The sequence below is a fragment of the Chiloscyllium punctatum genome, chromosome 16, assembly GCF_047496795.1.
Source record: "Chiloscyllium punctatum isolate Juve2018m chromosome 16, sChiPun1.3, whole genome shotgun sequence".
Classification (NCBI taxonomy): Eukaryota; Metazoa; Chordata; class Chondrichthyes; order Orectolobiformes; family Hemiscylliidae; genus Chiloscyllium; species Chiloscyllium punctatum.
In genome coordinates this window covers 33,171,494-33,274,618 of record NC_092754.1, presented here as the reverse complement: position 1 = coordinate 33,274,618, position 103,125 = coordinate 33,171,494, and the positions used below count along the sequence as shown (strand labels likewise).

The 103,125-nt window shown below is 45.7% G+C and overlaps 2 protein-coding genes across 2 annotated transcripts; both read left to right on the top strand.

Annotated features, from left to right (window-relative positions):
- Positions 1–2,801: 2,801 nt before the first annotated feature.
- On the top strand, positions 2,802–26,425 carry LOC140486854 (proproteinase E-like). Its single transcript, XM_072585909.1, has 8 exons — positions 2,802–2,841; positions 4,027–4,115; positions 6,115–6,212; positions 6,559–6,687; positions 15,455–15,591; positions 18,296–18,438; positions 24,925–25,077; positions 26,381–26,425. The coding sequence occupies exons 1-8, from the start codon at positions 2,802–2,804 to the stop codon at positions 26,396–26,398; spliced, it is 807 nt and encodes a 268-aa protein (XP_072442010.1). The 3' UTR covers positions 26,399–26,425.
- An 11,644-nt stretch (positions 26,426–38,069) lies between these two features.
- LOC140487143 (CTD nuclear envelope phosphatase 1-like) lies at positions 38,070–93,487 on the top strand. Its single transcript, XM_072586705.1, has 8 exons — positions 38,070–38,510; positions 60,902–60,968; positions 65,095–65,213; positions 73,211–73,282; positions 74,078–74,194; positions 75,208–75,319; positions 79,565–79,649; positions 86,854–93,487. Exons 1-8 carry the CDS (start codon positions 38,409–38,411, stop codon positions 86,912–86,914), a joined length of 735 nt encoding a protein of 244 aa, XP_072442806.1. The 5' UTR covers positions 38,070–38,408; the 3' UTR covers positions 86,915–93,487.
- Positions 93,488–103,125: the final 9,638 nt, after the last annotated feature.

The window sequence follows — 103,125 nt, the reverse complement described above, 5'->3', positions numbered from 1 at the left end:
CTCCTGCTGATCATAGCTCCTGTCCTGGGAGTGCCTTCCTTGCTGCTCTGCATTATTCTCCAGCCCTGAAGGAAACCAGCCATAACTGCAGCCAAACAATTGCTGTCATAAACAACACGATGCGAGCAAAAACTTCCTCTGTGTGAAGTGAACTTTCCAGAGCGATAAGGTACACCAGGAAACGTCTAGAGGTTAACCAGCTTCTCAAAATGATAAACCAGCGACTGAATTGTAAGCACAGCAAACTCCTTTCTGGTAGCTGTGCTAGAAGTCCTTACCTTCAGTTAGCACCACATTGTACTGCGTGAGTGAAACACTTGGGGTAATTAAAATGGAAAGTTGGTTCTGGAGGGTTGCAGGAACTTAAATTGATGAACTATTCCGCATACTAATATTTTTGCTGACATTACTCTCCTCACTTTTGCCTAAGGCCATGCACTCCTCAATGTGCAAACTCTTCCCCCATTATTTTCTTTCGATTATTCAATTTCAAATGTGCAAACTGCAAGGTTGACTTGATTAAGGTCAAGTCCGGCTCATTGGTTCCATGTATGGTGATCCAGCCATGGAATCCTCTATCTAGCCAGAAGGCCAAGATCTTTCCTGAATGCCATGTGAGCCAAACAGATTTATCCACATAACTGTGACTGTCAATCCTCTTTTCTGACAGCTGTCAGTCCTTTGTATGTGGGTCAGATAAATTAAAGTAGTTGGCACCGGCATTATTTGTTTTGGTTAAGTCACTCAGACACAGATGTCTCCTGTTACTTTCCATCCCACGTTTTTCTCTTTCTGTGAGAACATTGAGGCTTTTCTGCACTTTTATTTGATTTCCTTGTATACTTTAGATAAGAGTTGCTTTCCCCCAGCTAAACATGATACAGACTTGGGACAGAAAAAGATTAGAGGGAACTTTCAAACTTGTCTCTCTCTGTGAACTTTTATTTCTCAATTCCCCAGAATTTTAGCTAAATGTGATTCCAGATCAGAAAATGGTGGAATCAGATCCTGATCTAAGACTTGCATGCATAATCTAGACTGACATAGCAAGTCAGCACTATACTGTCAAAAATGTCATCTCTCAGGTTGAACGCTAACTCAAGCTCCTATTTACTCGTTTTCATCAAATGACCAAACATTCAGAGGAATAAGAAATTCTCTGCAATCAAAAAATCAGCTGATACTCATTGTCTGACCGCATGTTCAGACAATGATAATCTAAATCTTTCACTGAAAGACAATCTGTGCCTATTGAAGTGATACAGCTGTACAGCATGGAAACAGACCCTTCCATCCACTCGTCCATGCCAACCAAATATCCTAAATTGATCTAGACCCATTTGCCAGAATTTGGCCCATATCCCTTCAAACCTTTCCTATTCATATACCCATCCAGATGCCTTTTAAATATTGCAATTGTACCAGCCTCCACCGGTTCTTCTGGCAGCTCATTCCATACATGCACCACCCTCTGTGTGAAAAAGTTGCCCTTAGGTCCCTTTTGAATGTTTCTCCTCTCACCTTCAACCTATGCCCTCTCGTTTTGGACTCCCCCACCCCAGGGAAAAGACCTTGGCTATTCAGTCTATCCATGCCTCTCTGGATTTTATAATCTTCCATAAGGTCACCTCTCAACCTCCAACACTCCAGGGAAAACAGCGCCAGCCTATTCAGCCTCTCCCTATAGCCCTGGCAACATCCTTGTAAATATTTTCTGAAGTCTGTTAAGTTTCACAACGTCGACTTTCAAGGATAACTTTTAAAGAGAAAAGAAGACTGGACTGAAAAACTGTCAATTTCAAGTTAGCTGCAGCACACAATATTCACAAAAATGCTATAAATACTCAACAGGTCAGTCAGGGTCATTGCCATTTCATCCGTGCTGTGAAAAATTTGAAATGTAATAGGTTATATGTAAGTGAAATGGGGCAGGATGGAAAATGAGTGAAGGGAAAGATGTGATCAGGCAGAAAACAGGAGAGCTTATTGACAAAAAGTTGGTGGTGTACAGTCAAGAGGAGCGATAATGTGGCAAGTGTAAAGAAACAAAGGTGCTTAGAGGAGTTGTAAACGGCAGAATGATGCTGCCTTTAGAAAGCTTCAGAAAGATGGAATAAAAAAATGTGAAGGAAAAGTCAGCTTTTTTAACTTGACATAGTCATAGAGTCATACAGTAAAGAAACAGACTCTTCAGCCCAACTAGGCGAAAGTGAGGACTGCAGATACTGGAGATCAGAATTGAGATTGTGGTGCTGGAAAAGTACAGTAGGTCAGGCAGCATCCGAAGAGCAGGAGAATCAACATTTTGAGCAAAAGCTCTTCATCAGTAATCTTTCCAGATGAAGGGCTTTTGCCTGAAACGTCGATTCTCCTACTCCTTGGATGCTGCCTGACCTGCTGTACTTTTCCAGCACCACACCCTTCATTCCAACCAATCCATTCTGACTAATATGTTTTAAATCAGTCCAATACTTATGGCACTGTAATGAACATTGACTTTTAAGATATTCATTGGGCCATTCAAATGCAATGTGGCAGATATTTTACTTGCTGCCAACACCTAGCTCAGTGTTCCACAGTGAGTGAGTCAAATAAATTTGGTCCTCAGATTTTATAAAGTAAACAAAAATACTGTAACCTTGGCACATATCTACAGAGTCAGCATCAATGTTTAGAATGATAGGGTGTGCTTAAATATTTTTAAAGAATAATTTAATATTCTGGAAAGGTAATGATTGACCTTGTGCGGGAATTGATATAAAATGCCTGTTGTTGATTTATTTCATCAGTGCCTAAGAAACATGATGGAAGCCCTTCTCGTCCTTCTGCTTGTGGTCGGTGGTGAGTTGCCTAATGTGTGAAGTGTTGTTGGGCCTAATTGATCAGAAATGTTCTAAATTTGTAATTTAAGCAGAAATACGGAAATTTTCCTCAACCACAAACGGAGCATAATTTAGCTGCAATTGGCGTTCTTGCTCAATGACACCACAGGGCAATGGGTACGGGATTGGGTCATGTCACACTTATTGGGGGGTCTTCTTTAGAATGTGTTTCTCTCCTACCTCAGACTGGGACATAGCTTTGCAACAGAGCAGGGAAAGCTGTATCCTGCACCTCATTGCTTTTCACCTGGTTTTGGAATATTTGTGGGTGCTCAAAAATCGGAAAGTGTAAAATACTATCCAAGTTGTGGATATGTTAATACAAAAAATGTTTGAGAAATGCTTCCAATGTATACCTGTGCTTCCTTTAAACTATGCATTTTGCTGTGGTATAACTTCACTGATGAGAGAAGGAAGCAGCCTGTTGCAAAACTCATGTCAAAGCTGATCATGACAAAGATGGCAACAGGTAGCTGATGTTTATATTTGCAGTTTTCTGGAAATGATATCTCTACAAGTCAGCTGCAGACATGCACAGGAAAATAATGTTGCACTTCTGTCCAAGCTAAAAGCATCCCAATGTTGTAATCCCCATTAGATTGCCCAGCCAAACTATCTCCATTCACCACTTGCCAAATGCCAGATACACATCGCTGAAAAAGAACTGGTGGGAAGTGAAATCAGAGGACAAACTGAATAGTTCAGTATGACAAAAGGGACAACATCATTTGTTTTCATACTTGAATTACAATGGAGATGAAATACACATTCATAGTTGTTTTATATACTGCAAACAAATGCTAAAGAGGTTGTAGGATAAATACAGACAACAAAAGTTTTTGTGCCATCTTCATCTTAATTGTTCAGAAGGTGAAACAATAAAAAAAACTATCGTCTATGTGGCTCCTGGAATGAGACAACTGTTTTTTAAGGTCTATTCTCAGAGGAGTAGAGATCACTCACAAATTTCCCTCTCAACCCAACTGAGCCTGTCCCTTTTACCCTACTGTAGAGATAACCTTGGCATAGCTTCTGAACTTTACCTGTCTTCCAACTTTCTTTAAGATCTAATTACCAGCTTTCAAGATAAGAATGCTCCATACTGCAGATAGTGGTGTAAATGGGACCAATACTTGTCTTTCAGCCCATGCCTGTGGAAATCCCAGCTACCCACCTTATATGACAAGGGTTGTAAATGGAATCGATGCGAGACCTTACAGCTGGCCCTGGCAGGTAAGTTACAGATGGGACGTTGTGGCAGGCAGGAAAGGATTACTCTCAGCTTTCCCACACCTTCCTGCTAGATAGGATGCTCAGTCAAGAGATCTTGATTTCAATGCCTTGCCTCTGATGAGTTAGTTAATCTCAGCTGGAGTAGCAGCAGAAGTTACATAAATGACCTTCTTGCCCCTAAATAAGGAAGGGGATCTGAATTGCCCAGGGTTGTCGTTGTCAATCTCTACTTTGGAAAATACTCCTCGAAAGTGCATCTGTTTTAGCTGAGCAGAGGTTTAAAAGAAATAAATAAGGATCTGCCTTTATAAAAGCCCTTTCACAATCTCAGCAGGTTCAAAGAAAGCATACCCAAACAGCAAAATTCAGGTTTGATGTTGGAATTTAAGATTGCTTCCATGTTGTCATTCATACTCTTGTTTTAGCTGCTGCTTGGCTTCCAAACCTATCGCTGCTGCTCTCCTTACTGTTATGCAAGGTAATGGTTCTGAAGGAGTTAATTTTCATATTTCATTGGCTCCACCCATTGCAATGATGTTTCGCAAAATCTATGACTGGAGACTGTAGATTTCAGAGGGATCTGATGTATCTGTAACCAGCTCAGTCAGGGCTAAGCAAATGTAATTGTACTTATTGCTCTCATGTAAGAAATCTTTTTGTTATCTACCAATAGTGCCTCTTTTCCAGATACTCCACAGTGGTGTATCTTCACAGATACAAAGATGATTACACACAGAAACAGACCATTTAGCCCATCGTATCTGTGTTGGTCAACAAAGATATGACTGCACTAATGCCAGTTTCCAGCTTTTGACACAAAGCCCTGGAGGCTATGGCAATGCAAGTGTGTTTCTATATTCTTAAACATTACAAGAGTTTCTGATTCAACCATACTTTGGGACAACGAGCTCTAGACTCCCACATTCATCTGAGTGAAAACCATTCTCCTCAACTCTCCTCTTAGCATTCCACTTCTCACCTTAAATCTATCCCCACTCCCCTCCAACCCCACCCCTGACTACTGACTCCACTAACACTCACCATGATATAGGCCTAAGACTAAGGAAGATTGTTGGTAGGGAACTACTTAAAAAGAGCCTAGCACAGTACCTTACACTGGTAGAGATGGCAAATGCAAAAAGGCTGAAAATGTGTTGCTGGAAAAGCGCAGCAGGTCAGGCAGCATCCAAGGAACAGGAGAATCGACGTTTCGGGCATAAGCCCTTCTTCAGGAATGGCTTCAGGAATGGCTAAAGAAGGGCTTATGCTCGAAACGTCGATTCTCCTGTTCCTTGGATGCTGCCTGACCTGCTGCGCTTTTCCAGCAACACATTTTCAGCTCTGATCTCCAGCGTCTGCAGTCCTCACTTTCTCCTCAAATGCAAAAAGGCACCAGGAGTTGCCTCCTGGTAAAATTCCACATGACTCTGTGTCAAATTGTGATTGACTGTGAAGCCCTGGGGAAAACTGACTACATTACAGATGCTGTAAGTGTGACTGCTGACAATGCCCTTCACAATCAAACAGCCTCGATGCTCACCACCTCTCACTATGGAGAATGATCCCTTGGGTGAAGTAGCCAAGTGTTTGCTTAAGCAGAAGAAGGAGAAAGCCGATCAACGTGGGGTGTGCAGAGTGCCGGGGTGGGGGGGTGGATAAGTGGACATGAAGAGATAACGGCAAATCAGAACAAAAACGCTCTTTAGGTTCGCGATTAATATGGAAATTAATATCAGTCGGGAGGCCCAGGTTTCTGAATCCTGATAGGGCTTTTTGACCTTTACTCCTTTCATGGACCATGTTAGGATGTGTAGAGGAACAGGAAAAAGCAGGATCAAACAGAACTTTCTTCATTGTGACCTCAAATGGACCTGGCTATTTGATAATGAATTGGGCCCCTGTGGGACTGATGTATGTAATGATACCTGACTTGTGTGAATCTGCTGTCTTCCCCTCTCCCTCATTCTCTTGGGAATAATGTTCTCTGATTTATTGGTAGATCTCCTTGGAAGTGGACCTTGGATCATATTATTCTCACACTTGTGGAGGAAGCCTGATTGACAGGAACTGGGTTGTGACAGCAGGGCACTGCATCCAGTGAGTGCCTACTCTGAGTGAGAAGCATATGCAAAGCACTGTTCCCAGTATAGACCACTGAAGGTGTCTTATAGTTGTGTAACATCCTACTGCCCAGGGTTTTACAGTAGGCACTTTTCCAGGATGATTCACTGTTTCAAAGAACAGGCAATAAGTTCATGTAAATTTTACAGCAGTTATAACCAACAGCCCGCTAAGCCTACGAGGGTATTTCTGTCTTCCATACTCTTGGAGGATTGGGAAATTGGCTGTAGATTTCCACCACCCCCATAGTTCTGATGCTGTACCCCAATATCATTATTGCGAGTTTCTTACACCATGCTAATATCGCATTTTATCTTTGAAGGTCAGGCCGGTCCTACCGTGTGGTGCTGGGGGAATATGACAGGGATGTGCATGAAGGTTCAGAAGAGACTATATATGCTGCTAAGATTTTCATTCACCCAGAGTGGAACCCTAGTTGCCTGACCTGTGGGTAAGTTGGTAGCCTTGAGTCTGCATTCAATCATCCAACTCATTTGCAGTTTTAACAGCGGTGAGGTGAATCTATGACCCAGCAGGAACAACAAGAACAATTTACATGATACAGTACTATTGCCTTTCCTGATGAAGGGCTTTTGCCCAACACGTCGATTTTCCTGCTCCTCGGATGCTGCCTGACCTGCTGTGCTTTTCCAGCACCACTCTAATCTTGACTCTGATCTCCAGCATCTGCAATCCTCACTTTCACCTACTATTAACAGGAGCCTTATAAAACAAAGTATAGGTCAGGACTACATAAGAAATATTAGATCTGTGTTGGTGAAAAACATCTTTTAATCAAAAAGATCCTGAGCTTCCAGTTGCACGGTGGCACGGTGGTTAGCACTGCTGCCTCACAGCGCCAGAGACCCGGGTTCAATTCCCGCCTCAGGCGACTGACTGTGTGGAGTTTGCACTCTCCCCGTGTCTGCGTGGGTTTCCTCCGGGTGCTCCGGTTTCCTCCCACAATCCAAAAAAAAATGTGCAGGTCAGGTGAATTGGCCATGCTAAATTGCCCATAGTGTTAGGTGAAGGGATAAATGTAGGGCAATGGGTCTGGGTGGGTATGCTTCGGCGGGTCGGTGTGGACTTGTTGGGCCGAAGGGCCTGTTTCCACACTGTAAGTAATCTAATCTAATTAAACACTTGATTTCAGTGCAGGAATCATCTTTAATGCACTTCCCTGAATTCCTGCAATCCGCCAGTCCCTTTATCAAAATGAAATGTCCAGGTGGATGGAAAATAGCAGGTTAAGGTTATCAATTCCCACACTGTGTACTCCACAATCTCCCCCGGTGGGGAAAACCAGGAAAGAAAGGACAATATTTGTAAATGAACATCCTGATCCTGCTGGATCCCTGTTTGGCAGCTTACAGAATGAGTCTGATTCATTTGTCTCATTCACCAATTTCACTGGTTTTCCTTCCAAGCATTCCAAGCACAGGATTTAGGGAGAGGAACCCATCCAGTCTCACCCTCGCCCCCTAGCCCAACTCAGTTTTTTGGAAGAGGCCTGACTCAGGTTAAGAGCCCTCAGGGACTTTGCTGACCAGCTTTAGGACTTTCATGTAATCAGGCCCTTAGTGGGTTCGGAATCTTAAAGATGGATTGGGAGGTATGGTGGCTCAGTGGTTAGCACTGCTGCCTCACAGCACCTGGGACCTGGGTTTGATTCCAGCCTTGGGTGACTGTCTGTGTGGAGTTTGCACATTCTCCCCGTGGATGTGTGGGTTTCCTCCAGGTTCTCCAGTTTCCTCCCACAGTCCAAAGATATCCAGGTTAGCTAAATTGCCCATAGTGTTCAGGGATGTGTAGGCTAGGTACATTATTCAGGGTAAATGTAGAGTAATAGGGTGGGGGAGTGGATCTGGGTGGGACACTCTTTGGAGGGGCGATGTGGACTTGTTGGGTCAAATGGCCTGTTTCCACATTGTAGGGATTCTATGATCTCACCCAGAAGAGCTGCCAGCCAATCAAAGGCTACCTTCTATTGAGGCAGCAGCACTAGGAACAATGGCTGTAATGTCCCAAGACCCAGACTCAGGTGGAGGGTGAGGGCAGGATGGGTGTTGTGGGAATGGATCACCTTTTATTTATTTCAAATATACATACTTTATACATTAAAAAAAACATAGTCACTAAAGCAATTTGGTTCTGTACAGTGGCATGTGAAGAAAACAAACAAACTTTAGAATTTGGTTCTATCCATCAAACTACCAGGGGAGCAAAGGGATCAGATACAAAGGCAGGCCTGGCTTTCAGGAACAACTCCTTGCCTTGGATTTGAGGAAGGTAGTTAATGCAATTCCTTTAATCAAAAATGAAGAAAGGAAGACGGAAAGCAGGCCAGTTAACAACATCTCTCAAAGGGTAAACATTAGGATCTGTTATTGTAGAAGCAATAACTAACTTCAATCTAATCAGGCTGAGTCAACATGGATTTGTGAAACCAATCTGTTGGAGCTCTTTGAAGAAGTAACATAGACTGTGGATAAAATGGAACCAATGGGTATACTGTCCTTAGGATTCCGGAAGGCATTTGATAAAGTGCCACGTCAAAAGGTTATTGCAGGAAATAAAATCTCATGGTGTAAGGTTGGCATATTGGCAATCACAGAATTAGAATTCCTACAGTGTGTAAACAGGCCCTTCAGCCCAACAAGTCCACACCGACCCTCTGAAGAGTAACCTACCCAGACCCATTCCCCTATCATTTACCCCTGACTAATGCACCCAACCTACACATCTCTGAACACCATGGGCAATTTAGCATGGCCAATTCACCTAACCTGCACATCTTTGGATTGTGGGGGAGGAAACCAGAGCTTCGGAGGAAACCCACACAGACAATGTGCAAACTCCACACAGACTGAGGCTGGAATTGAGGCACTTTGAGGCAGCAGTGCTAACCACTGAGCCACCATGCTACCCCTTGCTAACAGAAACAGAGCGTGAATATAAATGGATCTTTTTCTGCTTGGCAAGGTGAGTGCAGTACTACAGGGGTCAGTGCTTGGGCATCAACTGTTTACAAATTATATAAATGACTTGGATGAAGGGATGGCAAGTACAGTGTCTGAATTTGATGATGACACAAAGTTAGATTGAAAACTAAGGTCCGAAGAAGACATAAGAAGCTACAGAGTAATATAGATAGGTTAAATGAGTGGGCAAATAGAATCTAATGTAGAAAATATGAAATTGTCCATTTCAGCAGAAAGAATTTTCAAAATGTTATCGAAATGGTGAGAGATTGTTGCAAGAGCTCTGAAAAGCAAAGGGATCTGGATGTCCCAGCAATTGAATTGTAGGTTAGTATGCAGGTATAACAAGTAATCTGGAATATTATTTACTGCGAGAGGAATTGAATACAAAAGTATGGATATAGAACATAGAACATAGAACATTACAGCGCAGTACAGGCCCTTCGGCCCTCGATGTTGCACCACCCTGTCATACTAATCTGAAGCCCATCCCACCTACACTATTCCATGTGCGTCCATATGCCTGTTCAATGACAACTTAAATGCGCTTAAATTTGGCGAATCTACTACCAATGCAGGCAAAGCATTCCATACCCTTACTACTCTCTGAGTAAAGAAACTACCTCTGACATCTGTCTTATACCTATCTCCCCTCACTTTAAAGTTGTGTCACCTTGTGTTTGCCGTCCCCATACTTGGAAAAAGGCTCTCCCTGTCCACCCTACGTAACCCTCTGATTATCTTGTATATCTCTATTAAGTCACCTCTCAACCTTCTTCTCTCTAACGAGAACAGCCTCAAGGCCCTCAGCCTTTCCTCATAAGACATTCCTTCCATACCAGGCAACATCCTAGTAAATCTCCTTTGCACCCTTTCCAAAGCTTCCAAATCCTTCTTATAATGTGGTGACCAGAACTGTACACAATACTCCAAGTGTGGCCGTACCAGAGCTTTGTACAGCTGCAGCATAACCGCATGGTTCCAGAGCTCAATCCCTCTATTAATAAAGGCCAAAACACTGTTTGCCTTCTTAACAACCCTGTCAATCTGGGTGGCAACTTTCAGGGATCTGTGTACATGGACACCGAGATCTCACTGCTCATCTGCACTCCCAAGAATCTTACCATTAGCCCAGTTCTTTGCTTTCTGATTACTCTAGCCAAAGTGAATCACCTCACACTTGTCCACATTAAACTCCATTTGCCACCTCTCAGCCCAGCTTTGCATCCTATCTATGTCTCTCTGCAACCTACTACATCCTTCATCACTATCCACAACTCCACCGACCTTAGTGTCGTCCGCAAATTTACTAACCCATCCTTCTAAGCCCACATCCAGGTCATTTATAAAAATGACGAACAGCAGTGGACCCAACACCGACCCTTGCAGTACGCTGCTAGTAACTGGACACCAAGATGAACATGTTCCATCAACTACAACCCTCTGTTTTCTTTCAGCAAGTCAATTACTGATCCAAACTGCTATGTCTCCCACAATCCCATTCCTCCGCATTTTGTATAATAGCCTACTGTGGGGAACCTTATCGAACGCCTTGCTGAAATTCATATACACCACATCAACCTGTTTACTCTCATTTACCTGTTTGGTCACTTTGTCAAAAAACTCAATAAGATTCGTTAGGCACCACCTACCCTTCACAAAATTGTGCTGACTGTCCCTGATCAGATTATTCTTTACTAGATGGTTATAAATCCTATCTCTTATAACCTTTTCCAATACTTTACCAACAACTGAAGTGAGACTCACTGGTCTGTAATTACCGGGGTTGTCTCTACTACCCTTTTTGAACAAGGGAACCACATTTGCTCGAGTCCTCAGGTACTATTCCTGTAGACAATGATGATTTGAAGATCAATGCCATAGGCTCGGCAATCTCTTCCCTTGCTTCCTAGAGGATACTAGGATAGATCCCATCTGGCCCAGGGGACTTGTCTATTTTCGCACTCTGCAGTATTTCTAATACCTCTTCCTTGTGAACCTCAATCTCTTCTAGTCTAGATGCAAGCATCTCTGTATCTTCCTCACCAACATTTTCAGTTTTTATAATGAACACTGTCAGAAAATATCTATTTAGTGCTTCCCCTATCTCCTCTGACTCCACACACAACTTTCCACTATTATCCTTGATTGGCCCTAATTTAACTCTCGTCATTCTTTTATTCCTGACATACCTATGGAAAGCCTTAACCCTGATCCTGTCCACCAACAACTTCTCGTGTCTCCTCCTGGCTCTTCTGAGCTCTCTCTTTAGATCTTTCCTGACTTCCTTATAACCCTCAAGCACCCTAACTGAGTTTTCACATTTTGTCCTAACATAAGCCTTCTTCTTCTTCTTGACCAGGGATTCCACTTCCTTAGTAAATCATAGCTCACGCATTCTATATCTTCCTCCCTGCCTGACAGGTATATACTTATCTAGGACACACAGGAGCTTTTCCTTGAATAAGCTCCACATTTTTAATGTGCTCACCCCCTGCAGTTTCCTTCCCCATTCTATGCTTCCTAAATCTTTCCTAATTGCATCATAATTTCCCTTCCCCCAGCTGTAACTCTTGCTCGGTGGAGTACACCTATCCCTTTCCATCACTAAAGTAAACCTGACCGAATTGTGATCACTGTCTCCAAAGTGCTCACCTACTTCCAAATCTAACGCCTGGCCAGGCTCATTACCCAGTACTAAATCTAAAGTGGCTTCACCCCTTGTAGGCCTGTCTACATACTGAGTCAGGAAGCCCTCCTGCACACACTGGACAAAAACTGACCCATCTATAGTACTCGTACTGTAGTGATCCCAGTCAATATTTGGATAGCTGAAGTCCCCCATGACAACTATCCTGCCTCTCTCACTCCTACAGAGAATTATCTTTGCTATCCTTTCCTCTACATCTCTGGGACTATTCGGAGGCCTATAGAAAACTCCCAGCATGGTGACTTCTCCTTTCCTGTTTCTAACGTCAGCCCATACTACCTCAGTTAACGAGTCCCCAAACATCCTTTCTACAACTGTAATATTGTCCCTGATCAACAATGGCACACCTCCCCCTCTTTTACCATCTTCTCTGTTCTTACTGAAACATCTGAATCCCGGAACCTGCAACAGCCATTCCTGCCCCTGCTCTATCCGTGTCTCCATAATGGCCACAACATCGAAGTCCCAGGTACCAACCCACGCTGCCAGTTCACCCACTTTATTTTGGATGCTCCTCACGTTGAAGTACACACACTTCAAACCAGGTTCTCGCTCGCCAGTGTCAGATACTTGATTTGGGAACTCCCTACTCTCATCCTCTTCTGTACCTGTCCTACAATTTTGGTTCCCATCCCCCTGCTGTATTAGTTTAAATCCACCTTAATAGCTTTAGCGAATTTCCCACCCAGGATATTGGCACCCCTCTGGTTTAGATGAAGACCATCCTGCTTGTAGAGGTCCCACCTACCCCAGAAAGAGCTCCAATTATTCAAAAACCTGAAACCCTCCCTCCTGCACCATCCCTGTAGCCACGTGTTCAACTCCTTTCTCTCCCTATTCCTCAGCTCACTAGCACGTGGCACGGGCAGCAAACCAGAGAAAACAACTCTGTTGTCCTAGCTCTAAGCTTCCATCCTAGCTCCCTGAATTTCTGCCTCAAGTCCCCATCTCTCTTCCGACCTATGTCGTTGGTGCCAATGTGGACCACAATTTGGGGCTGCTCTCCCTCCCCCCGAAGGATCCCAAAAACATGATCAGAGACATCACGGACGCTGGCACTCGGGAGGCAACACACCAACCGTGAGTCTCTCTCATCCCCACAGAACCTCCTATCTGTCCCCCTAACTATCGATGTTATGCTTCAGTTATTCAGGGCACTGGTGAATCCACATCTAGAGTACTCTGTCACCTTATTGAAGGAAGGACGCAAATTGGAAAGAGACGGTTTACCAGATTAATAGGTGGAATTAGTAAGATGTCTTCTGAGGAAAGGTTGGACAAGCAAGGCTTGTATCCACTGGAGTTTTGAAGTGTAAGAGGTGACTTGATTGGAGCAGATGAGATCCTGAGGGACCTTGACAAGGTGGATGTGAAAAGGATGTTACCTCTACGGGAGAAACCAGACCTTGGGGTCACTGTTTAACAATAAAGGTTCACACATTTAAAACATGAGGCAAGGTATTGCAAAGTCTTTTCTCACAGTTGGTTATATGTCTTTGGAACTCTCTTCACAAAAAAGTTAGAAATCACACGACACTAGGTTATAGTCCAACAGGTTTATTTATAACCAAAAGCTTTCAAAGTGCCAACCTCACCTGACAAAGGAACAGTGCTCTGAAAGCTTGTAATTTTAGATAAACCTGTTGGACTCTAACCTAGTGTCATATGACTTCTGACTTTGTGCACCCCAAGTCCAACCCCGGTATCTCTACATCATATCTTCCTGAAAAGGTGGAGTCTTTAATTCAGACATGGATGATTGTCTGTAAGGAAGAGGAAGAAAGGCTATCAGGGATGGGCAGGAATATGGATTTGAGATTACAATCAGGTATTGACCTTACTGAATGGTGGAATGGGTTCAGGAGTTGAATAGCCTGCTCCTGCCCCTGCTTGTATGTTCCCAATGCCAGGTTCCTCAATCAGACATAGATAGGGACACCCATTGACAGGCCCATGCAAGTTTCTGGGATAATGGTTCTCAAAAAGCTCATTAATAATCGTAATTGACATCCTGCCAGCAACAGGCAGAATTCCAGCATCAGACCTTTCCCATCCCGATTTTAACTGGGGACAGTTTTCCCAATGCGGGGAATCTGATACGGCTGCTCCCTTCTGACTCTCGACCCTTGTGCTCCATCCATTGGGTTCCACTAAATTCTATCCATGATCTTCCCAGTTATATAAAGAGAAAGATAACTTGTCGAGACTTAAGTTTATATCATTATACTTTATTTTTAATTTTAAACTCGAGATAGTTTCCTTCCATGTTAGAATTGGCAGTTTTGTTAAATTCTTCTGGAAAAAATGAAAATAGCTGAGCTGGGTGAGATAGAAGATTAAGGGATTGGGGATGGACAGAGATGATTAATTACTTTGCATGGACTGTGATCCAGACTTGCAGCTTTCCAGTCTTTTTTGTGAGTGTTTATAATATGTTTGACTGTAGGCTGATATCCAATCTCTCTAAATCTGCTTTCTTACACAATATGGAAATACTGACCCAACTTCATGGAACAGACTTATATCCCTTTCCCAATCTAATTGTAGAAGAAAATTCTGTCACAATGACAATGTTCTGCTTTAGTGTTAGTACCAAGTCCAGAAAATGACATTTCTGTAGCACCTTTAATAAACTGAAATGTTCTAACAATTTATAGACTGGACAATAATTATTTTAACAGTGGATTAAGTCTTTTTCCTTTATTGCTTTCCAAGTTTGTTTCCCTCAATGTCCCAAATCCCCGAAGTTGGTAGACTGCCTTTCTCAACACTTATCATTCCTTCGTGGGGTGTGACCAATTCTAGATAGGCCTGCCTTTGTCGCTCACCTGCAACTGCCATTGGGAAAATGGTGATAAAGTGACTTCTTGACTATTGCAGTCCATATGGTGCAGGGACACACATAGTACTGTTAGCAAGGGAGTTTCTAAATCCTGAACCAACAACTGAAGGAACAGCAATATGTTATTGCAATTGATTGAGACTCCAGAGAAACCTCAGCACTTTCAGCTCATTTGGCACATTTGCTATACTCTCAACTCACCAGCCTGCTGATTCACAGGTCTCTTCTGTGCATTATTCTGGTAGTGCAGATGGTGGCATGTCAGTTACAGTCTTGGGCTAACAATCCATGTACCTAAACATACATTTCAGAGTTCAGATCTAATCACAGAAGCTGGCGAGTTTAAATGGAATTATAACTCTGGTCTTATGAATAACAATAACTGAAACTCATCCAAAAATGGAGGAAATTTGTGATCCTTGCTTGTATGTTCTATCCATAAGTCCTGTTCCATAATGGTGTAGCTAACTCTAAAATGGCCAAGCAAACCACAACAGGCAAAAGCATTGCACATGTTCATGCACCACATTGGTTGCAGCAATTCAAGAAGAGAGCTCACCACGTTCCCAGAGGAATTTATTTAGGAGTAGCTAAAGCAGTAGCCACTGCATTCAACTGTTCAGTTGCGCAGAGCCTTTTTGGAACAATTGCCGAAATAACTCCCTCAGTTTTATTTTCATTTTAGGAATGACATTGCTTTGATCAAACTTTCCAAACCTGCAACCTTAAGTGACAAAGTGAAGCCTGCCTGTGTTCCTCCAGCCGGTGATATCTTTGAAAATAATTATCCCTGCTATGTGACTGGCTGGGGCAGGTTGTACAGTAAGTAGCCTGCATTTGTATTCAAATCTTTGTGGTGATATTCAAACATGACATCAATTTTCTAATGCTGCTTCATTGACCTGAGAATTATTCTTTGTTCTACTGAGTTTTATTTCTTGCCTCATCCAGTAATGTTCTCATCTCAGGGTTTCACCCCAATGCCCTGAAATGAACTAGTTGAAGGATGGGACCATCCACTTCTACACCAAGAAGAATCTTTCTTTAGGACAGACCAATTTCAAGTCAGTTTATTACTTCCATTGTGCTGAAACAATCCACTCCTCAGACAGAGTTCCCATTCCAGATTAACTTAAGAACACGCAAACAACATCTAGGGTTTAGTTAATTCAATTAGCTCAATGGCTGAAGCTGATACAGGATGATGCCAAAAGCAAAGATTCAATTCTCACACTAACTGAGGTAGATCTCTCGAAGCTGCCTTTTAGCCATATCTTATAATGATATTGTGACTTGAGCCATAATGGGCGACCCTTGGACACAGTGAAAAGACAATTGATGAAGAGTGATGACAAGTGTTCTCAAGGCCAAGATCCACAGTCCAGTGTCAAAATAAATAGATTGGCCTACAGCAGAGACATTTTAGAACCTTTGTAAAATATGTCAAACATAATACATTACTTTTAGATCTTTTAGATTAAAGTGTGGAGTCCAGTCTGCTCTTTGACATTATTTATTCAATATTTTGATGGATGGAATATTCCCGGTGCATCCTGATTTTCATTCCTGATATACACTGAGGCCACGAAGCTCAGTTCTGGGAATATAACTTTTGCAAAAGTCTATCTTTGTTTGTAGCAGAATCAGAATAGCATTTATAAATGATAGTTAGCCAGTGCTGTGATGGAAATTGCCCCCAAAAGGGATTTTATTTCCAGGGATGACTTTATATTAATTACATGGTCAGAATCCATTAATAGTATGCGAACCCCTTGAATTTGTGCTGTCATTCTATTAGATTATGGCTGAGCTGTATAACAGTAATGGCATTATTCACTTGTGAAACTTGATGATAGCATGGGGCTTGGCAAGCAATCCAAAAAGAAAATGGTTTGTTAGGCTTTATTACAAAGGGATTGGAGTATATCATAAAGAAGAGTCAAGATTAGAGTGGTGCTGGAAAAGCACAGCAGGTCAGGCAGCATCCGAGGAGCAGGAAAATCGATGTTTTGGGCAAAAGCCCTTCATCAGGAATCCCAAAACATCGATTTTCCTGCTCCTTGGATGTTGCCTGGCCTGCTGTGCTTTCCCAGCACCACTCTAATCTTGACTCTAATCTCCGGCATCTGCAGTCCTCACTTTCGCCTGTATCATAAAGATGTCAAACTACAGTGATGAAGGGCCTTGGTGAGACCATACCTGGAGGACTGTATACAACTTTGGTTTCCTTATCCCTGGAGGAGTATACGCAGTGCAATGTAAGTTTATCAGCACGATTGAGAGGCTCGGCCTATATTCCCTAGAATTTAGAGGAAGAGAGACAAGCTCATTCAAACCTCACTGAGGTAAGAAGTTTCTTTTCTCAGAGGATGGAGAACTATTGGAATACTTTACTCCGTAGGACCATAGACATGTGTTGAATATATTTAAGACAGAGATTTATGAATTTTTGAATATTAATGGAATTAAAAGTGATTGAGATAATGCAGGAATATGGAGGTGAGGCATCTATAATTTTACTGAAGCAAGCTTAAAAGATTAATGGTTCATTCCTGTTTCTATCCATGATGTTCTTGGTCATGCATGAAGAATAGAATGTTCCTACTTTATTTTTAAACCTTCATGCTATGACCCAACTCTTACTAAATTCTTTCAACGTTATCCCTAGTGTGAATGTTATGTTGCTACTTTCATATCAGATAGCAGATGCAGACTCGCTATAGTTAAATGGGTGTTGGGTTTGTTTACCAAACTGGACAGCTGATTTGATTTTGATTTATTGTTGTCACATGTACCTAAGTACAGTGAAAAAGTTTGGTTTGCATGCAGCACAGGCAGATACAGGGATATACAGATCATAGAGTGTTTAGACAGAGCGAGGCATACAAGGCTATGGCTGCACTGGAGGTGCACAAAAGCAAGACTAACATTAGATTTGAAATTTAAGAAGTCCATTCAGCAGTCAGATAACAACAGGGAAGAAGCTGTTCTTGAACCTGTTGGTATGTATGTTTAAGCTTCTCTATCTTCTGCCTGACAGAAGAGGGTTGGAAGGTAATATTCCCAGGGTGGGAAGGGTCTTTGATAACGTTGGCAGCCTTTCCATGGCAATGAGAAGCGTAGATGGAGTCCATAGATGGGAAGTTGGCTTCCCTGATGGTCTGCAATACAGAGTGATGCTGACAGTATAGGCGAATTCCTGCACCACCCGCGGTTATCACGAAGGATTCTCATTCCTAGCCTTCTCACCCGAGGCATCGTAACTCTCATGCTAAACCATCACCTGTCAGCTAGCTCCCTGATGACAGAGCAGCCAATAAGACGATAGCGAGTTTACCTTTAGTGGAATGTACGTTATGGAAGTGTGCACAGCCATCAAGAGAGAGTGAATATATGCTCCTCAGGTTTTCCCCACACCTAAGCTTCAAATGTTACAGCTACCTGACTATCATATTGTGTAAGTTGTTATTTACTGCGATGGTAATGTTTTCCTAACGAATGAACATTTATATCTGGAATTCTGCAGCTGGTGGGCCACTCGCCTCAAAGCTACAACAGGCTTTTCTACCAATCGTTGACCATCAGACCTGCCAGCAAAACGATTGGTGGGGTAGCAATGTGAAGTCGACCATGATTTGTGCTGGAGGTTTTGAGAAATCTGGATGTAACGTACGTAATTCCGACTTCATTCCGTTAATTATGTTTTGTGGTGAAATTGTGAATTGAGAGAGAAGAGCTATCAGTCCTGTAAAACCAATCACTTTTTAAGTTGTGGGTTTTTATTTGCCTCTCAATTAGAATGTTCCAGTCCCGTTCAAAAAGTATGCGCAGAAAATATAGCTTCAGACTCAAGTGCAATACTGCCTTGAGTACTGAGGCAGTATTACACTGTCAGCTTTGAGCTGGTTTGGATATGGAGTTAAACCAAGGCCCATTTCCCTGCTCAGGTGAATGTAATTGATTCTACGATCTATTTTGAGGGAGTGTAGGGAAGTACTCCTTGATGTTTGGTGTCTCCTTCATCCAACATGCGTCAAAATGGATTATCTCGGCATTATTACATTGTTGAAAAGTGTGGTACTGGAAAAGCACATCAGGTCAGGCAGCATCCGTGGAGCAGGAGAGTTGACTTTTCAGGCACAGGCCCTTCATCAGGAATGTTGGGGGGGGCAGGGGAAGGGGGCTGAGAGAAAAATAGGGGGTGGGGGGTAAGGTAGCTGGGAAGGCGATAGGGGAACGTGGGTGGGAGGTGATTGTGATAGTTCGGTGGGGAGGGTGGAGCAGATAGGTGGGAAGGAAGATGGACAGGTGGGAAAGTCAAGAGGGTGGTGCCGGTTTGGTGGGTCGGGGGGAGGGGAGATTTGGAAACTTGTGAAGTTGATGTTGATGCCGTGTGTTTGATGGGTCCCAAGGCGGAAGATGATGCATTCTTCCTCCAGGTTGGCTTAGATTTGGCAGTGGAGGAGACCCAGGACTCGCATGTCCTTGGGGAGGTGGGAGGGGGAATTGAAGTGATTGGCCACAGCGCAGTGGGGTTGTTCATTATGAATGTCCCACAGATGTCCCAAGTTGGCGTACTGTCTCCCTGTTGTAAAGGAGACCACATCGTGAGCAATAGACACAGTAGTGAGGTGGGTGAATGTGCAGGAAAATCTCTGCTGAATGAGAAAAGATCATTTGAGGCCTTGGATGGAGTTGAGGGGGGGATGTGTGGGTGCAAATGTTACACCTCTTGTGGTGGCAGGGGAAGGTGCCAGGTGTGACGGGTCATTGGTGGGGGAATATGGACCTAACAAGGGAGTCACAGAGGGAAGGGTCTCTGTGGAACACAAATAAGGGTAGGGAGGGAATTTATTACATGTTATTTGTGGAATCTTGCTCACTGATTGTCAAACTACAGTAGTGACAAATTATAAATGTACCTCTTTGGCTGTAAATTGTTCTAGAATATCTTGACATTGTAATGAAGCAGTGAAGACCTCCTGAGATTCAAGCCTAATCCTTTTAATAGTCACCTCAAGGTTGATGGTAGGGATCTAGTAATGGCTGAAGCAATGTCAAGTTTCTTCATATCTGGGAAGTAATGTTTTAACAGTCATGTTTCAGTTAAAAGAAACATTTTGTCCTTTGACAGGTAATCTTCCTGTCAGCTCCAGCAGCAAATCTAGCTTTTTCTTGCAACCTGTCCTACCCTTCTCCATTTTATCATTATTAATAAAGCCATTACTCCTCTGAACTTTTTTTTTGTTGGCCCAAAATTTCAGATCCAAGATAATTTCCTGCTGCCTACAATTTTGCTGTTGAAGAGCTTAGACCCAGCTCACCATCTCTCAATCTATTTCTGCAAATATCTATATTGATCTGAGCCCAGCATCAGAAACAGAAAGGTCAACTATAGCTCCTGACTCTGCTATTTGTCCCCAAGGGAGTGTTTATCTAGTGCAGCAATCCTTATGTTATCTCTTGTAACCTGAGAATCTGTGTGGATATTGTAATACTGAAGAGTCCAAAAGGTATTTATTACAGCTAATGATTATACACAAACATTACTCAGATACCTAAGTAGCTAGGCCAATGTTAGCTTTTCAGTCACAACAGACACTGTGCTTCCAATAGCATCTCATGCTTCAGTTGATCCAAGTTAAGATGGAGCCTGAGATCTTAACAGATTTTGGTCACATTTCACAGTGCATTGATGATATCATGAACACACCCTCTTAAAGGCATACTGACATACTGAGTTTCTTAAAGATATATTGATAATAATGACTGTGGAACATGACACAATATAGAACATAGAGAAGCACAGCACAGAACAGACCTTTTGTGCCGAGGATTAATCCTAATGTAAAATAAAATAACTTAACCTACGTACTGTTCAATTCACTGTTATTCATTTGCATGTCCAGCAGTCACTTAAATGTCCCTAATGACCTGCTTCCACCACCACAGCTGGCAACGCATTCCATGCATTCACGACTCTGCGTAAAGAACTTCCTCTGCCATCTCCTTTATACCTTTCTCATAATATCTTAAAACTATGACCCCTCATGACAGTCAATCCTGCCCTGGGGAAAAGCCTCTGGCTATTGACTATTTATGCCTCTCATTACCTTGTATACCTCAATCAGGTCACCTCTCTTCCTCTTTCTCTCCAGAGAGAAAAGTCCACGCTTAGTCAACCTCTCTTCATAATGCAAGCCCTCCAGTCCAGGCGGTATCCTGGTAAACCTTCTTTGCACCTTCTCCAAAGCCTCTGTATCTTTCCTGTAGTAGGGTGACCAGAACTGGACACAATATTGAACTGTACTGTAGCAAAACCTCATGGCTCTTAAACTCGACCCTACTGTTAATGAAAGCCAAAACACCATATGCTTTTTAAACAACCCTATTCACTTGGGTGCCAACTTTGAGGAATCTATGTACTTGAACACCAAGATCCCCCTGTTCCTCCACACTGCCAAGAATCCTGTCGTTAATCCTATATTCAGCATTTGAGTTCGACCTTCCAAAATGCATCACTTCGCATTTATCCAGGTTGAACTCCATCTTCGGCGGGGCAGTGTGGACTTGTTGGGCTGAAGGGCCTGTTTCCACACTGTAAGTAATCTAATCTTCCATTTCTCAGCCCAGCTCTGCATCCTTTGTGTCATCTGCAAATTTACTAACCTACCCCTCAACCTCCTCATCTAAGTCATTTATAAAAACTACAAAGAGCAGAGGCCCAAGACAAGAGCCCTGCGGGACCCTACTCAACAATGACCTCCAGGCAGAATACTTTCCATCTACAACCACTCTCTGCCTTCTGTCGGCCAAACAATTCTGAATCCAGATAGCCAAATCTCCGTGTATCCCATACCTCCTGACTTTATGAATGAGCCTACCATGTGGAATCTTATCGAATGCCTTGTTGAAGTCCATATACACCACATCCACTGCTCAACCTTCGTCAAACTGTCTTGTCACCTCAAAGAACTCAATAAGATTTGTGAGGCATGACCTGCCCCTCACAAAGCCATGCTGACTGCCTTTAATCATGCTATGCTTTTCCAAATAGTCATGCTGACCACAGACATAAGACAGACTGGTCTGTAATTGCCAGGGATTTCCCTATTACCTTTCTTGAAAAGAGGAACAACATTCACCTCCTTCCAATCCTTCGGTACGACTCCTGTGGAGAGTGAGAAAGCAAAGATCTTCGCCAGCAGCTTAGAAACCTCCTTTCTCACTTCCCGGAGCAACCGAGGATAAATCTGGTCTGGCCCTGGGGGCTTATCAATCTTAATGTTTGCCAAAATTTCCAGCACATCAATTTCATCAGTCTTGATCTGTTCAAGCCTGTATCCCAGCTCCCAAAATTCTTATTCACAACAAGACCCCTTTCCTTAGTGAAAACTGAAGCAAAAAACTCATTTAGGCCTTTCCCTAGCTGCACAGACTCCACAAAAAAGTTTCCTATGCTTTCCCTGATTGACCCTACCTTCTCCCTGATCATTCTCTTATTCCTCATATATGAGTCAAATGCCTTTGGGTTCTCCCTAATCCTTCTTGCCAAGCCTTTCTTGTGCCCCCTCCTGGCTCTCCTCAGTTCATTTCTGAGCTCCTTTCTAGCAAGCCTGTAATCCTCTAAAGCTGTACTAGATCCTTGCTTCCTCCACCTTACGTAAGCTGCCTTTTTCCTTTCGACGAGAAGCTCCTCTTTCTCGTCATCCAAGGTTCCTTAATCTTACCCCTTCTTACCTGTCTCAGTGGAACAAAATTCATGCATCACTCGCAACAACTGCTCCTTAAACACTCTCCAAATGTCTGCTGTGCCCTTTCTGTGGAACAATTGCTCCCAGTCTGTACTTGTGTTGCTGGAAAAGCGCAGCAGGTCAGGCAGCATCCAAGGAGCAGGAGAATCGACGTTGCAGGCATGAAGAAGGGCTCATGACCGAAACGTCGATTCTCCTGATCCTTGGATGCTGCCTGACCTGCTGCGCTTTTCCAGCAACACATTTTCAGCTCTGATTTCCAGCATCTGCAGTCCTCACTTTCTCCCAGTCTGTACTTCCCAACTCCTGTCTGATAGCATCATAATTGCCTTTTCCACAACTAAATATCTTCCCTTGGTAACTGCTCCTTTCCCTCTCCAAGGCGATGGAAAATGTGAGGCAGTCGTGATCACTGTCACCAAAGTGTTCTCACACCACGAGATCTGACACCTGTCCTGGCTCATTGCTGAGCACCAAATCCAAAATGGCCTCTCCCCTCATCAGACTGTCTACACACTGAACAAGAAAACCCTCCTGAACACACTTGACAAAAACCTCAACGGTTCCATCCAAACCACCTGCACTAATGAGGTTCCAGTCAATATTGCGAAAATTGAAATCACTCATAACAATAATCCTGCTACATCTGCATTTTTCCAAAATCTGCCAGCCTATGGGTTTTTCAATCTCTCTACTACTATTAGGGGGTCTGTAGAAAACCCCCAAATGAGGTGTCTGCTCTCTTGTTGTTCCTAACTTCCACCCATACTACTCAGTAGACAAACCTTCCTCAACAACCTTTGCTTCTGTAGCTGTGATGCACTCTCTGATTAACGATGCTCCACCCCCTCTTCTTTTTCCACCCTCCCTGTTCTTTTTAAATGTTCTAAACCCTGGAACATCTAGTAACCATTCCTGCCCCTGTGAAACCCACATCTCCGTTATGGCCACAACATCGTAGCCCCAAGTACTGATCCATGCTGTAAGTTCGTCACTCTTATCTCCGACACTCCTTGCATTAAAGGAGACGCACTTTAACTGATCCCTTTATTTCTTCGTGTGAGAAACCTTCCCGATAAATTCACTACATCCTGCCACTGCCCCGTATACAATTATCCCCCTCTCAGATATGTAGCTCTGGTTCCCACCCCCCTACCAAACTAGTTTAAACTGTCCCGAACCACACAAGCAAATCTCCCACCCAGGACATTTGTGCCCCTCCAGTTCAGGTACAACCTGTCCTTCATGTACAGGTCCCACCTTCCCCAGAAGGCATCCCAATGGTCTAGGTATCTGAAGCCCTCCCTCCTGCACCAGCCTCGCAGCTATGTGTTAAGCCGCACTCATTGACTGTTCCTCATCTCACTATCTTGTGGCACCGAAAGCAAACCCAAGATCACTCCTCTACTCATCCTGCTCTTCAGCTTCCAACCTAGCTCTCTGTGGTCACTTTTCAGATCCTCAATCCCTTTCCTGGCTATATCATTGGTGCCAATATGTACCACAATTTCTGGCTGCTCACCCTCACCCTTCAATATCAATAGTAAACGGAGACAACAAAAAACACTTTTCAGGAAACCAAAGGATGATAAAATGAGGCCATCCAAGTATTAAAGAGCTGATGTCCCAAATGCATTCTTGCGCTCAGACTATTGAATCTGGGAGTTGGAATGTCAGGTTAAAATCACTTCTCGAGTACTGTGTACAGTTCTGGCTGCCCTGCTATAAGAAGGATATTATTAAATTGCATAGTGTTCCAAAAAGATTTACAAGCATGATGCCGACTTATAAGGAGAGGCTGGATTGGCTGGGACTTTTTCCACTGGATGCTAAACATTGACAAATGCCTGATAGAGGTTTGTAAAATCATGAAGGGCATTGACAAAGTGAATAGCAAAGATCTTTTCCCCAGGGTAGAGGAGTTCAAAACCAGAGGGTATTCTTTTAAGGTGAAAGGAGAATTATTTAAACTTTTTCAGAAAAGGGGTGGTGCACATGTGGAATGAACTGCCAGAGGAAATGGTAGATATATGTACAGCTACAATATTTAAAAGGCTTTTGGACAGGCACATGAATAGGAAAGGTTTAGAGGGATATGGGTCAAATGCAGGCAAGTTTAGTTTGGGAAAATTGGTCGGCATGGACGAGTTATACATCACTGAAATGTATAACTCAATTTACCTGTATATATGTGAATGTACACACAAGCAATCATGATTTGGAGAATATTCCTCATCTCTGAAATTACAAACATGGATCAAGAGTTGAAGTGGTAGATCTGCTTTGGACTTGTATGATCTTATTAAGTCTTGGTTGAGGCTACAGTTTAGGAAGGGTATAGTAATGATATTAATACCTAATATTTCAATTAGCTAACCTGTTATATCTTCTATTAATTCAGGGGGACTCAGGTGGTCCTTTGAACTGCCAAGGTGCTGATGGATCGTGGTATGCTTATGGCGTAGTCAGCTTTGGATCAGCTTGGGGCTGCAACACTTTGAAGAAACCGACAGTCTTCACTCGAGTGTCAGCTTTTAATTCTTGGATAGATTTGGTGAGCAAGACACTAATCAGCAGGAAACTGGGACAAAAATAGTGCAAATCTGGTTTTTTTTATATTCATGGAGGCTCCTTTAATTATTTTGCTAATAACCGGGAATTTCATAAAAGAATCACTCCCATCAGAATCTTGCCCCAGTCTTCACTCAATGCAAGTGTTGTCTGATGGATTATTCATCTGCTTAGCTTAATGGTGGAGTTGAGTTACTTTTGGACAAACACAGTATATGTGACTTCTTTATAAGTATGTGTTAGATAGCTTGTTATTTTACAGTGAGATCAACAATTTTCAATCCAGAGTCCAGATGTTAGCTTTTAGTGATATTAAGGAACTGGGATGATTAAATTCTTAAATTTGGAACATCGAAGTCCTATAACTCAGACTGGTATAGCTCCGGCAGTATTAGGAAATACTGCACAGGAAGGCAAGGAAACTTGAGTAAGAAAGACTATTTGAAAAGAACTGCTAACATTTTACTACTTTCCTTTAGAACATCTGGGAACACTGCATATACATTTATAAAAGTCGATCTTCTGTAAAAAGCAACCGCTTACTTTTGTGCCAAAAAATGTAACTTTTTATTTAAAATCTGATGAGAGGATATGATTTTCTCCTTATGTTCACTATCCTTGGCTTAATACCATAAGCCTGCCATAATATCATGGTTAGTGAGAAAACCCTCAAAAGCAACACGATTGAAGTGACCAATATTCAAAGAAAGAAACGACTCAACAAGATTTCAGAGGCACTGACACTTTCACTTTGCTATACATTTGTTCAAATTAGACAGTGACGGGGAAAATTTTCAGCTTTGTGTTGGATTTTTCCACATCTGGTTTTCTCTTGTTTACTCCTGAAGGCACAGAGATGTGGAACACAGTGTTCCAGTGGTAATGGCTCCATTCCAAGTGGTCATTATTTGTGTATGGACATATCCAGTGGTATTCCATCTTGTAGAGGAACACAGTGTCATAGAATGGTGGAACACATAGTGCATTGTTCATTCAGTTGCATTCCCAATCATTGTCATTGTGGAGAGTCGCTGAGCAAAGGCCAAAGGCTTTCCATATGGCAGAGAGGAGAGATGAAAGGAAAACCTACAATGGGCTACTGAAATTCCATCCTAAATAGTTTCAGTCCAGATTACACCCTGACAACCTCATCCTCGGCTGCTTTGTAACTTAAGCAAAGTGGACTTAAAAATTGAAAGCATTAGCCTATCAAACTGCTGATCTTAGCATCTTTGTTTTGTTTAATCATTGTTACTAACATCTCCTCTCATGTCTTTCATTTTCAGACAATGGCCAATAACTGAAACTACAGCATTTCAATATATCCTCAGGGTTAACCAAGAACTGAATAAGCTTAATAATAAAAAAGACAGAAATTGATAACTGTGGTTATCGTGTTTCTGGAAAATGGCTCTTTGCAACTGTATTAATCAATTGTATTAATCAATGATAATCCATTCCAGCTGATTGTTTCATTCATTTCCCTATTCTGGCATTGCTCAACCCCACTTTACTGCACTTAACACTTTTGGTGACTTCAAATTCAATTGACTCTTGCTTCCCTCCAGTTTCATTGATATAAATAATTGCCTCTGACAAGCAATTATTGAATTTTACACTTAGTTTTGAAATAGCATTTATACCTTAGAGTTAGAATGTTGTCAGGAGCAGAGTGGCTGGTGGGCGCAAACATTCACTCCAGAATTTGGTCAAAAAACCTATGCTGACACTTGTTACGAAGCAGAATGCAAACTCCACTGTTAATTAAAACCAAACACCCAGAAAAGCTCACCTCAACTCATAATCTGTTAAAAGTGTGAGGGAATGAAAGAGAACTCCTAATTTCCACTATTTAAAGAAAAATAACAATTTATTTTCCTAACAGGACACTAAACGAAAACTATTAACAATCTTGAGTCCTCTTTTCCTTAACTAATTACTATCTGACCCCAACTCTATAAAAATGCTGCTCTAATAAAGCAATTATTCAACATTACATTAACTTAATCTCAAGTCCACAAATGCCTGTATTGTCAATCTTCCATCTAATGATCTCCCTGGGTTGTCTTCTTTTTACTGCTTTCACAATACAAGGTACATTTTGATATATAGTGACTTATTTCTTTCAGAGCAAGATGTTAGATGGGCAGTTAGATCCCCAGCTCTATGGCAGTTTCTCTGATCAATTTTCAAAATGCCTTGGTTTTATACCTTAATATCATTCCCTCTCATTGGTCCGATATTGTCAATACAATAAATTCAAATCCAACCGGGTTTTAGTATCCTGAGCATAATTTAAGTTAATTGATTAAATTCGAATTGTTGTCAAAACAGCAACCAACACTCAGGTATCCATTTAAGAACCATTTGCTACATGCATCGATTGTAGAACATCCCGTCTCTTAGCTGTTCTGTTCTATAGCTGTGGCTGTACTTTAAAAACTCAAAAAACACTTCCCAATTTTAAAGTGAACACACACTCTTTCAACGTCGTAACACACTCCATTGAAGTGTTGAAAGAATGCTGCACAGTCAAAGGTGCCATCTTAGCAAGAGATTAAACTGAGGCATAATCTGTCCAGTTAGCTGGATGTAAGAGATCTCAAGGCAACACAGCAGGGTGTCCTGATTCAATACCCACCCGTTGGCCAGACACTAAAACAGAGAAAAAGGAAGACTAGCATTTATAAATGGCTGCTTATTTATTTGTGTCATAACACAAGGGGTAGAACATCCAGGACATGAGCAGATGAGGAAAGTGTGATGCTATAAATATTAGCTTACCTTTCATGGAAGAACTTGAATGTTTTTCCTTCATATCTGGGCATTCGACATTTTTCTTCAGCATTACAAATCTGATAGTTATGATGGAACGTATTTTGGAATTTTATTTTATGATGGGGATTTTAATTGAAGATAAAGATCCCCAAATTATTAAATATAACAGTGCTATTTTTCAAAATTATTCCTGTATTGAATACAAGATGTCCAGGTCGACAAAACTGTTATGCCTAGAAATCTATTAAAAATTTGAGAAAAGTTTTTTAAAAATTAAGAAAGACATCGTCAAACTTCCCACACTTACAAGGGCTCAAAACCATGACCATTCCATTATCGACCAACAGAGCTGGTCAGACTGTGTAGGAAATCTCTACATTTATCAAGCTTATTCAGTTGTCTGCACACATGCAGCCATGCAATAAGATAGAAAATGTGACAATAGCTCATATCTGATACCTCTTATATACTTACAAATGTAATGGTAGGATCCCATGGAGTGTTGCTGAACAAAGAGACCTTGGGGTGTAGGTTCATAGTTCCTTGAAGGTGGAGTCACAGGCAGACAAGGTAGTGAAGAAGGCATTTGGTACACTTGCCTTTATTAGTTACTGCATTGAGTGTGTGAGTTGGGATGCCATGTTGTGGCTGTACAGGATATTGTTTAGGCTACTTTTGGAATATTGCATTCAGTTCTGGTCTCCCTGCTATAGAAAAGACGTTGTTAAACTTGAAAACGTGCAGAAAGGGTTTACCAAGATGTTGCCGAGACTAAAGGAGAGGCTGAATAGACTGAATAGAGGGGTAGCATGGTGGCTCAGTAGTTAGCACTGCTGCCTCACAGCACCAGGGTCTCGGGTTCAATTCCAGCCTTGGGCGACTGTGGAGTTTGCACATTCTCCCTGTGTCTGTGTGGGTTTCCTGCACATGTTCCAGTTTCCTTCCACAATCCAAAGATGTGCAGGTTAAGTGAAATGGCCATGCTGAATTGCCCAAAGTGTTCAGGGACGTATATGTTAGGTAGTCAGGGATAAATGTAGATTAGGGGAATGGGTTGGTGTGGACTGATTGGGCCAAATGGCCTGTTTCCTCACTGTAGGGATTCTATGAGGCAGCGGCTATTTTCCTTGGAGCATCAGAGGCTGAGGGGTGACTTGATCGAGGTTTATAAAATCATGAAGGGCATGGATAGGTTGAATAACTCAGGTCTTTTTTCTAGGGTGGGGAAGTCCAGAAGCAGAGGGCATAGGTTTAGGGTGAGAGGGGAAAGATTTAAAAGAGACCTGAGTAGCAACTTCTTCACACAGAGGGTGGTGCGTGTATGGAATGAACTGCTGGGAGAGGTGATGGAGGATGGTACAATTACAACAGTTTAAAGACATTTGGATGGGTACATGAACAGGAAAGAGTTTGAAGGATGTGGGTCAAATGATGGCAATTGGGACTAGATTAATTCAGAATGGCTGGTCGGCATGGAGGAGTTGGACATAAGGGTCTGTTTCTGTGCTGCACATCTCTGTGCCTTCAAAGTCACAGCAATTCCTCTCACCTGCCAAATGGGAAGTGCAAGCCCTGTGCATGTGTGGAACTGTTCCTGATTCCTTTATGGACAGTTCCAGAAAACACAGGGTCTTTTGTGACCATCTCAGACCATCCTAAAACACTTTGCAGCCAACGAGGCATATTGTTAAAGTGTTAGCATTTTGTAATGTAGCGAAAACAAAGGAACAGATCTAGTTTCCTATTGTGGCACATTACTGTGTGCAAATAGACTGTTTTACTTACTTACATAACCGCAGATTAGTTTTGGGACAAAAACGATTGGGAAACTTTTCCAACTAGGTCCTGGACTTGTCCTTGACATTTTTCTTGGATTTGTCTGCCAACAAAGCATATTGGAAGTTCCTTTTCAAGGACATTAATAACTGGAAGAACCTTACCAATCAGACAGGATTGTGACAACGTCCCTATCATTCTGCATCATGCTTTCAGTCACAACATTGTCATCGTGAGTGGCAGAAGGAAAGAAAAGGAAGCAAATTCTGCACTCCAAGTCCAACTACTTCCAAGGACACCCTGCCCCATGTGCCCAAAGAGTCTTGAATCAGCCTATTCTGTCACATGAAGGCCCACAGCAGGAATTCTTGACCTTCAGCAAATGTTATCCTCAAAGCAAGAGGGAGCTGTTGCCACCGATCATTTAGTTATCTGTTAAGAACTTTGAAACAACCAGGGTTGTAAAATGTATACAATCTTTCCATCATAAATGTGCAATGTTATAATATTAGTTAATTATTAATTCTACCAAGAAGTAATATTCCCAAATTGAGGTGGAAGAATAGCCCACTCTTAGAGTCATAGTGTCATAGAGATGTACAGCATGGAAACAGACCTGTCCATGCCGACCAGATATCCCAACCCAATAAAGTCCCACCTGCCAACAGCTGGACCATTTTCCTCCAAACCATTCCTATTCATTGATCCATCCAACTGCCTTTTAAATGTTACAATTGTACTAGTTTCCACCACTTCCTTTAGCAGCTCATTCCACACATGTACCACCCTCTGCATGAAAACGTTGCCCCTTAGGTCTCTTTTATATCTCTCCCGTCTCACCGTAAGCCTATGCCCTCTAGTTCTGGAATCCCCCACCCCAGGGAAAAGACTTTGTCTATTTATCCTATCCATGCCCCTCATGATTTTGTAAACCTCTATAAGGTCACCCCTCAGCCTCTGATGCTCCAGTGAAAACGGCCTGAGCCTATTCAACCTCTCCCTGTAGTTCAAATCCTCCAACCCTGGCAACATCTTTTCTGAACCCTTTCAAGTTTCACAACATCTTTCCAAAAGGAAGGAGACCAGAATTGCATGCAATATTCCAACAGTGGCCTAACCATATCCTCTACAGCTGCAACATGATCTCCCAACTCCTTACTCAATACTCTGACCAATAAAGGAAAGCATACCAAATGCCTTCTCACTATCCTATCTACCTGCAACTCCACTTTCAAGGAGCTACGAACCTGCATTCCAAGGTCTCTCAGTTCAGCAACACTCCCTAGGACCTTACCATTAAGTGTATAAGTCCTGATAAGATTTGCTTTTACAAAATGCAGCACCTCGCATTTATCTGAATTAAACTCCATCTGCCACTTCTCAACCCATTGACCCATCTGATCAAGATCCTGTTGTAATCTGAGGTAACCTCTTCGTTGTCCACTACACCTCCAATTTTGTTGTCATCTGCAAACTTACTAACTATACCTCTTATGCTCACATCCAAATCATTTATATAAATGATGAAAAGTAGTGGACCCAGCACCGATCCTTGTGGCACTCCACTGGTCACAGGTCTCCAGTCTGAAAATTAACCCTCCACCATCCACCCTCTGCCTTCTACCTTGGAGCCAGTTCTGTATCCAAATGATGAGTTCTCCCTGTATTCCATGAGATCTAACCTTGCAAACTAGTCTCCCATGGGGAACCTTGTTGAACACCTTACTGAAGTCCATAGAGAACATGTCTACTGCTCTGCCCTCATCAATCATCTTTGTTACTTCTTCAAAAAACTCAATCAAGTTTGTGAGACATGATTTCCCACGCACAAAGCCATGTTGACTATCCCTAATTAGTCCTTGCCTTTCCAAATACATGTACATCCTGTTCCTCAGGATTCCCTCCAACAACTTGCCCACCACTGACATCAGGATTCAGATGTTTCAGTAAGAACAGAGAAGATGGTAAAAGAGGGGGAGGTGTGCTATTGTTGATCAGGGACAATATTACAGTTGTAGAAAGGATGTTTGGGGACTCGTTAACTGAGGTAGTATGGGCTGAGGTTAGAAACAGGAAAGGAGAAGTCACCATGCTGGGAGTTTTCCACAGGCCTCCGAATAGTCCCAGAGATGTAGAGGAAAGGATAGCAAAGATAATTCTCTGTATGAGTGAGAGAGGCACGATAGTTGTCATGGGGGACTTCAACTATCCAAATATTGACTGGGATCAGTTGTGCTCCACATTGGCACCAACGATATAGGTTGGAAGAGAGCTAGGATGGAAGCTTAGAGCTAGGACAACAGAGTTGTTTTCTCTGGTTTGCTGCCCGTGCCACGTGCAAGTAAGCTGAGGAATTGGGAGAGAAATGAGTTGAACACGTGGCTACAGGGATGGTGCAGCGTGGGTTGGTACCTGGGACTTCGATGTTGTGGCCATTACGGAGACATGGATAGAGCAGGGACAGGAATGGCTGTTGCAGGTTCCGGGAGGGAGGGTTTCAGGTTTTTGAATAATTGGAGCTCTTTCTGGGGTAGGTGGGACCTCTACAAGCAGGATGGTCTTCATCTAAACCAGAGGGGTGCCAATATCCTGGGTGGGAAATTCGCTAAAGCTATTAAGGTGGATTTAAACTAATACAGCAGGGGGATGGGAACCAAAATTGTAGGACAGGTACAGAAGAGGATGAGAGTAGGGAGTTCCCAAATCAAGTATCTGACACTGGCGAGCGAGAACCTGGTTTGAAGTGTGTGTACTTCAACGTGAGGAGCATCCAAAATAAAGTGGGTGAACTGGCAGCCAAACCACCCCGGCCGACCCATTGTCTCAGCATGCTCCTGCCCCACTGAACTCATCTCTACCTACCTCGACACTGTCCTATCCCCCCAGTCCAGGAACTCCCCACATACATTCGAGACACCACCCACACCCTCCACCTCCTCCAAGACTTCCGTTTCCCCGGCCCCCAACGCCTCATCTTCACCATGGACATCCAATCCCTCTACACCTCCATCCGCCATGACCAGGGCCTCCAAGCCCTCCGTTTTTTCCTCTCTCGACGTCCCCAACAGTACCCTTCCACCGACACTCTCATTCGTTTGGCCGAACCCTTAACAATTTCTCCTTCGAATCCTCCCACTTCCTCCAGACCAAAGGGGTAGCCATGGGCACACGTATGGTCCACAGCTATGCCTGTCTCTTTGTTGGCTACATAGAACAGTCGATCTTCCATAACTACACCGGCACCACTCCCCACCTCTTCCTCCGCTACATTGATGACTGTGTTGGCGACACCTCGTGCTCCCGCGAGGAGTTTGAGCAATTCATCAACTTCACCAACACATTCCACACTGACCTTAAATTTACCTGGGCCATCTCTGACACCTCCCTCCCCTTCCTGGACCTCTCCATCTCCATTAATGACAACCGACTTGACACTGACATTTTTTACAAACCCACCGACTCCCACAGCTACCTGGATTACACCTCTTCCCACCCTACCTCTTGCAAAAATGCCATCCCATACTCCCAATTCCTCCGCCTCCGCCGTATCTGCTCCCACGAGGACCAGTTCCACCACAGAACACACCAGATGGCCTCCTTCTTTAGAGACCGCAATTTCCCTTCCCACGTGGTTAAAGATGCCCTCCAATGCATCTCGTCCACATCCCGCACCTCCGCCCTCAGACCCCACTCCTCCAACAGTAACAAGGACAGAACGCCCCTGGTGCTCACCTTCCACCCTACCAACCTTCGCATAAACCAAATCATCCGCTGACATTTCCACCACTTCCAAAAAGACCCCACCCCTTTCCGCCTTCCACAAAGACCATTCCCTCCGTGACTACCTGGTCAGGTCCACGCCCTCCTACAACCCACCCTCCCATCCTGGCACCTTCCCCTGCCACCGCAGCAACTGTAAAACCTGCGCCCACACCTCCTCCCTCACCTCATCCAAGGCCCTAAAGGAGCCTTCCACATCCATCAAAGTTTTACCTTCTCATCCACTAATATCATTTATTGTATCCATTGCTCCTGATGCGGTCTCCTCTACATTGAGGAGACTGGACGCCTCTTAGCATAGCGCTTTAGGGAACATCTCCGAGACACCCGCACCAATCAACCAAACCGCCCTGTGGCCCAACATTTCAACTCTCCCTCCCACTCTGCCGAGGACATGGAGGTCCTGGGCCTCCTTCATCGCCGCTCCCTCACCACCTGACGCCTGGAGGAAGAACGCCTCATCTTTCGCCTCAGAACACTTCAATCCCAGGGCATCAATGTGGACTTCAACAGTTTCCTCATTTCCCCTTCCCCCACCTCACCCTAGTTCCAAACTTCCAGCTCAGCACTCTCCCATGACTTGTCCTACCTGCCAATCTTCTTTCCCACCTATCCACTCCACCCTCCCCCCGCTCCCGACCTATCACCTTCATCCCCTCCCCCACTCACCTATTGTACTCTATGATACTTTCTCCCCACCCCACCCTCCTCCAGCTTATCTCTCCACGCTTCAGGCTCTTTGTCTTTATTCCTGATGAAGGGCTTTTGCCCGGAACATTGATTTTACTGCTCCTCGGATGCTGCCTGAACTGCTGTGCTCTTCCAGCACCACTAATCCAGAATCTGGTTTCCAGCATCTGCAGTCATTGTTTTTAATGAAGTGATAATGAAGTGATTAGGATTGTCAATGACTTTGGAGACTGATTATGGGAAGTGGTAATGGCGCTATTGGCATTTCACTGATGTAACCCTGTACATCAATACTACACCTACTTTGACAATCCCTTTTAGCATCTTGTACACCTCAATTAATTCTCCTATCATTCTTCTAAACTCCAGAGAGTATGGGTCTAAACTGCTCAATCTCTCCTCATAAATCAAGCTTTTCATCTCTGGGATCAATCTACTGAATATTCTTTGAGCTGTCTTCAATTCAGTTATACCCTCCACCAGTAATTACAATTGGAATTAGATTTATTGTCACATATTCACACGAGTACAGTGAAAGGTTTACAAATCACCACCTTACGCATAAAGGTACACAGTTACAGAATCTCAGAAGCAGAAAAATAAAGAAACAAAGTTAAAAAGTTAAACTTTACAGTCCTTCTTACTAAAAAGCAGAAAAATAAACACAATTCAACACCACAGTCCATGAGTGCCTAGCCATACTGCACTCGCACACCTCACAAGGTTTTGACCTCCTCAGTTCCAGGCTTGACCTTCCAACCTGGGGCTGGGTGCTCTTGCTGACAGCCACCCCAGGCTGCCCAGTAGGAGACGTAGTAAGAAGATGTTCTTGAATCTGTTGGTCCGTGTGTTTAAGCTTTTGTATCTACGCAATCTCATAAATGCTTTATTTAGTTGTAACAACACCTCCCTACTTGTATACCCCATTCCTTTAGCAATAAATGGCAAAGATCCATTTGCCCTGCTGTACCTACATACTAGCTTTCTCCGATTCATTCACAAGGACACCCAGACCCCTCTGTACCAAAGTATTTTGAAGTTTCTATCCATTTAGATAAATTTTCTATTTATTCTTCTGCTGAAATAGATAATCTCACACTTATCCACGTTAAACTCCATCTGCTAACTTTTAATCTATTCACCAAACATATCCATATCTGTTTGTAAATTTATTAATGCTTCATTGCAACTTACTTTCCCACTTTTTGATGCCATTTGCAAATCTGACTGTTGTAACTTCCATGCCTGCATCCAAGTCACTAATATAGATTGTAAATTGTTGGGGTCTGAGGACCAAACCCTGTGGCACCCCAGTGGTTACAGCTTGCCAACCATTACAGAAGACCCACTTATCTGGACTCTCTGGTTTCTGTTGGTTAGCCAATCCTCTATCCAAACAAATATAATAGTATTAACCCTGTGTAATCTCACTTTATGTACTAATCTTTTGAGCAGCACCTTATGAAATGCCTTCTCGAGGTCTAGATTTACTGTATCAACAGGACTCCCATTTACCATTCAGCTTGTTACATCTTTAAATAACTATAGCCAATTATTCAAAACAAGAATGATCTAAAAAGAGAGAGATTTAAAGAGATCCAAGTGCTCAGGTACATAATTCGTCGAAGTTTGCATCACATATAGATAGGGTGGTTAAGAAGGTATTTAGCATGCTGGCCTTTATTGCTCAGACCTTTGAGTACAGGAGTTGGCATGCTATATTGAGGTTGTACAGGACATTGGTGAGGCCTCTTCTGGAGTACTGATTGCAGTTCTGGTTGCCCTGTATAGGAAAGATATTTTTAAACTGGAGCGGATTCAAAAGAGATATTCCAGGATGTTGCCATGGTTTGAGTTGTAAGGCATGGTTGGACAGGCTGGGATTTTTATCACATGAGAGTAGGAGGTGTAGGGTGACCATATTGAGGTTATAAAATCATGAAGGATATAGATAAGGTGAATGGCAAGTCTTTTCTCTAGATTGGGTGAGTTCAAATCTGGGGGACATATTTTTAAGGTGACAGGAGAAAGATTTAAAAAAAACACGAGGGGCATTTTCTTTCAACAAGGAGTGGTTCATGTGTGGAAGGAAATTCTAGAGGAAGTGGTGGATGTGGGTATAGTTACAACTTAAAAGACATTTGGATAAATACATGAATAGGAAATTTTGGAGCGATATGGGCCAAGCACAGGCAGGTGGAACTGGTTTAGTTTGGGATTATGGTCAGCATAGACTGGGCTGTTTCTGTGCTGTATGACTCTATGACTTTAACTTACTCTTCATAAAACTGTGATGAATCTTATGGATTGTGTTTTTATGTTATCTACAACTTCCTTCTTTAGTCATGGATGGATTCCCGCCTCCCCACCCCTTTGTCAGGTATTGCTTGCTCCAGAAGTGGAAGGTGGTGGTGTAGTGGTATTGTGAGTGGACCGGGAAGCTGGAGTGCCAGGCTAACATTCGGAGGATAAGGTTGTCAGTTTGAATCCTAAATTCTGTGAGTCTCAAGAATTAGAGGCCTGTGACCAGTGGAGTGCCACAAGGATCGGTGCTGGGACTTCTACTTTTTGTCATTTACATAAATGATTTAGACGCGAGCATAAGAGGTACAGTTAGTAAGTTTGCAGATGACACCAAAATTGGAGGTGTAGTGGACAGCGAAGATGGTTACCTCAGATTACAACAGGATCTGGGCCAGATGAGCCAACCGGCTGAGAAGTGGCAGATGGAGTTTAATTCAAATAAATGCGAGGTGCTGCATTTTGGGAAAGCAAATCTTAGCAGGATTTATACACTTAATGGTAAGGTCCTACGGAGTGTTGCTGAACAAAGAGACCTTAGAGTGCAGGTTCATAGCTCCTTGAAAGTGGAGTCGCAGATAGATTGGATAGTGAAGAAGGCATTTGGTATGCTGTCCTTTATTGGTCAGAGTATTGAGATCAGGAGTTGGAAGGTCATGTTGCGGCTGTACAGGACATTAGTTAAGCCACTGTTGGAATATTGTGTGCAATTCTGGTTTCCTTCCTATCGGAAAGATGTTGTGAAACTTGAAAGAGTTCAGAAAAGATTTACAAGCATGTAGCCAGGGTTGGAGGATTTGAGCTATAGGGAGAGGCTGAACAGGCTGGGGCTGTTTTCCCTGCAGCGTCGGAGGCTGAGGGGTGACCTTATAGAGGTTAACAAAATGATGAGGGGCATGGATAGGATAAATAGACAAAGTCTTTTCCCTGGGGTCGGGGAGTCCAGAACTAGAGGGCATAGGTTTAGGGTGAGAGGGGAAAGATATAAAAGAGACCTAAGAGGGTGGTACGTGTATGGAATGAGCTGCCAGAGGAAGAAGTGGAGGCTGGTACAATTGCAACATTTAAGAGGCATTTGGATGGGTATATGAATAGGAAGATTTTGGAGGGTTATGGGCCAGATGCTGGCGGTTGGGATATCTGGTCGGCATGGACGGGTTGGACCGAAGGGTCTATTTCCTTGCTGTACATCTCTGTGTCTCTAATTGAAAGAGATAACCTGATTATAATAACATCGCCAATGTCACAAACCTACTGTCCTTTACGGAAAGAAGTCTGCTCTCTCTACCTGGCATGATGTTGGTGGAGTGAGACCACATTAAATAAACCATAGTATAATTGAGAGAACTACTTCATATAAGCACAAGGATGTCAACTGTGACTGCCATATATGGCAGTATAAATGCATAATAAAGTGTTACTTAGTTGAAGTCTAGTCCTGAAGACAGTTCTTGTTGTTGCCTTGACCTTTGTCAGTCTGAAAAGAAACCAAACTGAGTGTGTCATCAAACCACATGATAAAGGAGAATTCTATAAAAAGAGACTAATATTTTCAATAGGTGACATTAATTCTGCTTCTCTATGATGTGATACTGAGTATTTTAGCTTGTTTTTGTTTCCACTGATAGTAAAATTGCATTATGAATGAAACTTTAAACACACAGAGCAGAGTGCAGTGGGCTTGAGCATCATGTCCCAGCTGGAATGGAACAACCTGCAATGAGTTTGTGGGGAAGGAGCTGCTGGGATGTGTCTTTCTCTGAGTGAGAGCCTGGGCTGGCGCTGGGAGGCTGTCGGCCGACATTAAGTCGACGTTACCTTTAAGAGACTTTGCCTTGAAGTGAAGATGGCGGCGGGGGATCGCGAGCTGGAGCCCGGGGCGGTCGGAGGAGCTTGCAGCCGGCTCCGGGCCTAGGGCAGGGCAGGCCGGGGGGTGGGGGACGCTCCCTATAACCCCCTACCCCCCCCCCTAACCCGGGCCCCGGCACCATGTTCGGGAAATACTGCCTGATGGGGCTCCGCAGCTTCGTGTGGCTCGCGGTGAAGGTGTGGAGCGTCTGTGTGGAGGCGGCCCGGAGACAAGTGAGGGCGGTGAGTGAGGGGGGGGGGGGGAGGGGGCGGTGAGTGAGGGGGGGGGGGAGGGGGCGGTGAGTGAGGGGGGGGGGGGGGGAGGGGGCGGTGAGTGAGGTGGGGGGGGAGGGGGCGGTGAGTGAGGGGGCGGTGAGTGAGGGTGGGGGGAGGGGGCGGTGAGTGAGGGGGGAGGGGGAGGGGGCGGTGAGTGAGGGGGGGGGGGGGAGGGGGCGGTGAGTGAGGGGGGGGGGGGAGGGGGCGGTGAGTGAGGGGGGGGGGGAGGGGGCGGTGAGTGAGGGGGGGGGAGGGGGCGGTGAGTGAGGGGGGGGGAGGGGGTGGTGAGTGAGGGGGGGGAGAGAGAGTGGGGGGGGGGAGGGGGCGGTGAGTGAGGGGGGGGGAGAGAGAGTGAGGGGGGGGGAGGGGGCGGTGAGTGAGGGGGGGGGGAGAGAGAGTGAGGGGGGGGGAGGGGGGCGGTGAGTGAGGGGGGGAGAGAGAGTGAGGGGGGGGAGGGGGGCGGTGAGTGAGGGGGGGGGAGAGAGAGTGAGGGGGGGGGAGGGGGGCGGTGAGTGAGGGGGGGAGAGAGAGTAGGGGGGGGAGGGGGCGGTGAGTGAGGGGGGGGAGAGAGAGTGAGGGGGGGGGAGGGGGGCGGTGAGTGAGGGGGGGAGAGAGAGTGAGGGGGGGGGGAGGGGGCGGTGAGTGAGGGGGGGGGGAGGGGGCGGTGAGTGAGGGGGGGGAGGGGGCGGTGAGTGAGGGGGGGGAGGGGGCGGTGAGAGGGGGGGGGGAGGGGGCGGTGAGTGAGGGGGGGGAGGGGGCGGTGAGTGAGGGGGGGGAGAGAGAGTGAGGGGGGGGGAGGGGGCGGTGAGTGAGGGGGGGAGAGAGAGTGAGGGGGGGGAGGGGGGCGGTGAGTGAGGGGGGGGGAGGGGGCGGTGAGTGAGGGGGGGGGAGGGGGGCGGTGAGTGAGGGGGGGGGGAGGGGGCGGTGAGTGAGGGGGGGGGAGGGGGCGGTGAGTGAGGGGGGGGGAGGGGGCGGTGAGTGAGGGGGGGGAGGGGGGGAGAGAGTGGGGGGGGGAGGGGGGGAGAGAGTGAGGGGGGGGGGAGGGGGGGAGAGAGTGAGGGGGGGGGAGGGGGGGAGAGTGAGGGGGGGGAGGGGGGAGAGAGTGAGGGGGGGGGGGAGGGGGGAGAGAGTGAGGGGGGGGGAGGGGGGGGAGAGAGTGAGGGGGGGGAGGGGGGGAGAGAGTGAGGGGGGGGGAGGGGGGGAGAGAGTGAGGGGGGGGGAGGGGGGGAGAGAGTGAGGGGGGGGGAGGGGGGAGAGAGTGAGGGGGGGGGGAGGGGGGGAGAGAGTGAGGGGGGGGGAGGGGGGAGAGAGTGAGGGGGGGGGAGGGGGGGAGAGAGTGAGGGGGGGGGAGGGGGGAGAGAGTGAGGGGGGGGGAGGGGGGGAGAGAGTGAGGGGGGGGGAGGGGGGAGAGAGTGAGGGGGGGGGAGGGGGGGAGAGAGTGAGGGGGGGGGGAGGGGGGAGAGAGTGAGGGGGGGGGAGGGGGGGAGAGAGTGAGGGGGGGGGAGGGGGGAGAGAGTGAGGGGGGGGGAGGGGGGGAGAGAGTGAGGGGGGGGGAGGGGGGAGAGAGTGAGGGGGGGGGAGGGGGGGGAGAGAGTGAGGGGGGGGAGGGGGGAGAGAGTGAGGGGGGGGAGGGGGGAGAGAGTGAGGGGGGGGGGAGGGGGGAGAGAGTGAGGGGGGGGGAGGGGGGGAGAGAGAGTGAGGGGGGGGGGAGGGGGGGAGAGAGTGAGGGGGGGGGAGGGGGGGAGAGAGTGAGGGGGGGGGGAGGGGGGGAGAGAGTGAGGGGGGGGGGAGGGGGGAGAGAGTGAGGGGGGGGGGAGGGGGGGAGAGAGTGAGGGGGGGGGGGAGGGGGGGAGAGAGTGAGGGGGGGGGAGGGGGGGGAGTGAGGAGGGGGGGGAGGGGGGGAGAGAGTGAGGGGGGGAGAGAGTGAGGGGGGGGGAGGGGGGGGAGAGAGTGAGGGGGGGGGAGGGGGGGAGAGAGTGAGGGGGGGGGAGGGGGGGAGAGAGTGAGTGGGGGGGGGGAGGAGGGCGGTGAGTGAGGGGGGGGAGGAGGGCGGTGAGTGAGGGGGGGGGAGGAGGGCGGTGAGTGAGGGGTGAGGGGGGGGGAGGACGGTGAGTGAGGGGTGAGGGGGGGGGAGGACGGTGAGTGAGGGGTGAGGGGGGGGGAGGACGGTGAGTGAGGGGTGAGGGGGGGGAGGGCGGTGAGGGGGGGGGAGGGCGGTGAGTGAGGGGTGAGGGGGGGGGGAGGGCGGTGAGTGAGGGGTGAGGGGGGGGAGGGGGGTGAGGGGGGGGGGGAGGGCGGTGAGTGAGGGGTGAGGGGGGGGAGGGCGGTGAGGGGTGGGGAGGGCGGTGGGGGGGGGGAGGGCGGTGAGTGGGGGGGGGGTGCGGTGAGTGAGGGGGGGGGGGGGTGCGGTGAGTGAGGGGGGGGGAGGGGGGCGGTGAGTGAGGGGGGGGAGGGGGGCGGTGAGGGAGGGGGGGCGGTGAGGGAGGGGGGGGCGGTGAGGGAGGGGGGGGGGGAGGGGGGCGGTGAGGGAGGGGGGGGCGGTGAGTGAGGGGGGGGGGAGGGGGGGGGGAGGGGGGCGGTGAGTAAGGGGGGAGGGGGAGGGGGGCGGGGAGGGGGAGGGGGGCGGTGAGGGAGGGGGGGGCGGTGAGTGAGGGGGGAGGGGGGCGGTGAGTGAGGGGGAGGGGGTGGGGGCGGTGGGGGAGGGGGGCGGAGGGGGAGGGGGCGGTGAGTGAGGGGGGGGAGGGGGCGGTGAGTGAGGGGGGGGTGGAGGGGGAGGGGGTGGGGGCGGAGGGGGTGGGGGCGGTGGGGGAGGGGGGCGGAGGGGGAGGGGGCGGTGAGTGAGGGGGGGGAGGGGGGCGGTGAGTGAGGGGGGGAGGGGGGCGGTGAGTGAGGGGGGAGGGGGAAGGGGGCGGTGAGTGCGGGGGGGAGGGGGCGGTGAGTGAGGGGGAAGGGGGCGGTGAGTGAGGGGGGGAAGGGGGCGGTGAGTGAGGGGGGGAAGGGGATGGTGAGTGAGTGAGGGGGGGAAGGGGGCGGTGAGTGGGGGGGGAAGGGGACGGTGAGTGAGTGGGGAGGGGGTGGGGACGGTGAGTGAGTGGGGAGGGGGTGGGGGCGGTGAGTGAGGGGGGGAGGGGGGCGGTGAGTGGGGAGGGGCAGGGGGCGGTGAGTGAGGGGGGAGGGGAGGTGAGGGGGGGAGGGGCAGTGACTGAGGGGGGGAAGGGGCGGTGAGTGAGGGGGGATGGGGGGAGGTGAGGGGGGAAGGGGTGGTGAGTGAGGGGGGATGGGGGGAGGTGAGGGGGGAAGGGGTGGTGAGTGAGGGGGGAGGGGGGGAGGTGAGGGGGGAAGGGGCGGTGAGTCGTGGGGGAGGTGAGGGGGGAAGGGGCGGTGAGTGAGGGGGGAGGTGAGAGGGGGTAGTGGCGGTGACTGAGAGGGGGAAGGTGCGGTGAGTAAGGGGGGGGTGTGGGGGGGTAGGGGCCGTGAGTGAGGGCGGAGGTGAGAGGGGGAAGGGGCAGTGACTGAGGGGGGGATGGGGCGGTGCGTAAGGGGGGAGGTGAGGGGGGGAAGGGGCAGTGAGTGAGGAGGGGGGAGGGGAGGGGGGGAAGGGGCAGTGAGAGGGGAGGGGAGGGGGGGAAGGGGCAGTGAGTGAGGAGGGGGGAGGGGAGGGGTGGAAGGGGCAGTGACTGAGGCGGGAGGTGAGGGGGGAAGGGGCGGTGAGTGAGGGGGGAGGTGAGGGGGGTTAGTGGCGGTGACTGAGGCGGGAGGTGAGGGGGGGAATGGGCAGTGACTGAGGGGGGAGGTGAGGGGGGTTAGTGGCGGTGACTGAGGCGGGAGGTGAGGGGGGGAAGGGGCAGTGACTGAGGGGGGGAAGGGGCGGTGAGTAAGGGGGGAGGTGTGGAGGGGAAGGGGCGGTGACTGAGGCGGGAGGTGAGGGGGGGAAGGGGCGGTGACTGAGGCGGGAGGTGAGGGGGGGGGAAGGGGCAGTGACTGAGGGGGGGAAGGGGCGGTGAGTGAGGGGGGAGGTGAGGGGGGGGAGGGGCGGTGAGTGAGGGGGGAGGGGCGGTGAGTGAGGGGGGAGGTGAGGGGGGGGGAAGGGGCGGTGAGTGAGGGGGGAGGTGAGGGGGGGAAGGGGCGGTGGGTGAGGGGGGGAAGGGGCGGTGGGTGAGGGGGGGAAGGGGCGGTGAGTGAGGGGGGAGGTGAGGGGGGGAAGGGGCGGTGAGTGAGGGGGGAGGTGAGGGGGGGAAGGGGCGGTGAGTGAGGGGGGAGGTGAGGGGGGGGAAGGGGCGGTGAGTGAGGGGGGGAGGTGAGGGGGGGAAGGGGCGGTGAGTGAGGGGGGAGGTGAGGGGGGGAAGGGGCGGTGAGTGAGGGGGGAGGTGAGGGGGGGAAGGGGCGGTGAGTGAGGGGGGAGGTGAGGGGGGGAAGGGGCGGTGAGTGAGGGGGGAGGTGAGGGGGGGAAGGGGCGGTGAGTGAGGGGGGAGGTGAGGGGGGGAAGGGGCGGTGAGTGAGGGGGGGAGGTGAGGGGGGGAAGGGGCGGTGAGTGAGGGGGGAGGTGAGGGGGGGAAGGGGCGGTGAGTGAGGGGGGAGGTGAGGGGGGGAAGGGGCGGTGAGTGAGGGGGGAGGTGAGGGGGGGGAAGGGGCGGTGAGTGAGGGGGGAGGTGAGGGGGGGAAGGGGCGGTGAGTGAGGGGGGAGGTGAGGGGGGGGAAGGGGCGGTGAGTGAGGGGGGAGGTGAGGGGGGGAAGGGGCGGTGAGTGAGGGGGGAGGTGAGGGGGGGAAGGGGCGGTGAGTGAGGGGGGAGGTGAGGGGGGGAAGGGGCGGTGAGTGAGGGGGGAGGTGAGGGGGGGAAGGGGCGGTGAGTGAGGGGGGAGGTGAGGGGGGGAAGGGGCGGTGAGTGAGGGGGGAGGTGAGGGGGGGAAGGGGCGGTGAGTGAGGGGGGAGGTGAGGGGGGGAAGGGGCGGTGAGTGAGGGGGGAGGTGAGGGGGGGAAGGGGCGGTGAGTGAGGGGGGAGGTGAGGGGGGGAAGGGGCGGTGAGTGAGGGGGGAGGTGAGGGGGGGAAGGGGCGGTGAGTGAGGGGGGAGGTGAGGGGGGGAAGGGGCGGTGAGTGAGGGGGGAGGTGAGGGGGGGAAGGGGCGGTGAGTGAGGGGGGAGGTGAGGGGGGGAAGGGGCGGTGAGTGAGGGGGGAGGTGAGGGGGGGAAGGGGCGGTGAGTGAGGGGGGAGGTGAGGGGGGGAAGGGGCGGTGAGTGAGGGGGGAAAGGGGCGGTGAGTGAGGGGGGAGGTGAGGGGGGGAAGGGGCGGTGAGTGAGGGGGGAGGTGAGGGGGGGAAGGGGCGGTGAGTGAGGGGGGGGGTGAGGGGGGGAAGGGGCGGTGAGTGAGGGGGGAGGTGAGGGGGGGAAGGGGCGGTGAGTGAGGGGGAGGTGAGGGGGGGAAGGGGCGGTGAGTGAGGGGGGAGGTGAGGGGGGGAAGGGGCGGTGAGTGAGGGGGGAGGTGAGGGGGGGAAGGGGCGGTGAGTGAGGGGGGAGGTGAGGGGGGGAAGGGGCGGTGAGTGAGGGGGGAGGTGAGGGGGGGAAGGGGCGGTGAGTGAGGGGGGAGGTGAGGGGGGGAAGGGGCGGTGACTGAGGCGTGAGGTGAGGGGGGGGAGGGGGGGGAAGGGGCGGTAAATGAGGGGGGGAAGGGGCGGTAAATGAGGGGGGGGAGTTGGGGGGGAAGGGGTAGTGAGTGAGGGGGGGAAGGGGCGGTAAATGAGGGGGGGAGTTGGGGGGGAAGGGGTAGTGAGTGAGGGGGGGAAGGGGCGGTAAATGAGGGGGGGAGTTGGGGGGGAAGGGGTAGTGAGTGAGGGGGGGAAGGGGCGGTGAGTGAGGGGGCAGGAGAGGGGGGGAAGGGGCGGTGCGTGAGGGGGTGGTGAGGGGTGAGGTGAGTGGGGGAAGGGGCGGTGAGTGAGGGGGTAGGTGAGGGGGGGAAGGGGCGGTGAGTAAGGGGGGGGTGTGGGGGGGAAGGGGCCGTGAGTGAGGGCGGAGGTGAGAGGGGGAAGGGGCAGTGACTGAGGGGGGGATGGGGCGGTGCGTAAGGGGGGAGGTGAGGGGGGGAAGGGGCGGTGACTGAGGAGGGGGGAGGTGAGGGGGGGAAGGGGCGGTGACTGAGGAGGGGGGAGGGGAGGGGGGGAAGGGGCGGTGACTGAGGAGGGGGGAGGGGAGGGGGGGAAGGGGCGGTGACTGAGGAGGGGGGAGGGGAGGGGGGGAAGGGGCGGTGACTGAGGAGGGGGGAGGGGAGGGGTGGAAGGGGCGGTGACTGAGGCGGGAGGTGAGGGGGGAAGGGGCGGTGAGTGAGGGGGGAGGTGAGGGGGGTTAGTGGTGGTGACTGAGGCGGGAGTTGAGGGGGGGACGGGGCAGTGACTGAGGGGGGAGGTGAGGGGGGTTAGTGGCGGTGACTGAGGCGGGAGGTGAGGGGGGGTAGGGGCAGTGACTGAGGGGGGGAAGGGGCGGTGAGTAAGGGGGGAGGTGTGGAGGGGAAGGGGCGGTGACTGAGGCGGGAGGTGAGGGGGGGAAGGGGCGGTGACTGAGGCGGGAGGTGAGGGGGGGGAAGGGGCAGTGACTGAGGGGGGGAAGGGGCGGGGGGGAAGGGGCGGTGAGTGAGGGGGGAGGTGGGGGGGGGAAGGGGCGGTGAGTGAGGGGGGAGGTGAGGGGGGGAAGGGGCGGTGAGTGAGGGGGGAGGTGAGGGGGGGGGAAGGGGCGGTGAGTGAGGGGGGAGGTGAGGGGGGGGAAGGGGCGGTGAGTGAGGGGGGGAGGTGAGGGGGGGAAGGGGCGGTGAGTGAGGGGGGGAGGTGAGGGGGGGAAGGGGCGGTGAGTGAGGGGGGAGGTGAGGGGGGGTAGGGGCGGTGAGTGAGGGGGGAGGTGAGGGGGGGAAGGGCGGTGAGTGAGGGGGGAGGTGAGGAGGAGAAGGGGCGGTGACTGAGGAGGGAGGTGAGGGGGGGAAGGGGCGGTGACTGAGGCGTGAGGTGAGGGGGGGGAAGGGGCGGTAAGTGAGGGGGGGAAGGGGCGGTAAGTGAGGGGGGGAAGGGGCGGTAAATGAGGGGGGGGAAGGGGCGGTAAATGAGGGGGGGAAGGGGCGGTAAATGAGGGGGGGAAGGGGCGGTAAATGAGGGGGGGGAAGGGGCGGTAAATGAGGGGGGGAAGGGGCGGTAAATGAGGGGGGGAAGGGGCGGTAAATGAGGGGGGGGAGTTGGGGGGGAAGGGGTAGTGAGGGAGGGGGTAAGGGGCGGTGAGTGAGGGGGCAGGAGAGGGGGGGAAGGGGCGGTGCGTGAGGGGGTGGTGAGGGGGGAGGTGAGTGGGGGAAGGGGCGGTGAGTGAGGGGGTAGGTGAGGGGGGGAAGGGGCGGTAAGTAAGGGGGGAGGTGTGGGGTGAAGGGGCCGTGAGTGAGGGCGGAGGTGAGAGGGGGATGGGGAGGTGAGGGGGGGAAGGGGCGGTGACTGAGGCGGGAGGTGAGGGGGGAAGGGGCGGTGACTGAGGCGGGAGGTGAGGGGGGGAAGGGGCGGTGAGTGAGGGAGGGGGGAGGGGGCAGTTAGGAGGGGGAGGGGGCTTGTCAGTGAGGCTGGGGGGGAGGGGGCGGGGAGTGAGGCTGGGGGGGAGGGGGCGGGGAGTGAGGCTGGGGGGGAGGGGGCGGGGAGTGAGGCTGGGGGGGAGGGGGCGGGGAGTGAGGCTGGGGGGGAGGGGGCGGGGAGTGAGGCTGGGGGGGAGGGGGCGGGGAGTGAGGCTGGGGGGGAGGGGGGCGGGGAGTGAGGCTGGGGGGGAGGGGGCGGGGAGTGAGGCTGGGGGGGAGGGGGCGGGGAGTGAGGCTGGGGGGGAGGGGGGCGGGGAGTGAGGCTGGGGGGGAGGGGCGGGGAGTGAGGCTGGGGGGGAGGGGGCGGGGAGTGAGGCTGGGGGGGGAGGGGGCGGGGAGTGAGGCTGGGGGGGAGGGGGCGGGGAGTGAGGCTGGGGGGGAGGGGGCGGGGAGTGAGGCTGGGGGGGAGGGGGCGGGGAGTGAGGCTGGGGGGGAGGGGGCGGGGAGTGAGGCTGGGGGGGAGGGGGGCGGGGAGTGAGGCTGGGGGGGAGGGGGCGGGGAGTGAGGCTGGGGGGGAGGGGGCGGGGAGTGAGGCTGGGGGGGAGGGGGCGGGGAGTGAGGCTGGGGGGGAGGGGGCGGGGAGTGAGGCTGGGGGGGAGGGGGCGGGGAGTGAGGCTGGGGGGGAGGGGGCGGGGAGTGAGGCTGGGGGGGAGGGGGCGGGGAGTGAGGCTGGGGGGGGAGGGGGGCGGGGAGTGAGGCTGGGGGGGAGGGGGCGGGGAGTGAGGCTGGGGGGGAGGGGGCGGGGAGTGAGGCTGGGGGGGAGGGGGCGGGGAGTGAGGCTGGGGGGGAGGGGGCGGGGAGTGAGGCTGGGGGGGAGGGGGCGGGGAGTGAGGCTGGGGGGGAGGGGGCGGGGAGTGAGGCTGGGGGGGAGGGGGCGGGGAGTGAGGCTGGGGGGGAGGGGGCGGGGAGTGAGGCTGGGGGGGAGGGGGCGGGAGTGAGGCTGGGGGGGAGGGGGCGGGGAGTGAGGCTGGGGGGGAGGGGGCGGGGAGTGAGGCTGGGGGGGAGGGGGCGGGGAGTGAGGCTGGGGGGGAGGGGGCGGGGAGTGAGGCTGGGGGGGAGGGGGCGGGGAGTGAGGCTGGGGGGGAGGGGGGCGGGGAGTGAGGCTGGGGGGGAGGGGGCGGGGAGTGAGGCTGGGGGGGAGGGGGCGGGGAGTGAGGCTGGGGGGGAGGGGGCGGGGAGTGAGGCTGGGGGGGAGGGGGGCGGGGAGTGAGGCTGGGGGGGAGGGGGCGGGGAGTGAGGCTGGGGGGGAGAGGGGGGAGGGGGCGGGGAGTGAGGAGGCGGTGAGGGGGGGCGGTGAGGAGCGGTGGCCGGGCGGTGAGTGACGGTGGGGGAGGGGGCGGTGAGTGACGGTGGGGAGGGGGGCGGTGAGTGACGGTGGGAGGGGGGCGGTGAGTGAGGGGGCCGGGGGGCGGTGAGGTGGGGGGGAGGGTGCGGTGAGTGAGGCTGGGGGGAGGGGGCGGTGGGTGAGGAGGGGGGAGGGGCCGGTGAGTGAGGAGGCGGGGGAGGGGTGAGGAGGGGGGCGGTGAGGAGCGGTGGCCGGGCGGTGAGTGACGGTGGGGAGGGGGCGGTGAGTGAGGGGGACGGGGGCGGTGAGGTGGGGGGAGGGTGCGGTGAGTGAGGCTGGGGGGAGGGGGCGGTGAGTGAGGAGGGGGGAGGGGCCGGTGAGTGAGGAGGCGGGGGAGGGGTGAGGAGGGGGGCGGTGAGGAGCGGTGGCCGGGTGGTGAGTGACGGTGGGGAGGGGGCGGTGAGTGACGGTGGGGAGGGGGCGGTGAGTGAGGGGGCCGGGGGCAGTGAGGTGGGGGGAGGGTGCGGTGAGTGAGGGAGGTGTGGCGTGGTGTGTGAGGAGGTGTGGCGGGGCGGTGAGGGGGTAAGGAGGGGGCAGTGAGTGAGGGGCGAGAGGGCGGTGTGTGAGGAGGGGGCGAAGGGGCAGTGAGTGAGGAGGGGGCGGCAAGTGAGTGCGGGGAGTCGTTGATTGCGTGCGGGGGGGGTCGGTGCATGCAGGGGGGGGCGGTGAGTGAGTGAGGAGGGGGCGGCGAGTGGGGGGGGCAGTTGGTGAGTGAGGGGGAGCGGTTGGTGAGGGGGTTGCGGCGAGTGAGTACGGGACGGCGGTGAGTGAGTGTGTGTGGCGGCGAGTGAGGGAGGGCTCACAGTGAGTGAGTGGAGGGGGGGCAGTGAATGAGTCATCGGGGCGGTGAGGAGTGATGGGGGGTGGTGTGCGAGGGGTCGCAGTGAGTGAGTGGGGGCACGGTGAGTGAGGGGGGGTGGTGAGTGAGTGAGGGGTCACGGCGAGTGCGGGGGCGGTGAGTGAGGGAGACGGTGACTGAGTGAGGGGAGGCGGTCAGTGAGTGGGGGTGCGGTGCATTGGGGGTGGTGGTTGAATGAGGGGGATGCGGTGAGTGAGTGAGGGGGGTTCGGTTAGTGAGTGGTGGGGCGGTGCGTCGGGGGGCAGTGAGTGGGGGGCGGTGTGTGAGTGGGGGGGCGGTGGGTTGGGGAGGGCGGTGATTGAGTTGGGGGGCGGCGAGTGAGTGAGGGGGGACGGTGAGTGAGTGAGGGGGGTGCGGTGAGTGAGTGAGGGGGGTGCGGTTAGTGAGTGGAGGGGCGGTGCGTCGGGGGGCAGTGAGTGGGGGCGGTGTGTTGAGTGGGGGGCAGGCGAGCGAGTGGGGGGGCGGTGGGTTGGGGAGGGCGGTGATTGAGTGGGTGGGTGGTGAGTGAGTTGGGGGCGGCGAGTGAGTGAGGGGGGACGGTGAGTGAGTGAGTGGAGGGTGCGGTGAGTGACTGGGGGGTTGGTGAGAAGAGGGGCGGTGAGTGAGTGGGGCGGGGGAGTGGTGTGTGGGGGGGTGGTGATGAGTGAGTGGAGGGGAGGTTAGCTGAGTGAGTGGGGAGGCGGTGGGTGCGTGAGGGTTGGGCGGTGAGTGAGTGGAGGGGTGGCGGGTGAGTGTGTGAGGGGCAGCGGTTAGTGAGTGGGGGTGGCGGTGAGTGGGTGAGGGGGCGCGGTGAGTGTGAGGCGGGCAGTGCGTCAGTGGGGTGGGTGGTGAGTGGGGGTGAGCGGTGAGTGGAGGCAGGGTGTGAGTGGGGGACGGTGGTGATTGAGTGAGGGGGCGGTGATTGAGTGAGTGGGGGCGGTGAGTGAGGGCAGGCGGTGAGTAAAGGGGGTTGGTGAGTGAGGGGGTGCGGTGAGTGACTGGGGGGTTGGTGCGAAGGGGGGTGGTGAGTGGGTGCAGGGAGCCGGTGATTGAGTGAGTGGGGGTGCGGTGAGTGAGTGAGTGGGGGTGGTGAGTGAATGGGGGAGTCATTGTGGTGTGTGGGGGGGGGCAAGGTGATGAGGGTGTGAGGGGTTATGAAGAAGAGTGGAGCTTTGGGGAGAGGAGACTGTAGGGGGATCAAGGTGGTGAGTCGGGTTCATGTGAGTGGGACAGTTTGGGGGTGTTGAGGGGATGAGGTGTAAGGGGTATGTGGTATGTGTGGAAGGTACAGCATGGGGAGAGAAGATGGCAAGGAAGGTCTAGGGGACGGAGGAAGGTGTGCAAGGTTGAGCAAAGAGTCGGAGGGAAGATGGCAGTGGAAGGGGAGAACCAGTGATAGGGGGAGCAATACGAGAATAAAAGAGTTGGGGAACCACAGGGGCAAGTAGAAGTGGAGTAGCTTGGGGTCAGGACAAATGGGAAAGTCAAAATGCAGGAGTGATACAAAAAAGGAAGAAAGTTTTAAGTAGCAAGGGGAAAGGGATGGACAAAGATGGATGGGTGAATTTAAGTTACCAAATTTTCAGAACTGTTCTTTAAATTTTGAGGTTGTTTTGATTTGTGTAATACTGAGGTGATGTGGTCTTTGTTACATCTACCAAACATGTGGACAGTGCAACTTGAAGAAATTCACAAGATCATTTTGGAGCTGGGATGTAATTGTCAATCTTGCCTTCTCCAACCAGAATGATCCTGAAGTCTTTACATTACAATTTGATAGTAATTTTTCAATTGCTGAAGAGATGTTTCTGCCCATTACTTTAAGTGCCATCTATTTTTTGTATTGACCTCACTTCCTGTTTTGCAATGATGATTTTGCTTAAATCTGAGCAATTGTTCCACTCAATTCAGTTTTTCTTTCTGGAGATTTAGTCAGTGTTATATTCATGTCGAACAACTTCTGGAATGTTCCCTGGAATGACTAAAGAGGCCCTTTTCTTTACTTGTTTCATTATTTGAACCTCTCAGATGAAGGATAGTCTTTGAGTTCTCAATAGAGCCATAGAGTAATAGGGATGTACAGCACGGAAATAGACCCTTCGATCCAACTTGTCCATGCCAAGCAGATATGCGAACCCAATCCAGTCCCATTTACAAGCACTTGACCCAAATCCCCCTCAACCCATTTGTTAAACCCATCCAGATGCCTTTAAAATGCTGTAATTGTACCAGCCTCTACCAGCTCCTCTGGTAGCTCATTCCATACATGCAGCACCTTGTAAGCCAGAGAGAACTAGCCATTTGGATACAGAACTGGCTCGAAGGTAAAAGACAGCGGGTGGTGGTGGAGGGTTGCTTTTCACACTGGAGGCCTATGACCAGTGGTGAGCCACAAGGATAGGTGCTGGGTCCACTACTTTTCGTCACCTATGTAAACAGATGTAAGTTTGCTCACTGAGCTTGGAAGGTTTGTTTTCAGATGTTTCATCACCACACTAGGTAACATAATCAGTGAGCCTCTGGTAAAGCATTGGTGGTATGGCCCACTTGTTATTTGTGTTGAGGTTCCTTGGGTTGATGATGTCATTTCCTGTTTTTTGTGGGGGTGGTAAATGGGATCCAAGTTAATGTGTTTGTTGATATGCCATGGAATGCCATGCTTCCAGGAATTCTCGTGCGTGTTGCTGTTTGGCTTGTCTGAGGATGGATGTGTTGCTCCAGTCAAAGGAAATCAGAGCAGGACTTATACACTTAATGGCAAAGTTGTTTGAATGTTCTTGTGATGTGGTGTTTGGAATACAGTTTGGGCACTAAAGTCTGATCACCTATGATTTGTGATGGCTTAGCAATATGGTTTTGAAGTCTATTGACATTAATTGAACTTCAATTGCTAATTGAATAGTTTCAATTGGCATGAATTCATGTAAAACTCCCTTATCTCACTTTTTAGATCAAAATCAATCTAAACATTATGGCATAGACAGAGAACACAGGGGGTTAATACCTTCAACATATTGTCTAGCTATCACCATTATTAACAGCTAACCTGAGAATGCAACTAGAAAAAGGTTTTGTGATTTACACATGAAAGAAATGAAACTATCACGGTATTCAAACAGATGAAAGACTTTAACAGACAATCAATTTTTCAGTGTATAATTTCAGTTACATCACACTGTAAATTTTTGCTATAAATTCTGTGTGTTAGGATTGAGCCCTCCATTATCACCTGATGAGGGAGCGATGCTCTGAAAGCTAGTGTGCTTCCAATTAAACCTCTTGTACTATAACCTGGTGTTGTGTGATTTTTAACTATGTATAAAAATACTTCAGTATTTCTTGAGTTGTCCTGATCAGCGCAAAAAAAAAGATGTGGCAAACTGCCTATTCTTTTATTTGGTGGAGTGGCACGAAGTGAAAGTGGGACACGAGGTAGATTTTGCAATTCTGCTCGCTTAGTGACTGCAGCTTCTGTTGCCACATGGACCTGAAAACACCTCGATTCTGTATTGAATAAAATAACTAACTGTTTGGTGGGTGGTGAGTGTAGTAATAGGTGGAACCGTGAGTCAGCAGCTAGAAGAGTGGGGCAAAATTGGTTAGGAAATCTAAATATTTTAAATTGAGAGACATTTTAAAAGGTGATGTGACAAGCTGATTAACAAACAAATTTCTAAAGGGAACAGGCGAAGTTCGCATGCACAAGTTGTATGACTGAAACGTCACTAATTTTTTAAAAATCACCAATTATATTTATGACATCTGGTTTTCATTTTAAAAAAAGAATCATTACCCACCTTGTGTGATTTGTTAATGTATAGTCTGCTGAGTTCAAATTACCAGCTATGAGTCATCTATACACTTATGGAGTTGTTTTCTACTGTGCGAGTCGCTGTTTTCAAATTGTTTTTTCAGCAAAAATGAATTGATTTAACCAGAATCAACTGATTCTTGTTCCCTGAAATATGCAAGCCAACTTGCATGGTCTTATCCCTCTAATTTTCCCCTATTTATTGCTTTCAGAGGAGTAAGAGAAGAAGGGAGGTAAGTTTGGCTCATGAAATGATTCTTGAGTGCTGACTGCTGTTAGAGCCACTCATTCTTCTAATGGTGATTTGGAGATGCCGGTGTTGGACTGGGGTGTACAAAGTTAAAAGTCACACAACACCAGGCTATAGTCCAATTCCTCTAATTGTTGTGTTTTGAGCTAAATTTAGCTTCCACTGCCACCATGCCTTTTAAATGCTGCAAGGCACACTTGTCTCCCTGAGCTGCCATTTTATGCAGGAATTAAAAGCTGGGCATGTTAGCTGGAAAATTGAATATTTCTGTTTGAGATTCCCAGGCCAGGTGTAACATGAGTGTTCATTATAAAATACTATAGAATTTCATATAAAATTTATAGCACAGATGCATTACACAATTCAACTCGTGTTGTTAATCCTCCCACAAGCAGACCTAATCCGGCCTCATTGCCCAGTTTCCTTTGATCACCTAACTAACCTGTATTTGGATGTAAACATGGTCTCTATCTCGCTGAAACTCTCATACTTTACAAGCCCTAAGTTTTTTATAAAACGTTTCTTCAGCTTTCTACCTAACATCTTTTGTATTTAAACTTGCTACTATCTGCCCTTGTTTAGATATGTCACTGTCAATAGTCTGTTTAAATTAAAGTTCATTTTTATTGTAATTTTAAATATCCGTCAAAACATTCAATTCTGACACCATTTGTAGTTCATAATTTCAAATTCTGCGCATCCACAATTTTTATGGGTTTACCATTAGCAAGTGTACCTTTTGCTGTCTAGCCTTATCACTCTAGAATTCCCACCTTAAACCTTGCCTTAAAAACATAACCAGTGACCAAGTTGTTGACCAACTGATCTGATTTAGCTCTGAGGCAGGTATGATATTTTCATCATGCTTCTTAGAACAGTGTATTGTTAAAGATGCCAAATGCATTGCAGTGTGTTCTACAGCCCAATTGTTTATGTGTCTGTCTAAATTTGTATTCCATTAACTTATGTCTTCATAGATCAATATTGGTATAGGGATCTGCCATATTGAGAAGTCCAGTTGTGATACTTTTTGTTTCACGGGAATTAAAATAAAACACCAACTTTTCCATTGAGGAATGAAAGAAAGTCAAGGGTTCAGCCTTTATTCTTAGGAAACTGACTAAGCTGTACTGCTTTGTTCGGGTAAATGGGTTTTATGGAATGACTTCTTGGGTGGAAGCAATGTCTTTTGCATTCCTGACTATGCTGTGTTATGATCCCAGCTGACAGACCAGATGCTGGACTGAAAAATAGTTTAATAGAGCAAGCTTTTTTTCATTTAACAGGATGGTGTCTCACTGAAATATAAGCAGGTAATGTTGCAGATTTGTGTAACAATGAAGTTTGCTACTTAAAAAAATTAAGATAAAATAGAATAAACTAAACTATTTACGTGCAACATGCTTAAATATTTTGAAACATTCAATAAAAATGCAGTCTCATTAATCCTAACTGTAACCTCTTACAGCATGGAAATTCCATTGAGAAATTCCTTTTCTTTCCACGTAGGATTTGATTTAACTGTGGCTTCAGTTCCTGCTCAGAAGAATCTGATGGACACTTCACTATATATAGAGCTTAAATTTTCTCAGCTTCAAAAGAGCTTTCTAAATTCTGGAGCTTTTACACTAAACTCCTTACTCTGAGGTAACCTATTTTTAACAATTTTAAATTATCTTTTCCCTTTCTCAGGAACAGCTATCTGACACATCCAGCTTCAGCTAGGACTTCTGAAAACTGCCCACACTGAAAGCTGAGAAAAATCAATTTTCTTTAAGTTATGTTTCTCCTAATCCCCTAAAAATTCCCAACTCTTCTGGAGCGAATAGTAGACTGGCGATTAGGAAAACAAGGGTCTTTTCAGGATAGCAAACTGTAACTAGTGGGGTATCATAATGGGAAAGACTGCAGAACGCTGCAGCAAAGAGGAATTTGGGGTTCCTTGTGCATGAATCATAAAAAGCTAGCATCTGAGTTCAGTGAGTAGTAGGGAAGGCAAGAGGACTACAGGCCGTTCTGGTATAATGCGCATTTTGTTAATGCAAATTCACTATAACATGATTGACGAATAGGGACACTATTTCTAAAGCACGAACTTTTAAAGCGTGATTTTGTTATAACGTAATTCTGGCCCTCATTAGTTTAAATGGTGCTGCTATTATGCGATTATCTTAACAAGGGATTGCACAAGAACGGACCTACCCGTTATGGCAGAACTGACTGTATTCGTCTTTATTTCAAAGAGAATAGTGTATAAAAATACAAAGGTCTTGCTAAAGTTATACCAAGTATTCAGATCACACCAGGAATAGTGTGGACAGTTTTGGTCTCCCTATCTAAGGAAGACAGTCCAGAGACGGCTTATTAGGTTGATTGTTGAGGGTGGAGGCATTTTCTTGAGAGGTTGAGTGGGTTGGGCCTATACTCATTGGTGTTTAGAAAAATGAAAGGTGACTTGATTGAAACATACAAGATTCCTTGGGGACTTCGCAGAGTAGTTGCTGAGAGGTTGTATATCTCTTGTGAGAGAGTTTAGGACCAGGAGGTACAATCTCAGAGAATGTCACCCCAGCTGTACTCCAAGCTGGTAACTGTTTCCATCATAGCATTATATGAAAGCAAGGAGTGAGGAGAGGCCAGTTGGGCCCCTGCTTCCAAGCTTCTTCCAAAGATCCACAAAACTACCCGGTCATATATTCCATCTATAGATTTTATCATTATCTATTTAGAGCAAAATACCTCCTTGTTTTATTCACCAGTATGTAGCTCTAACTCAGAATTATCCTACGCTTAATGTGACTTCTAATGAGTTAACCGTGAAAAGACAAAGAAATGTTAGTGCAGGTCAAATTTAAGGTGGTGTTTGAGGATTAAATTCCTCATTGATATGAACAGTGAGGCCGCTCCTGTTTCATTTTGGTGCCTGGTTCTATTTGTTTTCTGATCTTGTACGAGGAGGGAGTTATTGGGTGCTTTTAGCTTTGTCCAAGTTAGAAGCACAGACCCAATTTGGATTGAAGAGTTTGGTACTCAACCAATTTTGCACGATATTTCTTTAAGTTATGTTCAATCAGTTAAGACAGCAGTAATGGAGGTGATATTTAATTTCAGAGGTTAGGCCACTTTTGGAATTTTGTGTGCAGTTCTGGTCTCTCTCCTATTGGAAGGATGTTGTGAAACAAGGGTTCAGAAAAGATTTTCAAGGATGTTTTCAGAATTGGAGGGTTTGAGCTATAGGCTGGGGTTGTTTTCTCTGGAGTGTCGGAGGCTAAGGGGTAACATTATAGAGGTTTATAACATCATGAGGGGCAATTGATTGGGTAAATATTCAAGGTCTTTTTCCCTGGGATGGGTAGTCCAAAACTAGAGGGCATAGGTTTCAGGTGAGAGGGGAAAGATTTAAAAGCGAACTAAGGGGCAACTATTTCAAGCAGAGGGTGGTGCATGCATGGAATGAGCTATCGGAGGAAGTGGTGGAGGCTTGTACAATTACAACATTTTAAAAGGCAGCTGAATGGCTATATGATTAGGAAGGGTTTAGAAGGATATAGTCTGGGTGCTGGCAAATGGGACTAGATTAGGTTGGGATATCTGATCGGCATGGACGAGTTTGATTGAAGAGTCTGTTTCCCTGCTGTATGTCTCTGTGACTCTGTACCCAGAGTTCAACAATTCTGTAGATGCTTATTATTCTCTTTGCTCCATGGCTTACATACAGGAGATGAGTGGTAAATCATTCAATCCCACAAGCCTGCTCCACCACTCAACAGGGTCATGCTTGCTTTGTTTGTTTCTAATTTCACAATTCCAGCTACCCTCGATCGTCTTTGGTTTCATAGATTTTTGTGAAGCAATCTACTCCTCTCTTTTAAAAATATTGAAAGACCCCGCCTCAACAGCCTTTGGGGACAGAGAGGTCCAAAGTCTGTTAACTCTGAGAAAGCAATTCTCCTCATCTGTGACCCGAAAGAACAACCCTGAATTTCAAATCAGTCAAAGAGATGTACAGCATGGAAACAGACCCTTCGATCCATGCCGACCAGATATCCCAACCCAATCTAGTCCCACCTGCCAGCACCCGGCCCATATCCCTCCAAACTCTTCCTATTCGTATACCCAGTCAAATGCCTTTTAAATGTTGCAATTATACCAGCCTCCACCACTTCCTCTGGCAGCTCATTCCATACACGTACCACCCTCTGCATGAAAAAGTTGCCCCTTAGGTCCCTTTTATATCTTTCCCCTCTCACCTTAAACCCAGCCCTTTGGTTCTGGACTCCTCAACCCCAGGGAAAAAGCTTTGCCTATTTACCCTATCCATGCCCCTCACAATTTTGTAAACCTCTATAAGGTCACCACTCAGCCTCCGACGCTATAGTGAAAACAGCCCCAGCTTGTTCAGCGTCTCCTATAGCTCAAATCTTCCAACCCTGGCAACATGCTTGCAAATCTTTTCTGAACCCTTTCAAGTTTCACAACATCTTTCCGATAGGGAGGAGACCAGAATTGCGTGCAATATTCCAACAGTGGCCTGACAAATGTCCTGTACAGCGGCAACATGACCTCCCAAATCCTGTGCTCCATACTCTGACCAATAAAGGAAAGCATACCAAACGCATTCTTCACCATCCTATCTACCTGCGACTCCACTTTCAAGGTGCTTTGAACCTGCACTCCAAGGTCTCTTTGTTTCAAAACACTCCCCAGGACCTTACCATTAAGTGTATAAGTCCTGCCAAGATTTGCTTTCCCAAAATACAACACCTCGCATTTATCTGAATTAAACTCCATCTGCCACTTCTCAGCCCACTGGCCCATCTAATCAAGATCCTGTTGTAATTTGAGGTAACCACCTTTGCTATCTACTACACCTCCAATGTTGGTGTCATCTGCAAACTTACTAACTATACCTCTTGTGCTTATGTCCAAATCATTTATATAAATTACAAAAAGTAGTGGAACAAGCTTTGATCCTTGTGGCACTCCACTGGTCACAGGCCTGCACTCTGGAAAAACAACCCTCCACCACCACCCTCTGTTTGAGCCAGTTCTGTATCCAAATGGCTAGTTTTCCCTGTATTCTGTGAGATCTAACCTTGCTAACCAGTCTCCCATGGGGAACCTTGTCGAATGCCTTACTGAAGTCTGTATAGATCACATCTACCGCTCTGCCCTTATCAATCTTCTTTGTTACTGCTTCAAAAAACTCAGTCAAGTTTGTGAGACATGATTTCCCACACACAAAGCCATGTTGACTATCCTTAATCAGTCCTTGCCTTTCCAAATACATGTACATCCTGTCCCTCAGGATTCCCTCCAATAACTTGCCCACCACCGAGGTCAGGCTCACTGGTCTATAGTTCCCTGGCTTGTCCTTACCACCCTTCTTAAACAGTGACACCATGTTAACCAACCTCCAGTCTTCTGGCATCTCACCTGTGGCTATCGATGATACAAATATCTCAGCAAGAGGCCCAGCAATCACTTCTCTAGCTTCCCACAGAGTTCTCGGGTACACCTGATCAGGTCCTGGGGATTTATCCACCTTTAACCATTTCAAAACATCCAGCACTTCCTCCTCTGTAATATGAATATTTTGCAAGGTGTCACCATCTATTTCCAAACATTATATATCTTCCATATCCTTTTCCACAGTAAATACTGATGCAAAATACTTGTTCAGTATCTCCCCTCCTTAAAAACATTTAAACATACAAGGTATTCTCTGACAATATGAACCCAAGCTCATATTGCTTAAGGATGACGTGTTTGTTTGTAATCTTACTTTTCATATCAGTACAAGTCTTAAAATTACAAAATTATAAAACTACTTAAGTGTAAGTTTTACAGAGCTATAAATGTCAAAGTTACAGATGCCACTCAACAGCTACAGAGCGGGTGGGAATGAAAGAAAATGACAAATTTAATTATCTTTCCATGTACTAACAACCTCTGAAAAGGAGAAAGTCGGAATTGCATCAGGATAATTCAGTCATTGTCCTAATCACAAAGCACAGAGCCACTCACTAAATGACTAATTCTCTGAAGACAGCTCCTAGTCAGTTAGTGACTAAACAAATGCCAAGGTAGGTTCTTCATAGAATCCTCGAACCTGATCTCCACCTTCCCCTTACACTCACCCCTGAACTCCAAACACATTGCTGCTGCCTCCTGGACACTGCCATTGGAAACGAGCAATTCTGGTTGCAGCATTACTCCCACAGTCCAGCCTATCCTTCCTCCGGTCCCTCCAATCTGTCCCTTGGGTCTGCCATATCTTGGCTAGGAAGGTGGAAAATAAATCAGGCTGACCTCTCCTTATGTATGTTGATGTTCAGAGGTATTTGAGTGTACAAGGGGCACAATGTATGCATTAGGCACCTACAGCAAATAATTAGGAAGGCAAATGGCACATTGGCCTTTATTGCAATGGGATTGGAATAAAGAACAAAGAAGCTGCTACATTTAAACAGGTCTTTGGTGAGATCAGATTTGGTATAGGGTTAGTCTCCCATTTAAAGAATGGATAGATTTGCGTTAGAGGCTGAATTGCAAAGGCTCACAGCATTGTTCCCAAGGGTTGTCTCATGAAGAAAAGTTGAGTAAATTGGCTGTCTACACATTTGAGTTTAGAAGAATGAGATGATTGCATTCAAACATATGAGATTCTGAAGATGCTGGACAAAATAGACTCTGAGGGTATGGTTCCACTGATTGGGAATCTGAAACTTGGAGGCCTGGTCTTTGAATAAGAGGCTGATTGTTTAATACTGAGATGAGGAGAAATTTCTTCATTTAATTGTGAATCTTTGGAATTTCTCCTCAATGTTTGTGAAATCCCGATAGTTGAATATCGTTAAAGCTGAGAAATCTTTGGAGAATCAATGAATCAAGGGACTGGTGGGATACGGGCACGTGTGAAAATGGTGTTGAAACAGTGGATTGGACACGATCGTACGGAATGACGAGTTGGGTTGAATGCTCCTTTATGTTCATGTGCTCCTGACTTCCCCCTGCTGGTTGGTGCATGTGAGGTCAGGATGAGCCGAGCTGTGCTGACACTCCAAATGTAACAATCCAGGTATTGAGTATTGGCAGAGGGAGTCATCCAGGGAGAATGACAGTTTAGACAGGGTTCTAGCTGCCTTCTCGTAGCTAGGGATATACATGAGCTAGTACTGTGAGTCTTGATAATATTGGAAAGGAAGAAAAGTAATGAGATTAAAAGTTTCTGGCTTTATGTGATGAGCGTATTGTTGTTAATGTTTGAAAATAAACTTACATTCCGCTTTACTCCTTTAGGTTCCCTCTGAAGCATAAACGTTTAGTGAAGACGTTTTGAGGCAGGGAGGTGGTTGAAATTGGATGAACGATATTTTGTTATTTGGAATGATCAGTCTCTTTTTGGGGCACCCCATGAAAGAAAAATATAGAAAGAACCCACACTGTACTTCGGTGTACTGGAATTGTTAGCTTATGTAACAGAATCTTTGGCATGACAGCCAGTGAGGTGAAGCTTACAGAATATGTTGAAGGAAGCCATCACTCTGCCTGCATGATTAGGTACTTTCCAGACTGTGCTCAATGTGCATTTCAGTACAGTGCTGTTGTTATCCACTAAAAACGATGCAAACGTATAAAATATGATAAATTTCACATGGTTTTCCTGAATTGCCAGATAACGTGCAATATGATATGGGTTACTGGATGTGAAACTATACATTTTGTACTGTACCTGGGGAGCTTTGTAGGACTGGAGTTAAGTCACTGTGGACTAGATCTCCTGTTCCAGCTCAGTCCAGGTTGTCTAGAAGAGGATTCTGAATCATTGTGAAACCATTCTGGTTTGAGAAGTCAAGTCTAGCTGGGGAATTGGACAAAGAATCTTTCAACAAAAATAAAAATGATCTAAAATTGAAAGGTTTGCAGTAATGCTTAGGGCAACAGCTGAAATGCAGCAAGTGATCATTTTGGTCAGTGTTGCGAGAGATGGGAGTTAAATGACACTTAAAGTAGGCGATGTAGAGGGCTGTTGAGATTGTGTTAAATTGAGAAGTTTGATCCTGAGCATATAGGGACAGATCTTTAGTTCGCTGATCACCTTGAGGTGGCCATTGCCATCATTGTTCCACAATCTGTTGGGACGTGGTGTACAACCTAATAGCATCTGTGGAAATGAGGTAAGACAGCTAAACGTTTGGAAATAAGGGAGTAAAGCAAATCCACTCTACAAACAAATAAAGAAAATCTGCAATGTTCACGTCCAACAATAAAAAGACATCCTTGAATTTTGGTCAGTTTTCTTTCAACCGGTACTGACACTTAGACTGAGACCTTCCAGATCTCTAAGGATTTTCCTCATGGCTTCAACAATCGTGAACATTCAAACAAATGTGCGTTTTCTGGTTAGCAGGAATAACTGAATGTAAGACGCTTTGGACCCTGCTATTTAATTCCAAACTACCACCTCTCTGTGCTCAGGAAAGAATGCTGCCTTAATCTCTTATTTAATATTTTTTGTTTTGTAGATTATCCAATACCAGACAGTTCGCTATGACATTTTGCCTCTATCTCCTCTTTCCCGTGTCAGAATAAGTAAGTACCATCTGATCCTGCGATTTAATTTGTTTGCTTGGGAGCAAGTTAATCCTTTTCAGTGCCTGATTGGACTGTGACATTGAGTATCAATTTTAAAATTCGCAGCACTTTTAGCATGACTTGAGGGTTGAACTTTTTGAAAGAACCTTTAGCAGACCTTGAGTTTGCCAGTCTTGTTATAGGAAAAGAGCAGTGCTTCTGCCAACTGGAAACCATGAACCTTTCACTGCTTGCATCATGTCTGGTGAGAGCCTGCAGACAAAGATTGGACATGAGCACTTTGTATTTCCATGTTGCAATTTCTCAGTTTGAAGGAGAGAATGTGCAGAATTTCAAAATTGATGACCGAAATCAGAGTCTAAAGTTGATGAACTCCATTTAGAGCCGAAGTCTGTAATGTGCCTAGTCGGAAGAGAAGTGCTGTCCTCCAACTTGCATTGAGCTTCACTGGAATGTTGCAGCACGTCAAGGAGGGCAAGGCAGTTATTTACACAGCAAACAGCAGGAAGTTCTGGGTCTTGTTTGTAGACTGAGTGAAAGTGTTCTGCAAAGCAATCGCTCCATCTGTGTTTGGTGTCCCCGATGTAGAGGAAACTGCATTCTGAGCAGTGAATGCTATAGACTGAATTAAAAGATGTACAGATAAATGCAGCTTCAGCTGGAAGGGGTGTTTGGGCCTTGGACACCAGGAGGGAGAAAGTAAAGAGACCGGTGTGACACCACCTCCACATGGTAAGGTGCTAAGGTATTGCAGATGATAACATCACCAAGTACGTTCCTCTGAAGGTCCCTTCAGAATGCAGATTTGAAAGGAATGAAAATGTGTTTGGAGCTGGTGGAAATAGAGGCTGATAGTTGATTTATGAAGAATGATGGAATAAGTGTGGGGACAGGAAGAACTTTACCTTGGTTCTAGATGGGGAGCAATACAGATGAGGGCAGAACTGCTAGAAATTAGCTAGACATGGTTGAAGTTCATTTCAACTACAGTTGAGAGGAATTCTTAGTTGAGTAGAAAGGAAGACTTTTTGGAAATGTCATTGGTGAAACTAAAATTGTCAGAACGGATCAAGTAATTTTATTCAGGAAAAATATTTGGTGGTAAACACTGTTATTTGTTATAGAAAAAAATAGTCAAATGTGAGTTTGAATAATGGTGCTTGGAGGAACGTAGTCCTTTTCACAAAGTTTGCAAAGTACGTGAGCATGTTATCTCAGTGGTAAGGAGTATGGTGAGTATGTAGGGTTTCATTTAATTTTCAATCTTAGTGAGTTTTGAGAAAAGTTGTAGCTCAGGTTGAGGTTCTGGATGTAGGTTTACTCACTGAGCTGGAAGATTCATTTTCAAATGTTTCATTACCATACCAGGTAACATCATCAGTGAGCCTCTGGTGGAGCACTTGTGTTAGTGACCTGCTTTCTGTTTGTGTTTAGGTTTCCTTGGGTTGGTGATTTCAGTTCCAGTGGTGTTGTCATTTCCTGTTCTATTTCTCAGAGGGTGGTAAATGGGGTCCAAGTCAATGTGTTTGTTCGTGGGGTTCCAGTTAGAATGCCATGCTTCTAGGAATTCTCGTGCACATCTCTGTTTGGCTTGTCCTAGGATGGATGTGTTGTCCCAGTTGAAGTGGTGTCCTTCCTCATCTGTATGTCAAGATATTAGTGAGAGTGGGTCGTCTTTTTGTGGCTAGTTGTCTTTGATGTAGAGGAGAGTGGCTAGGGTTTCTGGACACGTTTTATCTGCCTGTTCGGCTTTGTTGCTGAGAAATCAGCGTACTGTGTTCATTGGGTACCTGTTCTTTTCGAATATGCTGTATAGGTGACTTTCCTCTGCTCTTCATAGTTCCTCTGTGCTTCAATGGTGGCTTGTGGAAATAATGTTCTAATGTGGATGTTGGGATGATTGGTTCTGTAGTTCAGTTTTTGACCCGTATGTGTTGTTTTCCTGTAGATGCTGGTTTGACGTTCCCTAGTGGCTGTTAGCTCTACTGTGACATCTAGGAATGGCAGTTTGTTGTTTTCCTGCTCTTTAGTGAATTTTATGCCAATATGGATATTATTGATGGTCTTGAAGGTTTTCTTTAATTTGTTTCGTTTAGTGATGACAAAGAGTCTCTGCATTACTGCCTCTGCTAAGAACCCTGATATCAGAGATCCCATGTGTGTTCCATTGATTTGTCAGTTTTGTTAATGAAAGTGAAGTGGGTGGTAAGGCACAGGTGCACTAACGTAACAATATTGTCCTTGCTGATGAAGTTGGTGGTGTTTATTGTATGTGTCTTTGGTTCTTCTAATAGTGTAGTCAAGTGTTTGTTTGGCCAGGTTGATGTTGATTGATGTGAACAGGGCTGTTACATCAAGAAACACGTCCAGAAGCCCTAGCCACTCTCCCCTACATCAAAGATGTCTCTGAAATGACTGCCAGACTCGTGGTATCATGGTAGCCCTCAAACCCACCAACACACTAAAACAGCAGCTAATGAACTTGAAAGACCCCATGCAGACAACAAGCAAAACTAATGTCATTTACAAAATTCTTGCAAGAACTGTACCAAACACTATGTTAGACAAACAGGCAGAAACTAGCCACCAGGATACATGAACGTCAACTAGCCACAAAAAGACATGACCCACTCTCACTAGTGTCCTCCTTCATCTGTATGTAAGGATACCATTTCGACTGGGACAACACATCCATCCTAGGACAAGCCAAACAGAGATACATATGAGAATTTGTAGAAGCAAGGTATTCCAACCAGAGCTCTAACAACAAACACGTTGACTTGGATCCCATTTCCCACCCTCTGAGAAAAAGAACAGGAAATGACATCACAGGAATTGACATCACAAACCCAAGGAAACCTAAACACATAACTAAAAAGTGGGTCACTAACACCAGTGCTTTCACTGGAGGCTCACTGATGATACCTGGTATGGTGAAGAAACTTTTGAAAATGAACCTTCCAGCTCAGCGAGCAAACTTACATCCAGAATTTTCAATCATAGTACCAATTTAGTCTGTTATCCTCTCGAGTCCTGTGAGTGCTAGAAGGATTTCAACTATGATTTTATTTTTAAGTGAGCTATAACAATGCGCTTTTGATTTGCTAATCCTTTAGGCTGCAATCAGCAGAAATGATTTTCCAGTTGAAGAATCTCCAGATCTCTCACTAAACAAATCCTGTAAAAGTCAGCCACACAAAGAATGTTTTCAATTTGGATGTTTGTCCCTTTTCTTCCCCCCCCCCCCCCCCGCTCCGATTTTCCCATCTTCTCATTTTAATTTCAGCATGTTCCACTTTGTTAACCTTTTTCAAACCTGATTTTTCATCTTTAACTTTAAAATCTTTTATGGTTGCTTTTCCCTGGCTCCAGTTTTAAAAATAACAACTTTTTACTTTGGAGATTAGCTGACAATTATTATTTTGGGTCCTGTTTATCAGGAATTAAAAATTGAATATTGCTGTAGTGGAAACGGTTTTGTATTACAAATTAAAGTCTCTGTCAATTAAGGAAAATGCTCGCCCCCTTGGAAGAGAGGGCCCAATTAAATTTAGTCTGGCACGCAAAAAGTTTTGTTTTGGGGTTTAAGGAGTTGGATGGCTGGTTGTACAGTTAGTTTTAACTCTCACTTTGATTCCTTTTGATGTCCCTTGAAATTTGGTTTTTGATGAAATCCTATGGTTTGGAGCTGTAGTATTTATGCTCTCTACGACTTAGCCAAGATATGCTTGGCTGCTGTAAATGTTGGCTGTTTTCAGTTTGGAAAGTGGAATGGACAGTTGAAAGGGGAAATATTTCTGTGAATTGATAAAGTTTATAGTGGAACAAAAATAAATTAGGAGTACAAGATGATACTGTAGTACAAACATAAGGCAATGCCACAGCGTTTCCAGAAATGCTTGGATGTTGCTGGATCGGGATTGATCCCTACAGGCATTGTCTTGGAATCTGACTTGTTGAATTTTGATTGCTTTGAAGCTCAGGCATGTTTATTGCTCTTGGATTTGATGTTTTTTTATTGGTCAGAGGAACGCCATGCAGCTGCATTTGATGCCCGCTCAAACCTTAGCATGACTTCTATTACTGAAAACCTTACTCTTTCCTGCTCTCTCTATCTTTGCAGATCAAATGAAAAGAAAAATCCTAGTTTTAGATTTAGATGAAACATTAATCCACTCTCATCATGATGGCATGTTAAAACCAGCAGTGAGGCCGGGCACACCACCAGACTTCATGCTAAAGGTGAGACAGTGAAGGAGCCTGGACACGATTATCTTAGCCTTTTGAGTTCTGATTTGAAACAGATGCAACAAGTTTTTTAAGAATAAACCTCTGCCACAGTTCTTATAATCTGTTGTTCATGTTGTAATTAAATCCATTCCGTGCATGCCCAGTTGTACCAGGGGAGGCCTCTGGTAAAATGTCATACAGCACATTCAATTCCAGAGTGGTTCGACTGGAACATTCACTTCTGCTCTATGATAAGGTTTGGACATAATGTGTGAGGTTTTACTTGGTCACTCAGAACAGGGCAGGGTTCACTGAAGAGCTCAAAGCACATATCAGATCAAGCTGCCGTGGGGAATAGCTTGGTGAAACAGATAATGGAAGAGACTGAGACCAGGGCAGATGCCATGTTAGGATTTTTTAACTACCTTGAACAGAAGGAGTCAAGACTACTTGAGTGTCTCTGATATTGACAGTCACAGGAAGAAGCTCTAGGAAGTGATAAGCAGCTAAGTGTGGGAAGTTGAGAAAATGGGCTCAGTTTTGGGGAAATTGTGAGGGGCTTGGAAGAAGCATGTGAGCATTAATGCTTCCAGTAAGGTGAGTGAGGAGAGGTTCAAACAACAACTACTTGATGCAACTGAGCAAGTTCGAACTCAGGAAATACCCAGGTAAGGAAGATTTCAGCTTGAAGTTACCTGTTGGCAAAAAAACTGGGGCTGTGCCTGTGAATACATACTTGAGTGCAGTATTGTGAACCCAGTAAAGGATTGACCAGAACAGCAACTTCCATGTGTCAGTCATAGCGATGTACAGCACGGAAACAGACCCTTCTGTCCATCTGGTCCATGCTGACCAGATATCCCAACCTAATCTAGTCCCATTTGCCAGCACTTGGCCCAAATCCCTCTAAATCCTTCCTATTCATAAACCCATCCAGATGCCTTTTAAATGTTGTAATTGTACCAGCCTCTGGCAGCTCATTCCTTACAAGCACCACCCTCTGCGTGAAAAAGTTGCCCCTTAGGTCACTTTTATATCTTTCCCCTCTCACCCTAAACCTATGCCCTCTAGTTCTGGACTCCCCCACCCCAGGGAAAAGACTTTGTTTATTTATCCAATCCATGCCCGTCATTATTTTATAAACCTCTAGGAGGTCACCCCTCAGCCTTCAACGCTCCAGGGAAAACAGCCCCAACCTGTCCAGCCTCTCCCTATAGCTCAAATCCTCCAACCCTGGCAACATGCTTGTAAATCTTTTCTGAACCCTTTCAAGTTTCACTACATCCTTCTGATAGGAAGGAGACCAGAATTGCATGCAATATTCCAAAAGTGACCTAACCAATGTCCTGTATAGCCACAACATGTCCTCCCAACTCCTATACTCAATGCTCTGACCAATAAAGGAAAGCATACCAAACGCCGCCTTCATTATCCTATCTACCTGCGACTCTACTTTCAAGGGGCTATAACCTTGCACTCCAAGGTCTCTTTGTTCATGAACGCTCCCTAGGACCTTACCATTAAGTGTATAAGTCAATGATAACAGCTCTAGAGAGGGACTTTTGAGACAAAAGTGAAGAATAAAAATCCCTTGTGAAGTTTAGTGAGATATAATGACTCATTGTGTCCTTTTACTTTGGGGCCAGAAGTGTTAGTTGTAAGAGTTGCTGAGAAATCCAAGGTATCTGACTTGATTGCATTTATTTGGTCACAGTATATCAGTTCAAACGAGAGTTTTATTTATTTGTGTGATGTGTGCCTCTCTGGCAGTTGGACTGAGTGGTTTGCTGGGCCGTTTTAGAGGACAATTTAATATTGGCTACAGTGATGTGAACTGTAGTCACTGTCAGCCAGATAGAAGTGTCAGATTTCCTTTTCTAAAAGGACATCAGTGACACCAGCAGTGTTTTTACATTGTTTCATGGTCACTATATTTCTTTGAATAAATTTTAATTCCAAATTTATTCACGGAACTAAAATTCCCTATATTTATTGGTGGTTGTATCACTGTTCTAACTTGACAAGTACTGTTATTTGTTCAAAACAATGGAACATTGTGGCTGTATTCTCTTAGTCATTCCCCTGACTCTTTCAATAATTTTTTGTCTGCTTTTAATAGAAAAGTTGCTGCTCCCTAGCCGGCTCATAATATATAGTTGTCTTGTTTGAGGTCTTTGTGATGTGTACGTACCCATTTAAGAGTAGATCTGATGCTATTCAGCTGTTTGCCTATTTTGGCCTTGATTTGGTTTTCATTAGGATATTATAATTATGAAACCACCCTAACATTGTCAATGATTTAGGTGATGTGTCTAATGAAGGGTTGCTGGTATTAGAGAGGGTCCAGAGGAGGTTTACTAGAATGATCTTAGAAATGAAGAGCTTGTCATACGAGTAGCAGTTGAGGACTCTGCATCTGTACTCAATGAAGTTTAGTAAGGATAAGGTAGTTGGGGGAGGTGGGAGAGTCTTTGTTGAAATGTGCAGAATACTAAGAGGCCTGGATAAAGTGGGCGTGGAGTACTTGTTTCCACTAGTAGGCACAGCCTGAGTGAAGGGGAAACTCTTTGGAACCGAGATGAGGAGAAATTTCTTGAGCCAGAGGGTGGTGAATCTGTGGAGCTCGTTGTGGTGGAGGGCTGTGGAGACCCTCACTGACACTGAGTGTTTTTCAGACTGAGATAGACAGGTTCTTGATTGGTAAAGGGATCGAGGATGGTGGGGAGAAGGCAGGAGAATGAAGTTGAGAAAAGTATCAGACATGATTGAATGGTGGAGTAGACTTGCTGAGCCAAATGGCCCAGTTTTGCTGCTCTGTCATATCGTCCATTGAAGCTGTTATATAAGCAGCACAACTCCATGTTCTCCGAATGATTTAGTCATGTGACTGCATGATATTTAAAATGTTTTTCCTGTGCTGAGTGAAATGAAGTGATTCAATGTGCGAAGGAAGAACATGGTGACATAATAAAATAAAAACTGCAATTCTAATCTTTAAAAACAGCATTAGTTCCTCTTTCACCACCCTTGTGGTTTCATTTCACACAAACAGCATTGCTGTTCCTGTCAGCCATGTCAAGTGACTATTCCAGATTTGTTGGGATTTTGCTAAGCTGTGTTTCAGGCGTGGTAACATGAAGTGATATTTTGGGTGTAGCCTCTGGTTTTGTTGTAAGATGAGAATTTGGGACTTGGATCTCTCTGGGGCTGTGGAGCGGTGAAGGGAATGGACTGCAGCCTGGGGAGGAGGAACAAATAACATGCACACAGCATCTTCAAAAGTCAGTTATAGCTGTGAGTATATTGACAATGTGTAGGCTAGATGGATTAGCTATGGTGAATACGTGGATGGAATGGATCTGAGTAGGGTACTGCTTGGAGGGTCGGTGCAGACTCAATGGGCCTCTGGTTGCATTGTAAGGATACTATAATTCTAAGGAGATTTGAAATGGCGCTAATTAAATGTTCTTGCGGAGAGCTTGGCCAGAAACTAAAGGCTAAATGACCTCTTTCCAGCCAATCGACATAACCTGCACATCTCTGGACTGTGGGAGGAAACCACCACTCTCTTGGTGAAGACATTTCTCCTCATCTCTGTCTAAATGGCCTATCTCATATCCTTATACTGTGACCCCTGTTTCTGGACTCCCTGGTTATTGGGAATATCCTTTCTGTGCTTGTTTGTCTAGTCCTATTAGAATTTTGTAGGTTACTGAGATCAGGGAGTAATCACAATCGCTTAACATGTAGATGTAAGTAGATATGATTTGCAAGTCATTTATGGAGGTGTCTCTGCAAGATGACAAGGATTGGGTTCTGAGTATTGAGTATATAACACTCAAGAAGAGTAGGAAACCAAGTGAGGGTTGAATGAGAGGAAGGATAATCAAAGATGACATTAGAGCAGTAATTAGAAATTACCTTTGTTCAGGAGAACTAGGATATAGAAGCAGTTTATAGAAGATGAAGATAGTAGGGGATGATAGTTGCTAGTGGAAATGGTTGCAGCCTCCCTACCAGTAATGCAATACAGGACAAAGAAAGAAGAAAGCTTGTGATACAGGAGCAGCAGTTAGGTAAGGGCATCTATATGGGCATGGAAGCTGAGCTAGCTGGAGTGAACTGGGAAACTAGACTGGCGGGGGGAGTTGGGGGTAGAGGAGTAGGAGATCGGAGTCATCAGGAAGGGCCTTTGCCCGAAACGTTGATTTTCCTGCCCCTCGGATGCTGCCTGACATGCTGTGCTTTTCCAGCACCACTCTAATCTTGACTCTGACCTCAAGCATCTGCAGTCCTCACTTTTGCCTGGACAGCTAGATCAATTCAGAGGCAGTGGCAGGCACTTGAGGGGTATTTTGGAATATTAGAAAAATTGTATTCCTACTGTATCAATAGGCAATTAGAGAGTTGAGGGAAAAGTGTGTAATCTTGCAAAGGTGACTGGCTATTGGATGATTGGACAGAGCATTAAAAAACAATAGTGAATGATTTCGAGTATGAGAGGAAGCTAGTGCGGTATATAAAACACAGCAAGAGTTTCTGCAGTGTTTTTAAAAAAAGATGAGTGTTGAATGAGGAGTAAAAAGTAAATAAGGAAATGGCAGACGAAATGAACAAATATTTTGCTTTTGTCTCCTGTAGAGAATATAAAAATAGGTATTCCAATAATAATTATAAATTAGGGCGTGGAATGGCGAGGGCAACTGAGTGAAGTTGCAATCACGAGGGAAGCAGTGTCAAGCAAAGTGATGGACCTGTGGGCTGTCAAGTTCCTCGGTCCTGATGGGTTTCATTTTAGGGTTTTAAAAGCAGTGGCTAACGAGGTCGCTAGATGTATTGACATTAATTTTGCAAAATTCACTAATTTTGGAAAGCTTCCATCGTTCTGGGAAGCAGGAAATACACCTCTAATATTCGAGAAAGGAGGGAGGCATTTGTTAGAATTGATGATCAGGAGAATTGTAAATGGATACTTAGAATATCTCAAGGTAACCGGTAAGAGTCAGCATGGTTTTGTGATAGGGAAATTGTGTGTAACCAGCTTCTTGGCATTCTTTGAAAGAATAGCATGTCCTGTGAATAAAAGGAAGCCCATAGGTGTATAATACTTGGATTTGCCGAAGATATTTGACAAGATCTCACACAAAAGGTGATTGTATGAAGCAGGATCTTGTGATGTAAGGGATGGCATATTATAGATAGATTAAGTGCCTTGCAGAAAACAGTATGTATAAATAAGTCTTTTTTTCTGATTGTCAGGTTGTTACAAGGTAGAGTACCAAAGTAGTGTCCCTATTTTTGTTGTTACTCATTCATGACACGATCATCCCTGACAATGTCATCCTTTATTGCCCATCTGTAATTACCTCAGAATTGAGTGATCGCTGGGTAATTTCAGCAGGCAGTTGAGTCACATTGCTTTAGGTTTGGAGTCACATGTAGACAAGGCCATTAAGGAGAGCAGATCTCCTTCCCATAGCACACTGGTGAATCAGATGGCTATTTATGACAGTAGTTAAATGGTTACTACTGGACTAGCTCTGTTGGGGCCTCAGCGTTTTACAGTTTATATCGATGACTTGGATAAGGGGAGTGAAGGTGTGGAAGGTAAGTTTGTGTCACCTGCAAAGATAAGCATGTTGTGAACAGGATATGAGGTTGCAAACATGTGGATAGTTGAATGAGTAGGCAAAAATCATCTGGTGCAGTATCATATGAGAAAATTTGAAGTTGCTGTCTGCGGCAGGCAGAATAAAGAAAACAGTATTACTTAAATAGGCTGCAAAATGCCACGTTGCAAAGAGATTTGGGTGTAATAGTGTTGACAGTTTAAATGTTAGCTTGTAAGTACAGCAAGTAATTAAGGAAACAAGTGGCATACAATCCTTTTTTTATGATGGAAGTTGAACATGTGGTTCAACTGTACAGGGTAGGGGTGAGGCCAGATCTGAAATACTGTGTACACTATTAGGCGTCGTATTTAAGGAAGGACATATATAGAAGTTAGTTCAGAGAATATATAGCTGGAATAGTGTCTTGCCTTGATGTTAGATTGTATAGACTGGGCTTGTTTCCACTGGAGTTTCATAGTGGATAAGACCCTGAATTGTCTTGACGAGGTCCATATGTCGCCTCTTGTGAATAAGTCTAGAATTAAGAGGCACTTTAACCTTTGTGGGCTGTGGAAACGAGAACTCTTTTCTGAGGGTTGTGAGACTTTGGAATACTCTGTCTAGAAGTGACAGGATATTGAATATTTTTCAGGCTGAAGCGGATAATGCGGTGTTATTGTCCAACGAGGATCTCCCAAGCACTGATGGAAATGTGGAAATCAACACATTTAACAGATTAGCCATGATCTGATTGAATGGCAAAGCAGGCTTAAGCATTCAAATGGCCTGCTTTTGCTTATAGTTTGTATGGCTGTATGGTCTGCAGATCCATTATGTGGCTGTACAACAGGAAGTTAGTGCTCAACAATGATCTTGGTTTAAGTGTTAACTTCCAACAAATGTTTCCTATTTTCATTCTGTAAACAGTAAAATGTAACTTTTTTTGTCATGGGAAAAGAACAATGAGTCAAATGATGTTGTACCAGGAGGAATTGTCCCATAGTTTTGGATTTGGATGATGAGTTATGGTGGGCATACACACATTTTTCCAGACTGTGATAAATGCTCAGCAGTAGCAATATAGACTTTGTACTTTGAAATGTGTGATGTTTGAACCGTAAAGCTTGTACAAGTGGCACACACCTGCACACCTGCAAAAATTATATTTGCATCCTATATTTAAAATAGAAAAATCTAATGGAGAGCTTGAGGTCTGTCCAAAGATGTTTTATAAATTCAAAATTGGAGATGGAGATACAAGCAGAAAGATTCAGTGAGGGGATTCTGGAGTGTGGGGCATTGGAGACTGAATGTAGAGTCACTTGTGGTGTTGGTGGAAACAGTGTAGTGCTGGATGAGATTAGATGGTATGGGGTGTGGATGTGGCCAGAATCAAATGAATGAAAATGTTTGCTTTGTTACGGACCAAGGTTCAGTTTTTGGGTTAACAAATTAAGTTTGACTTGATATGGGATGGTTGGATTTGCACTGCAGCTTCAAGAAGGGCAAAGGCTGGATGCTAATGACAGGGATAAAGAATTTGTGGAGGGGTTCAAAGACTAGGCTTTGGCCTATTTAGCTGAAGATAATTACCGCTCCACAAGTATATGTTGGGTGTGTGGCCTGATGGTACAGAAACAGTTGAGGTGGCTGTAATTAGTACTACATGCATGAAAATTCAACTCTGTGCCTTTTGGGTGGTGTGTGTGCATGTGTTTGTTTACTCAGGCTGTTCATAGTTAACCATATTGTTGTATTGAGTCAATTGTAGGCCAGACCAGGTGAAGACAGCGGTATTGCTTCCCTAAAGGAGCTATGGTTACATGGCTGCCATTTTGTTTGGATGCACATTTTGCTATCTGATGTAGGATTCAAACCCATGACCTCAGAATATTGGTCAGTGTTTCTGGATTGCGAGTCCAACAATATTGCTTCCACCCCATGACCTGTACATAAATTTGTTAGGAATGGGCAGAAAGGTTATTGCCAGTGATGCTGCTAGCATAACTTGATGAATAAAAGTTCAGCCAAGCTGCTGGACTACATGGGGAGGTACTACAAAAAAAACAGCTGATGAGGAACCATTCTAGATGTCTCTGAGGGATGTAGTGTAAAATTTCTTTTAAAGGTTCTTTTCTGCACAATGAATGAGTTTGAAGTACTGATGGTCAACAAATTTGTTAAAAGTTGTATTGATTTGAGGTGACAATAAGAAGTTTCTGGTACTTTCTCTTAATTTATCGCAAGGTTCATTAGAGTTGTCTTTGAAATGCTGCATTAATAGGCCCAAATTTGGTTTTGGTTTTAAACTTCAGATGTTTTGCTGAATATTGATTTATGTGTTGCATGTTTAAGGTTGGATAGTTATTTAAGGGTTGACATTCTTCTTCTCTTCAGGTACTTGTTGACAGGCATCCAATCAGATTTTTTGTACATAAAAGGCCTCACGTGGACTTCTTTCTTGAAGTGGTAAGTCAGTTGAAAAAGGCAGTGAATTTTGAAATCCCAATTCACTTTAAAACAAAAATGCACAAGAGGAAGAGAATACAGGGGTATTCGTCCATGGGTGCATGCATCCACGCAGGGATTTGGTTCTAAGAAAACTTCAAAATGAGTACAAAAGTTTAAGTTTTTAGCCATGCAGTAATTGTTAAGTGTGACTGCATTGAATGAACTCTAATCAGTCCAAATTCAGCAATGAAGGGCTGGAGGATTAGTTCATTGAGCAGTAGGACACCAGTGTATGTTTTTTTTTAATTAGTCTTTTGCAGTGCAATTATTATGCATTTTTACCTTCTCAAAAGCAGAAATCATTTGGTGTGACTCTTCAGTTTGTACTTAAAGTATATTTACAGTTAAACCAACTGAGTCAAACTCTTTTATGCTTATTTTACTATGATCAAGATGCTTTGTAATCCTAATTGTTTTCAGTGAATGTGTATAAGATTATAATCTGGTCTGAGTTTGCGGCAGTAGAATGTACACATGTATACTGTAACAGCTGATCTAAAGTAAAGTGCATCACTGTTTTTCCCATAGTGCACGATTTACATTTGCACTGGGACATTTTTATGTATTAGTTGTTTCTTGCAACCATGGAAGCAATGCAGCTGTACATTATGAGGACCTTGGGGAAATTTAAACTTATTACTAAAATTTGTTTTCTTTTCCTTCCATGAAATAAATGAGGCTTTATTTATAATGATAAAAGAATTATGTATTATTTCATGGTAGTAAGGAGCTGTGGCTGTATACTTTTGCCAGGCCAGCCAGTGGTATGAGTTGGTGATTTTCACCGCTAGTATGGAGATCTATGGTGCAGCTGTAGCAGACAAATTAGACAACAACAAGAAAATATTAAATCGACGATACTACAGACAGGTACGGAACAGCAGATCCTCCATAACCAGCGCAGAATGTAATGAGATGTCTGAAACGTTGTCTTGTGAGTGAAGTTTGATATAATTTCTCTTTTCTCCGCTGTCGTGTGTTTTCTCTCACCCTCTTGTATGACCTGTCATTTTTGTGCTCTAGCTCTTTCTTTTTTGTTTGTATGTTTGCTTGCTCGCTTGCTTGCTGTCTCTCTTCACACCAGCCCTGCATATTCTGCTTTTACACTGACTGGGGTTCACTTGTCCTTGTATATATTTCTTTCAACAAAGTTTATTGCCCTGTTTATTTTGAAATTTGCATTGAGACACAAAAAAAGTCAAATTCAAGTAAGCATTTAGGTTTTGTTTGTACTGTTAAAAATCACAACAATAATTCCAACTTGGACAAATGTAACAGCTGTTGTAAGATAATGGAAAGCAATGAGCAAGATGGTAGATACTTTGCCTGTGATGCAAAGGGAGCGCGACTGACTATGGAGGAGGTGTGTTCTCCGTTTTTCTCCCTCCTTTCTCATCCCCTCTTCTCCCTCCAAACCCTTGTAGTTTCAGGTTGTGGAATTCTTTCTAATATTCCACCACTTCTCCTTTTCCGTAACTATCCCACCTCCAGAGCTGCCTGGTTTCAGTTAGAGTCTGCATGATTTAGTTGAACTGAGGCTTAACAGAAAAGCAAGACTGTAGATGTAAGTGCCTCGGGGTTAAAGGAGAAAAATTAACCTAACCTCTTATGCCCACCCATATGTCTTTGCTCATTTGATTGTTGGACCAGGGTTATGGTTCTTTAATACTCCAATGACAAGATAGTTAGCTAGAATTAATGATGCTCACTTAAGTGAGGTTCAAAATGGTGCCTAGCCAAGCATAGCCTGCAATGTCTTCATGAGCAGAATAGAGAGAAAAGGCAGGGTAGTTGTGGTAGACAGAATTGTAGATGTGTGTTGAGGATTTTTGTTTAGTTTATGTTTAATGGAGTTTTGTGCTTTTACTGTTCTGTTTCCACAGCACTGCACACTTGAATTGGGCAGCTATGTGAAAGACCTTGCAGCGATTCACAGTGACCTCTCCAGCATTGTAATATTAGATAATTCACCTAGTGCATACAGGGGGCACCCAGGTAAGACATAATAAATTCAAGCAAGAATAGAACAAATAACTCATCGACAGTGATCTGGTATTTAATACAATCATGGCTTATTGCTCTCTGAACTTCACTTTTCCAATTGCTTCTCATGTCCCTTAATTTCCTGCGTTAGAAACCATTATTGATTTCAGCCTTTAACGTACTGTGTAATCGATGATTGTAGCTTTCTATCTCTAAGTTATTTTCAGCTTTTATCTTGCTGTGACCATTTTGGAGTCATTATGACACAGAGGGAGACTATCCAATCCATTGAGTCTATGCCAACTCTGTGGGACAATCCAATTAGTCTCAGTCCACTGCTTTTTCCACAGTGCTCTGCAAATTTATTTCCCTCAACTGATCTTTCAATTTCTGTTAAAAATCCTTAATGTCATTTTTGTGATATTCTCATAAGTAATGATTTTGTCAATTTATTATCAAGTGCTAATTTAAAAAAAAATTAAGTTCCTCCTTCCAGCCATTTTTCCCATCCCCAAATTCCATGGTCAGTCCTCAAATACATATTCCTTGTGCTATCAGCTAACGAGAACACTTTTTTTTAGTATTCATTATCTAAACCTGTCATGGTTCCGTATATCTTTATTACATTAGTCATCTTTATCCAAGGGGCAATACCTCGAGCTTCCCTATCTAACCTTGATTAGAATCCATCCAGTGTGGAAACAGGCCATTTGGCCCAACAAGTCCAGACCAACCCTCTGAAGAGTAACCCACTCAGACTCATTGCCTTACCCTATTGGCCAACATTTACCCCTGACTAATGCACCTAACTGTGGGCAATTTAGCATGGCCAATTCACCTGACCTGCAAAGCTTTGGACTGTGGGAGGAAACTGGAGCACCCAGAGGAAACCCACACATACACAGGGAGAATGTGCAAACTCCATACAGTGGCCTGAGGCGGGAATCGAACCAGAGTCCCTGGTGCTGAGAGGCAGCAGTGCTAACCGCTGAGCCACTGTGTAACCCAACCTATAGGTAAAATTTCTCCCCAGGAGCTGGTGCAGAGTCATACAGCATGGAAGCAGACCTTTCAGTCCAACTAGTCCACGCTGAATATGTTCTCAAACTAAACTCATCCCACCTGCCTGCATTTGGCCCATAACCTTCCAAATCTTTCCTCTTCTTGTGCTTATCCAAATGTCTTTGAAACGTTGTAACTGTACCCTCATCCACGAGTTTCACTGGACGTTCGTTTCACATGTTAACCACTGATTTAAAAAAAAATAAGTTAGCCCTCAAGACCCCTTTCAAAAACGTTTTTCCTCACCCCTTAAAAATATGCCCCACCCCTCCCAAATTTTTGAACACTCCACCCGAGGGAAAAGACTTTTGCTATTCACCGTATCTATGTCCATCATGATTTTATAGACTTCAATGAGATCACCCCTCAACCTCCTATGCTCCAACAAAAAAGGTCCCAGCATATCCAGCTTACTTTTACAACTGAAACCCTCCATTCCTGGTAACATCCTGATTGTGTGTTTTTTTTTCTCTGAACCCTGCCCAGCTTAATAATAGCCTTCGTATAACAGGGTGGCCAGCACTGCCCACGGTATTCCTGAAGAGGCCTCACCAACATCCTGTACATCCTCAACATGAAATCCTGCCCTTGTTTGTTTTACCGAAACGTAATACCTCGCACTTATCCAAATTAAATTCCCACCTGTCATTCCTCACCCCACTGACCCAGTTGATCCAGATCTCTTTGTAATCTTCGATAAGCTTCTTCAGTGTCCACTATACCACAACTTTTGGTGTCACCTGCAAACTTACTAACCATGCCTCTTTTATTCTCATCCCTGTGGAGCACACTGGCCACAGGCCTCCATTCTAACAAACAACTCTCCACCACTACTGTCTGTCTCCTACCACCAAGCCAATTTTGTATCCAATTGGCAAGTTCACCCTGAATCCCTTGAGATCTAACTTTATTAATCAATCTATCTTATGGATCATTTCTCCTAAATCAAAGGCTTCTCTCAAGTCCAAGTAAACAACATCAACTGTCCTGCCCTGGGATACACTTAATCAGGTCCAGGAGATTTATCCACCTTTGTTTTCTAAGACCTTCCTCTACTGTAATATGGACTGTTTACATATTTCCATATTTATTTCCCCAAGTTCTCTCATTTACATTTCTTTCTCCACAGTAAAAACTGACATGAAATATTCATTAATATCTCTCCCATCCCCTGAGTTCAATACAAAGATGATCTTTAAGGGGCCCTACTCTCTCTCTCTCTCTCTCTCTCTCTCTCTCTCTCTCTCATTTCTGCTCTTAATGTTTTTGTAGAATCTATTTTGGATTACCTCATCCTTATCCACTCTTTTGACTTTCTGATTTCCATGTTAAGAATGCCCCTACCATCGTTATATTCGTCAAGAAATTCATGTGATCCCAGCTGTCTATATCTTATGATTCTTTTTATTTATTCTTGACTGGAACCCCAATATCTATCTTTATCCATTGTGTAATTCTACCAGCTTTACTTTTCACTCTAACAGGAAGCATAAAGCCTCTGAACTTTCATTTATTACACTTTTGAAAGCCTTCAACGTGTCAGTTCTGTCTTTACCTGCGAACAAACTACTGCTATCAACTTTTGAAAGTTCTGCCATGCCATTAAAATTTACCTTACTCTAATTAAGAACTTTTATAGAAGGCTTACCCCTTTCCATAACTATTTTAAAACCAGTAGAACTATGATCACTTCTGGTCAAGCATCTCTGCATCCCTCCAAGGACCAACGCAACCTGTGTGGGAAATATGTTTCCCAAGTTTGGGTGGATTCATTACTGTAAGAAAGTTTTGCATCTGTTTGGACTTTGAAGATGGTTAGTCCAAAAATTAGAACTTAGACACTTAGTATTTGGTGAAAAAGGATATATAAGCCAGAGGAGAAATCTCCATTACATCAATTACATTAGAATATATTCTGCAGATTTTTTTTAAACACAAAAGTAGTCTTTCACCCTGTCTCTTTTTGAAGCCTGTATAATTATATTATAGCACATTTAACACCGAGTGCTAAAGTACCTGCTCTCTATGTCATGCATGGTGACTCTTATTTCTTGGCAAACACCAGAAAGACAGGTTTGATTTGTATTCTCCTACGTGTAGGAGATTGAGACGTGATACAATGGAGGTCTTAAAAGGATTTGATAAAGAGAATCTATTTCCTCCCTTCGGGAAATTGTACCTGTTGGGCTCAATTTTGAAACTGGAACGAACCATTCAGGAGGGAAATTGGGTGGGGCGTTTTTGAAAGTATGGTAAAAGTTTGGAACTCTGTTTGCCTAAGCCTGTGGATGCTTGGTGAATTGAAAGCAAGAGAATGGTGTTGAGGTACAAATTCTGTACCCTGTTCCTAATTCTCAGATTGCAACCTGAATTAAATTGTGAATAGAGATTCTGTCTACCCCTGCAATTGTAATGTAAATATGAGACACATTGGCCACTGGTGTCAATCTTAGCTTTGTTGATTAATATCAATTGAACCTTTTACATGGACTTCAGCATTGAATTTTCTTTTAAAAGTTGCGGAAGTCCTTTCTGAGAACAAATGGAGTCTTCCCAAGGTCTATGGGCAGATGAGCAATTAGCACAGGTTTTAGTAGACTTCCTTCCATTTAGGATATAAAGATTGAGTTTAAGGAACTTTTATTTACACGTAGAAATATATTAAATGGCTTAGCTGAAGTAAATCATGAATATCAATCATTTTTAAGACCAATCCACAATTTAGCTGGTTACGGCCAACATTTCTGTTGGATTTGGTTTTGAGATGGAGCCACACGTCCAAGGCACCTGCCAATCAGTAAACCTGCTTCACTGACCACGGTTAATCTCTAGTTTACCTCATCCTCACCAATTAAGCTTTGCTGCTTTGAGATGAGCTCTATTAAACAGACAGCATGTTGACAGCAGAAGTTTTTTTGAGTTGAGTTGGATTGAAAAATATCTCTTACTTTAAATTGGACGTTCTAATGTCTATAATGAAAGCTGGTATCATTCCTGTTAAAATAAGGCAGCTTGTAGGATTTATAGGACTAGTGGTCATAAATATTTAAAACAAAAAGCAAACATTGATCTGATAGAGCGGTGATGTATGTGTGGAATAATCTGTCAGGCTGGATGGAGGAGACATGGGGTGAACGTTTTCTTGTCATTTCCTGAAAGTTATTAATTTTGTCTATAATTCTCCATTCTACACAGATAATGCAATTCCAATAAAGTCTTGGTTCAGTGATCCTGGGGATACAGCTTTATTAAACCTGTTACCTATGCTTGATGCATTAAGGTAAGTTAACTGTGAATTTACTAAATACAGTGTGCTTTGCAATTCTCTAATGCTGCCAAAAACTGCTACAGTTTGTCTTATTTAACAATTCCGAATATATTCAGAGGGCTTTGAGAGAAGAATTGTCTCAAAGAATTCTTGCCCTAGCCACTTAAAGACATTAGGTGGCTGACTCTGTTTTCTTTGCACTATTTTAAAAAGTGTACAACTTACTCCAGTGCTACAGTGAATATATATACCACCTGATATGGTTCATGTTAACTCTGTTACCTTCTCCAGAACAATCCTTGACCTGTTTACTATTTCCAGCATTTCCTGTACATATTTTCAATTTCTTATGCTGGCAGTGCCTTGCTCTTCTATAATTAAAAGCCAAACAAATGGACTCAGCAAGATGGCGACAATTCAGTCACAGTGCCGTGGACAGCTCTGCCTAATAGCCAAGGCATATTGGTTTTATTTTTACCATCCCTGGCCAACGTATATGGAGGAATTGTTAATTTAAAAACTTGAAGAGCACATATTCGTTGACAATTAGGAGTGGGAAGGATGCCAAAAGGGAAAGGAGTGAGCAAGGAGGACACTCCCCTGCAGCACCGGGCACACCACAGGCTGCGGTAGCAGCCTCTCCCGAACCCCCGGGGGACATGACAGACTCTCAGGAATTGGCGACGGTGATGGTGAGACTTACCATGAAGGTTGAGGCTGCGGTCAAGGAGATCCATGCCCAGGTCCAACCCATCATGTCCATGCTGCAGAAGCATGAGCGGGAGCTCCAGGGCCTCTGAACAGATGGAGGAGGTGACGGGTCGAACCACTTCCTCGGCGCGGCGACGGAGTCCTCGTCCAGACAGATCCAATGCTGGAGCAGCAAGTGCAGGCTTTGCATGATCAGGTCGATGACATCGAAAATCGAGGTTGGAGGACGAATTTTCGGGTTGTCGGGCTCCCAGAGGGTAAAGGTGGGCAGTCCGTCAGCCTCTTTCAAAATTGGTTGCCGCAACTCCTGGGCCTTCAAATTGAATCCAGCCCACTGCAGATTGAAAGGGCCTGTCAGGTGGCGGTGCACAGGTCTGGGCCAGTATAGCGCTCCCGCCCGGTGCTAGTGCACTACTTCATGTACAGGGACAAATAAAGAGTGATAGAAGCCTCCACAGGCACTGCTGCACAAGGGGACAAAAATCCAGTTTTTCCGGAATTTCTCGGCAACTGTAATTCGAAAGAGGAAGTCCTTTGATGAAGTTAAAAAGCAGCTGAGGGACCTGGGCATCCAGTACTCCATGAGATACCCTGCAGTGCTCCCTTTCAGCCACGAGGACTCAATTTATACGTTTGACTCAGCGGATAAAGCCACGAACTTTGTAGGCGCTTTAAAATAGGCCGATTTGGTCTGAAGGATACGGTTAATGTTCGTCCTTTTTCCTTCTTTCCCTGTGTTTTCCCTTTTCCCTTTTTTTTTCTCTTGATTTTATCATGGGAAAATTTGTGGGTGCCCTTTGTTGTTTTCCCTTTTTTTTGTTCTTTTTCACTATTAGTCACAAGTGGGGTGACATGGAGCCGGGGAAGGGCGGAGTGCTTATCCTGACTTTGTCGTCTTTTGTTGACTTAAGGATCATCTTGTTTATTTATATATTTTTGCCTAAGACTGGGGCACAGTCTGGGCCTGAAGGAGCTGTGCAGGAGTGGGGTGGGTAGGGTGAGTGCCCCCTATGGCAGGGGGAAGAGTTCAAGTTGGTTTTCTTTGTTTGTTTGGTAGCAATAGTTTGTAGTTACAATAGAGTAGTTTTGTATACACAATTCTGCGACTCTTGAGTCTCCATTTACTTGTGCTCAGCACATTTCAAGCCGGGTTCTCCCTCCCAGGGGTTCAAGGGTCTCTTAAAAGAGGATATGGCTAAGTGTCTTGTTAAATGATGCATCTGGAACATCAAGGGAAGTCATTCCCTTTTAAAAGGAAAAAATGTGCTTTCTAACCTTAAGAGGGAAAGGGTTGATCTTGCTCTGTTGCAGGAAACCATCTTGATGATGGGGAACACCTGAGGTTACAACGGGGTGGGTGTGGGGGGGGTGTATGCTAGGCTATTCTTTTCATCCTTTGCTACTAAAAGTAGGGGAGTGATGGTACTTATCCCGAAAAATCTTCCACTCACACTAATATAGCAGGTAAAAGATTAGCAAGGGTGGTCTGAGATACTTACATGGGGAGGAATATGGCATTTAAAATATCTACTGTCCTCCGACACATCACCTCAACATTTTGGTTAGTGCCTTTTCTAAGCTGAGTGCCTTTGGAACACGGCACATTATTATGGGGGGGGATTTCAATTGCCTTTTGGACCTGACGGTGGACAGGATGCCTAGTGGGCTCCCAACTATTTCTTCACAGGCCAAGCAGGTGGCTGACTTATGCGAGAGCTGGGGATGGTGGATATTTGGAGATGTCATCACCCTACCAGCAGGGACTTTACCTTTTCTTCAAACCCACATAAATGTCACACGCGGATTGATCTTTTTTTTTGGGCTCCCTCGACCCTTGTGGATTCGATTATGGGTTGTAAAATTGGGTAGATATCTCTGATCACGCAGCAGTATATTTGGAGGTTAAGGGCAAGAGTGAGGGGCTGGGTTTGCGGCACTGCTGTCTAGATTCTATTCTCCTTAAGCATTCCAAATTTGTGGAATACGTTTTGAGGGAGTTTCAGGAGTTTTTGAAGATCAACTCAGGCATGACTAGTAGTCTGTCCGTGCTAGGGGAGACCACTTAAGGCCTTTGCTAAGGGATTAGCTATTTCTTATTCAGCTCGCCAGAAACGACAAGAGGGGGAACAGCAACATCTACTTGAGACGTGGCTGAAAGTCGCTGAGGCGGCACATTTTGCAAGGCCTTCGGTGACCAAGCTACAGCGGATCACATCCCTTCAGGCTGCTTAGAATTCAATATGGACTCAAACCGCAAAGAAAGAACTTGTTTTTGCTTGACAAAGGCTGTTCGGATATGGGGATAGGCCAAGGAAGTATTTAGCGTATCTGACTAGGAAAAAGCGTGCTCCCCAATCCATTTAGATTGGAGACAGTGCCAGGGTCCTTACTTACGATGACAAAAGGATTAATGACGCTTTTCGGAGTTTTTACTCTGAATTGTTTCGGTCTGAATGTTGCGAGGATAGGAAGGCCAAGATGGAAGCCTATTTTAAGAGCCTGGACTTCCCTGGGGCAACCCTGGAACAGACCCCTCTCCTTAATGCCCCCTTGATGGTTCAGGAAATACAGGAGGCAGCTCAGCAACTTCAGAGTGGGAAAGCACTTGGCCCTGATGGTCTTCCAGATGAGTTTTATAAGGAGTTTATAGGGATTCTGTCAGGGCTAATGTTGGAAATGTACAATCACTCCTATATGTATGAATGCCTACCACCATCTTTGAGAGAAGCTAATACTTCCCTCATTCTTAAGAAGCAGAAGTTTCCTGAGGATTGTGCCTCATGCAGGCCCATCTCTCTATTAAATTCAGATTTTAAGATTCTACCTAAGATCTTGGTGCTCAAATTGTCGAAGAGGACCAGACAGGTTTTATAAGGGGCCATAGGTCTTCTAATAATATTAGAAGGTTGCTAAATATGGTCCAAGTATGTAAGCAACGATCGATCCAGGGATTGGTGATTTCCTTAGATGCAGAGAAAGCATTTGACCAGCTGGGATGGCCGTATCTATTTTAAACCTTAGAGTGGTTTGGATTGGGTGGGGTCTTTGCTCGGTGGGTGGAGGTTTTATATCGCCACCCTCTGGCCACGGTCATCACCAATGGGGTGAGGTCTGGGAATTTTAGGATTGGTAGGGGTAGTCATCAAGGCTGCCCCCTTTCACCATTATTGTTTATGTTGATGATAGAGCCGCTGGCAGAGGCCATTCATCAGAACATCCACATAACCGTTCCGGAAGTGGGATCAAGGGTACACAAGATTACACTGTATGCGGATGATGTCCTTCTGTTTTTATCAGACCCGATGACCTCCGTACCCCATCTGATACAATGTATTTGGGGCTACTTCAGGATATAAGATCAACTTTGCAAAGTCAGAGGTTATGCTTTTGGGGGGCCTCGAAGTGCCAGAGGTTGAAGTGGCCCTAGGATCCCTTTCAGTGGTCACAGGTGGGTTTCCGATACAGAACCTCTGAGCGGCACGGTGGCACCGTGGTTAGCACTGCTGCCTTACAGCGCCAGAGACCCGGGTTCAATTCCCGCCTCAGGCAACTGACTGTGTGGAGTTTGCACGTTCTCCCCGTGTCTGCATGGGTTTCCTCCGGGTGCTCCGGTTTCCTCCCACAGTCCAAAGATGTACAGGTCAGGTGAATTGGCCACGCTAAATTGCCCGTAGTGTTAGGTAAGGGGTAGATGTAGGGGTATGGGTGGGTTGCCCTTCGGCGGGGCGGTGTGGACTTGTTGGGCCAAAGGGCCTGTTTCCACACTGTAAGTAATCTAATCTAATCTAATCTTAAAAAAAACCTAGGTATCTTTACTAGCCCCATGTTTGATTGGTTATTTCAGACTAATTTTGCTCACCTGCTTGACAATATTAGGCAAGATCCTCAGAGATGAGAGGCTCTTCCAATTTCGTAGTTGGGCTGAATAGCCCTTATTAATATAAATATCTTTCCTTGTTTGCTTTATCCCATGCATATGCTCCCAATAATGTTTCCCAGGTTAACATTGAGAAAACCTATGGGTTGGTTTAGTTCCTTTGTCTGGCGTCATGAGTTGCCCCTCATCAAACTTACTAAATTGCAGTTGCCACAAGGAGGGAGAGAGTTGATTTCCCAGACATCAGGAGGTATCAGTTGAGTTTCCTGCTGTCCTTTGTGTGTGATTGTGCAGGTAACGATCCAAGCTCAATATGGCTGGATATCAAAGCCTCCCAGGCAAAGTGCCCTCTTATTAACTTGCTGTTGCTGGATAAGATGAGGGTAGTTATGGACGACTGCTGGAACTCGACTGTTATTAGTACATCAAGACATGGAGGGCAATGTGTCAGAGTGAGGGCTGCTTATCCAAGACTTCACCACTTACTCCCTTAGTCGGTATGCCAAGGTTCTAACCAGGGATGATGGGGTCAGGGTTCAAACAATGGGCAGCGAGAGGAGTTTCTAGTTTGGGAGACTTGTTTGAGGGGGAGGTTATGATGTCTTTCAAGCAACTGAGCAGCAAATCTGAGCCCAACAGCGATCTTTTCCATTAGGGATTTTATCCAGAAGAAGACTATGCTTCTCACTAAGCCCAATAAGCCCGATACAGAGAGGTTGTTGCTATGTGCCACAAGCGCCTTTTAGTTAGTGCCCTCTATTGCCTACTGGGTGGCGGGGCCTAGCAGGATATTAATTGTTTATGTGGGGTTCGGGAGCAAGAGCTAAGAGTGGAGAACTCTTCTGAAATGTGGGAGGACATATGGGAGAATGCACAAAAGATCTCAATCTGTAATAGGACATGCACTGTGCTGTTAAAAGTTCTGCACATGGCTCGTCTGGCAAAGTTTAAACAAGGGACATCTCCAATGTGCCCCAGATGTTAAATAAGTGTAGGTACTCTTACCAGTTGCTTCTGGACATGCCAGAGTGTGTTTATTGAAGCGCTGTGGCAGGAGAGATAGGGAGGGTATTGAGGACTGAAGTTAAAGTAGACTTGATATCTCTCCTTCTAGATCTATCAAATTTATCATGTTTAGATGGGTATGGGAAGAAACTATTCAATATTCTTTCTTACTGTGCACAGAAGAATAGTCTTACTTGATGGTCAGGTCCTAGGGAGTGTTGCTGAACAAAGACACCTTGGAATGCAGGTTTATAGCTCCTTGAAAGTGGAGTCGCAGGTAGATAGGATAGTGAAGAAGGCATTTGGTATGCTTTCCTTTATTGGTCAGAGTATTGAGTATAGGAGTTGGGAGGTCATGTTGCGGCTGTACAGGACATTGGTTAGGCCACTGTTGGAATATTGCGTGCAATTCTGGTCTCCTTCCTATCGGAAAGATGTTGTGAAACTTGAAAGGGTTCAGAAAAGATTTACAAGCATGTTGCCAGGGTTGGAGGATCTGAGTTACAGGGAGAGGCTGAACAGGCTGGGGCTGTTTTCACTGGAGTGTCGGAGGCTGAGGGATGACCTTATAGAGGTTTACAAAATTATGAGGGGCATGGATAGGATAAATAGGCAGTCTTTTCCCTGAGGTTGGGGAGTCCAGAACTAGAGGGCATAGATTTAGGGTGAGAGCGGAAAGATATAAAAGAGACCTAAGGGGCAATGTCTTCACGCAGAGGGTGGTACGTGTATGGAATGAGCTGCCAGAGGAAGTGGTGGAGGCTGGTACAATTGCAACATTTAAGAGGCATTTGGATGGGTATATGAATAGGAAAGCTTTGGAGGGATATGGGCCGGGTGCTGGCAGGTGGGACTAGATTGGGTTGGGATATCTGGGTCAGCATGGACGGGTTGGACCGAAGGGTCTGTTTCCATGCTGTCCATCTCTATGACTCTAATTGGGTGTCTGAGAACCCACCGGGCTTGCTGGGATGGCGGAAATTAATTATGGAGCACATTCCCATGGACGCTTTTCACAAATATGGTGCACCACACAACAGACCATTTTTATAAGACATGACAGCCCTTATTGAGTTATTTGGACTCCGATCTGTCTGCTAACTTAACTGGGGTGTTTGTTTAACCAGGATGGTTCGGTTTGCTGAGGCTTGAAGGGCGGGCCCCTGAGTTAATACGTGTATATATACAATGCTCCCATTTTGTTTGGGAGCTTTGCACCAAGCATTGGTGTTTTGTGTTCTTTTGTGTTTTTTGTTTTACTAGTCACTTATTTATTTATAGGTATTGCTTTGTAAGTGTTTGTTTTTGTTTTGTATTAAAGGATAGGTTAATAGTTAGTAGGCATGTATTGTAATTTGCTTTTTATTATACTGGTATTTGTTATATTTTTGTAAAGTCAAAAAAATTTTTTTTGCTAATATATTTATGAAAACCCCAAAAGAACTGCAGATGCTGTAAATCAGAAACTAAAGCAGAAATCAGTTCTGAGGAAATGAATGCTTCCATCAAAAAATAGGAGAAGACAACAGGGAGTTGTGGGCAAGGGCGGAGTGGAGCTGTGGTGATTCTTAAAAAAAAAATGAAAGTTGCGTTCCAAGTTTTCTTTTCTCTCCTTTCCTGCAGGTTTACTTCAGATGTTCGGTCTGTCCTCAGTCGGAATCTCCACCAACATAGACTGTGGTGACATTGCATTCGATATTTCTGGCACACCCTTATTGACAGCTCATACCAGTCCTATGGTGCATAGAACATTGTAAAGCCTGCGCACCAAGGAGGTGTTTTGAGTATGCATGAAGTGACATAAACTCAGTGGACAGTCAAGACCTGTTTACTTCTGCGTGGGCAGATATCAATGTGAATGTTACAAACGTTCAAATCAGTGCTGAGATGGTGCATCGTCAAATGCATTTTAATATATCTTTTTTTTTGTTTATAAAATGGTATTTTTAAGCTCAAATTCCCTCACTTGCCTGAGTTGGAGGTTTTGTTTTGATGTGTTCTGCCTTTTAATGTTTGATTATGTAAAGATAAGATGATATCCATGAAAATTAACTTATCAGTTTAAAGGTAACCAGGTTACTTCCCACTGAAAGGGAGTCCAGGTTTTTTTTTTATGTGCTCCGTCCTTCTACATGATGCCAAGTTTTCACCAAGTAGTTTGACCAGACGCAGCATTCCCAAATCTGAGCCTATCAATGGTGCTAAACCACAAATCTAGAACAAGGCTTTGTTTGGGCCTAGATTTTTTTTTAAAATTCCTCCCTAATGTGAAACAGTTCTGTCAGTTCAGCTTTTATCAAACAGTATTACTGCATATCAAACGAAGAATAAAATCTGATTTCTAGTACAGTAATGGGTGATTTGTATCATGGCTTCATTTTATGGCCTGAAGAGGCACAGCTTGATTGTAACCATCAGCCTTGCCTCAGAATGTTTTATTTTTCCCTAAATGATTGATAATTCCACTGAAAATCCTATTCCTTTCTGCCAGGGTTTCTACAGTTTTTTTTTCATTTTATGTAATTATCTCTCTCTTCCAGCTTCTTTCTCTTCTTTTTTTTCTGGATCTGCCTGTTGGCTCGATAGGCCAAGGATCTGTGTGCCATCATACTGATGTTCGCAGAGAAGACAATGTATGGCAGTATGACAATTAGCCTTGCGCTTTTGATCTAAGAAGAATGAAAATCAGCAGTTTATGTTCTTGACCCCTGTGAAGGGACTGGTGCTAAGAATTGTGTAAAAACAGGATGTGTTAATTGTTCACGGCTGAATGCTCATTGTCTCCAATTTACACAAAGTATGATGGCTCTTATGGTGACGTGTTAGTGTCCCTATATCTGGACCAGAAGGTCTGGGTTCAAATCTCAGCTGCTGCAGAGGTGTGTCTTAACTTCTCTGAACAGATCGATTGAAAATGTTTATACATGAAATATGACCAGGGAGGGAATCTCCCAATTTTCAAATGTGACTTTTCTGAGAGAATTACTTTAACATTTCTATAACTGGTATCCATTTACTTGAAGGATGACAGGCTTCTGCTGTTCAAATACAATGGTATCTTTGGGAGAGCTCCCTCTCTAAGACAGGAAATTGTGGAGTGAAGTTGTCCTTTAGACCCTGAGCACACAGCAATATTTAAAGAGCAGTATGTTCTTCTATGTCCTGGTTACCATCTTTTCCCAATGATCAGGCCAAAATCAGGTTAAACTAATCATTCATCTCATTTCTGTTTGTGGGATTTTGCAATGTGCAAAATAGCTCCCACATTTGCCTACGTAACAGCAACTGTGCTTCCAATGAATATTTTATATGGGAAGCACTGGGATATCTAGATAGATGTAAATGAGCACAGTATAAAAACAAAGTTTTTTTTTTCTCATGTTTCCTGAGACTATAGCAGTATTTTGGAAGGGTCTCCCACGAATCACTCAGTATTTTGCAACGTTGAGTAATGAGCAAAATGGGAATGGGTAAATGCTCAGAAAATGAAAATAACTGAGTCAAATAGAGGCCTCTTGAACTGCTGAAGACTAAACTGGGTAATGGATTTCAGGTGGTGTGTTGGATTAGTGGTTAGCACTGCTGCCTCACAGCACCGGGGACCTAGGTTCAATTCCACCCCTGGGAAATTTCCCCGTGTCTGCATGGGTTTTCTCCCACAGTCCATAGATGTGCAGGTTAAGTGGTTTGGCCATGCTAAATTACCCTGTAGTGTTCAGGAATGTGCAGGCATGGTGGATTAGCCATGGGAAATGCAGGGTTACAGGGATAGGTTAGGGGGCGTGACTCTGGTTGGGATGCTGTTCAGAGGGTAAGTGTGGATCCGTTGGACTGACTGGCCTGCTTCCACACTGTGGAGATTCTGAGACTTGTTTGCATTCTGGCCATTCATAAATTAAAGTTTTAGAGGAGCATGGACCTCCAATGCCTTTATTGATGATCTCTATTTTGGTGGTACAAGACCAAAGGCTGTCTCTGGTGCCAAGCAATTATGTTCGGTCATGGCAGATCACACAATCAGTCTGCAACTGATGCTTAGCGCAGACTGGCTTGAGCCTTTATCAGTCATTAGTTGGTGTTACAGATTATGTGCCATAACCCAGTGGAATTTTAATTGTTTTGCCTGCATTATCACAAAAATGAGAGAGCTGCAGCAGGAAGAATGTTATTTTGGCCTTTTCTTATGTTTAACCTGCCTTAGGAGACACTGGTGTAATGCAGATGATGAATTCAAATGCTATAGCTTATTTGCAGTCTCCATATGCAGACTTGCTTGCAATAGTACCTTGGATAAACTGTTCATTAGCATTTTTGATTGCATAACTATCATAAATGGAATGTCTGTTGGAACACCTACCAACACCATGAAACTGCCATCTTTAATCCCAGAGTATGCATTCACCAATTTCATAGTGGCTAATTTCATGATTGACCTGGTTTCAGAGAGATTGAGCTAAACTTGTAATTTTGCACCACTTCACCTGCCCCATTAACAACAATGTTTATGACTTTCAACTCTTTTGCATATAAAGTATTTCAGTGGAATTCGGGCATAATTAGGATACAATTATGGGTGTGAAAGTAGCAGCCTTTTCTCCTATAATGCAGTATGTCCATTAGGCACATAGTAATGGAAATCCTTCCATATTGATCAGACTTTTGTAGCCTCCATTTTAAACCCCTCACAACTCTGCAGGAGCTCTCAGCCATCAAGATTGGGATGAAACATATTAAAACGAACCCTGGCAACAACCTCACTTTTTTAGTGGCCAGGCTGCTGAGTTACACCCCCTATTGTGGATATCTTGATCATAATCAGAAAATGGGATCATTCCAAATTGGTCAAGCCTGCCTGACATACTGCATTCCAACCCGTGAATTCAAAGTGAGCTCTAGGTCTCACTAATGTAGAGCAAAAGACAATGGAACGTATGTAATCACCTCACCCTAAATATGATGCTATGTAAAACAGAAGAATCTGTGGAAATTAGCTGCTTCTAGTATTTTTGTGCAGTGCTGAAAGATCTCACCAGAATTTTTAGTTAAGTTTGTATTTTGAATTCATCACACCATTTTTCTCTCCGCTTCCTGAACAATCGAACAGTGCGAGTTGCTGTTTTTAACAGCTGACTCATAAAATCCTCGGTGTGTTGCTGTGCCATTGTGTGGTGATGTGCTTCATTCCAGGGCCCAACACTGATATTTTGAGCAGTGTGCTCAGCAGATTATAATGTCAGCAAGTTTTAGCTGTGCTTTGCTGGACAAGTTTGAGCAATACTGATTTCGTAAATTGTTTGTAGTGGCTGAAAAGTTTTGTCACCTCAATTTGAGTATTTATAATTTGGCAGCCCACGTTTGCCATGCTAAGCTGTATTTTCAAGGGTTAAAGAGCATCTGAGCTTTCCTGTAATTTGCCAGACTGTTTGTTTGATTACTAGGCACCGCTTGATCGTTGTGTGGACCAGTAGTCCAAAGTGATGTTAGGAGATGGCTGAAAAAACTTCTGTGAATTGGTATCTTCTATCATGGTGACCAGTGGGAGTACCTGCTCAAATTAAAGTTTTAACACCCATCCCTGCAATTCACTGGCAGAAGACTTCTTTGAAATCTTGTCCCTTTGTAATTAGATTCTATAGCTTGCCAGTTGCTCTTTTGTGGCACGGGCCTGTTGTAGTGAGTAAGTGAACAACTTGTAATCCCAAAGGATCTGATAAAATGGCCTGCAATTTAAATGAGAAGAATGTTCTTAGTGGCATTGTTGGTCTGCATAACTCTTGCTTTTGTTTTGGGTGATGTAGTAAGTATGTACATAGTGGCATCTCAACAGACTGGGAAAACAGCTGGTTTAGTCCTTAACCTGCTTCTAGCTAGCTGATTTTAGCCGGGTGTGCTGAGATTTCCCTCTGGGAGAGATGTCAGGATTTTAATTGTTGTCCAATATCCCTTCCTGAAAAGTGCACTTGATGTTATGTGAGAATAGGACTGCAGTTTAATATTACTCTTCAGACACTTGACTCAGTTACAACTCAGCTGCTAACAACTTAAAACTAGCCCCAGTATGAGATGGCCTCTTCAAGAGGAAACTAAGGGGGCAACTGAATTGCCATTTTAGCTAGTAGTATTTTCCTACTGGTGTTAGCTAACCTACAGTGGGTTAGCTATTCCGTAAGTTACTGGTTCATTAATTTCTCAGAACAATAGATGGACACGTGGAATGCTTACTTCAAAAATCTGTCTTTAAAAACTAAACTTATTGCCAGTTTAGTCCAGGAGCTGTGCAGTTTCCACTGAGTTTGGTTTTATTGGCTTTGCAATTTGATTTTAAACAGGAGCCTGTGAAATAAAGTTGAAAATGTAATGAAACTTTGTTTTCAAAGTCTGAATTACAAATTTCGACATGTTTCAGTAATGTAACCCTAATCCTTTGAATCTATAAGAAAAATGAAGAATGAATCCTTAAACCAGTAGTGACCAGCTATTCATCATAGTTTCCAGGTGATATCTCTCTTCCATTCTCTATCCTGCCCGGAAAACAATTGCAAACATTTTCCTCTTTTGACAAAAGAGCTTCTTTTGTAACTTGTGTTTCAGTAAGCTGAATTAAGACAAGAAAATAGCAGTACAATCATTCTATTGTCTCAACTCAAGGAATCCTGAATGTACTTTCTCAACAGTGATGTTTGGATCTCTTTGGTCAATGGGGAAAAATCCGAACAATGCTGAAAAATAATTAGAATTAAGAATTTTATTCCAAATAGAATCTAAAGAAGATCCTTTTATCGTAATAAGAATCTCCTCATTGGGAGGTCAGTTTGCCACCTGCTTCATGCTGTTTCAAGCTACTAAATGTTTGCTAAATTTATTTCCTTTATCTTGACTTTTTTTTAAGCAATTTTCTATAACTGAACACAGACATTATGTGAAGGAAGCAAAAGCTGAATCATGTAAGTGTACAGTAGGTTGGTCAATCAACCTCTGAAAATGACTGGGCTGAGACTTTAGATGGAAGGTTTAATCGAGCCCATTGGTTCAGACTAAGTCTTGCCCAGAATTTTGGCCTCGATCAAAAGCTGCTGCGAAAAGCCAACTTTTTTTCATTTCAGATACTATTTCTGTCTCTCTCTAGTGAGTCATGATGCACTTGTTTCCTATCAGATCATTGGAAGGAGTTGGTTGTGCACAAGTTCTGCCCTTCGCAACTTATTTCTCTAACCTCCTCTCCAATAACCCTTGTCGTTTGAATCTTCATTGCTTCCCTGCTCATCCAAAGCAATTTTAAAATCCTTATTCCAATTTATTTTCTGCAGGGTCTTGTTCCTTTCCACCTCTTTAGGTGAACATGCAGAAATGTGGAGCGAATGGGCTTCCTTTGCACTGACCTCTCCCTCCTTTCTGTCCTCGCCATGAGATGCTGCAGCTAGCTCTGCCTCACTCTGCAATATTCACTCCTGAGTGTTCTGCTGCAATAGCTTTCGAGTTTCCCTACAGTCTGTCACCCTCCACCAAATCTTTTAACCTCCACTTTGCTTTTTGTAGAATTTTGGGATGCCTTCTGGTGAATGCTGCTGTACAAGTGCATGTTGTAAATGATCTATTATACTGAAACTGTTTTTTTTTTGTGTTTCTGAGGAAGTTTAATCTGTGTGTTACATGGCTGTGGAGTGAAAACTGGGCTGGGTGAAATGAGTTGGGAATTCAGTCCAGTTATGATTCGGCTAGCCAACGCACCACATGTCCTCATGTTCAAATTTGACCATCTTACAGACGAGAGCAACATGGTGCAAATCTGTTACTGGGGATTCACACTAAGGGGTATATCAGCTAGAATGAACTTTATTTTTCCTATTTAATATCAGTACCAGTATGTTCAACCCTAACAGATGAATCCACGTGTGAAAAAGCCTCAATTGTGGTCTGATGTATGATTTATTCATTTGAGGAAAATGCTTGCCTGTGGTTCACATACTGTTTATATTGAGATAGACTTGAAGTTGGAGAAGTTTTTGTATCTTTACATGCAGAGATCAGAGTGAAATATTTTTGTATGTTTAAAAATTACCAAATCATGCTGGTAGCTATTAAAGGTCATTGGTTATTAATGCCCTTGTTCTAACTCCATGGAAGGGTGGGGCAGTGTTTTTTAAACAATGTATTTTGAAATGTATTTACAAATGTCAAAACCTAAGTAAAATTGCAGCTTCTGGAGAAAATAAATTAAAATAAATGATAACTTTTTCCAGTTATTAATTGTACTGTACTATGGCTTGACTGATTAATGTGCATCTGAGTCCGGGACAGAGCTATGTTATCAGGAAACTAGATGGAACCAATGTTGATATTTTTATTCAATGTTTAATTAAATGAATTTTATGTTCACTGTTCACTTAAATTCAAATCGCTCAATCTTGAGACCAAGTAGTATCGTAAACTCTGTGCTGTCAGGGAATTATTCCAGATTCCGCAATTAGTGGCAAAAGATTCTCATCTCGCCTCTGGCAATAAGAAAATCTGATAAATTCAAATCTAAGGCATGATCCCTGACCTGGCTAAAAGGGAATAATATTTCTCTGGCTGCTCTGTAAAAAAAAACCTCCAGTGGTCATCTCTTAGAGTCATAGAGATGTACAGCATGGAAACAGACCCTTCGGTCCAACCCGTCCATGCTGATCAGATATCCCAACCCAATCTAGTCCCACCTGCCAGCACCCAACCCATATCCCTCCAAACCTTTCCTATTCATATACCCATCCAAATGCCACTTAAATGTTGCATTTGTACCAGCCTCCACCACATCCTCTGGCAGCTCATTCATACACATACTACCCTCTGCGTGAAAAAGTTGCCCCTTCGGTCTTTTTTATATCTTTCCCCTCTCACCCTAAACCTATGCCGTCTAGTTCTGGACTCCCTGACCCCAGGAAAAAGACTTTGTCTATTTATCCTATCCATGCCCCTGATAATTTTGTAAACCCCTATAAGGTCACCCTTCGGCCTCTGCCGCTGCAGGGAAAACAGCCCCAGCCTGTTCAGCCTCTCCCTGTAGCTCAGATACTCGAACCCTGGCAACATCCTTGTAAATCTTTTCTGAACCCTTTCAAGTTTCACAACATCTTTCCGATAGGAAGGAGACCAGAATTGCATGCAATATTCCAACAGTGGCCTAACCAATGTCCTGTACAGCCGCAACATGACCTCCCAACTCCTGTACTCAATACTCTGACCAATAAAGGAAAGCATACCAAACGCCGTCTTCACTATCCTATCTACCTGCGACTCCACTTTCAAGGAGCTATGAACCTGCAGTCCAAGGTCTCTTTGTTCAGCAACACTTCCTAGGAACTTACCATTAAGTGTATAAGTCCTGCTAAGATTTGCTTTCCCAAAATGCAGCACCTCTTATTTATCTGAATTAAACTCCATCTGCCACTTCTCAGCCCATTGGCTCATCTGGTCCAGATCCTGTTATAATCTGAGGTAACCCTCTTCGCTGTCCACTGAACCTCCAATTTTGGTGTCATCTGCAAACTTACTAACTATACCTCTTATGCTTGCATCCAAATCATTTATGTAAATGACAAAAAGTAGAGAGCCCAGCACCGATCCTTATGGCACTCCACTGGTCACAGGCCTCCAGTCTGAAAAACAACCCTCTACCACCACCCTCTGTCTTCTACCTTTAAGCCAGTTCTGTATCCAAATGGCTAGTTCTCCCTGTATTCCATGAGATCTAACCTTGCTAATCAGTCTCCCATGGGGAACCTTGTCGAACGCCTTACTGAAGTCCATATAGATCATATCTACTGCTCTGCCCTCATCAATCGTCTTTGTTACTTCTTCAAAAAACTCAATCAAGTTTGTGAGACATGATTTCCCACGCACGAAGCCATGTTGACTATTCCGAATCAGTCCTTGCCTTTCCAAATACATGTGCATCCTGTCCCTCAGGATTCCCTCCAACAACTTGCCCACCACCAAGGTCAGGCTCACCGGTCTGTAGTTCCCTGGCTTGTCTTTACCACTCTTCTTACACAGTGGCACCACGTTTGCCAACCTCCAGTCTTCCGGCACCTAACCTATGACTATCTCTTAACCTGAACTGTCCCCCTCCAGAGAACAGCCTTCGTTTCCACAACTCTTCCTTATAACCTATTCCTAGAAACATCCCAGGAAAACTAGCTCTGATCCTTTCAAGGCCATTCTTGAATTGTGGCCTGAATTATCCACTGTATTCCAGCTGGGCCTTTAACGTTTGAAGTGGCAGAACTTGTGTGCTTTTGCAGTCCATGCTTATTTCTTAAATCTGACCAACCCATATTCTTGCTTAGCTTCCCGAGCAGCTTGCCATTCGAGAATTTTTGTGTGTGGACTCCATTATCTCCCTGTTCATTTTCTGTTTTACAAATCATGCCGTATACTGTCTTTCCATAGTAATCCTCCTATACCTCTGCCCATGAATGAATTAAAAATGTGGTGGTACCAAGTTCCATAGATTTGAAAGGCATTTGGATAGGAAATTGATGAAATTTATAGGGCTTTGGACAGAAAGTGAGACAAAACATAGCAACTCTTTAAAAATCCAGTAAAGACTTGATGGAATGAAAGGCCACATCCTTTACTGTAAATTTCAAAGATTCAGTGACCAGGAAGGTTCTGTGTATGATTGGTGTGCACTGAGGTAACCAGTGAAACAGCCACTACCTACTCCTGGAACAAAGGCAGGATATTTTGGGTGAACGTTGGGCATAATCCAGCTACCCTTCACCTTTGATCAGTTGTTGCCTCTGGACTCAACATTGAACCTGTCCCTTTTGGTGAAGGAATTGAAGTTTGACTATTTGCAGAGCTATATTGACCATGAAGCAGGAGATGCAAGCTGTGGATGACTCCTGGAGATGAATGGCACATTACATCTTGAGAGAAGTTGCAATATCAATATTGATATAATAAAGAAGCCAGGTTGTAAATGGCATTGAACTTTAAAGTTCTATTTATAGCTCAATGCTCCTGTTTAGTATTTTTAAACTTAAAATCTAGTTTGTATTCACTGAGAATTAAAGTGGCCCTATCACAGATCAAAGATGTATGCAGATCTTCACACTCCAGATTTTCTCTGCGTTCTTAATGTGAACATTTTCAAAGTTCAACAGCTTCAGTGTTGAAGCAAATAATTCTCTTGGTTGGTGGTACTCTATATATTAAAAAAGTCACATTTAATCATTTTCATCTTGTTAATATACACTGCAAGTTATGTGACATTTGACATTTGAAACTAATGCAGTCCACCAATGAAACTCTTCACCTTTAATATTTCTCTAATTGCATCAGACAGTTCCTGAGCAAGTTTGAAGCATCAGGTATACCTGATAATGCAGTTTTGGGCTCCTCACTATCTTATTGAATGCTATGAATCCTCATTTCAACTATCATTTTCATTCTGAACCCAAACTGAGCTGCTTCTGTTGCAAATAGGAATTGCAGGATTAGGAAAAGGTTCAACCTTCTCCATTACTGCACTCTGTAAGGAGAGCAACTGTCCAATTTGGTTTGCAAGAATTGCCTTTACATAGTGTGATGGAAGTCTTATTGTTCTTTCAGTGCGTGGTGTATAAGTTAGCAGTAGCTAGTGCTGTGTGTTACAATCTTCGACATTCCAAAATTTAAGGATAGGACCCTGTTGGAGTGTTTTATTAAGTCGCATAGATCAGTTCAAGGGCCAGTGAGCAGTCATAAGACTTGGATAGGAACAGAAATGGGGCCAACAGTCACTAGCTCTTTGCAGCAGGGGCGCAGAGAAATCCTAGAAGCTGTTTGATAGTTCCTTGCTGCTGGGGCATTGGATTTTGGAGAAGCCAGGAGCATCTGTCAGCTCTGGAGTTGATGGGAAACTGTAAGGAAAAGCCACTGAGTAGCGATTAGGTGATAGTAAGGACTGCAGCAGCTGGAAGTCGGAGTGTAAAATGTGGATTTGGAAAGGCACAAAAGGTCAGACAGCATCGGAGGAGCAGGAAAGTCAACATTTCAGGTCAGGACCCTTCATCAGAGCTGGGGGTGGGGGGGGGGGGAAGTGCACTGAGAAATAAATGGAGAATGGGGGGGTGGGGCTGGGGGAAAGGTAGGTGGGGTGGTGATAGGTGGGTGCAGGTGGGGTTATTATGATTGGTCAGTGGGAAGGCTGGAGCGGATCGGTGAACAGGAAGGGAGGAGAGGGAAGGCTAGAACATGGGTTGAGGTTTGAGATTATCGTCTTTTTAATGAAGTTGGCAATTGGGGCAAAGGTGTGTTTATGGAATTCTGCCTGGATTTAAATGCTGGAATGCCACTTTTTAAATCCAGTCATTTTAAAGTGCAGGTTATGTTGTGTTTGATAAGTTTGCCTGTTCATGTTAGTTCTGGATGTTGATGAGACATCAAGAGTCTCAGTATTTATTGTTCGCTTTATAGACACCTACATTAACATTTATTTTGTTTCTTTGGTGTCTTGTGTCTTTAATCTCATAGTAAGTAACTGGAATTTCCAATTTCATCATTTTTTAGTGGTGCTGAACTGGATTAGGGATCTGCTCTGGGATCAGAATAAAAATTCCCACATTCACAGTCCTGGGAACGTGCCAACACGTTGCATCCTGCAAAGGGTTAAGAGGGGTCACTACTATCAATACCATTTCCAGATCAAGACCAAGCACATGACCTCCAACATCGTTCCAGAAATATAGATATTTTAGCCCAAATCTACGACTGCAGATTTTAAAGGTCAACCAATCCTCAAAGACTGAGGAGTAGCCTGTCCCAGCCTTGTTGAATGGGGGTGACCAATCCTTTCAGACATACAGTTCACATTCAGTAGGAGGGACCTGTGCATGGGCTATAGGAACTCCTCAGAAATGTCAAGTTGGGAGCTGGTGCAGATTTGTCGCTATTTACTGAGGAGTTCTATGAAGGGACTGGTAGAGTTTAATTAAAGTACAATCGTGGAATCTGATAAATATTGCTTTTCCTTGACTAAAGTGTTCAATAAAGTTATGTTGGGCTTTCCCCGATTCTTGTCTCCATTGTCTATCTTGGTCAAAGAGCTGGAAAGGCACAGCAGATCAGGTAGATTCCAAGGAGCAGTAGGATCGACATTTTGAGCATAAGCCTTTCATCAGCTCCATTGTCTATCTTACCACATAACATACCCGGGAGAAAGTGAGGACCGCAGCTGCTGGAGATCAGAGTCGAAAATGTGGTGCTGGAAAAGCACAACAAATCAAGCAGCATCTGAAGAGCAGGACAATTGATGTTTCAGGCATAAACCCTTCATCAGGAATGAGGTTTGTAGGTCGGGGTTGAGAAATAAATGGGAAGGGGGTGGGGTTGGGGTTGGGGGGGAGGTAGCTGGGAAAGCAATAAATGGATGAAGTGAAGGAGAAGGTGATAGGTCAGAGGGGGAAGTGACGGATGGGTCTGGAGGGCAGTGCCAAGTTGAAGACTTGGGACTGGGATAATGTGGGGTGAGGGGAAATGAGGGAGCTATAGGAATCCACATTTATCCTGTGTAGTTGCAGGATCCAAGGTGGAATATGAGGCCTTCCTCCTCCAGACGTTGAGTGGTAACAATTTGGCGATGGAGGAGGCCCAGGACCTGCATGTCCTTGACGGAGTGGGAGGGGGAATTGAAATGTTCAACCACGGGGCGATGAGGTTGCTGGGTGTGGATGTCCCAGAGATGTTCTCTGAAATGATTCGCAAGAAGGCATCCTGTCTCCCCGATGTAGCAGAGACCACACCGGGTGGAATGGATGCGGTAGATGACATTGGTACAGGTACAGGTGAATCTCTGACGGATGTGGGAGAATCCCTTGGGGCCTAGGACAGAGATGAGGGGAGTGGTGTGGGCGCAGGTTTTGCATTTCCTGTGGTGGCAGGGAAAGCTGCCAGGAGTGGGTTATGGGCTGGTGCAGGAACAGAGACCCTGCTGCTGGAAATATAATGGGGGAGATGACCCAGTCCAGTCTTGTGTATCCTCAATAAGATATACACCCCAGAGCCAGGCATCTCCACAGGCTGTGAAAGGGATAGTGTAAGTGAGATAGGTGACTGCCCTATGGAGTTCCTATGGGACACAGGGGGATCAAAACCCTTATCACATCCCGTGAGTGCGATCACATGTGGAGAATGAGCTGTCAGATTCCGAATAGAACTGAACTTATCAGAGCCCGAGGTCACAGCCTCTAGCTGCAGGAAAACTGTAAACTTCCGACTTGACAGTGTAGAGCTGTCACGCTGGTGAAAAGAAAGAGGCACAGTAAGGCTGATTTCACCAGGAGAGTGAAGCTGGTCAAAATGGAGTGGAGGACATTCAGCCAGATTCATTCCTGCCAAATCAGCCCAGCATTCAGCTCCCCACTCTGTGGTGGATAAGGCAAACTCATCAGTGTATATAATTTTATTGCACTCGTGGAAGCTCGAAGGATAGCTAATGAACCTATTAAAGGCACACAGTATCCACAGCATTAACCACCAGCACCACCTGTTTTTAGAGGGATTGGAGGAAGCAGGCCATGATCCTAATCCTGTGGTCTCCACTGATCCTGCACAGGTTCCAGTGACTGATTTCAATTCGGATCCTGATCTGGGGCAAGTCCACTGACCGTTCTTGATCCCGATTCTGATCCTGGACAAGTCCCAGTGACCGTTCCTGATCCTGATCCCAAACCTGACCTGGACAAATTCCAGTCACTGATCACAATCCTGATACCAGGAAATTCCCAGTCATTTTTCCCGATCCTGATCAAGTCCCAGTCCTGATCCCAGACAACTCCCAGACATTGTTCCTGATCCCAATCTTGAACTTGGGCAAGTCTCAGTCATTGTTCCTGATCTTGATCCTGATCCTGGACAAGTCCCAGTGACTAATCTCAACCTGATGCCGGACAAGACGTGATCTATATGGATTTCAGTAAGGAACTTGACAAGGTTCCTCATGGGAGACTGGTTAGCAAGATTAGATCACATGGAATACATGGAGAACTGCAATTTTTGAGAAGATTTATAGCTCAGGTTGAGGTTCAGGTTGTAAGTTTGCTCACTGAACTGAAAGGTTTGTTCTCAGATGTTTCATCACCAATCTAGGGAATATCATCAGTGAGCCTCGGGTGAAGCACGGTATTCTGTCCTGTGTCTTGGTCTCTTAAGGTGGAAAATGTCATTTCTAGTTCTTTTTCTCAGAGGTTGGTAAATGGAGTCCAGATCAATGTGTTTATTCATGGAGCTCCTCTTTGAATGCCAGGCCTCTAGGAATTCCCATGTGTATCTCTGTTTAGCCTGTCCGAGGATGGATGCGTTGTCCCAGTCGAAGTAGTGTCCTTCTTCGTCTATATGTAAGGATACTAGTGATAGTGAGCCATGTCTTTTGGTGGCTAGTTGGTGTTCGTGTATCCTAATGGCTAGTTTTCTGCCTGTCTGTCTGTCTGATGTAGTGTTTGTTACAGTTCTTGCAGGGTACTTTGCAAATGACATTCGTTTTGCTGGTTGTTGATATAGGGTCCTTTAGATTCATCAGTAGCTGTTTCAGTGTGTTGGTAGGATTGTGGGCTACCATGATGCTAAGGGGTCAGAGTAGTCTGGTAGTTATCTCTGAGATGTCTTTAATGTATGATAGTGTGGCTGGGGTTTCTGAGTATGTTGTGTCGACTTGTTTGAGTTTGTTGTTTAAGAATAAGCAGACTGTGTTAATTGAGTAGTCACCTGGTCAGGTCCACACCCCCCAACAACCCACCCGCCCTTCTTGGCATCCTCCCCTGTCACCACAGGAATTGCAAAACCTGCGCCCACACCTCCTCCCTCACCTCTATCCAAGGCCCTAAAGGAGCCTTCCACCTCCATCAAAGTTTTACCTGCACATCGACTAATAGCATTTATTGTATCCGTTGCTCCCGATGCGGTCTCCTCTACATTGGGAAGACTGGACGCCTCCTAGCAGAGTGCTTTAGGGAACATCTCTGGGACACCCGCACCAATCAACCCCACTGCCCTGTGGCCCAACATTTCAACTCCCCCTCCCACTCAGCCGAGGACATGCAGGTCCTAGGCCTCCTCCACCGCCGCTCCCTCACCACCCAACGCCTGGAGGAAGAATGCCTCATCTTCTGCCTCGGAACACTTCAACCCCATGGTATCAATGTGGACTTCATCAGTTTCCTCTTTTCCCCTCCCTCCACCTCACCCCAGCTCCAACCTTCCAGTTCAGCACTTCCCTAATGACCTGTCCTACCTGCCTATCTTCCTTGCCACCTATCCACTCCACCCTCCTCTCTGACCTATCACCTTCATCCCACCCCCATTCACCTATTGTACTCTATGGTACTTTCTCCCGACCCGCATCCCCACACCCCTCTCATTTATCTCTCCACTCTGCATGCACCCTGCCTTTATTCCTGATGAAGGGCTTTTGCCTGAAATGGCGATTTTCCTGCTCCTCAGATGCTGCTTGACCTGCTGTGCTTTTCTAGCACTACTCTAATCTAGACTCTTCCTTCTTCCTGCTTAGTGTTGGTGCAACTGTCTGTCTGATGGTCTGTTGGGTTTCTTCTGTGAGTCCATTGTCTTTCAGGGTTGATATGAATGCTGCTAAGAAGTCCTTTTTGTCCACATCTCTGTCGTTGTATCTCTGTGTTGTCCCAGTCAAAGCAGTGTCCTTCCTCGTCTGTGTGTAAGGATACTAGTGATAGTGGGTCATGTCCTTTGGTGGCTAGTTGGTGTTCGTGTATCCTGGTGGCCAGTTTTCTGCCCGTGTGTCCGATGTATACTTATTTTACTATGATGTAGGTTTTACAAATTACATTTCTGTGGAGCAAGAATGTAAAGGAACAATACAGCGGGCTTGACGTAACTAGTTGTCTCATTAAAATCTTCTATAAACCTGTCGATGGGCTCCCATGTTGTAACTCCCCTGTTCTCATGTACAAGATACACTTCCATTGCTACTTTCATATCTCTCTGGTTTTAAATGCACAAAAAGCCAAATAACAAGCAAAGAATTGGATTTAAATAGCACCTTTAGTATATTAAAATATCCCAAGATATTCCACATGCTTATAACTGATTTTAAAATTTCCACAAGCCACATTATGGGTTTAGAGTCGGTGGCTGAATACTTAACCAAAGGTAAGGTTTTGTGGAGCATCTTAAAAAAAATACAGAGCGAGTCAGACAAAGTGTATGATAGAGCCATAGAAAGATTTGGGAAGTGTAATTCAGCATGTAGAGCCTAGGTACAGATGTCAATGAGAAAGCAGTGAAACTCGGTGATGCACAACAGAGTTAAGAATTGAAGCAGTGATGAGAGCTCAGCAGGTTACAGGGGATAGCAGTGGGAAGCTGAAGTCACAGGCAGACTTGAAAACAAGGTTGCGAGTTTTAATGTTAAGGTGTTTCCAGACAGAAAGCAAATGTAGGTCAGTGAGTGCTGTGACTACACCGAGAACAAAGCACATTAAAACTTTCGAGTATGACCTCCCCCTTCATAAGACTATCTCAAACAAATTTGAGTTCATGCAGAGTATAATTCAACTCCAGTCTAATGGACATTTACGCGAGGCGTTTTTGTGATTCAGCAAGCACGTACTTCTGTGGCTTGGAAGTGCAAGGAACCATAATCAAGTTCTCAACTTTACACGTTTACATTGGTGAAAGTAAGTCACCCTGTGCGTGCACAAAACCTGTTCTTGAGGCTTACTGCAGAAACATTGATCTCCAGCCAGCGGAACTGTGAAGACTATAAGAGTCCCTGTATTAAAAGGGTTTCTGCAAGTGCTGTTAAGAGATAGAAAGGTCTTATTGGGTGATCTTTCACAATCAGTTGCTCAAACTGTCAAAAATAATCAGGGTCTGGATGAAGGGTATATGTACTTGCTT

Excerpts from the sequence above, each read along its gene's own strand:
- LOC140486854 (XM_072585909.1), top strand. The coding sequence starts at position 2,802 with ATGATGGAAGCCCTTCTCGTCCTTCTGCTTGTGGTCGGTG. Across the intron at positions 4,116-6,114 it reads CTTACAGCTGGCCCTGGCAG|ATCTCCTTGGAAGTGGACCT; the intron begins GTAAGTTACAGA and ends ATTTATTGGTAG. Across the intron at positions 6,213-6,558 it reads ACAGCAGGGCACTGCATCCA|GTCAGGCCGGTCCTACCGTG; the intron begins GTGAGTGCCTAC and ends TTATCTTTGAAG.
- LOC140487143 (XM_072586705.1), top strand. The coding sequence starts at position 38,409 with ATGTTCGGGAAATACTGCCTGATGGGGCTCCGCAGCTTCGTGTGGCTC. Across the intron at positions 38,511-60,901 it reads CCCGGAGACAAGTGAGGGCG|ATTATCCAATACCAGACAGT; the intron begins GTGAGTGAGGGG and ends TTTGTTTTGTAG. Across the intron at positions 75,320-79,564 it reads TGCATACAGGGGGCACCCAG|ATAATGCAATTCCAATAAAG; the intron begins GTAAGACATAAT and ends CATTCTACACAG.